Source organism: Ricinus communis, chromosome 1 (genome assembly GCF_019578655.1).
Source record: "Ricinus communis isolate WT05 ecotype wild-type chromosome 1, ASM1957865v1, whole genome shotgun sequence".
Taxonomy (NCBI): Eukaryota; Viridiplantae; Streptophyta; class Magnoliopsida; order Malpighiales; family Euphorbiaceae; genus Ricinus; species Ricinus communis.
Window position 1 is genome coordinate 12,573,266 of NC_063256.1, and position 107,159 is coordinate 12,680,424.

Here is a 107,159-nt window from a genome sequence, read left to right on the forward strand (position 1 = left end):
TTCTTCATACATAAACTTAAATTCTATGTATTAAAAATAAATACATATGTCAAAATATAGTAACACATGCCAAAAAAAATTATATCTCAAAATTTAAAATATACATATAATTATATTATAGGTAGATAAAATTTAAAAATTAACATAATTGGTAAAAAAAATTTTAATTAGTCATACTCTAAAAAATTAAAATCGATATACTTTCGGCAAATGATAAAATAAATAAAGCTAATATAATATAATTTTTTGTAAAATTTTATTTTATTAGTGAATAAAACTATTTTTTTGCATATTTGACAATTGAAGTATTTCATCAATATGTAATTGATAATTTCATTATCAAAAGTGTTATATTTTTATAATTGACATCAATATTCATCATTCATGTGATAATATTTATTGTTTACTATAACGCTGTTCATTTTGTATTCATCAACTTTTAAATTCTTATTATTCTAGTGAAGGATGTTCATCATACTTGATCTATATATTGATTAATTTGTTCTTGTCAATTCAGTAGTTATAACTTTATATATATTTTTCAAATTACTATGAACTATTTATTTCTCAAATGAAAATTCTTTACGAAAGTTAGATTCATTATTTTTGTGATGCATACCGAAACATTTTTGTGATTGATATAAACAAGATTCATTATTTTGTGATGCATAGTGAAACATTTTTCTGATTGATATAAGCATTTATCATTTATAGGCATAAATTTATTAATAATGAACACCATATTCATTAAATTATTTAAATGGACATATAAAATATAGATACAATATAAATTATTTTTACAGTTAGCAAATAAAAAGAGAAGTCAAGATAAGATTATCTTAAAAATATTTATATTATGGTACAAATATTATAAAATAAAATAATAAATATTTAATGTTTAAACAATAAATATTCAGTATATTTTTAATCAACATAAATTAATAAATATTTAGTATATATTTAATGAATATAAATTAAAAAGAAAAAAGCATGCATCAGAATCCTAACTCACGTATAGTGCGTGGCCAAACCATATTACAATGTGGTTTAGGATGCAAAATATAAGGCCTCGTTATAAAAGATAATTTTTAAAAATTTAATTTTTATATATCTTTTTAACTAAATTTTACTCTCTAAAATATTTAGATTTTCACTTGTATGGATGTGATTACTAGATTTTCTTTGCTGCTCTGTGCTTTCCATGAACTTTGATTTCTCTTTAAAACCTCTCTTTATTGTGTTGTTTTTCACTTTTCTTAATTTTGAATATGTTTTTCAATCCTTTTATTAATTGTTGCATAAGTGACAGATTAATTTCAAAGCATATTATTATCTCTTTATTAATGCATTATAATAAAATATTAGTGAAATTAGATAACTGCTCGTCTTTTGGATAAGTTAAAATATTATTAAATGATTTTAATAATATATTATATATAAATACTAAGAATATAATAAAATACTAAAATATTAGTTAATTATATAAAATAAATCATGTATTATAAGCAATATTTTATTATTATCTCTTTATTAATCTATTACCATCTTTGGATATAGTGAAAAAATATATGTAATATAATGTGATTAGAATATTAATATTTAATTTATTTATAGTAGTTGGTTTATAAATAAAATGTTGCATAAACTATTTAAAAATAATATTAAAAGTTATTATTTTTTAAAATATAACCAGTTGCTGGAATTTAATAGTCAGTCACCGGAATCTAGTGGCCGGTCGCCGGAATCCAATCACTAGTCACAAGATAATGAGGGTGGATGATAGATGAAGGTATTTTAATTATATTAATAAAAAATAAAATAAATATAAATATAAATATATTATAAGTAATCATAATTACATAGATCTTATGTATATTGAGAATTACATCAAATTAAAGATAATTGATTACATGATGTATTTGTTATTATATTATATCAGAAAGAATTAAATACCAAACAAAGTAATAAAATAAATATTACATATTTCATTACATCATATTAAACATAGTCTAAATTGCTGGAGAAATTTTATGGTTTTGATCCATTTCGATGTGGAAAAAATAAACATGTAGAAATTAAGTCTTTTTTTCTTATTGAAATTTTAAATAGTTTTTGTCAATTTCTCATAATTTTATCTTTTAGTCAACTTTTTAAAAATCATTTTAATTTATATGATAAAGAAATATTAGCATGTGAAGAATAATAATCCCAATACTTTAATTTTGAATTTATATGTGATTAGTTTTAAAATTAATATCTATATTTTCATATGATAAAGGGGAGATGCAAGATGTACATCATATGCACAATATCTTAATTTGTTATTTTTCTTATTTTAAATATAGCAAATGATATTCAATATTTGCCATTAGTATATGTGGCTAAAATTTAAATAAGTTGAAGATAAAGGAAATTAAAATTTGTTTCATCAAAATCGGTAAATTAACCTATTATTAATTATATATAAAACATTTAGCATTTACTTTTAATAACTATTCAAATTTTATAATATAAATTTATCACATGAAATATGGATATTAAATTAGTTTAATAATATTATAGGATAATAGAAACACCTTTGTTGGCCTAAGGGTCAATTGGTCTCTATTTTGATCTTAACATCCAAATTGAATATAACTAATATCATGTTTGAGGGTCTACTTAACAGTACATTAAGGACTCACTCATAAGGCAAGTTTTTCTCAAGCTATTAATAAAGGTTTGTAAAAAGACCATGAAAGTGCGATGACGTTTTTTATATGCTCAAAGTTGACTAACCTCAAAGGAAGATTTTCTGACAGCCTCCAAATAAAAGGAGACATGTTGCAGTCAATAAGTCAACATCCCAGAAGCGCGAGGGCAATTCAAATGGAGAGTAAAACTCAAAGTTGGTAGGCACTTATACGACAAAAAGCGCGAGGGGCTCCTGAGCGCTCTCTTGGCAAGCGCAAGCACGACATTATGGGCGCGAGGGCAATTCAAATGGAGAGTAAAACTCAAAGTTGGTAGGCACTTATACGACAAAAAGCGCGAGGGGCTCCTGAGCGCTCTCTTGGCAAGCGCAAGCACGACATTATGGGCGCGAGGGCGGTTTCATTTAATGCGATATAAGTGACTACTGCAACTTTAATCGCCAAGTCATAGCCACGTGTCTAGAGCAGTTGGAGTCTTAACGATTCTTTTCAGAAAACGCGAGGGCGCTTTTCATGACTATAGCCAACTTTTTATCAAGTCATCCAATTTGTATTAATGAGCTTTGCGAGCATTATAACGTCTTTAAGAGGTTGGTAAGTGTATAAATGTCCTTCATAAAGACTTAAGATATATGTGTTGAATTTATTATACCAAAAACTCTTACAAATTTATTTTCTCAACTTTTTACACTTGATTTTTATTATTTGTACAATGTATTAAGTTAAATCTCTTCATTCAACTAAATTCTAAAGGATTGTTGTGTGAGTTGAGACATTAAAAATATAAAGAATTGGTTGTTGAGTAACCATTAATACTAAAGGGTTAAGGGATTTAGTGAGGGATTAGTTCACTAAGGGAAGAGGTTAAGTGTTAGCCTTAGAAAATATTAAGTTGTTGGGTGAACTTGCAAAATCCAAAGGTTGTAATCTTGAAGATTATAGTGGAATACTCAAGTGTGATATTGATGAGTGGATGTAGGGAGGATTATCCCCAAATCAATATAAACCTTTGTGTGAATCTCTCTAACCCTAACTCTCTTCCAAATCTCTTTATTCTTCTTTAAGTCCTTGTGTGTTTCCTATCTCAATTTATTAATGCAATTTAAGGTCACTATTTCAACCTTCCCCTTCTTGGATCCAAGGGACAATAAGTGGTATGAGAGTGCGAACACTTTTTTCAAGCTTCATTGCGAGTGTACAGATCTATGGCAACCAATGAAGGATCTCAACATCTCAAGCCATTCTTCGATAGATCTGACTATGCCTTTTAAAAATTTTGCATGGAAATCTATTTAGATTCATATGGTATTAGAGTGTGGGACTATATGATGAAGGAATTGAAGGCTTCTACCGAAATTAAAAATGGTGAAGAAAGAATGGGTAGATGCTCACAAGAAGCATAATCATAGTAATAAGCAAGCAATAGTCATTCTTGTGAGTTGTCTATCTAGAGAAGAATATGGGAGAATGCAACATTGCACTATGACCTATCAAATTTGAACTACCTTGGAGAATTATCATGAAGGCGTTAAACAAGTCAAGTCAAGGAAAATCTAAATGTACGTCATCAAGTATGAAATGTTCAAGATGAAGCCAAACGAATCTATCACCGACATGACAAATAGGCTTCTCACTATCATCAACAATATGAGGAAGCTTGGAAAATATTATGAGCTTGTGGAAATCAACAATAAAACTCCTAAGAGTCTACCTTTGGACAAGTATATGGTGCTAGAGTGGCTAGCATTAGAGAAGCCAATGAGGATCTTGGAAAGATTCCCATAGATGTCCTTATAGGTAAACTTCTAACTCATGAAATGTCTCTTATTAAGAATGAATATGATATAGATGGGGGAAAGAAGAAGACTTTAGTACTCAAAGCAAGCACTAGAGCTTAAGAAGAAAAAGATGACTCAAGTGATGATGAAGATCAAATGGAAGCAAATAGCGAGGGTGATGATGTAGGCCTCATCACCAAATATGTTAAAAGGATTCTTAAAGCAAAGAAGAGAAAAAGCAACAAGCCCTTTACAAGCAAGAAGTCCTTCTCCAAATCAAGGTCTCGCAAAGACAAAAAGGATGATGTTACTTGGTGTGAGTGTGGAAAGCAAGGATACATCAAACTGGATTGTCCCAAGTACTTGAAGAGGAAGAAAAGAATAGAGAGAAGAAAAATGGTTTGAAAGCCACTTAGAGTGATGCATCTTCATCTTCGAACAATGAAAGTGATAAAGATGAAGAAACAAACCTTTGCTTCATGGCCAACTTGAAAGAGTCTCATGAGGTATGCTCCACTTCTCATTTATGCAATTTTTCTTCTGCATGTTCAATTTCTCATTCTTTTGGTGATGGTGATGATATGCTAGATGATGGGGATGAGCTTTTACAAAATATGCTTACAAAGTTAAATTTCTATAAAAATAAATGCTCTATTTTTAAAAAAGATCTTGAAGCTTTAAAGAAAGAAATTATTTCTTTAAAACCTCCGATGATGACTTAAAGAACTCATTGGATAACATTTCAAATGAAAAACTCCTCAAAGAAAATAATGCTTTAAAAAATAAAGTTGAGGAGCTTAGGAACTCCATCTCAAAGTTACACAAAGGAAAGGAATCTCTGGATACACTAGTGGTATCTCAAAGACCTCCTCTTGTGAGACATGGACTTCAGTTCAATGTATCTTCATCATCCACATCCCTAACACCTCATACAATAATTTTGTTTAAGGCCACTAAACCTTCAAATGTTGAAAGTAATTTTAAAACAATTTCAAAGTGCAAAGCACATACTAAGCCTTCCTCTCTAAAGAAAGGAAAGACATCACAAGTTCCAAAGGCTAAGCCTAAAGGAACAAAACATACATTTACATATAAGTATTCAAATATTAAAGAGTCTTGCTCATGCACTTGCAATAATGTGATGAATGCATTAAGGCCTAAACCTCAAGAAAAGGTGGCTAAGAATATCAATTCTAACTCCTCTTACATCTCAAAGATGACTTGCCACTATTGCATAAGAGTTCAAGTCCATAAACACAATATTTGGCATGTTGATAATGGATGCTCAAGGCACATGATCAGAGACAAGAGCCTCTTTATAGATGTCAAAAACTATAATAGAGGTAAAGTCACATTTGGAAATGATGCCAGGGGTAAGGTAATTAGCATTGGTTCCATTGGCGAGGATGATCAATCTTTTATTGATGATGTTTTCTTGGTTTATGGATTAAAATATAATCTGTTAAGTGTTAGTCAACTGTGTGACAAAGGTAACAAAGTCATTTTTTATTCCAATGGATGCTATGTCAATACCTTAGTGGATGACAAAATAGTATTCAAAGGAAAAAGAAGTGAGAATACCTACTCAATTTACTTACACAAAGTTGCTAATCAATCCTTCAAGTGTTTTGCATCTATTAATGATAAATCTTGGCTATGGCATAGAAGACTCGGTCATGCTAATGATCATCGAATTATTAGTGTGTAAATGGGTGTTTAAAACAAGCTAAATGATCAATGGTCTATCACTAGAAATAAAGCTAGATTAGTTGCAAAAGGTTACAACCAAAAAGAAGGCATTGATTATGATGAGACTTTTACTTTGATTGCTAGATTAGAGGCTATTAGAATACTTTTGGCCTATGCATGCAACATGAATTTTAAATTATTTCAAATGAAAGTGAAAAATACATTTTTGAATAGGTTCATTGAAGAAGAAGTTTATGTTGAGCAACCTCCTGGTTTCGAAAGTCACAAATTCCTTAATCACGTTTTCAAATTAACTAAAGCTTTATATGAATTGAAATAAACTCTTAGAGCTTAGTATGGAAGGCTTAGTTCCTTTTTAATTGACAATGGATTTTCAAAAGGAAAGGTCGACACCACTTTATTTATAAAGAAACAAATGTATGATACTGTGAGTGTTCAAATTTATGTTGATGACATTATGTTTGGAGCTACTAATGAACTTCTTTATGTTGATGACTAGGGAATTTGCAATTAGCATGATGGGAGAGCTCAAATTCTTTATTGGTCTTTAAATTAAATAAAAGCAAGGTTGGAATATTCATCAACCAATCTAAGTACGCAAAAGAACTCTTGAAAAAATTTGAGATGGATAGTTGCAAAGTAGCGAAAACTCCTATTAGTGTCACAACAAAATTGGACAAAGATGAGAAGGGTAAGAGTGTAAATGAAAAGCTCTATAGAAGTAATGATCAAATCTCTCTTATATTTAACCGCCTCTAAACTTGATATTATGTATAGTGTTTTTCTATGTGCTAGATCTCAATCTTGTCCTAAAGAGTCTCACTTGAATGCCGCCAAATTTTTTTTTGAAATATTTGCATGGGACCTTGCATTTTGGACTTTGGTATCCTAAAAGATCATTTTTCGATATAACAGGCTATTCGGATGCTGATTACATGGGAAGTCTTCTAGATAGAAAAAGTACATTCGGAACTTGCCATCTCTTAGGTGAGTGTTTAGTGTCTTGGTTTAGCATGACGGTTGCCCTCTCCACTGTGGAAGCCCAATATGTAGCGATAGGATGTTGTTGCACTCAAATTCTTTGGATGAAGCAACAATTACGAGATTATGGAAAAGAGGTTGATCACATTCCTATAAAGTGTAACAATAGTAGTGCTATAAATCTTTCTAGAAATCTCATTCAACACTCTAGGAGTAAACATAGAGACATTAGACGTTATTTTTGAGAGATCATGCGCAAAGTGATGATGTTGTTTTAGAATTTATTGATACAACTAACCAACTTGCTAATATCTTTATCAAACCTTTTAATGATGAGATATTAGGTTACTTCAAAAGAGAATTAGAAATGATTGATGGAAGTACTCTAGGTTAGTCCTCTTGTAAAAAATTTCTAACTCTCAATTTTTGAAGTACTTAGTAAACTCTTGTATGAAGATATTTTATTTGCATCTCTATTTTGATGATTGAGTATTAAAATTTCACTTTGCATATGAGATGTATTCTAACTCACTATGCATTTTAATACTCTCAAAAAAATGTGATCAACCCTAATCTTGCATGAATTTGAAAAATTTGCATTCCTTTTTCTACAAAGCGGGCTCGCGCTTTACAGTCACTATGAAACTGGAAACTGACCTCTAAAGCGTGCTCGTGATTCTGAAGCCCGCTCGTGATTCTAAAGGCGATCGCAGTTTAGCAAAATTACAGCCATTGTGACTACTTTTTTAATTCCATGATCGCGCTTGCAAAGCACGCTCGTGCTTCTCCTTGATGTCTATAAAAACTAGCCGTTATAACATTTTTGAAAATGATTTAATGCAAATCTAGCCCTTTTTTTACCGTTTCTCACATCTTCTAAGGCTATATAAAGCACATTTTATGAAAATTCATCATTTTTCAAAAGAATTTTCAACTTCAAACTTCAAAATCCTTCTCTCTCTACTCTCATTTTCTACAATCTTGTTCAACTTCTTCCTTTAACAACCATAAGGTCAAGAAAATTCGTTAGAAAAGGTCCTTCTCAAACCATTCAAGAAGGAATGGAGGACATTAATGATGAGACCAGAATCAAATTTATGACAGTAGAGAGAAAGGAGGTTTAAGCTAATAGATTTTTTGATAAATAATCCTTTATCAAGCTTGGAGTGTCTCAAGAGGTCCATAATTTATTGGATAATATGGGATTAATGGAATTGTTTCTACCCTAATCTTTAGACATAAGGTATGAAAATCTCACTAGAAAATTTCTCTCCTATTTGGTAATCAATAAAAATGAGGATGGGGATGAATACTATAGAATAGGTTTAGAGTTTTTGGAAAGAAACAGAACCTTTTTAGAACCCAATTCTCCTTCATCTTTGGTTTTCAAGAGAGAGGCCTTATGAGGATCATAGAAAACTTTATAAAAATGTCTTACTCTCCTTCATAATTTTGGAGACAAATTTCTAATAAAGACACCCATTCCAAAGACTCCCTCTCTAAAGACCTCAAGCCTCTCTCACATTGGGCAATGCATAGGATGATTGTCTCCAATATCTATGCAAGGGGTAACGGGATGGAGAAAGTATCTCAAAAGGATCTCCTCTTTCTTTATGCCATGATTCATGGTAAGAGGATCCTAACCTCCAATTTCTTTCTTAATTCATCCTGGGAACACTCAAAAAGAGGCTATTCTTGTGTTCTCCCATATTAAAAAAATAGCCAAACACCTTCAACTCCTTATCTCTCTTAACAAAACCTATCTGACTCTTCCAATAGTTCCCATCTCTTTAGGTCTGCTATTTCTTGAGCATGCAAAGGTAATTAGACTTGGCCCTACGTAGGAATTAGATGTTGAGTTCTTTTTACTTATTAGGGAGTTGTAAATGATAGGAAAAAGAGGAAAAAGGATCATAGAATCCCAAGTGATCCTACACCCTCTAGCTTTGAAGGCCAACCTTTTTTCTCTTTCGAAGACAAAGTTCTAAAAAAAATGGAGAGAATTTGGAACTACCTCCATCACTTACATGCGAACTTAGTAAAAATTCAAAAATTCCACAAGATCCTTCATTGCTATGTTGAAGATCACGAGAAGGAGGAAGAAGATGCACCATTTTCCCTACTCATACTAGTTCAAGTAGTAAAGGCAAAGGGAATGAATCTATGATTCAAGAAGAGGAAGAGGAAGAAGAGGATAAAGAAGAAGATTGACCATCTTTACTCTTTTCTATTTTTTTTTTCAAAACATATCTTTTTCATGTATTAGCTTCTTCTTGATCAGACATCTTTAGTTATATTTTCTTATTATTTATTAATGTAATTATCTCTTCCTTATTTGCTCTTTTATGTTATGCTTTTCATTTTATCTTGTTCTCTATCTTTTGCTTTTGCCAAAGATGGAGAGAATAACAAAATTAATTATTTAACAAATAAAAAAAGGAGAAATAAAGATAAAAGGGATGTCAAATCAAGGGGGAGCAATTTAGTCTAAGTAAATATGAGTTTACTTGTATTTTCTTACTATCCTAATTAGAACTCAAAGCAATTTATTTCCAACTTTTAAATCCTACTCATTACTCATCCAATTGCTCTTATAATCATTCAATTTTATCTTCCTTATCAATTTGGTTATTAAAATCAAAAAGGAGATTGCAGCCTAAGGGTCAATTGATCTCTATTTTGATCTTAACACCCAAATTGAATATAGCTAATATGTTTAAGTGTATAGTTGTTAGTATATTATGAATTCACTCATAAGGCAAGTTTTTCTTAAGCTATCAAGAAAGTTTAGTAAAAAGACCTAAAAAACGTGAGGGCGCCTAAAAAGCACTATGACAGTTTTTATATGGTCAAAGTTGACCAACCTTAAGGGAAGACTTTCTAACAAGCCTCCACAGAAAAAGAGACATCAGGCAATCAATAAGTCAACGTCTCCAAAAGCGTGAGGGGTGGTTCAAATAGAGACTAAAACTTAAAGTTGGCAGGCACTTATGCGACAAAAAGCGTGAGGGTGCTTATGAACATCCCCTTGGCAAGCGCGAGCGTGACATATGGGCACGATGGAGCATTATAACGTTTCTAAGAGGTTGGTAAGTATATAAATACCCCTCATAAAGACTTAAGACACGTGTGTTTGAATTTATTATACCCAAAACTCTTATAAATTTATTTTCTCAACTTTTTACACTTGATTTTTATTATTTGTACAATGTATTAAGTTAAATCTCTTCATTCAACTAAATTCTAAAGGATTGTTGTGTGAGTTGAGACATTAAAAATATAAAGAATTGGTTGTTGAGTAACCATTAATACTAAAGGGTTAAGGGACTTAGTGAGGGATTAGTTCACTAAGGGAAGAGGTTAAGTGTTAGCCTTAGAAAATATTAAGTTGTTGGGTGAACTTGCAAAATCCAAATGTTGTAATTTTAAAGATTATAGTGGAATACTCAAGTGTGATCTTGATGAGTGGATGTAGGGAGGATTATCCCCAAATCAATATAAACCTTTGTGTGAATCTCTCTAACCCTAACTCTCTTCCAAATCTCTTAATACTTTCTTAAGTCCTTATGTGTTTCCTATCTCAATTTATTTTTACAATTTGAGGTTACCAATTCAACCTCCCCCTTGGTTCCAAGGGCAACAACCTTGACATGTCATTATTCACTCCACCCGATGATTCTCTCTCTCTCTCTTCAATATATTATATTTGATATTATCCAAAATTAAATTTCCCAAAATATTCGGACAATAAACGTAGCATATTATGAAAAATTATTTTTGGATGAAATGATGATTAGAAATTTAAATTGCACAAGTTTAAAATAAGATTTTTATGAATCAACTTTTAAAAATAAGAAAATACTATTAAGATTAATTAAATCAACTCCATTTAAATTCATGTTAGTGAAGTTTAGATTTGATATGCATTGTTTTACACATGTTTATATGCCTAATTACTTCCATTTTTATGCATAGTTATCTTGATTTATGCCAGAATCACCTGTGTTTTGGTTCCTTTCATGTTTCAGGTGATTATCGATGGACATTATCCACAGTCAAGGGAAATACGCGCAAATACGGACCAAAACCCATCAAAATTAAGCAAGGGCTAGCTTTCCAAGGTTGAGCACGGCCTGGACTCTAGCCTTACTGAACCATCAACACTTGACCCTCAAGAGTGCCATTTTGGCATAGTTTCCGAGGCCACCACGACCTCCATCATGACCCGTGATGGCTCAGCACCGGCAAGGGCACGGTCAAGAAGAAGCCCTAAATTGCAGGACTCTGAGGTCCAGCATGGTCTGGACTTTGTACGGGCTTGACCACGGCCGTGCTGAGACATTTATATAGGCAAATGCGATTTATTGAGCTCGGAGTGCGATTTTATAACTTGATTTCTCATATACATGCACGAGCCACCCTTTTCCAGACTTCGATATTTGACTTTGGGAGACTATTTCGCCTATTGAAGGAAGGATTACATTGGTTAAAATATCACATTGAAGATCAAGAGTGGATTTAGAGGCATTTAAGAGGCAATTTAGGGTTCAACATTCAGATTTGGGGATTTTGAGCTATTCATCCAATTCGAAGGAAAATGGTGTATCTATTTCATTATCTTTATTCTTTCAATGTTATTGAATTCCTAGTTATTTTAGACATGAATATGTGTAGCTAAATTGATTAAATCTATTGGGATTTCCTTACTATGTTAGCTTAGTACTAAATTGTTGGATTGTTTGAGTTCCTTTTTGTATTCTTCTTGCTTTCAGTATTAATAAGATATCGCATTATTCATGAGACATTGTGAATTGTGTTCCTTAGATTACTTTCTGTAATTGAGCAATTCATTAAGTTATTGGAATTTTGAATAGCAAGAACTGGTTAATGATCACTTAGAGATAAGAGTAATTGACTTGCCGGATTAAGAATTAACAAAGCTTAATAGAGGTGGATTAAAGGTTAACGCGAACTTAATAATCGATCATTAGGAAGAGATTCCAACTTTAGGTTCTTAGATTTAGGAATTCAGTTATCTCGAGAGGAAGATCGAATTCAGTTAAGAATTCATCCACAACAATAATTGAATTTATCAATCTGTTATCTTTTGTTTGATTGCCAACTAGTTTAGGTTCCCTTTAGATTTGCTTTGGGCTTGCTTTCTTCTCTTGATTGTTTCATTTATTCATTCATTCTTGTATCTCATTTAGAACTTAGTTTCCAGTTATTAGTAAATTTAGAACTCATCCTTCATATATTTTAGGTTAGATAATAAAGAACGAAGTAGTAACTCTGGGTTTTCACTTTCCCGAGAATATGATCTTGATACTCGCTATTAGTGCTAGACTGCATTGATAGGTTCACTGCCTTAGATTGTAGCTGCATAAATAGCCTATCAAGTTTTTGGCGCTGTTGCTGGGGAATGTTTGAAAACTAGAGTGAGATTTGTTATTTGTTGCTTTAACCATATATATTTTTTATTTCTTTTCTATTTTTGTTATTATTTTATTTATTTATTTATTTTTTTGGGTTATTACTACCTTGTTCATTACAGGCAATGTGTGACCAGGAGGTCTAATTATGATCGAGTAGACATTTTAGAAGTTGCTTTGCCAATGGAAGATGGGCATGAGCTGTCAAATGAAGAGGTATTGGAGCAGCTTGAATTTTGGTTAGCACACGAGTCAAGCGACAATACTGGGGAGTTTCGTGAGATTGACAGGGTAGGTGTGCATCAGTTGAGACCATAACTTGAGGAACCACCAGTCCTCGAGCTGAAAGATCTTCCACAGCATCTCAACTATGCATATCTGAATGAGGATATTAGGTTGCCTGTCGGTCTAGCAGCGGACTTGACACCTAAGGAGAGGGAGATGCCTTTACCCTTTCTGAGGGAGTACCTACAAGGGTTCGCTTGGAAAAATGCTGACAATTCAAGGATTAGCCTCACTTATTGCTCAATCCACATTCTTATAATGATAGTAATAACCTGGTGATTGGACCGTAGAGCAAGTTAAACCTGCACGCGAAAGGAGGGGTTATCGAGTCCAGCTAAACGACTCGAGACAAAAAGAAGCGCTTTTGGGAGGCACCCCAAATTTTATTTTATGTTTTTAACATTTTATTTTATTTTTTTTTAGTTTTGAAACATTTTATTAGTTTTAGTTTTCATATTATATTTAATTTTTATTTTCAATTTCTATTATCTCTTTATTTTTCATTTTCGGCTCTTGCCGAGGACCTACCGAATTTCCACTTCATCAACCTCGGTGGATAATCAAGGCAGCCCCCCTAGATCTTCTTTTTATTTTCTGCTTTGATTTAATTTATTTTCATACATGTCATCTACCTAGATACTATTGATTTTGCTTTCCTTATTTGTACATCCTATGCGAGGTACCCACTTTGTTTTACACTGAGGAGAGTGTGTTCTTCAAGTGTGGGGTGGGTGTGGGTAAACCGTGTTCTCTTTTCTCTTTCCTATGACTTTTGGATGTGTCTGAAATTGCTATCACTGGTGTTATCTATTTTTAGGATGTTAGGACCTATGTTATGCATATCGTTTAAACTTAGTTTGTTCTTTTGTAATTAATAATTTAATTCATATACTTGAAATTGATTATCCCTCTCGATTTTTGTTCCTGGAAAGCAATTTCACTGTATTCAATATGTCACTTTGGCTGGGTTAAACCGATGTTGCTTGAGTTCTTTGCAAATTTTAAGCCTTTATCTTTGAACTTTGATTATTCCAATCTCTTATACCATTTATGTGATAATTCAATTGATAAGTCTGGAAACCAATTGTAAATTTTAGCCACTTCAAACGTGAGTTTTTGAACCAAAATTTGAGAATCCATTGCAAATTATGCTCATGATTTTTCTTGTTTGAGTGTGCGCTGTACGTAATTTTATTTCTAGAACTTGCTCTGTAATGCTTGTTGAGGTTACATGAATTTTTAAATACCATTACATGATTTGGGCAACTTAGGATTCACCATATCTGGCCAAAAGCCTACCCTTTGTTTCCATTAGTCAGCCAGTTTTGAGCCTTAACCTTTTCTTCATGATTTACACCTATACACTACATCTATACCATTCTCTACATTTGTCTTTTCTTTCACCCTGTATACTGAATAATTATGTGTTATGCTTCTTCTTTTATGGTATCATAGTGCCTAATTTTGTTATAAATTTACTTAGTTCTTTTAATCATTCTTTAATGCTCCATTTAATCCAAATTGTATAACTATTCTCGTTGTTTGTGTCATTAACCATGCAGCCTCTATGTAAGCTGCAGTGGCATATAAAAAAAAGAAAAAAATAATAAAATAAATGTTTATTGTGCTTCTTTCTTAGCTCTTTTCTCTTTTGGATTCAATTCTTTAAGCATCCTCTACTTCAAATAAGGCTTAGTGAGTACTTTTGTTGATTTGGCATTCAGCTCCTGAAACATTCATTCTAAATAATTACATGATTTTTCAGTATACTTTACACTTCTTTCTAAATATTCTTACCTTTACCTTAGCCACATTTCAACCCTTGTAAAGACCTTTTGATTTTGGCATTCATTGATTCGCAGTAGCGAAGATGGGATTTATAAGCAAGCTTATGGTAAACAGGTTTGGTGCAGCTTCATTGATGGAATCTTTTTGTTTACCTGTAAACACTGTGAGTGATTTGAGAGATCCCTGTGAAGCAATGGTTCCTAGTCCTTAATGCTAAATTGTTATATAACTTGTACTTCGAGATGATATTATTATAGTTCTTCTTTGAAGGTGTATAATTTGTTTAGCTACTTGAGTTTCATTCTTTATATGTTAAATAAGGTTAAGTTGTGAACTTTAGCATGGATTTTGAGGGGTGATTGTTGCTTGTATATGTATTGAGTTATTGATTGCTTGAGCACAAGCAAAAGCTTAAGTGTGGGGTGATTTGATATGCATTGTTTTACACATGTTTATATGCCCAATTACTTGTACTTTTGTGCATAGTTATCTTATTTTATGCTAGAATAACATGTGTCTTAGTTCCTTTCATGTTTCAGGTGATTATCGATGGACATTATCAGTAGTCAAGGGAAATAAGCGCAAATGCGGACTAGAATCCATCAAAATTAAGCAAGGGCTAGCATTCCAAGGTTGAGCATGGCCTGGACTCTGGCCGTGCTGAACCATCAACAATTGACCCTCAAGAGTGCCATTTTGGCATGATTTTCGAAGCCACCACGGCCTCCATCATAGCCCGTGGTGGCTCAGCACCGGCGAGGGCACGACCAAGAAGAAGCCCTAAATTGGGGGACTCGGAGGTCTAGCACGGCCTGGACTCTACCCGTGTTGAGACATTTATATAGGCAAATGCGATTTATTGAGCTGGGGGTGCGATCTTCTAACTTAATTTCTCACATACATGCACGAGCCACCCTTTTTCCAGACTTCGATATTCGACTTTGGGAGACTATTGCGCCTATTGAAAGAAGGATTACATTGGTTTAAACATCACATTGAAGATCAAGAGTGGATTTGGAGGCATTCAAGAGGCAATTTAGGGTTCAACATTCAGATTTGGGGATTTTGAGCTATTCATCCAATTCGAAGGAAAATGGTGTATCTGTTTCATTTTCTTTATTCTTTCATTGTTATTGAATTCCTAGTTGTTTTAGACATGAACATGTGTAGCTAGATCGATTAAACCTATTGGGATTTCCTTACTATGTTGGCTTAGTACTAAATTGTTGGATTGTTTGAGTTCCTTTTTGTATTCTTCTTGCTTTCAGTATTAATAAGATATCGCATTATTCATGAAACATTGTGAATTGTGTTCTTTAGATTGCTTTCTGTAATTGAGAAATTCATTAAGTAATTGGAATTTTGAATAGCAAGAACTGGTTAATGACCACTTAGAGATAAGGGTAATTAACTAGCCGGATTAAGAATTAACAAAGCTTAATAGAGGCGGATTAAAGCTTAATGCTAACTTAATAATCGATCGTTAGGAAGAGATTCCAACTTTAGGTTCTTAGGTTTAGGAATTCGGTTATCTCGAGAAGGAGATGGAATTCAGTTAAAAATTCGTCCACGAGTAGCAATAATTGGATTCATCAATCTGTTATCTTTTGTTTAATTGCCAATTAGTTTAGGTTCCCTTTGGGTTTGCTTTCTTGTCTTGATTGTTTCATTTATTCATTCATTCTTGTATCTCATTTAGAACTCAGTTTTCAGTTATTAGTAAATTTAGAATTCATCCATCATATATTTTATGTTAGATAACAAAGAACGAAGTAGTAACTCTGAATTTTCACTTTCCCGAGACTACTACCTTGATACTCGCCATTAGTGCTAGACTGCATCGATAAGTTCACTGCCTTATATTGTAGCTGCATAAATAGCCTATCAAGATTTTAAATCTTAATCATTTTCATTTTCCTTTTAATATATAACTTTTTCTTATAATCTTCAATAGATTTAGGTTTACCACTAGTTCAAAAGTGGTTTTATGATATTAATTTATTGTTTAGGCCTTTCTTTATAGTTTATGAGATGCCTAGGGTTTGTTAAGTTGTGTTTGAATTATATAGGATGAATTTAGTTTCTTTCAGTCTATTTCTTCATAACATAGAGTATATTAGTATAGGAAAGACCAATACATGGGAGAAAAGATAAACAAATGTTTGAAAAAATATAAACACGCAGTGATAGCTCAAAAGGGTGGTCCATATGACAAATGAGCAGTAAGTTATGGTGTATAGTGGTAGTGATAGTAGTGGGGGAGAAGCAGTGTAATGGAAGGGGATGTAGTGAACTTAGAAAGAAAAAGTTAAAGAAAGAGTTATCAATTCTCTAAGATTGTCAAAATAAATAAAAGGATGAAATTTGTCAAACATCCATAAGTCCTTTAGTGAAATATATAGTATTCTCCTATATTTCTTTGTATATTCTTTTGCTTTATTTTTTATCTTTGTATTCCCTTTTTCTCTTCCTTTATTATTTTGCCCTTTTTCACCATATTAGCTATATTTTTGGCTGAGTAGGAATTTAGTTAGGATAAGATTTAGCAAGGGTTTTGTATAGGTCTTGTATATATAGACAGCTTTTACCTTTTTCCTTTGAGGTAGAAGTAATAAGAAAATTGCTTATTCTTTCTTCTCTATTTTGCTATCTGGTTCACCATTATTCATGGTATGAGAACATAAGATTTAGAGGACTCGATATCTAAAGATTTTTTGAATACCACCTGCAATGGCGAATGAAATAGGCAATACTGCTCAAGAAGCAATCAGGACTGATACTAGTTCTGGAAATGGGTCAAACATGACCACAAGAGAAGCTGGTTATGGTGCAAGTGGAGTCCTTTATATCTCTAAAACTCCGATCATCTTAGGATGTGCTTGTTTCTTTACCACTCACGGGAAATAACTATCTTCCATGGAAAAAATTTGCTCTATGAGCAAAAATGAAACTGGGTTTCATTACTAGAAGTTGCAAAATGTTAGAAATAATGCTGATGATTATGACCAATGGATTAGTATGGACTGTATGGTCACATCCTAGATTCTGAATTCGTTATCAAAGGATATTATGGAAGCTTTTCTTTATATCAAATTTGCAAAAGAGTTGTGGGATGAATTGGAGCAAATGGACCTCTTATCTATCAACTATAGAGAGAGATCAGTTCGATTTCGTAAGGAAATATGGCAGTTAATGCAATACTATACAAAACTGAATAGGTTGTGGGATGAGCTTGCTTGTTTGGTCCTAGTACCAAAATGCACCTATGGAGCATCGAAGGTAGTAACTGAGACAACTGAATTCAACAGGGTTATACAATTCCTCATGGGGTTAAATGACTCGTGTGACAATATCGAAAACTAGATCCTAGTAATAGACCTTGTACCTGCTATTACAAAGACTTTTTCCTTAGTGCTTAGAGTGGAAAAATAAAGAGAAGTGCAGATTAATTTTAATTCAAGACTGGAAAGCTCAACAGTGCTAGTGAGGACTCGAAATTATAATAGAAATGATGGCAACAAGAGAGACAAACACTGTGATGTTTGCAACAACACCGAGCATACCAAGGAGAGCTGCCAGAAGAACAAACATTGTGATTTCTACAACAAAAAGGGACACTCCAAGAATACTTGTTTTAAGATTACTAGAGTACCAAATTGGTATAAATATCTAAAGAACAAAAGAGGACAAGAAATTGCAAAACAGATGGCAAATGTTGTGGATTCACCTCTTGATTTGAACAATGATCTGCCAAAGGAAGCTTATGCAAATGCTGCTTTGACTGATTTGATCCAGCATGAAGTCATGAAGTTGATCAAAGGAAAGATGAAGATGGACGCAACACAAGTCAATTTTTCCCACCTTGGTGATTTTGTAGGTATGGCCACTGCCTCGTTTATTTTTTTTTTTATGAACATATAGAAATAGGATCTTGGATTATAGATATAGGAGCATCTAGCCATATTTGCACTGACATTCATAAATTCATTAAGCCTGAAAAACCAAACGTCTTATACTAGTATACCTTTTATATGGAAATGCAAGATTAGTTGAGAACATCGGAGACATTCATTTTAGCCCAAGAATTCATTCGACCAATGTTCTTCATAACAAAGCATTGATTGGCTGAATCCGCAAAACTTAAGTTCCTTTTTTCATCCAAATTATTATTATGTGCAGGATCAACAGACTGAAGCTATTCTAGGAATTGGTAGATTAGTAAAAAACCTATATATGTTGGATGAAAGCAGCTTGATGAATATTGACCCTCGTTGTAACACCTTTTGTGCTGTGACTGAAAACTTGAATAAAAGAAAATCATCTTGCTTACCATATGGCATTACAAACTAGGGCATGCATCTGTTACTACTATGGATCATATGAAATTTTTACTTGATTTGGAATGATGTGATGACACTATTGAACGATGTGATGTATGCTATAAAGCCAAACAACACAGATTACCCTTTCCTATTAGTCAGACTATTTGAGTTTATCCATTGGATTTGTGGGGGCTATATCAACAATCATCCTTACTTAATACCCCCTACATGATTACTGTTGTTAATGACTATAGCAATACTACTTGGACTTTTATGATTAAATACAAAGACCAAACAACCATTATCATTGAGACCTTCTTCACCCTAATTCAGAACTAATTTGATACCAAAATCAAAGCATTAGGACAGATAATGGCACTGAATTTCTGAGCACAGAATTTCAAACTATGTTAGCAAAACCTGGTATTCATCATCAAAGAAGTTGCCCCTACACCCCTCAATAGAATGGCATCGTTGAGAGGAAACATAAACACTTACTCCAAATAGCTAGAGCCTTAATGTTCTAATCCAACATACCACATAAATTTTGGGCACATTCCCTTCTCATGGCCACACACATCATAAATAGACTCCTTACAGTCTTACTGAACTAGAAATCTTCATATGAGGTACTCTACAACAAACCACCAAACTATAACACCATGAGAATTTTTGGTTGCCTATGCCACATCATAAATACTAACCCCAACAAAGCCAAGTTCACTTAGAGAGCTTTTAAATGCATATTCTTTGGGTACCCCAGTGGTCAGAAAGCCTACACAGTGTATGACTTAGAGAACTACTAAATTTACAACAATAGAGGCGTCATCTTCCATGAAGATGTATTTCCATACAAAAATGAACCCACTGATGTCAAAAATACCCTGTTACCTTCTATCTCCTGTAATTTAGAAATTGAGCCCCAATTCTCCAAATCAAATACAGATCAAAATGATCAAATACTATAAGACAATCCACCAATGCCTAGTGTAGAAGAACTTGATCCTCTATTACCAGAATCTGGTACAGATATTGAACCCACTCTTGAACCTTGTCAAACTGCTTCCTCTTCATTCTTAAGAGAAGCTCAACCTTCTCCTGCTCAAACACAGACACCACAGCCTCTAAGACACAACCTTCGATCTAGAACCTAACTTGTGTGGTTGGATGATTTTATGACTAATGTTGTTGTTTCGGATAATTTATCTATTATATAGGAAGCCTCAGGCATTGTTAACTGCACCATAACATCTATGCATATACCACTCACATTCCCATATCTGAAAGCTCCTCATTTCTGGCACTTATATGGATTTTTAACTAATGTGTCTTGCATCCAAGAACCTAAATCTTATACTTAGAGTAGCAGACATAGTGAATGGGTCATTGCAATGAAACAAGAAGTAATTCTTTAGAGCAAAATGATACCTGGGAAGTAACTTCCTTACCTGTTGGAAAAATTCCCATTAAACCCAAATGGGTATGCAAAACTAAGCTGAATCCAGATAGCTCCATAGAAAGATTCAAGGCGGTTTAGTGGCAAAAGGATACAATAAGTTGTTGTTGTATATTACACATAAAGCTTCCCATCAGTACCGAAAATGGTGACTGTTAGATTTTTTTTTTTTGCTATTGTTACAGCTAGAACTCAGCCAGTACACCAGCTAGACATTAATAACACCTTTTTGCACGGTCACTTGGATGAAGAAGTTTATATGATGCCACCTGAGGGCTATACCAGAGCTAAGCCAAGAGATGTTTGCGAACTTAAAAAATCTTTGTACAGTTTGAAGAAAGCCTCCAGACAGTGGAATCAGGAGTTTTGCACCAAACTTGAAGCCTTTAGATTTATTTAATAAAAACATGATTGTTGCCTCTTCACCAAAACAAAACCCAGTTACTTTCTAGCTCTGTTGGTCTACATCGATGACGTCCTCATTACAGGAATAAAGGAATCAGATATTGTTGCCACTAAACAATTCCTCAACTTTATGTTTACTATGAGGGACTTGGACCATGTTAGTTATTTCTTAGGCCATGAGGTTGCTAGGAAATATATTCTTGACATAATTAAAGATGTTGGTCTCATAGGAGCAAAACCAGCAGCAACGCCTCTTAAAGGGCCAAAAATTTTCACAAACTTCTGGAGACCCACTAAAAGATCCTGCCTAATACAAACGTCTCATTGAAAAATTATTGTACCTCAATTTTACAAGACCAGACATCTCCTACTCAGTATAATAATTAAGCCAATTTGTAACTTTTCCTTTTCAGACACACTCTGATGCAGCAATACACATACTAAAATATCTGAAGGGGACACTATCGAAGGGGCTCTATTTTCCAGTTGATAACACCTATTCTATTGCAGGCTTCTATGTTGCAAATTGGGCAGGTTGTGTAGATAGTTGAAATCTATAGTAGAATATTGTATATACTTGGGAGCCTCTTTAATTTCCTAAAAAATTAAGAAACACAGTACAAAATCTCGGTCCTTAGTTGAAGTAGAGTACCGTAGCTTAGCAATGATCGTATGTGAACTCCAATGGCTCTCATATCTTCTTTTAGATTTTCATATCTCTTTTTTCATTTTTATTTCCCTCTAGTGTGATAATCAAGTTGCATTACACATCACATCCAACTCGGTTTTCCATGAAAGAATAAAGCACCTTGAGATTGATTGTCATCTAGTAGGAAACAAGCATAAAAAAGGTTATGTTCTTCCTCAACATATTTTCACTAGACATCAGTTGGCTGATATCTTTACTAAGTCACTCACAGGACCACAATTCAAAAATTTATTATCCAAGTTGGGCTTGAGTGATGCACACCAAGCTCCAACTCAAGGGGGGATGTGAAATATATAGTCTTGTCTTATATTCCTTTGTATATTCTTTTGCTTTATTTTTATCTTTATATTCGCTTTTTTATTCCTTTATTTCTTAACCTTTTCAACCATATTAGCTGCATTTTTTGCTCAGCTGGAAGCTATTAGGGTTTAGCAAGGGTTTTGTATAGCTCTCGTATATATGCACAGCTTTGTACCCTTTTCCTTTGAGGCATAAGTAATAAGAAAATTGCTTCTTCTTTCTTCTCTATTTTGCTCTCTCGTTCACCATTGTTCACTTTTCCATAACGAAACAATAAAGTATTTATAGTGATGGTGAGAGGATGAGAACTATTAAACTATGTGGTACATGGTTTCATCTTGTGAGAGGAGTATTTAAGTGAATTTTGTACCACTTTGATGGTTTTAAGTCTCTTTTATGGTTTAGGCTTTGAGCTTATATTATATGCTTATTAAGAGGGCAGATTATGTTCTTAATGTTACCTCAATTTTGTCTAACTAAATTTCTCTTAAATATCATAATTGACTAGATTCTATTGACACTCTAAAATATAAAATAATTTAAATAATATCTATTTAATAATAATTTAAATATTAAAATAATGACATTATTAAAATATCAATGCATCTATAGATTTTAATTGTTATATTAATTATGATTTTTTTGGTATCTATTTTAACCAAAAAAATGTAATCATTCGATTTATAGATCTCTTAGCTCTGCTTGCTCATTTGGTAAGAGCTCTGAATAACAAATTTTATTAAGGATAATAGATTTACATTGTTGGAGAGTATTCAAAACTAAAATTTGAATAATGTGGAATAGAATTAAAATGATTGGTCAAAGTAGTGATGTGAATCCTATAAAAAGCAATTTAAGAAGTTTTATAGAAGTTTTAATACCATATTTAAAAAGATTAGTCCAATTGATAAAAAATACTACTCTTATTTTTAGTAACCGAAGTCCTATTCTTTAAAAGAATGCTTTGAAAATTTACTTATGAAGTGACTAGATAATTTACCATTAAGGATAATAACTTAGTGATTGAATGTGCTTTCACCAAGCTATAAGGGTATGGGTTTAATCAATTTCTAAGAGGGATGGTTTTTGAGACATTTATGTCTTCTATAAGAACACTTAGATCACGCTTTAGTCAGTTCTTTTTCATTTGGTTTGAGATTAGTGTTTTGGTCAAGAATTTGAGTCATCTTAAGTTAGCTATGATTTTATAGACATTCTAAAGTTGAGAAGAACTCGTATGGTCACGTCTAGCAAGTTGATGATGGTCGTTTCTTCTTCCCTTTCTTGTTAAAGAAAAAAAGTGAGCAGATCGATGTGAAAAAGACATCCCATTTTTTAATATGAAAAAAATAAATAGATCAATGTAAGGAAGTGTTCGCCGAAAAGTTATCGAATAAAAAATTAGTCACTTTTTTTTTTAAAAAGAGGTTATAATTTTAAATATTTTAATGAATAAAAATAAAAACTGATAGCAAAACATTTTGCAGATAGTTACAACAAAAACATATGAAAACTTTTATGTGGAAGGCGATTTCAATGATTACTTGAAAAAAGAAGAAGAAATTTTTTTTCAACAGGGAAAAAGGAAGAAAATTTGCTATGCTTTTGAATTTAGTAATCAATTGGTATACTTTCCCTTTTCTAGCTTTTACCAATAATCTTTATTTCATTCATATATGATATATCCCTTCTCATCCAACCATTATCAACTCTCTTTCTGATCTAATCCATTAATGAAGGACTTGACTAATCAAAACATATAGTACAATCTGGTTGTTGACCATGTTTCTCTACTCTATATATATATATATAGAACATATTTAGAGATTTTAATAATTTTTAAAATATATAACACTTTTCAATTAGATAAAAAATTAAATTGAATCAATACAATTATATAAAGATTAATTTTTATATATAATAATATTTTGAATTATAAATAAAAAAAGAAGAAATTAAATTTAAAATCTTAGTCAAATTGCAATAAATGAAGTACTTGTGAAATGTGTTGTATTGTACATGAACCCATTTAATATACCTTCTATTCATACAAGTTTTAGGTCCAATGACACCACATATTATATTATTTGGATCAATAAGAATTTAATAAGTTTTTCTCAAAATGATATTTAATTTAACTTATCAAAATAATTTTTATTTTGATAAATAAAAGCCTAGTAATTATATAAATTTACTTAATACAGTTTTTAAATAAAATTCAAAATTAATTGAATCTCTTAAAAAATAATATCTAAGTAATTCCATTAAGGTATATGCCTAAAAAACAGTTTATCTTTTTTGAAGAATAACTTTTCTTTTTAAAGATTATTGAAACCAATAAAGATAAAGTGAAATATAACTATCACTTTACTGGTAAAGTATAAGTATTTATTTATCAAGTAATTTAAAAATTTAAACATAATTATTTAAGAGCTGAATCTAGGGGTGATTGCTCTATAAATGTGAAGGTTTGCTTTCAAATCTCCCAGATAAAATTTTACCTTTCTTATACATAAAAACAAAATAAACTGATTATAGATACATTTTACCTCATTTGAGTCGTTTAAATTTTGGCTCAAATTGATGTAGCAACTAGCAAGCACCACCATTTTAATATTTATATAGACAAATAAAATTTATAGATATTGTTGTATATTATAGTTCTTACCTAATTTCTGTCTACTCATTTGTCTCCTTATGGTATCTTCCCCTCTCTGTCTGTCACACGCTCTCTCTCTCTCTCTCTATCCGAAGTTTATAAGGTTTCTTACATTTTACATGGTAAAAGCTAAAAGGGTACTATTGTTTTTTTTTTCTTCTTTTTTATGTTACTGATGTTTATCCCCAGTTGTTATTGTAGTTTCATAATGAGGAATCATCACTGATGAATCAGCTAATCATCTTGATCTTCTTGTTTTGATTGGACCCGGATGGATTTCTAGTCTTTGTCACCTTCATTTCTTATTATTTGGTTCGTTAATATCTTTTGACCAAAATACGGAGTGGCGATGGAGGTTGTAGTATTTCTTTACTTGGGTAGTGAATTTTTTGGGTGTTTAATTTGATTTGATTTTGGGGTTTGACATATTTGGTAGTTGAGTTGTTGGGGAACAAGGGAAAGTTGTTGCCTTTTTTGGAAAAAAATGGGATCTTGCTACTCCAGGAGGATAGATGAGAGTGGTGAAGGGGAGCAAACTACTGCCACATCAGCAGCTTCTCCTAAGAGGCATAAGTGGAAGAAGAAAACAGCAGGAGGAGGACGCGGTGATGAAAGTTTGTTAAACCACATTCCTGGCAGGATGTCCATGAACGGTTCATCCAAGATTGCTTGCTTATACACCCAGCAGGGAAAGAAAGGCACTAATCAAGATGCCATGCTTGTTTGGGAGGTCGGTAACTGCATTCTTTTTTCAATCTGTGTCATCTATTTGTCATTAGTTCATTTTGAGTTCTATTTATCATCTAAGTTGGCATAAATAGTTGATCATGCTGTACCTGACTTGTGCCCCATTTGAGAATTTGCATTGCCTTAGAAGTTGATTTGTAAATTTTGAAATAAGGGACATAGTGAAACTTTTAGGTATAGCCTAGTCCAACTTTTAAAGGTTAAACATTGTTCGGATATATTGTCATTTCATGACTTTGAAAATAGGAAAAAAAAGAAAAGATTCTTGGTTAAAGTTATCTCCTCGTACTACTTCTGTGGTGCTTGCTTATGTGATTAAAATAAGCTGCTGTTTGACATTGAGGACTGTTCTCCCCATTCTAGCTTAGTTTTAGATGCATGCAAGCTGAAGATGATATATTAGAGGTTGATTTAGGTGAAACCTGATCTGAGGTTCCCTGTGCATTTACCAGTTAAAAACAGTGTTGGTGTACCTATCATGATATTTATGATCTGTCTTTATGCTTATTGAAGTCAATTGCATCTTAAACAATCAGGGTTGACCAATGTTGGGAGGACAATAAACAATATTCCTCGAGAAGAGGATTTACTTCTTATTCTTCCTTCTTACAAGTCATATTTCTTCCATACTTTTTAGTTTCAAGATATATACAATTTCCACCATGGGGCTTGGCTTATGCAGAAAAGGTAAGTAAATTGAATGAATAAACATGCAGAGTTGGTAGTTTGAGGTTATGGCTGTATAGTGGATAAAACAAAAGATAGCTAGAGAAAAAAAAGAGAAAAGAGAAGACCACTAAATATAGGAAAAACCTGTAAAAAAAGTAGTTAAAGCTGAGGCTACCATTCCTTTTGCTCAAGCAATAAGGATTAAGGGGTGCTTTAGATGTTCAATCCATTCTTAGGGAACTTATTATATTGATGGTGTTAGCGTCAAATTGGGTCCACTTGACATGTGACCAGCATATGCATAACCTATGTATGAGATCTCTCATTCTGCATTTTTAAATAGATCCTCAGAGTTTTATCTGGACAGAACTTCGTAATATAAAAGGCATTAAGCATGAATATGCCCTTGCAATGTTGCAACTTTTTCTTTTCTATTGGAGGAAGTCTTGTTATTATTATTAACTTTTCTAATTGGATAATCAATCTCAATCTAGCTTTTGAGCTCCCAACATTTTCTGAAAAAGTGCATTTGCATTGCTGCACTTTCTAAATCATTCCTCCGATCAATTCTCAGCTTGTGAATTTTATAATCACCAATTATTGTTTATCTCCCCTTTCTGTAGCATTAATGTTTGATGACTGAGTTTGACTGTTTCTCCAATAGAGTTTCAGCTCAAGAAGCGATACAGTTTTTTGTGGGGTATTTGATGGTCATGGTCCTTATGGTCATATGGTTGCCAAGAAAGTCCGGGATTCTCTTCCACTCGTACTATGTACACAGTGGAAAGATGGTTCCAATGATGAAAACAGCAGTCTTCCTAAGACTGAAAACACTCCTGAAAGCACAAATTCTGAGGAAACTGCATCTGCAAGCGTGGATGATGAGTCACATGATTTTTTGGAGGTTGAGCAAAACAAAAAATTTCCAGAGATGTACCAACCACTTAAAAAGTCAATCATGAAGGCTTTCAAGATGATGGATAAGGAACTAAAATTGCATCCAACAATTGATTGCTTCTGCAGTGGATCAACAGCTGTTACTTTGATAAAGCAGGTAATTTGTTATGGTCATATGTTTGCACCTTTTCTTTTATGCCTTTGTATTTTGAAGACCATATTTTGCTGTCAGAATTTCTTCATATCTATTTCAATATTGAGCTGAATTGGTATTGCTTGAATGGCATACTGTATGCATTAGGACCGGTAGTTCGTATTATGTCATCTCATGACACGTGTATAATACAAAAATTGCTAACCCGAACCTGACCCATTTAATCGATCGTGTCAAAACATCAAAGTCAAACACGGACATGTTTATTAACTAGGTTATACAGGTTAACCCGTATAACTCGTTTAATAAATTAAACTTTAAAAGATTTGTAGTTTTGAATAAAAATCTTAGTTTCTTTTCATGCCATAAATAGATTGACCCGTCTATGACCTAAACCTATTTATCCCAAACCAACCCCATTTAACTACGAATTATATCGTGTTGTTTCATCAGATCATGTCAAAGATTGCCAGCTCTAGGATGCATGCCACGTTGAGGCTGCATGCTTGTTTGTAGCCTACCATAGTTAGGAGTGCATTTATAGCTCACAATAGCTTACCATAGGTGATGCATTCTAATTATCATATGGTCTAACTTATTTCACCTGCAATAGCTTGCTTGCGACTTTCTAGATTAAAAATGGTGACAAAATTGAGATTCTTTTTGGGTGTAGAATAGAACTAGATTCTGCAATGATGTTAATTAGTCAATTGGTTAGAGAGACAACTATATGAGGAAAGGATGGAGTCATTTGCTACTTGCTTATGAAAATTTTGTTTGCCTATCAAGTCTAGGAAGGGATCCTGATGGCAGTCCATCTTGCCAAATGGTCTCTGTTTACTTAGAAGTTGATCAAATTAGTTTGAGCAGTATAGATAGAGATAATAGATGAGCTGATTACTTCAATTACATCTGGAAGTGTTGGAAGATATTAAGTCATTAGATTTGTAGATAAGAGCCAAGTACATAATATTTTGTGGTTGATTGGGCTATACTGGATTTAAAGTCAAGCCCCTTTAAATGCTGGATAGGGGTGATTATATGTCGAGAGCACTACTTATATTGCCAATATTAGAATATAGATTTAACAAGTTACTATATGATGGATACATTAGCACATAATTCTAAGGCTTCTGTTTGGAACAGGTTCTTTACCTCTTTGAATGTAAAATGAAAAATATTGGATTAATCAAATAGAAGATACATTGAACTGGAATGAAAAATAAAAGGCTGAGGGTTCTCTTCCACCTGTTCCCCAAAGATCAATTACGCTAAGCAAAAACTGGAGGCATGCAGTTTGCAATGCCTCGTTATAATCCTGGAAATTTGGTTTATCTGAACTAGCAAATATTTATAGCGCAAATGACCGGAATCCCTCTTTATCACGCTAATCAGAGAAAAGGTAGAAACTTCCATGAGCTAAGTCAGGGTTCCCAATCCAGACTTAGCTACTTCGAATCATGTGAGGCATCCAGGGCAGTGACCATTGTGCCTTACCCCCCAATTTTCACATGCGATAACAGTCTTGCATTCAAATCTTTTTTTCTAGATTGTGTGGCTAATCTTTTGTGTCAGAACATTATAACTTGTTTGGATGGATGGGATAAGCAGGAGAAATGGGAAAGGGAAGGAAGGATATTCTTAGTTACCCTGCTGTAGGAGGAGGGGAAGGGGATTGGAGGTTTCTTAATTATGCCCCTTCTTTCCTCTAGATTAAAAGTTCATTTACTTCAAACCAGAGGGTTCTGGAGGGTAAAGGAATTCCATTTTTCATGTTCTTCAAACATGTTATTCTCTTAGCAATTTTGTTCCTTATCTGCCCTCCGTTTTATTCCCCTTCTAACCAAAGAGAAGGTTCTTTACCTCCTTCTCCTGTCATTATGTGTTTTTTTTCTTTTTCTAACATTAGAAAATGAGGATGATGCCTTCTCCTTCCTTTCTAATCTCCTAAATATATTCTAAGAAAATAATCCTGGAACAAACAAGCAGCCTTTAGAGCAAAATAAACTTGATATTTCTTGTAAGAGTTCGTCATTCCAGTTTGCACTTCATTCCTGGACCATGAATGGTTTCCAAAATAAAGATCAGTGCCACCATTATATCACTGCACATGCTGCTGTCATCTTCATTTTCTCTTACTAACTTCACAGTCAGAAGCTGCATATATCAGTAAAATGGCCGTTTGAAAAGAGATTTTGCTTGCTTGATTGAGCAACTTGAGAACTTTTCAACTCTACCAGCTGTAGAGTCTTTTCCAGCATTAGATCTAGTTAAAAAGGATGCCACACCATCATTTCAAATAAGTTGAAACCTATCTACGTTGATGCCTTGCCAAGGCTGTTAGAAGTGCACCTAAAATGTGATTCAGGCTGTCAGGCACGAGGTGTGCACCAAGAATGGGGTGGGCTTTACTCTCAGGGCTAGGGCAAGGCATACTGAGGCACTCTCGAGGTGCTGCCCTTGACATATGCCTAGCCTTGGAGCTATAGATGCCAAAAGCTGTCCTATTGTGTCAGCAATAGATTTTTGTGATGTTCATTACATGTATTTAGTTCTATGATGGTGCATTTCACTTGATGGTTTCATCATGTTCTAATAAAATGTGAAATATAGAACAAAGAGAAGCTAAAGACCACCAACAGGGGAGAACAATAACATAGAACAAACTTGCTTGTCATATGATGAAACTTCATTCTTGTAATTGTGAAGTCATTGGTTATATTCTGCAAGTATGAAAAGATAAAAGTACAATTTTTAGTTTACCTGATTTGATAATGATTTTACATAATTGCTTTGCGTGCTCTTGGACAGATATTTTAAACAATTTAAGTTTTTGTGCAATAGCTTGTAGGCTATACTTTAACATTAGAATTTGTTTAGCACTTTGCTTATCATGTGTTATAAATCATGCCATATGGATTATCATACCTCTGATTTCAAAGATATGCACCTTACATGTGCTTGCGTGCTTCCTACTATGCGACTAGCCACTAGGCTTTGAGGTTTTTGACACTTAAGTGTGCCGAATGCTTTTGATGATGCTGCCTTGCAGCTCCTTACTTTTGAATCTTGCTTTACCAGGCTGTAACTGCTTTCAAGTGCCTTGCTGTACCCCTCGAGTAAAGCCTATGGCATGTTGCATTTCTTGCTAATGCCATGTCATTACTGCAATCCCGATATTTCTGAAGCTCGGGTTTACTAAATGTTCATTGAACTCTTATAACTACTAAAACTTATCACTAAATCATTTAATGGATTATGCTTTTTGTTGCACAGGTTATTTTCTTACTATTATTTCCTGAAATGAATTTTTACAGGTTGACCCTTGACCTCCCAATTAAAAATTAAAAAATGTGGTTTTTCAGGGCCAGGATCTTATAATTGGAAACCTTGGCGATTCCAGAGCAGTTCTAGCTACCAGAAATGAGGACAATTCTTTGCATGCTGTACAATTGACTATAGACTTGAAGCCTGATCTACCAAGTTTCTTTCTTTCCTCTCTCTCAGACATGCATACAAAAGCGCACACATGCACAGAATATGTGAGCACACACTTCTGTACCAACACAAGATGCGTGTACACATGCATTCATATGTTGCATCTTTTTCAATTTTAATTACAGAGCCTTTATCTAATCTAATATTATCAATAATCTACTTCAGATTAATATTGATAGTACTTGAAATTCTTGTCCTTTTAGGGGAATCTGCCAGGATTCATCAATGTAAAGGAAGGGTCTTTGCATTGAAGGATGAGCCAGAGGTTGCACGTGTATGGTTGCCTAATAACGACTCTCCAGGCCTGGCAATGGCAAGAGCTTTTGGGGATTTCTGCCTTAAGGATTTTGGTTTAATCTCTGTCCCAGATGTTTATTACCATCATCTTATCAAGGGGGATGAATTCATTATTCTTGCCACTGATGGGGTATTATTCCTCTGTTTCACTTTAGATGAACTGGAGAGTATCTTCTCGTATTTAAAGTTGGATAATTGTTATATTATATGCTTTGCTTTGTTGTCATGCCCTCCATACTTATGATCTTCCTTTCCGCTTTCTGCTAGTCTGGAGCTCTTTTTATTGAATACAATGATAGAACTTTGTGCTTGTTCAGGTTTCAGATAGGGGAGACTAGACCTGCATGAATTGCTTTACTACACTTTAATGTTTGTTGAATTTGAATTTGGATTACCACAGGTTTGGGATGTCCTATCAAATAAGGAAGCTGTTGATATTGTGGCCTCAGCCCCTGGTCGTGCAACAGCAGCCAGAGCTCTAGTAGACTGTGCAGTTCGAGCGTGGAGGCTTAAGTATCCTACTTCCAAGAATGATGATTGTGCTGTTGTGTGCCTCTTTCTTGATCATGCATGTGAAGCAAATGGGGAGGTGGAAGACTCAGAGGTGAAAATGATTCCTGAGGAGTCAGTGGAGAGTGCGGTGATAAGAAATGGAAATTCTGAAGAATTAAAAAACCATGATAATTCTCATCCTCTTGTTCTTAGTCATTCAGATACCGTGCGAGGCTCTGATGAGATTGTACCGATCTCTGAGTTGACGGAGGAAAACCTTTCTTTGAAGAGCCACAGCCAGTCAAAGAGGAGCCTAGCTGAGTGCATTTCAACTGCAGAGGACGAGGAGTGGTCAGCCTTAGAAGGCATTACACGGGTTAACAGTCTACTAAGCATTCCTAGGTTGTTATCAGGGGATAGAAGATCAGCCAGTTGGAGGAAGTGGTTATGAAATGTCTGAACGGTTATCGGGCAGCACTTCATGGTTTGCGTGGATCTCCTTTTGCATTCAAAAGTCGCACCGTCTTGAGGAACTGAAGTGATGAAATTCTTGACGTTGAACATGCTGGCTGCAAAATGAACTGTATAGACAAGCATATCAGCAGCCCAGGCATATCCTAAGGCTGGAGTTTTGATGAGGTTGGGGTTTATATCCTACTGAAAACAGGTAGCCTCACAGGTTTTGTTGGTGGAATATGGATTGTAAAATCAAAACGATTGTTGCCCAAAAATATCAAATTTGTGGTTAGTACTTTATTTCTTTCATTTAATTCTTAAATAAAAGTTTTGCCTTGAAAACACTTCGTCTGCACATTATTTGGTATAGTGCTAATATGACATTAGTCGTATTTATAAAATAATTTTTATTAAGAATGTCTTTTAATAAAATTATATTATATTGCACTAGAGAGATGACATCAATTCATCTTGGTGGATTGAAACTATTAAATACATATTTATTTAATATGTAATTTTTTATTAGTTTAGTGGATTGAAAATAAATTTATTTATTATGTAGTTATTCAATAAAAATATAATATAATTGCAGGGATTTTATTTTTTGTTCTATAGTTTTAAATTAACTTTAGTCCAATTGATTTAAGCTAAAAAGATATTTTAACTATTTAAAAATAAAAAATTTCTAAATCTCTATTATCCTGTATTGTATCAATATCGAATCAAACCGTTCTATTAGACTCGAATTTTCGTATTGTATTGTCTCAAAAAACTGGTACGATTCATAATGGAAATTTTACGCCATGGTATGTTTCTGGAGGTTCAATTTTGAAATCTCAACATTTAGTACGATTTTGAAAACTTTCAAAATTTTGGATTTTCCGTATCATGCTCACTCTTGTGAAAGAACATAACACATTGGAAGTCTACGATGAAAGATTTTAGGGTTAAATACTATTTATTTCCTATAAATATTTTTGAGTTTTTATAAGATTAACTACTATTGTTTTTTTTAAGGTCAATCCAATAAAAAGGATTAAAGCAACAATTTAAAAGTATAATTTGATTTTTTAACAAACTCTGGACAAAATTAGTTTTTTTAAATTAGAATAAATTCTTATTTTCAACATAAATTAATTTTAATATTTAACAAAAATAATTAATTAATATTTTTTACTTTAACTTTTTCTTTTAATATACTTGAATTCGAACAAAATTTAAACATTTCAAAACCACTTATATTTACAACCATGTTATTAAATTATTATATAAATTAATTTTATAATTTAATATAAAATAAATATTTTAGTAAAAGAATATAATTTCTATTATTATTGTCACTATACTATAGGATTAAACTATATTTAAAGTAAGAAAATTTATCTAATTAAATAATCATATTATAATCTAGTCAAATTATCTGGCCACAATTATCCTCATGAAACCATGAAAGAAAAAGATGAAGATGGCGACAATCATATAGCTCACTAATGGAACTTTGTACAACAATTTGATTGAGATTTATATAAGTAAAAATTTCACTTTTAGTGTAGTTTAGTTTTAGTGTCTAATAAAAATAATAATTATCAACTATTTATTTTGTTTAACAATTTTTTATATCGCAATTTAATAATATTATTCTAAAAGGCAAATGTTTTAACACATTAAATCTTTTTATTAAATTGTGCTAAAAATAACATATTAGAATAAGGAAAAAAATTAATTTAATCAATTTTTTTAGACACTAAAATTAATTTGTGCTAAAAAAGATATTCCACTTTATTTTGATAAAAAAATTACTTTAAATAAATCTAATATTTAATAATAAATTTAAAAAATTAAATTATAATTTTAATTACCGATTTAGTAATTCGACTATATTAACTTTACACCAGCAGAGTAATAGTTAATTTTACAAAAACTTAAAAAGGATTACAATGTAATAAAAGAAAAAGCAGACAATCCACTTGTATATTAAACTAAACCTCAAACTATTTAACCCAAAGAATTGATTGAATTCCTGTTGACATTGATGTTGTTGCCTGGTTCTAAATTGAAGCCATTTTTTATACTTGTTAGGTCCATACAAATAAGGTTTTGTGGGACATTCAATCATTAGCACCCTACCTAATTTATTTAAGAAGGAAGTTAAGAAGATCTAGAATTTAAGATGGCCAATTTAAATTGTAACACCCTTAGTTATAATAATAATTATATATATATATATATATATATATATATATATATATATATAAAAAAAAAAAAAACTTTTTTTCTTTCTCCCTCCCCCTCCTCCTTTTCCTTCCTCCCTTCCTTCTCCCTCCCCGTCCGACTGTCCTCTTCCCCGCCTGCCGCCCATGCCGCCGCCTTCCTCCCTTCCCGCTCTGCAGCTCTCCTTCCCTTTCCTCCTTTCCCACGTTAGCTGAAGGTAGGGAGTTGTCTTCGCCGTTCGGCCTCTTGGCTTGTTTCGGCGATCGGCGCGAATCGGACTCCCACCCCGAAAACCCTTGAAGCAACCCTCCTCCGTCGGAAATCCTTGCCGGCCTTGAAAGGTGTCGCGTGAGCGGCCGACTTTCCGGCCCCGATCCGCCGCCTTCCGGCCACTTTCCGGCCAAAACTCTTGTCCTTCCCGGACTCTCCGCGAACTTGAGCTTCGCAGGCGCCCGGATTTGAATTCGACATCATGGACCGGCTTCCGGACCCGGTGTTTTCGGGCCGCGAAATATTTTAATTTTCAACTCGGTATAATTTTATTAGACTCTGAAAAATTTTGTTATAATATTAGAAAGTTATTGAGGCTATTAATTGCTTGTGTTGGGTAGTTTAAAAATAAATCAAATTGAATTGTTTGGATTGTGGTGTTTTGGAGTCGGGAAAATATTAATGCAGTTCTTGTGGCCCGGCTCCTGTTATTAAATTCCAGCATGTCTGATATGTTTTTGGCAGGTCCTGGACCCATTTTACGGGGGGGTAAATATCCGTAATTTAGGGGAGGTTCTGTCAAATTTTCGGCAGAATCCTCGAGTCCAATTTAATTCTAGGCAGTCGACCTTAGGGTCTAAGTTTAGGAAAAATTTTCGAATGTCTATTAATTGTATGTCTTTTGTTATTAGATAATTCAGCCTTCCCGCCAGCTCCACCCGAGGCGTAGGAGCGGACTGTGGAACGCATCAAATCTGTGAGTTAAAGTCATTTAATCTTTGCGCTATTGCTAGTCTGATTTTAATATGCTATTTAGAATTTGTGCTTAATATGATTATTAGTATCGCAAGGTAAATGATTTCACTTGATTATTAATATTTGAAATAATATAAATATTATTATTAGTATGTTATAATAAGATAAGCGTTATTATTTTTCCCCTCGCAAATTGCACGTTGTTTTACCTTAAATCTTTAATCTTTATTTCGATATGTGTTGGTTGAGTTCATCAGATAATGATATTTATTATATGTGATGATTGCGAATTGGGAAATGTGGCTTGTAGAACATGCCACTTTGATGGGTTACATCGGGACCAATAATCATGGATATGTAATAAGATATTTATGGGTTTGCCACGGTCGAGCATGGCTCTCTGGGCTGATTTGTGTAAATTGCCGGGTAAGGTCCCTGGTCGAGCATTGCTCTCGGTGGCCGGCTTATTTGGATATTTAAGTGACCGGTCGGAGGTAAGGTCCCCGGTCGAGCATTGCTCTCGGGGCGCCAGTCTTATTGGATTAAGAGAGCCGAATGGCTACTAGATTTCTTATTTGGATATTTAAGTGACGGTGGAGGTAAGGTCCTGGTCGAGCATTGCTCTCGGGGCGCCAGTCTTATTGGATTAAGAGAGCCAAAGTGGTCATTTAGAATTTGGGGTTAGGTTTCTACTTAGCCACACGTCCCGTGAAAGTAAAAATGTCTTTATTTATTTACACTCTCCTTTTATCATTTTATTATTATGGTGTATGATTTTATATTATGACTGCAATTATATTCAGAAATTGGTATATTGTTTTGAATAATTAATATATCATGTGAAGGTTGCAAAAGCCCTTAGATTATTTGATTTTGACTCACTCTCGAGACTGACAGTCTCAGTTGTAATTTTTTTCAGGTGACAGTTAAAGACTTTCGCCTTCGCACATTCGACAGTCCGACTTCTTCTTTTTCGGACTTTTGTAATTATCTTGTACTTGTATACTTGTCATTTTTACTCTAGAGTATCCGCAGTAGGAAATTTTAAAATTTGTATAACTATTCTGACTCTTGTTGGTAGTTTGATGATGTATTATGCAAGACAATTATGACTATTTTATATTTGGTTAATTGTATATTTGGATTTGCGGGTTGGTAAGGCTTACTACGGGTTTCGGTGGCCTTAAGCCTACCCATTCCCTAGTGCCGGTCACGGGCCCCCAGAGTGGGTCGTGACATAAATACACTTGCTGACGATGCTATTGCTGGCAACTAAAATTTTAAAGCACACATTAGTTGAGTAAGTGTAAAAAATTGCTGGGACATGATCTAAAACTAGAAAACACCATCAAAAGCTCATGTACCAAATATCCCTTAGAGCAAATTTTATTTCTAGTACTTTCTTTATTGGAAAACATTAAAATTAAGGAAATAATGAAATAAATGATGACTAAATTTTGTATTTGGTTTTATTTAGTCACAAAATTTTAATTTATTTAATTTTGATTGTACCTTGTAGAAGAAAACTCTGATTATATTTTAATTTAGTTATTTTATAAAAAAATTGAATACGTTAATTTTTTATTAGTAAAAAGTGACTGAATTATAGTTAAAATTAAAATAAACTCAAACAGAGTAAAATTTTATAATAAAATAAAATTAAGTATTCCATCAATCTATATAGACTAATGTGATAAACAAAAAGATTAAAATCCTTTGAAAGTGAATATAATAGGTCAGGTTTGTATAATCATTGATTCAAAATCAATGGCTCAAATTTGTTATTTAATAAAAAATCACTTATTTTTTAAATTTTGAATTTAAATTTTTAATAAAATCTCAACTGTTTGATTTTAAATCAAAAATATATATAACCTATATTGTTCAATGATGTCAATTTTAAACAAAAACCATTAACAATGTAGACCGTGTGTCTATTATACACATACAAGAAGCTATGTACTCAGTCGGATTTTATATTTAGTATGTTATTTAATTTTTATATAATTTCTGTTTAATAATTTTTTTAAAAATCACTCAATCATTTATTATGATAATAATTTCATGATTGTATATAATATTGATAATTTGTAATAACAATAATTATATCTCATACTTCAAAAAAGAAAAAGAAGAGAATAACAGTAAAACATATTATATTTCATACATAATGAAAAGTTTAATTTTATTGCATGAATGGTTAAAATTCTTAAAAGGAATATTTTGAATATTTCATTTTATTAAATGTAACAATTAAACTTTTAAATAGTTTATATATTCATTCATAAACATTATAAATTATTTCTTTTAAAATTGTTATAAAACGAATATATTGATCTCAATATTTGAAATCTTTTCCTAGTTGGTATAATAAAAGTCTTATCTAGCTTTATTATTTAATGCATGTGGTCATATATTTATTTATTTATTTATAGTACACCTTGTTTTTATTTTTTAAATCAAAATAAGTACAATAAATTGATAATTATGTCAAAATAAATATAAAGTCTTAAAAAAATAGCAAACTTGATTTGTTTGTATATGTTTTTTCTTTCTTTCTATAATATGTTAATTAATGAAGTATGACTTTTTTTTGTCTTTTGACCAAAAACAGAAAAGAAGTATGATTTTTTATTCAACAAGTATAGTTCTTAAATAAAAATATTTTTTTTAACCCAAAAATAATTATTTATGTTCAATTTTTTTTTTATTGAATGTATATAGTCATTGGATAAAATAAAAATTGATTTTGGACTTATTGTTGAGTGTGTTCAGTAGAAATTTTAAGTGTCTATTTACTTGTAGAAATCTATATAAGTCTTCTAGAAAATTTTTCAATTGAAAATAGAAAATATAACTTTGTGTTTTCTTGTGCTATTTTTTTTAAATAAAAACTGAAACAATTTTTAATATTTTTAAAATTATAACTAAATTTTAGAAAATAAGTTTAATATATCTTATATGTTTTTCTTTTATTTTCAAATGAAAACAAGAAGTTTTCATTCATTTATCTAAATTAAACATCTTTTTTTTATAAATTTTACAAAAAAAAATTTGAAAATAATTTTTTTAGAAATTAGAAAATAAGAATAGAAAATTTTTCTATAAGTAAATAGGCTCTAAATTAAACATTTTTTGGAAACTTTTCAAAAACACTTTAAAATCAACAAAAGAATATCATTTTTACTGTGTAACTTCTTTTTTCAAAAATACTGTTTTCTAACTTTTTTCTCAAATTTATAGTATGGTTATTTTGCAGTTTTTTTTTTAATTTTTTTAGTTGTTTTGCAGTTGTTCTTCAGTTGTTTTATCCAAAAACAACATACGAAAAAGAAAAAAAAAAAACCAAAACTATAATTTTGAAAGAAAAAAGTTCAAAAATCGTTCTTTGATATTTTAACAAAGGCAAAATGAAAAACAAATACCGTAAATTTAAAAAAATAATAGGTATTTTTTATATTTTTCCAATATTTTTAATTATTATTTTAAATGGCTTTAGACTTAATTGAAACTTTTAAGTTAGAGCTATAATATGTTGTTAAACCAACTTAAGTGCTGAAAAATTTAATTTTAAATGATAAGTTGGGCTATCAAAACATCCCTTTAATTCTTTGAAGAGATTTTATAATACATGCTGTTTTTTTTAATGATATTCCTACAACTTTCTTTTTTTTTTTCAAATTTTTTTACAATTGTTTTTGAAAATATTCTATTTATATAATTTTTTATTAAAAGATACGGAAAAAAATATCATTTTAATTTGTAGCATTGTAAAACCAGTCAAATGAAATAAATTTGTCATTTTTACGTTGTCTCTTTATATTGGGTATTCATAAATTAAATAATATTACATATTTTTGTATTGCAACTAGTATATTTTGATAATATAAAAATATGTGCTTCAAAAAATATACTATAATTTACCAAAATACAGTTAGAAATATATAAAGATATAATTAAATAAAATTAAAAAAGTAATTTAAGGGTACCAATAAAGATAATAGTTTTATATTTATAGCAACTATTTAAATTTCAGGTGAATAGAGATAAATGATGAAAATAATATTAGTCATTATTTTATTTAAAAAAAATGATACTTAAAGAATACCAATAATATCAAAAGGATAATATAATACAGTTTCAGAAAAAATCAAACAAATAAAATTATTTGGGATTTTAAGTCTTAAAAAGGTTTAGCTCATAAAAATAAAATTTTACAGTTTTCTGTATATATGTAAAATAACCTAATTCATTTTTTGAGAATTTATGTGTAAAAAAGGTAAAAGATTCTTGATAGCAGGAAGAGGGTTCTGTGGTAGGACATATTATGCGTCCAAATTTGGGATGTCAAATCTCAAATAAATTAACGAGTAGGTGAAAATGGAACAAAATTTCTTACCTAATACGAAAGCATGTCTACGCATTCATCGTCTTCGTATATTTAATAATTTTAAATAATTAAATATACATAAATTATTTAATATTAAAATATAAAATATTTATTCATATTTGTATAAAATTAGCCAAAATAGAAAAACTAAATTTAAAAAGAAAAAGAGAAGAAGAAGAAGAAATGAAAGAGCAGCTTTTTAATGCTTACACTCCAACATTGTAAGAGGAAGAGGAAATGTCATCCATACATAAATAGATTGCAGTGAGTGAGGCATCAAAAGGTGGACCCCAAATAATGCACTCTCTCCCCTTTCTGGTATAGTGATAGTAAACATTGAAAGTAATAGTCTTACAGACTACTACTGTACTATACACATAATTTTGTTTTCTTTTCTTTCCCTTCTTGGCTGCCTTTTCTTGCTGTCTTCTTCTTCCCCTTTCCATCCTTTCCTTTATCACTGTTTAGTTTGCTGCTGCCCTGCACCCAGAAAAGAAAAAAAAAATGAAATACAGTAGCAAAAGGGTTTAAGAATTTATATATAAGACTGCAGATTCCTCTGCAATTTTTCTTTTCTATATATATGTTTACAGATTGAAATAGCTTAAGGTTAGGGGAATGAAGCAAATAAGGAATATACCCCAATAAATTTATGTATCAAGGTTTAATTGAGCTGAGATGTATAATTTACTTATTAGTTAATGTATTTGCCACTTTATTTTATAATGATTTTTAAATACTAAATGAGCTAGTGTCATGCAAGTGAGATTACTAAATATGGATTTGCAAGAATCAACCATTCTTTTTATTATGATTATATGAGTAACACATATAAACTGTTATTTTATATTGAAATATAAAATGCTAAAACGTGTCACTTTTCATTCGATTAACTGTAAATAGCAAAGAGGGTAATCAAAAATAATTACCATTTAAATATAGCATCTCTCGTTTTTTCTCTCTATCTGTCTGTCTCTGTCTCTGGAGCATTTAGTGTGATATTTATGTGGTGACTGGAGAGGACTACAAAGAAAGATTTGAGCACTTGAGTGGTTTCTAAATCTAGAAAAGGAAGTTGGAGAAGGAAAATGGCCAAAATGAAAGAAAACCCCATTTTATTGTGCAAGCAGACAATAAAGGATCTTCATAACCTGATAGATCTCTCTCTCTCTCTCTCTCTCTCTTTAATGGAGGGGAAAGGAAAGAAAGAGACCCAAAAGAAAATATTCCCCATGATGATGATGATAAGCCATGCACACAACCCTGCAGCTCTTTGGCCTAAGGGTACTGTAACATTCTACTTGTTTGTTAGTGATTTGCATGTAAAGAAAGAAAGATGCTTCTTTTTTCATGTATGTAATATATTGAAGGGTATGGAAAGAAAAAAAGAAAGAAATATAATGTATTTGAAATTATGCTTTTTTGAAGGAAAATTTTTAAAGCTTAGATTGTTGCTTGTTCTATTTAGATACTGTTGGTTGCCCAGATGCTGTAAAAATCCAATGCTGGTTGCTGAAATTGTCTGCTTAGCAAAGAAAAGAAAGCAGCCATATACAAATGTGGGTGCACGTGCATGTGATGGGGACAAAAAGAGTTAAGAGAGAGAGAGAGAGAGAGAGAGAGAGATTGCTTGCTTCTTGTGTTAATCATCACTACTTGTGTTGTGTCTGTGTCTGTGTGTCTGTGTTTGGGTGTGTGGTCCAGTACTCTTTTACAGCTGCAAGGGAAAATGGTTTTCCTGCAAGTAACATGATCAGTGATTGCATCACCCAATTATCAATCTGCAATGGTCTTTTCTCTTTTTCTTCTTTTTCTCTTTTAGGGTTTTCTCTGTAAAAACTACTTCCATCTTTCACTCACTCACCTGTGAGGTTTTCCCTACAGATTTACTCGACTTAAAAGGGTCCTCGTTTTGCTTTGGAATTAGCAAGTTTTCGAGGGGTTAAAGCGTTCTAAAATATGTAATTTACAGACAAAATTCTAGTAAGTTTTACAACTCTAGAGAGTCAAAAGAAATATCAGAAATTTATACAAATTTTAAATTTGGGTTTAAAATTATTAACAAACTCTTAAAACTAAAAATATATATTTTTTTTATTACAAATGAGAGAGTAGAATCATTCGAATTATAGAACTTGTTTAAGTTGAGATATATATTTATTATTACATTACAAGAAATATTATTCTTTAAAAAAACTGCTAAATACCCAATACCATTTAGAGGGTAAAGGTTGAGATAGTTATTTATAATTTTTTTAATTTTATTTTTTTGAATTATAAATAAAGAAGAAAATTTAAATTTGAAATCTTACTCAAAATCAAAATATATATCTGGCATCGAAATAAGTATATAAATATTAATTAATTTACACTAAAAGTTATTTTAATCACAATGTATTTTTACAAAATATTTTTGATAACATATGAATCCAATTTGGAGCCGCGTGAAAAAGAGAGATTGTCTGACTATCAGATCAAAGCTTAGTGATTCATATTTTTATTTTAAGGCCTTAAGAGTTGAATGTATGTAATATATACTTATAGAAGTGGAATGGAGAGTGACAGTTTGGTGCTTTCTCCAGGTGTAAGAAGGCCACATTGTAATATCTTATCTGTTTGAAATTTAATAAAAAATATAATTTTTTTTAGAATTAATAATTTAAAAATAATATATAAATAAAATGATAAGAACTTATTTTAATTTAATTATAATTTTACCTTTAAATTTTAAATATATAATTATTATTTAAATCCAAATTAAATCTAAAAATACGTCCACACCCGCACATCAGCCATGGAGGCACCCAAAACCAATCCATCCAACTACCACATCAAACACTCTCGCTCTCTCTCACACACACACACACACACACACACGCACACCTGTCACCCAATTCTCTCATTTCACCATTCCACTTTCATTTATGGCTTTGCGTGTACTTTCCAACCTCTCTTTCGTGGACGGTCATGGTTCGATTAAGAGAATTTTTAATAAAAAGTATATATAATTTTTAATAAGAAAGTATATTGTTAAAAAATATATAAATAATATAAAATAAAATATATTATTTAAATTCAGTTTTTATATTTTATATATTTTTCATTTCAAATATTAATATTTTTTAATTTTTTTATTTTTACTAATAAAAAATAATAATTATAAATTTCAAATAATTAAATATATAAAATCTTATAACACATTTATAAAATATAAAATATAAATTTAGTTCTCTATATATATATCAACCATCTATTTTATATTAAAAAGATAAATAATATATTAAAATATTATTTTATTATATAATCTTTTAAATAAAAAACTTAACATATATAAAAAATAAATTAAAAATATTTTGATCAAGCTATCAATTAATTTTAAAAATTTAAATAAATATACCATTTAATAAATGTATCGCTCTAAATTTAAAACTAAAATAAATACTGAATTTATTAAATATGTATAAACTTCAACAATATTTATCACATACATCCATGTGACTTCTTTCCTTGGAGCAGACGTTATTCTATATTTATGGGGCATCTCAAGTCAAGTTCAGATAAGAGGGTGCAGTCTTGCGGCTGAGCAGTGAGAGTTTGAAGACTAACCATCAATTTGGAGGGATTCTTTCTTCTTCTTCTTTTTTTTTTTTTTATAATTATTTATTTAGGAAAGGATTAAAAGGTGTTACACTAACTAATGAGAATAATTATTTATTTATATTTATTATAAAAATAAAAAAAAATTATTAAATATAAAAAACTGTACTCGAATTTAAGACCTCTCACTTTCAAAAGTAAATGCATTTGTCTATTCAACTAAAAAGAGAATCGTGTGTATCTAAGGATCTATTCTTTTGATAGAACAATAAAATTTAAAATCAAAATTCATGAAAATTTGATAAAAGTTTTATTTTGTTAAATAATTTATGAAATAAAAATCTAAATTCTTCAAAATTAAACATTAAATATAATAAAAATAAATTTAAAATAATTTCTTATTAAGATTTTAAATTACATTTGTAATAAGGTAGTTTATAAATCAAATTGACAAATCACAAACAAATATTATTAGATGTTTGTCTGCTTAATTATTTTTACTCTTGAAAAGACAACTTGAGTTCGAACTGCGTTGAAGTAAACCTAAGTCAGGTTATTTGAAACTAAATCTTGAGGCTGCCATTTTTTCTTCATATGATAGGATTGGTTTTGGAATGGTGGCAAGGGCCTGGTCTTTCTGCTCGTGCTTTATCTGTTGTTGGTGCAGTTGATGCTAAACTAGCCGAGGCTATGGCGGTTCTCATAGCTCTCAGTTGGATTAAATTGAATGACTGGAAAGGCTATTATTGTTGAGACTGATGCACTGCTGATTTACCAAGCTCTTCAAACGAAATTCTATTGATGATTTTGAGTTTGGGCTTGTTATTGATGATTGTTTTGCTCTTATATCAGACATCGAAAGTCTTGAATTGTCCTTTGTGTGGAGATCTGCGAATCAAGTAGCTTACTGTCTTGCTCGAGCTAGTGATTCTGTGAAATATCCCATAAATTGGATGTGGTTGATCCCCAAGCTTTGTTGCTTATGTAATTCTTTCTTATTTGCTCTACTAATGAAACTTTTACTTTGTTTTAAGAAAATAACTGAGTTGAAACATTTGATTTATTTAGTTCATTTTCATATTCTAATCGGTTCTCTTGGTTTAGAATCAATTTAATTAATATCTAATTTTATTTCGTCACAAATAAAAAAAGAAAAAATAAAGTATTAAAAAAATATTTTTTTAAATCATAAGTTTTATAGATATGTCTTTTCTCCTTTGAGGATTTACACTGCTCTATTTTTTAAGCGAAATGTATCATCATTTTAATTCTGTCTAGATTGAGGTTGTATATAGACTAAACGTCTTATAAACAATTTGAAGTTCGACTCGATAAAAAACTTATTCGAGATTATTCGTTAAATTAGTTAAGTCGAGTTTGAGCTCAGTTTTGAGTTCAGTAACTTTATTAAGTCAAACTCTAGTTGGATATAATTTGGTTAATTCACAAGTTTACTCATTTATTGGATTGCAATTAGGCTCCTAAGGTCAAACTTGGTCTATTTAGGAAGCTCATGAATAGACTCGCGACTCGCAATCTAGCTCATGACTCGCAATCTAGCTCATGACCAGACTCATTTATAGGTTTGTTTATCAACTCGAACTCAAATTTAAATTAATTTTATCTTAAATTTAATTCTTATACATATACCTAAAATATTACAGTATATAATATAATATTGATATATACATACATATATATATATATATATATTATATATAAGTTTATATAATAATAATAATAATAAAATTAATATTAAAAAATACTTAACAATTTCAAATCTTTTTTATATAATTATTTAACAGGTTGAACTCAAATTTAACTTGTTTAGCATAATAAATAAGCTATATGCAAATCGAACTCGAATTACTCACAAACTTAATTATTTTAAAAGGAATTGGGCTCGATCTTGATTATAAGAGCTCAACTCGAGCTCGAGTGAGATTAAACCAAGCCGAGTTCAAACTCATGAAAGTTTGATTTAGCTCAATTCAATTACCAGCCTAATCTACATGCATGTATATACATCTTATATTTCATTAAATTATGTAAGCAAGAGAAAAATAAGTACATTCTTAAAAGTTTATTATCTTATAATTAATGGTGTTTTTAGAATACAATCAAATTCTATTCTAATTTATAATTTGGATGGAAAATATTCAGTTAGTTCGGTTTAAAATCAAATTAAATCAGTCTAAATGAAATTTTTATAAATATAAACCAAATTGACTAAGAGGCCAAACTAAGAGAAAATCCGATTTAAATGAATTGAATTATATAAAGTTTATTTTAGTAATTAGATTATATGATTTATCAAAACATTTTTCACTAATTAATAGAAAACACTTAGTTAGTTCAATTAATTAGACGAATTTGATTAAACCAAAATATTTACCTTAAAAACAGACCAAGCTAAACTATTTTTTGTTTATAAGAAATTAAACTGAATTTATAAAAAGTATAAATCGAATTATAGCTGAACCAAACTATTGATCTGGTTTTTTCTTCAGTTTGTCCAAATTTTGTAACAATAAATTAGGTACTATTTAATAGAGTTTTGAAAAAGCTTGGACAAAATTGTAAACTATGAAAAATGTTTGGAGTTTCTAGTGATATTACAAAAGAAATGGGACCAGCGTACCTAAGCAAAGAAAATACCGATTTTATAATTTAGTCCTAAATGTTACAATTATTTACTTCAGCTTCCCCCATTTAATCTAGTATTTAATCAATTAATCGGTTAAAATGTAATTTAATTGGATTTTTTTTTTTTAAAAAAAGAAATTTGATTAGAATAAGAAATTTAATTACTTAGTTATCTAAAAAATACAATTCACTTGTAATAAGACTCTATTACCTAATAAGAATAAAAATATCCTATTTATTCGTTAACTAAAAACTAAATTACCAGTCTAACAAGACAGAATTAAAAATTAAAAAAATGTCAATGACGAAACACTAAATATCAATGATAATTTTTATAGACACTTTCACATTAGATTTTACATTAAAAAAAAGAGTACAAAATTGTAAAATAAATATATAAATTTACCAAAAATGTGACTATTTTAATGTAACTATGCGAAAGTTAAAGCACTATTAGGATGGGACTTAAATGTCACATTAAAAGTATAGGATATTAAAAAAAAAAATTTAAATAGAATTAGGATTCTTCCATCTTAATAGTTAGCTTTTAAAATGTGATTCTCTCAAAATTCTTAACATCTTCTTAAATTATAAGACTAATAAATTTACGTTTAGACCGTCGAAAAAAGAAAAAATAAACTTTAACTCAAACCCCTTTTGAAAAAAATAGAATTCTTACCATCTAAATTAAGTCAAAATATTTTTAATTTGATAATTTAATTACTAAAACTCACTGTAAGACTAATAAATTTATGTTTAGACTGTTGAAAATATAAAATTTTAACTCAAATCCTTTTAAAAAAATAGAATTCTTACTACCTAAATTAGGTCAAAAAATATTTTCTAAATTATCTTTAATTTGATAATTTAACCACTAACCTTATCACTTGAGTTTAATTTAATATTTTTCTAAATTTATAGAATTTTAACTAAAATCTACAAAGTTAGCTCAAATTAACTCTACTTTTTATAAAAATAAATAAATAAATTACATACTCTCTAAAAAGATGATGGTAGATACAATAAAAATAAAAAGTAAATTTTATATTAAATAAAATTTATTAATAAAAATATATTTTAATATTAAATAAGACACAATAGAAAAAATAAATATACCATTTATCATTGTTCTTAACACTTTTTTTTTAAATGAGGCTGAAAGAAACAATTATAATGGTGTTTCGAGACCGATCGATACGAGAGTGATTTCGATAGAAATAATAATAATAATAGTTATTTAAGTATAAAATATTTTTTAAATATTATTATAAATTCTATTAATTGTTTGTTATTTTCAAGGGAGAGTTTTTCTAAAATAAGATTAAATTAAGTCAACTTTGTAAGAATTTATACTAAAAAAACCCATAAATTTAAATAAATAAATAAAAACTAAAACCCGAGTGAAAATTATTCCTGAGAGATTCAACCAACATAGATTTTGGGTAAAATGTTGGACATGCTCGTACAAAATCATGATATTGAGGAGGCCACCAAGCTATCCATAAATCAAATAGGATACAAGATTGATTTTGACTCATATAGCTGAAAAAGGAAAAGAAATGGTTAACCCTTTTCTTCTTGCAAGATCCTGTACATGTTGATGCTCTTTTTCTATTTCCTGTGATCTCTTGTTCTCTCCTTTCTTTATTTTTCATCATCACCATCATTGTTATTATTATTGTTTTATTTTTTTTAAGAGAATATGCTTCTAGTAATAATTGTAAGTATTCAGTAACCTAAGAACACCTAAGTGAAGGGGCCTAAGCCAAATAGTGGATTTAAGAAGAAAAGAAATAATAGATGATAGAGAAGTGTCACTGTTTTGTTTTTCATTGCCTTAAGAGTTTGGACAATCGATTGTATGCCTCATCAGTCACTAATAATAAATAAAATTGTTCTTGTACATGTTAGAAAGATTCTCTGCACGGGACTTAATCATTCTTCAATAGTTTCTGGAATTCTTCTTCTTTTCTTTTTTTTTCCCATTTAAGTAATCCAATTTGTTAAAAAGGGCCTTTTGCCAACTTGCTTCTTTCTGCCCCAAATCCCAAAGTATTAGTATTTCCTTAAACTAAGCTGAAATGGCTTTTGATATTAGTCACTTTAAATAAAAAAGAAAAAAAAGATTTTGAATGGTTTTCTTTTTATAAGTAATATATTTCATTTCTCACCTAAATGACAGTTGATATATCCATCAGTTAAAATGTGAAATGATAAAGAAAAGGAAAGTTTAAATATTAACATAGAATATATTATATCTTACAGTTTATTTTCTGATTTTAAAATATAAGAAACAAAGTGTATCATATAATAAGCTTAAGAGGTTATATATATATAAATGACAAGAAAAAAATGTTAAGAAAGGAATACAGGTAGATTGAGAAAGAGAGCATCCTGGTAAATACCAATGGATGTTGCGTATTCATGTATCTAAAGATACAAGTCACTGTTATATATATATATATATATATATATATATATATATATATATATATATATATATATATATATATATATATATATATATATATATATATATATATACATTTGCTCAATATTATTTGCTAAAAGATTGTTTTATTTTTCCTATAAAATGATTTTTCATATTTAAGAAAAGATTGAAATGCATGATGCTTTTTAACTCAAGTGAGCAAACAAGGATTGTATAATTGGGTTGTGTTGTACCATGTTAACTAGCTCCTTGGGTTTGACTTTCCTTTAGTTTTTTTATTTGCATCCACATCACTCCCTTTTCATGAAACCCCTCAATATATATATATGTATATATCATCTATATTTTATTTTATTTTTTGCAAAAAAAAAAAGAATTATATATTTTTTGTGGGTGGGGAGAGAGGATTATTACTAACTACAACTAGTTAGTATTCATCAGTTCATCCCTGTATTTTGGCAGATAAGTGTTTTCTGCCATAGAAACTTCATCTCACCATCATCATCATCATCATTATTACACATATACTTAACACTTAATCACTTATCAGTATCATATATTAGGGTCTAAGGTAATGGAATGAAAGGCTTTGGCTACCCATTACTACTAGCACTGCTATTACTACTCTTCCTCTTCTTTCTACTTGTTGCTATCCATGTTTCTAGGTTTTCACTCTCCTTTTCATTTAAGACCTCGCATCTATCAAACTCATCCCTTATTCCTTCTTCAACCCTACTTATTCTATTTATAGATTATTTTTCCAATTCTTGGTGCTAGCTTAATAGCTAGTGCTGCAGATTAAATATACATATATATATATACTATGTTGGGTTCTCTTAATTCTTCTTCTTCTTCTCCTCATGAACAAGATCAACAAGAGGAAGCAACAGCAGTCTTAAATCTGCAGTTCCAGCAGATCATTAATCCACAAGCAACAGCAGCAGCAGCAGCAACAAGGGCTGCTGCTACTACTACTAGTACTACCAGTGTTGGTGGGTTCACTTCCTCAGCTATTTATATGCGCCAATTGCTTATCAGCTGTGCAGAACTAATCTCTCAGTCTGATTTCTCCGCCGCCCACCGCCTCATCTCCGTCTTGTCTTCTAGCTCTTCTCCTTACGGTGACTCTAGAGAAAGGTTGGTTCATCAGTTTGTTAAAGCTCTTTCTCTCCGCCTTACTCAACTTGGAAGAACGGTTCCTCCTCCTCCTCCTCCTCCTCCTGGTGGTGGTGGTGGTGGTGGTTTTGAAGCCATTAATGTTGGTTCTTTGATAAATAGGGATCATCATCAATCAGAGGAGGCTCTTCAATCTTGCTATTTATCGCTAAACCAAATAACCCCATTTATAAGGTTTAGTCATTTAACGGCAAATCAAGCAATCCTGGAAGCAATAGAAGTAGGTCAGCAAGCTATTCATATTATAGACTTTGATATTATGCATGGAGTGCAATGGCCTCCATTGATGCAGGCTTTAGCTGAGCGATCAAACAACTCTCTTTACCCTCCTCCTATGCTTCGAATAACTGGTACTGGCCATGACCTGAACATTCTTCATAGAACTGGTGACCGTCTTTTCAAATTTGCTCAGTCATTGGGCCTTAGATTTCAGTTCCACCCTCTTCTCCTCCTCAACAATGATCCTTCTTCGCTTGCTCTTCACCTTCCGTCTGCCATTACTCTTCTTCCAGATGAAGCCTTGGCCGTTAACTGTGTCCTCTATCTCCACCAGCTTTTGAAGGATGACTCACGCGACCTGCGCATCTTTCTCCACAGAATCAAGGCCTTAAACCCAAAAGTTGTGACAATTGCTGAAAGAGAAGCTAATCATAACCACCCTTTTTTCTTACAGAGATTCTTGGAAGCTTTGGATCACTATACCGCTCTTTTTGACTCATTGGAGGCTACTTTGCCGCCAAATAGCAGAGAAAGGCTGGCTGTAGAGCAGATATGGTTTGGGCAAGAGATCATGGATATAGTTGCAGCAGAAGGAGAATCAAGAAGAGAGAGGCATGAAAGGTTTGAATCATGGGAAATTATGCTAAGGAGTGCAGGGTTTAATAATGTTCCTTTAAGCCCTTATGCACTTTCTCAAGCTAAGCTTCTGCTGAGACTCCATTATCCTTCAGAAGGTTACCATCTTCAAATGATCAACGATTCTTTCTTTTTAGGTTGGCAGAATCGTGCCCTTTTTTCAGTCTCTTCTTGGCACTAATTACCTAATTATTAGTTTAAGACCCCATTTCTAATTAATTAACCCTCTACCCCAACCACTCAATCCCCCCACAAAGAAAAAGCAAAAGAGAAGAGGGAGAATATTTTACAATTTTGCCTAAAGGGTTTTCTCTGTGACCCACCAGGGGGGAAAAGAAAGGTCCCATTATTATTAACCTCAAAAAGCCCTTTCAACGTCTCCAATATATAGTCAAAATTCTCTTAATTCTATACCTCAAGTCTCAGTCTCTGATGATTACTGATGAGCATGCATGGGAATCTCAGCAGCTTAATCTGAAACGTAGTTGCATGAGCATGATTTTTGGAAGGAGAATGTATCATCATAAGCAGCTTTCAGCCATAGCTAGCTAGCTAATTCGATCAACATCTTGCTGCTTGATAATCACCATGCATGTCTTTCTTTCTTGGTTTGGATGGATTCTCTCTATCTTGGGGAGCTGAAAAACTGATCAAGATTTATATGATTTATATTTATTTGATATAATATACAATGGGGGTACGTTGACATATTTTGATGTTTTGTTTTGCACTTGTCTTTCTTGAATTCCTCTCTTTTATTCCTTAATTTGTAACACTTTTCTTTATAACAAGTATTATTTTTATTTTCTCCTTTGTGATCCCTTAATTAATTAATTCTGGTCTATGAAACAAGTTCCTCTTCGGCATCTCAAGAGGTCAACAATTGGGCTGTGGAGCCTATTCCATCATCCCCTCTTGATGGTTTAATTAATATATTATTTCTTATTCCAAATCCAAAAAGTTTAGAGCACAATCTTCTCTCTTGGAGAGACTTGTTTTGTCCCTTTCATATTCTCTACTTTTCTCCCAATACAAAATTAATTAACACTACGCTTCACTATTGCTTGATTTAATACTGTTGTTTCACTTATCATTATCAAGCTGTCTTATCTTAATATTCTTTTCTCTCACTTAATCATGTTTAGAAGTAGTAAGAAAAGATTGGTGATGAGAAGTGACCACTCTTTTAGCCAGGCATGGCCTATGTCTCTGTGTTAGCAAAGGAGCCAAAATCTTGTTCCCCAAAATTCCTTTGTCTCCTTCAATGCTTTGTGTTGTGTTGTGTTGTGGTTTCAAGAGAAGAGAAGAAGAGAAAGATGGCATGAGGGTTTTTCTTGTTTTCTGCACTTCTAAGTACCCCCCCGTATATACCTATTTGCTGTCTTTCATATACAGCACTCCATTAATTACCTTAATTTCTGCCGTCTGTCTCCTCAACAAAACTATCGAACTTCTCAAAATTAGACCTTTTCTTGCCTCCACTTTGCCTCCTCTACAGCCATGCATTGTAATCAAATCCCTCCTCACTCTTATAGGGATCTCTAGTGTAGCAGTACAGTGTCCTCTAGTTTCTCGATTATGTCTCTTGTTAATGATACTCTCTTCCTCTTAACACAAAAACAAGCTTAAGATAAAAGAAAAAGATCATATTAATTAATCAGTGACATGTTTTGCAAATTTTTTCTTCTGGTTGTCACACATCAGTAGTTTTTTTTTTTTTTTTTCTTGGCAATCAATGGACTTCCAAGAGTGCAGAAAGAGAGAGAGATAGAGATGATAGCTCTCTGAAGAAGCTTTTAGGTTCCCACTTTGGCAGCTGACAATGATAAGATGGTCACAAGGGGAGAAGGTGTGGGTGAAGAGAAGGGATAGTGTGATGCCCTGCACGCATAGCAAAAGAAAGTTTTTTAGTATAGAGGGGGTAGCTTGCGTGTTGGAGTTAAGTGATTGATAAGGCTATCTATCTAGCTTAGGGTTCATGCACGGCAGCATGGCTTGCCATTTTCCTGAATCAAATATTATTCTCTTCCATCTCTTCGAACCAACCCCATCCATCCATTCATCTTTCTTTCTTTCTCTCTTTTCTATCTGATTCAGACGTAACCTCTTGCCCTGTGTATTGTTTGAATGAATCATGATCAGTCGAGGGTACCCTACTTTCCATAATTTTATAATACAGACTTAACTTACTATAGCTATTTTGTCATTTGACATGTATATAATAGAGAAAACTTGATATATTCTTTATACCCCACTTGCAATTTATTACAAATGATGGATCATTCAAAACGGGATATTTGGATGGATGGATCTATTAATCTTGAATGTTAGAATCCATTTGCAGCCACAAACACAAATTCCTTTTGCACCTTTATTCATTCATTGATGCTTAGAAAGTTAAAAACATGCTGATGCTGCTCATTTCCTCTGATAACGATATTCCTAGTAATTTATACTTGTTTATGGATAGTGGGTATCTTCCACCTATTTAGTGTATAAATATATATACACACACACGTCCCTTTTTGCCTTAGTCCATTCTTTCTTTCCAAATAATTCAGATTCTCTTTGAATGCTTTTGTTTCCTTTTTGTGGCCTTGTCTATGTTGTTTTAGAGGTAGGGAGAATTGGAAGATAGTTTGTACAGATCAAAGTCCATGCAACATAGGATGAAACCGTTTACACTGAAATAATATTTAATCCCACGATCCAACCTTTGTCATAATTATGTAAAAACATTAAACCATAATGTAATTGGTAGTATTCAATCTTGAAAACTCTCTTCTTTCTTTCTCGAAATGGTTTAACATAAAAAAGGAAAAAAAAAAAAAAAAGAAACAAACGAATGTAGAGTGTCCTACAGTTGGCACAAATTGTTAAGGGGAAAGGACAAATAAAATAACTTCTAGTTAGGATCTCTAGTGTTTCTCTTCACATCTTAGTGTATATAAATATATATATATGGTTTCATTTCTTTATTTTTTAAATTTTATACTCTAGTACTGAATTATATCATTAAACTTTTATGTAGATATTTTAATAATAAAATAATTTGTTTAATAATATAAGTCTTCACCATATCTCCCTACTCATATATAAGTCTTCTCCATATCTGATTTTAACTGCCATTTCAAACCCTCCTTTTCAGGATGATGGTTTAAAGAAAGAAAAATTTTATAAACGGTAATGATATTATTTAACTCACTCTATATTTGATAAATGCTGTTCCTTAATATTTTTTTTATACTGTGAAATAAATCATATGGATTTTCAATAATAAAATTATATCCTAAATAATTTATTTTTTTTAGAAATATAAAATCATTTTAAAGTTTTCATCTTAATATCTCAGGCAATATAAAATTAGCTTTTATTGGTTCACACTTCGAGCACAAATAGACGTTCGTATGTAGAATATATTATGGATATCAATTATTCTTAGAGTCTCACCTCTAACAGTTTAAGATTTTGGGTTGAATGGTTCTTTTGATACCTTTAAATTAGCCATAGAAATGCTCCCAAGAAATATTACAAATTAAATTTCTAAAAATACTTCTAACTTGTACATGCTAATTTAATTTGTCATGGATTATTATAGTTAAATGTAACCTAAATGGAGAATAAGGAGGAAAAGTGATTTATTTATTTTTTTTATGAATATTGTGGTTGGTTTCAGGATTTCACTTCATTAAAAAAAAAGATGTAATAGAAAAAGTAAAATAAAAATAATAAAATTGAAAGAAATATTTTAGTATAGTGGAATATATTGAGTTAAAAATATGAAATTTATTTAAAAACTCTTATCTATTTTATTAAAATTTAGTTTAGTTATAACTAATTTCACACAAATTTGATTATGTATAATTTTAAATTAACTTTCACTCATTCAAATCATCTAAACTTTAGATTTATGAATGAATTCTATAAATTTTATAGATATCAAATAAACACAACGTAAGAAAAATTTTGAAAAAATACAAAGAAAAGACATAAATTTAGTTTACCCTAGGCATCTATCTATATTAATTTTTAAGACCTAAAATTCTCTTGACATGTGTGTTTAATTTTTGACACGTAAAATTATTATTTTGATATGTGTACTTTTTTTTTTTTGACATATGGAATTCAAGTTTATGTGTAATTATATATTTTTTTTATTACTTTATTGATTAAAAAGCTATATTCCTAATTAAACACTGACTCTAATCTTAAAAAATAACATATTAATTATATTTTAATATTATATTAATTAATAAATAGTTTGCTAATCATATAATGACACCCATTCTATCATAAGAAATATCATATTAATTATACTTTAATATTATAATGTATACTTTTTCTTGATACGTGTACTTTTTTGACACATAGAATTCAAATTTATGTGTAATTATATTCATTCTTTTTCTTTTTTTCTTATTATTGCTTACAATTTGTTGAAATCATAATTAAATTAGTTCGAGTATTTTTTTTATAAATAACATTATGTTACTCATCTGAAAATTATTAAAATCCATGTGTTTCTATTATAATTTTTTTTAAATTTCGAAATTAGCTGATAATCTATGTATAATAATATTACTGAACATAGAACCCATGTAATACTCTTTTACTCAAATGTTTTATTTTTCTCCGTCTGGTTGCATTGTGTTAATTTTTTGTGGTGAAAAACATAAAATATATATATTTCAATTGGTGTTTAAATTTATTAAAACTGTAAAAATGTTAACGTTATAATAAAATAAGTCTTATATCCATAATAAGAAAGACGGAAGGTTAATTTTGTGATTTAAGATATTTAATAATTCAAAGTTTAAGAGAGAAAAAGGAAACAAAGAAGCAAGTAATCAATGCCAAAATCTTTGGAAGATCTTCACAGTAATGGCTTCCCATTTTTTCCTTTTCTCTATATAATGCCTTCTTCATCGTCTCATTAACATTCCTAACGTAAATTGGATTCGTTTCTGTAGCTTGTTTTCACATTCCATGGGTTTATCAGACCCAATGAAAGGGTCCCGAAGGACCAGTTTTATGAACAAGATTCTGAATGGGGACAGGCCAACTCAAGCAGCAAGTTTCCTGAAGAGAAACCCAACTCTTAAAAAGAAAGCTTTCGAGCTTCAGACATTGTGTGATGTCTCTGTTTCCATCGTCAGTTTTGGTCCTGACGGTGGTTTAGAGACATGGCCTGACAATGAAGCACAGATTAGAGCTGCAATCATGTCTTATAAAGAACTTAAACCGAAAGATAAACGGGAAAGCAACCTGTTCAAGTTCTTGGAGACCAAGAAAGCAAAACTTGTCAAAAAGAAAAAACAATTGATGAAAAGGAAGCTTGACGTAGCCATTCAGGGATTGTCAAAACATGTGGATGGGTTATCTGGGCAGAGTTTAATGGACTTTGTGAATCTATTTGAGGGCAAGTTAAAGGGTTTTCAGGAGAAACTAAAATCTCTTGAATCTGCAGCAGCAACTCAAGATGATACCCTTCAAGCTACCATATGTCCTGATGCAATAAACCCATTACTCTCCTCTGCTGATTGCCCTGTCAATTCACTTGTCAAGTTTGATATTCACCAAAATAACAATCAAGGGCCAAAAGATGGTACCTCTGCATCTCTGCCAAGGAAATGTCACAACTATCCCACAACCTTAGGTAGCTTCGAGACTGGTAGTTTCAACCAACCCCGAAACGACTGCTATAAGAACTTGGAAAATTGCAGCGGTGGCAACAATTTCTTGTACAACAGTAGTACGTTTGGGAGAGCAGAGGTCAATTATGGTAACAATGCAGCGTTGTTTGATCAGTTCAACAGCAATAATTTCTTTGTTGGCAGCAGCAGCAGCAACTCTTCTTTTGGGATTATAGAGGCAAATGATGGAGAAGCTAATGCACAGGAAAATCTTGGCATGGTGGGAGAGAATGACATATTCTGGTGGGATGGTAATATGGTTCAATATTGATAGGTCAATGTATTAGAAATTATTGGTATTTACCGACTTTTGTCAGTCTACTATCTATTTTTGTTACTGTAAAGTTCCACTTTCGAGCTAGGTTCGATCCTTTGAATGCATAAAAATTTCTTTTTTTACCCCATTTTATTCGATGTTGGTTCCTGAATTTTGATAGCACCGACTATTCAGAATATTTAGCAAACTCCAATTAATTGGCTCCAGGGACATGTGAGGTTAGCCCTCTCAACTGCCTGTCTTCTTCAGGTTTTTGCAGCAGTCTCCCAATATTAAGAACTAATCGATGCCATTGAATCAAAGAGCCAAACCAAACCCATTTTGCAAGAGTACAATATTTAGAAACTTTATTTCTCTTCTCAACATCAATGACATAACTAATTCTCATCTATAGTGTTTATTATATAATGAATTGCCTCTTCCTATTTTTGCCATGTTCATGAATCACAACACATTCTAGTATAGCATTTGCAACTACATACAATTGTTTGTTTGTTTGAGTTGGCTACAACATTTATGTTTGGTTTTCCAACTTTTGGATTTCGTTTAGCTTCTTCCCAAAATCACCTTTCAGTATCAGATCCAACTGCAGCAAAATATGGACCCATAAGGATAATCGACCGGCATGCCATTAGCTTTTAATGGACAAATAGGAGACTTCAGAATGTGTAGCCCTTACCCTAAGCAATGGAACCTATATTTTGTTCATCTTCAAAACAACTCAAGTATTACAGTGGAAACTCTTTCTGCAGAAGATCAATATTGCGTGAATCACAAGCCTCTAGCATGTCATTCCTAGAAGCACAGCTGCAAAAAGAAGAATGGATTTAGGATATGTACAACTTACATATAAATACAAACAATACGAAAGAGTACTTGTAGATCAGAAAAATACCTTAGTGAAATCCTCAAATATTGCCAGGCATTATCTGCCTTAGGGTTCATAGCAAGTGCCCGGACATAATAGCGGATGGAGTCCTCGTACATACCCTGGAGGCAAAAAGAAACACTTATTTGTCTGGTAATTCATGCTAATATACAAAAACCAAGTGGCAACGAGTTTAGATACTCAGAATGCTGCTATTTTATTGTGACAGATCACTAATATTTTTAGCTAGACCTGTAATATTAATCTAGGAATTAAATTTCAGTTGTAAGAGGTCCATATCTCATTTATCAATATTATAGCTATCATAGCAATGGTACTGGGCATCAATGCAAGGATATTAACTTGCCTGCTACATCTAGAGAAACACAAAAATATCTCCTGATAAATAAGCTCATCGACTTCGAATAGCTTTCAGCTACGAGTCTATTAGTTATTTAGTTTTGACAAGTTCATCATCAGACTTCTTTAGATCCCCTCCTTTCTAATATATTTCCTTTATTGACCACTATGAAAGCAGCTTTTCAATAACCATCCACACACGCTCACTCACTCTCTCTCTCTCTAAAAGCTGGGTTATGTAATGGGGGTCAATACTTGCCCCCTCAACACCAAGTGCTTGCAGGATGTGCTATCGGGCCTCAATGACTGATTCTAAGTTACTTAAACAACTAAGATAACTAGCAACCACCATGACACAAAAATACTCATCTGTAAGACTATTCCTCTCCATTTCATTATACATCAAGGTTTGATACCATACTGCAATGTTCAGTGTTTTCAGATACCTCTTCATTATGTTCAAGTGCCACAAAGTTGTATTCAATACTCTTATGCTTTTAACCTTTCAAGGAAAAAAAATATTTTTTTATCATAGATCATACATATCCTGCCACAAATGAATAGTCCAAACTTAACCGTTTGTTCTCGCACAAAGATCCATGAGAGACTTCTACATGGTGGGTTAGACAAAGTTCCTCTCTTATGAATGCCAAGAAAACAGAAGAGCGAACAATAAAATAGGGGCAATAACCTGATTGGCATAACTGATTCCCATGTTTGCCCATGCACGAACATAATTAGGCTTCAAATCAAGTGCCTGGAAAACCACAAAGAGATGATCAGATGAATGGACACAAAATAAGAGTTAACAGCAGAACAAGAATAGACTATAAAAGAAGTAAAAGGAAAAAAGATGAAAAGATGAAAAGCAATAGCAGAACTAGAAAATAAATAAATAAATATATACACATTTATGTATATACAGCAACAGCAAAACTATCTAAAGGCAAGAAAGCAACCAAGCATTAGGGTGTCTTTCTCCCGCTTCAAATACTTGAAATCAGACCATTACTTTTAAAGTATGACGACAGATCGGAATTGCACAAACCTATATTTGATAAAGCAACTACATTTTCTTATTGTAATTACTAATCAAAGCATATATACCATGTGAGATATTGAACCATGATAACCTGAAAGAACAGTAAATTGAAATTGAGCACAGGTATACCTGCTGGTAGGCATATATTGCATCAGCACTCTGAACACTGTTTGCCTGGGTTGCACCAAGCTTGTTCCAGAGGGAGTAATCCTGTGGCTTAAGTTTCAAAGCTGTTTGAAAGGAAGCAATGGCTTTGTCATATTCCCTGGATAAATTATATAGCACGCCAAGTACGATGTGCACGTCAGCATCCTCAGGTGACATCTGAGAAGCATCATTGAATAATCTAGCAACCTGTGCATCATAAATGCAGGACTTCGATAAGCACCATAAAAGTGAACGACCCTTGAAAAAATCAGAAGAACTCAAACAAAAAAAGATAACCTATATGAGTCTCCAGCTAAAGAAAACATCCTCCATGAACAACGTTAACTTGCATCAAACAATAATCAGCTCTACTGGGTCGTGTAAACCAAAACAAGTTAAGATGAACTACATTAGAATCTGTGCACCTAATATGATATCCGTTGCCTGTATGCATTTCAACAGAAATAACCTATCATGTGTGCTATTCATCTGTTTGTCAAAATGGTCCAAAGTAAGTGGTGTAATTCATATATGCGAGCCATGTGAAAACCAGCTAGGACAAAAATATTATCCACAACGTGTGATGATAAGAAGAAACCAATTACAGCAGATTGAGATAAATATAGCAGCTGCTGCTGCAACAGGTGTGAACTGGAATGAAGTCACAAGAACATCTGTGTGATATCTCTTTTCTTTTAATGGACTAAGTACTGCCAAAGGCACATAATGATATCAAGACTATTGATAAAACTAGATGAATAGCAGCACGTCCAATATTGACAACATTTGCTAAAAGAATTTCAAGACAAGGAGATAATTAATATGAGGGGGGGAAAGGGTATATATTCAGCAAAAAATGCATGTCTCTACATCATTTACAAACAAGCAAATGACCTTGATTTAGACTTAACATTTTATTCATAAAGCACGCCTGATAATGTTCAGAACACTAGCACCTACGTATGCTCTCCATTAGTACCAGATGTCTTTAGCATGTAGTTTTGCATGAACCTCCCACCACACATTATCTCTGTAATAGTTCATATGTAATGTTGTTTCTCGCTGGGGTTTTGAGCTCAGGATATCTCCACGGTACAATTGATAACTCCATCCAAATATTAAGGATGCAACCATTATCTTATAATTGCACCTTATTGAAAGGGCAAAGAGTTTCACCATGAAGGTTTTAGATTTTCTAATTTAAATACTATACAGAACATCAACAAATGGAATAATGTCAGTAACCTAGAAGCTTCCAGAAATACATAAGATACTCATTCAGTGATACTTATTTACCAAGAAGTCCAGAATTTACACGAAGATATTTTCTAGAGCATACAAGGAATAGAAAAAAAGAAAGAAACTTCCAAACAACACTTACATCAGCATAATACAACGAATCAGCAAGCTCTGGAGAGGCAAGTGATCCATATTTCGGGTGATTACGAAGCCATCCATATAAGTATTTCAAGGCAGCTGCCTGCTCCAATTCTACAATTTTTAAGACAGACAACTATTTGTCAATGCACTTAAACTGGCTACCTCAACAACTTTTAAATTTATGTAATATCTTTTTGAAGACTTCTGATATTGGATAGTTGAATTATAACACCAAATCATATTGAGGAAAAAAAATATTATCCAGATTAAGCACAAACTCCCTCCATAAAAGCATCAGGACACAAAATAGTTCAGAACTTTAAGGTCAAATGTCTCAGCTTTAAACATACAGAGGAAGAATTACTAACCATTTGTATGACTCACACCAAGAGCAAGAAGCACTTCAAGATTTGCAGGATCAGCCTCCTGCGCACGCATCATTGCTGCAATAGCCTGTCCAGATATCAATATAATTTATCATAACTATATGACGCATCAAAGTATCACCTAATTAGATTCTTCATAAACAAAACAGGAAAAAAATGTTTTAATGCAAATTACAGGACCCATGAAAAATCAGGTTTGGTGCAACTTGTTATCGTTTACAGATCTTAATTCAAGACTTAACCACATGCTACAAGAATTAACAATACGCTACACATACGGGCCATATCAAATTAATTCTTGTTGCACTCAGATAGAAATAATCATGACATAAACCAATTATCTTCTAATTCTTACAACAATTGAAAACCGCAGCATTTTGAAAAAGCCAATGGCACAACAGAATCCATATTGAATAGTCAACCAATCGACTAGACAGAAGGTTTCCAAATTCAATGCTCAGATATTACTTGCAGAAGTTCAGCAAGGAGATAATGATGAATATAGCAGTATCTTAGTATAAAACGCACAGTTTCACAGTATATATTCTCAACATGAAGCTGCGAGGCCACAAGGTCATAAACACAGTCCAAGTCTTTTTTGTCATTCGATAGATAAAGCAGATAAATAAAACAAATTTAGTAGGTTTTCTATCACTTTGCTTCTTCTAAGAACTTCCCAGGAATGGGACATGACTTAAGAGTTAATGATATTGGAACACCATTATAGCAAAATATTCTCTACAAAAAGAAAAGGGTCAGAGGAGACGGGCAATGCATAAAGATGGGAATAACTCTACTATTGTTGTGGCCTGTGGAAAAGGTTAGATTCTGTTTTTCTAGTTTAAAAACAATTGATCTATCCCAAGAAAGATTATATGAAACCCCAGTTACCCCACTATCAGCATCTTCATAGGGATTGAAAGGCCTGTGATGTGATATTATAACTTTGCAGAAGAAGAGAAATTACGAATTAAAAGACACGTTAGGCAATATGCTACGAATCTTTTTAATACTTATCCTTGCATATACTAGGAATAAATGTGTCGAACAGTTCTACTAGTACTCACATGGCAATAAATAGGTTGTATTATACATTTTTTAATGAGAATTAGTTATTCATAAAAACATCACTAGGCACAGAACATGTAGTATCTATTCCTCCAAAAGCACTTCAAAAGTAAAAGAAACCAACTATGTTGAAGAATTGTATAGAAATCTAACAATCTAGACCATGAGTTGAATAACCTGTTGATCATCGTCATTCTCTGCATTTGCTATTCCAAGTAACCTCCAACCTTCAGCATTATCGGGATTTTTCAAGACTTCAGCCTCTAAAGCAAGCACTGCTTCACTTAGAAGCCCTTTATGGAATAGATCCTGGCCTTGTTTTAAAGGATTGGGGTGACCAACATAAGGATTCATATCAGAAAACACATAGACTCCCCTTGAAGCATCTGACTGCTGCTTAGCAGCTACTTGTTCATTCATGTACCTGAACATTATGATGTTAGGACGGTTTCCATGAAAAGAGAATTTCTTTAATAGTTGATACTACATCAGAAGATAGACCAGATAATCACTAGCTACTTAACAAATGAGGTTCTATCATATTTTGTCATGACCAAACATCTTCTAACTATAACAATAACTGATAAAATATAAACAAATTCAAGCTTCAGGAGAGTGGACCCAACGCATTGCTACATTCATTAGACATATACATTGACCTTAGAATGGTAAAAAAGATTGCAATGATATATAGCTAATCAAATGAAACAATGGTTGAGTTTTAATCCAAGTAAGAAACCAAATTCTTTTATGTGTATTTTACTCACTCGTCATATGCATTTGCCCAGTTATCCACTGAACTGTCCCCTAATGCTCCTTCCTCAACCTGTTGCCCAAATTCTTCTACCCAGTCATTAACATGCAACTTTGAGAATTCATTTACCCACTGATCATCAACAGAGCCATTTTGCCCTCTTTCAGCAGCAAACTCATTTCCCCATTGCTCAGGGCCATGCGGAACCTAAAATAATAATGTAGACGAAAAAATAACAAAATTAGACGCTAGAAAATAACTTGCAAAACCAACTGATAAATAAAATTTCAAGAAAAAAGAAAGTACAGGCTCTCTAAGGATATGGCATAGAAACCATTTGGAAAATTACCATAAATTAGTTGACCCTTTAGTCATGCCACAAATAGTAGAATAAATGAAATATTGACTAAGAAGTTATCTCAGATTGATAACAAGTTACCAGAACTAAGCTGACCCTTCACCAATAAATTTATTTTTTTTTGCAAGGGATAATCATACAATACAATAGGGAAACAGTTTCAGAGCCCAAGTTGCAAACTTAGTGCCGCAAAATATCTTGGTATTTTCTGATATTAGAAGTATTTACTAATTGAATAGTTCAGAAGGAAAAAAAAACTTTCAGCATGACATTTGGAACTTTTAGGTGCATAGACAAACACTACTTTGATTTTGTTACATAGTTTCATGCAGGTATGAGTTAATGTGATGTAGAATCCTAGGGTCTCACACCCATAATAACTTTGTTCAACAAAAACCCAAATATACCTTAGAAGCTACAACCCGAATTAAAATCAAATATAAGAGTTAAAAAAATTGCCTAAACATTCTTAACAAAATATATCATTTCCATAACAGTCCTACTTATTAAGTTCTCAGACATTCCTAGTACCACCACATTTTACATTAAATAACACAGTTCTAAAATTAAACAATTACATGCAAAATCTAAGTTTCATAATTAAGAATTATATTAACAAAATCCTTCAGCACAATGATACTGTCACATGCTTTAACTTGCATGAAATGTAAAAACAAAGAAACCTAGACCTTGATAAGGAAGAGGGAAATTATGCTTATTTTAGCACTTTGTGAAAATAGTGGATTTAACTATATTTATTCTCAAGGCAAGCAGCTGTCTTATCCTCTATGTATCTCTTTTTAGATGACACTCCCTGATGCACTTGTATGACTATCCATGCATCTAACCTTTTTATCTGATTTCTTGATGAATAAATTTAAGGATATGCCCTCCTCTTACTCTGTTTAAATTGTGTTCCTGTCATTGCCCCTTCTAGAGATACCAGGGTCACAACCCCAGCATTGTAATAACACAAAAGCCAGCCAACAGGCTAAGAGTTTCCATATTAAAAAAATCCCATGCTTATAGCTTTACTTATTAGTTAAGCACCTTGATTTAAGCCTCATATAGTGCTATGTAAAGCAATACAAAGAGATGAAAAAGGAATGGGGGAGAGGGAGCACGTAAGTTTGCAAAAAGATCTTCCTTAGTATAAACTTCAATATCATGGTTCAGTAAGGAAAAGTGTAGCATATTAAACGAGTCAGAAACAACAAGCCCTATTGAATAAACATATAGTTGATGCACATGCATGATTCTATTAAATTTAGGTTCAAAATAGTTGCATTGAAGTGTGTGCATTAGGATGTGCAACTGTCTGGAATCCCTTTTCATGCTTCAAGTAAATATTTACTTGCCTGATCTTGCACATATTCATCAGCCCATGAAGTACCCCCAGTGTACTGTTGTTGATATTCAGTTGCCCAGTCACCAGGTGCAGACAATGTAGCTGGCTTGACTTGATTATCATCAATAATAAGTTCACCACGACTCATCTTTGAAACAAATTGAAGAAACTTTGAATTCTGCAATCCCATGGCAATTTATGAATTTCAAGACTAATTAGCTATAAATAGAATGGAAAAATAAACATTCAACGGAAAGATAAATATTGAAATGAATAAATAAATCCATCCTTTGCAATGTTTAATTCTGTAATGCACACCAATAGTAACAACAACTGCCGCTTGTGCTTTCACATGTAATTTGTCTCCATCACTCTCTATACTTGGTTTAGTCTCTGGATCATTACCAATCAGTCAATATCCTTCTCCAAGAATATCTACTGCCAGGTTGTGCTGTATAATAGAATTAATGCAATTGCTAAAAGGAAAATTAAGCAAAGCGTCTGTCAGTTTTTTTTAAGCCTTAATGGACTGGAGAACTAAATGGTCTATTGTTAAAAAGCCGGTTCTATCTCTAGTGCATGGATATCTAAGACATATAATTGGTGGAATATGAATGCAGTGACTGATTCATAAATGTTTGAACAAACCTATAGTGCTACTTTAAATGACAGCGAACATTTTTCAGAACCTTCAACAGAAAAATTCCCTGAAAGTAAGCCACTTTTATAGTGATAAATGGTAGTTTCCATGTTCCCACCCTCAAAAGTTGTTACCACTAGGAAATGGCCACTCACTATTTTTATTCCCCTATAACAGTATCAAAATCTGCTCTAATTTTTTAATCAAAAAAGCCTTCATGTCCAAATGTATACATGTATTATCCATTAGACAAAAAGCCAGATTGCGCAACCAGGAAATGACATGAACTGCGTACGGAAAATTTAAGTAATAATAAAGTAACATAACCTGAAATTTTGGGTCATTATTTTGAGCTAGAGTGTGCGCGAGCATACGAGTCTGCTCCATTGCAGCCAAGTTTGAGATATTCGCACCTCTCATTTGATCCACTGATAACAACTGTTGTTCCTATAATCAAAAGTAAATAAGATAAATAAAAATACATCATGAAAGACATGTACAGTGAATGATAGAGCCAATTTTAAGAAAAATATGTTCATGAACCAGCATACTGTAATCTGCCTTTGCAAGTGTAAAGAGTGGGATGAACAGATGATCAAGTCACAAAGCTTGATTCATCAGCGAATTAAAAGGTTCATGCTAAAGCCAAATGCAAATACCTGGTCAAATTCGAAGGCCCAACCATTAGCACCATGCTGTCGTTCAAATGCATGAGCCCAAGCATCAGGATTACCATGGTCTAATCTCTGCTGGCTAAATTCTGTAATCCATCCATCCGCAGCATGGGGACCAGGTCTCAAACTACCTTGAGACTCATTCCAATAATCCTCCAGCTCCCTAAATCTCCCAGGCATAGGCCCCTTGGCCCGAACATCACCATCAATTTCTAATGAAGATAATAGTGCATTCACCTGGAGATGCATCCTAGTTAAGACATATTTATAGTTTTGCTCAAAGAGGTAACCATAAAATTAACTATTGGCATTTAAGAGAAAGCCAGCTTCCTAGAAACAAAGAAATGATAGAGGACCTGTGCGTTAATAAAATCTTCACTCTTATCAGCAAAAAAATGCCGGGCCATTATGCTGCTACGATCACGTATACATTGTTTATCACCTTCAGATAATCCTAACATTGGCAGTTGAGTAGGACGAAAAGGAATTCCACCACGGCTACTTTCAACAAATGAGTGCAAGAAGCTTGACAATATTCTTTGGGGTGGTCCTGCAGTATATGTAGTTTATACACCAAGGAAAGAGGACACATATGAAACAATTTCTGCAGTTCAGTGCTAGAGTACTTCCTTCGAAACTAAAAGTGATAAAACTCCCCAACTGAAACTGATGAACTGTGACTGATATTTATACATATAAGATATAACTACTGTTAAATGTACTCTTGATAAGTGTTATTGTAGTACAAACTGTATCTCAAACCATTTAGGTTGTTATCAATGGCAGAAAGGTGACTTGTTCTGGCATCCTCTTAATATATAAGGTTTTTTCTATGTTATACGAATATGTCACATATCTAGCATCAGAATAGCTGTGTAACTCTGAGAACCTCATTTGATTTATATACAAGTAAAGGTAGTATATTGATCATTTTTCAAACTTGCAATTTATATAAACCTCAGTAACCATACTCCTAATGTCTTACCGGTTAAAGAAACTTCCAACACTCCATCTTGCTTATTCACATAGAGATATAACAAACTTTTAACTCTTTAAAAAGCAAAGTAAACTAAATTTGTTTTTTCTAAAACCATCATTTATCAGCATACTTCTCAGGCATCCACATCTCAGTTAAATTCCCACCATGACGGCCCTTTTAACTCCTTTTCCTTTTCTAATCATTCACTTATATGTTTAGCTATGTGCAGAGATTCATAAAGTTTCAACACTTTTAGATAACAACTAGTGTCTAAGATGAGCCTAGAACTTTTGTGGTTATTACCATCCAAAGTTGGTTGAAGCTGAGGTCCACGATTATATATATTATCCAATTGAGGAATATTAGCCTGAGGTGGAGGAGGACCATGAGACCGCTGTATCTCGTCCCAAGCATCAGCAAGTCCATGCTGATCAGCAGAGCGAAACCCACGAAAAAATTCCGAACCCTGGCAATACAGACAAAGCAGATGAGAGAAAAATGCCAATTGGTACTGACATGAAAACTACAACAGAACCCTCCATTAAGATGCTTCTTTTTAGCAAAAAAGCAACATATCAAACCTGAGCGCCAGGGTGAGGAAATGATTTTTGTTCGAACTCAGCACCTGGAAGTGCTCTCAAGGGATCCTGAACATCCTGGTAAAAATGATTCTCGGAACTAGTAGCTGTTGATGTTGGAATTTCCTTTAGCCTTTCCTGTTTACAGTACAACCCAAGATATCAAGAAATAAAGCAAACCCACGAAGTATAAAGTTAAAAAGGAGGAAAATTTAGAAATATATAAAAACACAAAGAAAGCAACTGAATTGCGAGAAGAAACAAAGAGAATTGAACAGAAAAATTGAAAATCGAACAGAAATATGACCTGGGTTTTAGAAGATGAGCCAAGGAGATTATTGGCAAGAGCACCAAGAGGATTGGAAGAAGAAGAAGAACCAGGAACCGCACATGCTGCTCCTCCTGAAACTAGCTCTCGCATCGACATAGCTTCTTGGTTTCTGTAAGTAACAGAAATTGAGGAATTGGGTTTTGATTGAAGAAGATGACGCTTGCGCAAAGTAGAAAAGGATTAGTGGGTATGATGGGAAAGAGCAGCAGCAAGGGATAGATGATGGTCCTTCAATTCTTCTTCTCTTGTTCGTTTGCACATACTGAGGATGTTGTTATTGATGATGATGATAGACGACTTCATCCATATATATTATTTTATTTTATATTTTGTTTTGTAAAGAAAATAAATTCTTTTGTTGTGCGGTTTTATTTTGTGATCTGTACCGTAAATTGGCAGTTGAGTTGGATGATGTGTGTAATTGCTGCTGCTGCACACAATTTTAGGCAATAGTATTTATTTATTTTTAAATGTAATTATATTTAAGGGAGAAATATATAAATGTGATTTTTTTTTACCAATAATATTTATTTATTTTTAAATATAATTATATTTAAGGGAGAAATATATAAATGTGATTCTTTTTTACTAAAGGTCAATTTATCCCTTAAACTAGAAAATAATGAATAATTTATTTATATTTTAATTTTTTTACCAATTTGCCTATTAATTTGGCAAAAATAGCCAATATACCCATTAATCACTCCTAAACTAGTGCTTGTGATATAAATTGTTATTTATTTATTACCAAATATACAAAATATAAAGAATATATTTTTTAAAAAGTGATGATTGTATGATACAATTCTTATTTACGTATTAATAAATATAAAAAATATAAAGAATATATTTGAAAAATAATAATGCTTGACACCTCTTTTTTTTGTTTTTATTTTTATAATAATATATAAATAAATACAGGGATAAATAATTTCTTTTAAATCTAAAGATAAACAACTTAATATTGATCTAAAAAAAAGAAAAAAGAAAATAACAACAGTAATAAAGAGAGAAGAAAGATTCATACTTTTATAATTAAATAATAATAGATTTTCAAATATATATACACTGATTTTATAAATAAAAAATAATAATAGCATAAACAAAAAGAATAGGAGAGTGTCAAATTCATGATTTCAGACGTAAAATATCTAACGGTTCAGCTCTACCTTAAATACAGTATTTTCTTCAACTTCAATGTAGAAGTTGCAGATTGGGAAAAAAATTATAGCATCTAACCACAAATTAGCAAACTGAAATAAATTTAGAGATAAAATTGACACTAATTAAATACCTAATCCCTTCAAACCCAACCAAATATGAGAAGCTCAATCATATGCTCCAATTGATATACGAGCATCATACAAGATTTGGTTCATATAACCAAATGAAATAAACAAAAATAAAATACACAATTGATGGTGATACTTTGTGGATAAGGCTGAGTACGGATCGGTCCAATTCGGTTATTTATAAATCACCAGTACCGTACTAAATCTCAATTTTTTTAAAATTTAAAGTACTAGTACCGTACTAAACATAAATGCACCACATTGTATTGAACTAGTTTTTTCAGTTCAAGAAAATTTTGTTTGGTGTTATTGTCGGTTCTAACATTTAGATAAAACACAACTTTAAATCTTACATTTAATCAAATATATTAAAAAAAATATGATTGACATCCAAATAAAACTAGTATAAGAATTGCAATCACATTCTTAAACAACTTGCTTTGCAATTTAGTCCACTTACAAATATAATAATTTAATATTAAAAAATAAACTATAAAAATATATGTTATTGCTACCATAATAATATTTTGCAGATGGATAGCATTAAAATAAAAAATTATAAATTTTATATAGCACTAAAATATAAGTCCAATTTTAAGTGTGAGAGATGCGGCTGGCTTAGAGTCTGTGAGTCGAGAGCTTAAATGTGAGAGAATAAGCCTATGAATTGAGATTTGAGACATGGAGCTGGTTATTGTAGTAGATGATATTAGTGAAAAAGAAATTAAAGCTTAAGTATATAGTGAATTAGTAATATAGTACAAAACTGCTCGGTTCTGGTACGATTATTGTTAAAGAACCAGTATCATACCATAATAGTAAAATATTTTCGGATCAGTTCAGTTCAGTTATAAAATTTTTTGGTTATTTCGGTTCTGGTATTTTTCAATACAATTATTCACTTCAGACGGGAAATACCGAAATCCATGCTTAGCCCAATAACGGTAAGTGGGGTGGATGAGGAGTTTGCAAAACTGAAGAGATAGTTAAACTTGTGGATAGAAGAGACTAAAGAAAGAGGAGAAGAGATCTATAATCCCTTCTGTTGTTTTATTGTTGAAGGAATAAAAGAAAAAAAAAGGTTTTGGAGAAAAATAAAGAGAGAAAAGGAAAGGAAAAGAAATGAGAATAAAAATAAATAGAAATTTTAATTTTGTTTTATTATTTTCATACATTTTCACTCTCCATATACAATATGTGTATTCCACTCCCCATTTTATGGGGTATATTGGCCATTTTTGACAAGTTGGTGGGTAAATTGGCCAAGAAATTAAAATCTGGATAATTTACCTATTTACTCTAAGTTTAAGGAGCAAATTGGTCTTTTAACATTTTTTCAGATAAAAAGAGACATGCGGTCATAAATCATGACAAAAAAAGATATTTTACTGTTAAAAAGTCTCGATTTGTAAGGATTTAGCCATTTTCACTCCAATCAGTTATCATTATCATATTAAGTATTTCTCTATCCTTTATATTTTATTTATTGGATTAAAATTTCTCTTATATTTAAAAGTGAATGCAATTAAAAAAAAGACTAAATTAATAAAAAAAATTATAATTTTATCTTAAATTTTATCATAATTACAATTTGTGTAATAAAATTAATAATAAGAGTTATATTTATATCATTTTGATTATTTAGAATTAAAATATTACATAATTCTTTAACGTGTTACTAAATAGAAATACTTTTAAAATGTTATATCTTACTATGATTAAATTATACTAAAATTTAGAGCAAGTAAGATAATATTAGTTTATTATTTTTGTATAAATACTAAAATTAATTTTTGCAAAAATTAAAATCTTACTTTAATTTAATAAAAAATATAATCTTAGACAAAATCAGATAGTCGAGAGTCTATCATTCAACATATATCGGTGAGGGAGGATAATTCATAACTTTGACGATTTTGAATCGCCGTATTGATTGTCCTTATTATGTTATGTTATGTTTATTTTTTACTATCGAAGGAGGTTTGGGAGGTTACCAGCTACGTTTTTTCAATACTTAGATGTTGGACTCACCACTTCTGTCGCTTGACTTGGCAATTGATGGGTTTCTATTTTTTCTTGTTTTGGCTAAAGACCCTTCAGTACAAGCTTTTTTTGGCAAGACTAACTAACCATCCATTGTTGTGCTTGTTATTTCTGCTAGCAGTGTTGCTTTGGATGGTGGAAGCAGAATGTTCGAAAATAAAGCTATTTGTAGCAAAAGTATTTATCATTTAGTGTAGACTACTTCTGACAACGCTTTTAAGTTTGATTTTTATTGGGTTTCATGGCCATTGTTTTTTCTCCTCGTTAAGTATGTTCAAATGGTACATTAATTTTTTGTGTTTTGGAGTTTTTTGTCCTTATTAATATAAACTTATTTTTCTATGAGGAAATTACACTGTTTACTGCTTTTTTGGACAAAATTATACATTTATTTTTTTTATTCTCTATTATTTGGTGACAATTCACAAAATCAATTGCTCATACTACCTACATCTTTACTACAAAGTATGTTGTATAAGTCACTGAATAGTTGGAATGGCACTAATGAAATAAAGAGCACTAGAATTGCAAGTGGAAGAGGATGATAAGGGGACAGTGGATCCAACCTCAAATATTTTTTTAGGAATTATGATAATAACGATGATGTGCAAGGACTATAGAAGAGTCCATCAACAATTATAATAAAAAAGAAAATTGTAATTAACTTTTATTTATAATTTCATAATTTTTTTAGCTTTTATTTTGTTCATTTTTGTTTTTTTCCACTATAATTAATGCACACTATTGTAATTTTTATATTTTTTTTATGGATCAGAATTATCTTTGAAGATGGTTTTATTTTTGGAGCTTTTTATAAGTTAATAAGATTATCTTCTATTAATTTTATGTCTCCTTTTAAGATATGTTTGATGTTGTTTTTTTGGTTGAGATTGTCAAACTTCAATTGTTTATGGAAATTTGAAGATATTACAATCGTAGAATTGTTAGTTATTTAAAAATATGGAGTCCATATATGTTTGGGAATATGTTTAGTAGAATTCACAAGCTTATTAGTTCTATGAATTGGAAGTCTTCGGTCTTAGTTTGGTGTTTAACATCATTGTTCTTTCACATTATTTATGGGTTATAGTATTCTTAGATTGTTGATCTTTATTTATTGAGTTTGGAAGAAAAATAATAAAACTAAGAGAAAATGGAGAGGATAGAATAAAATTAAGAATGATAAACAAATGGAGTAGAAATTAAGGTTATTATATTCATATCATATTTGATTTGCAAGATTTACATGTCCTATTAATAAGAACATTGATCAAAACCAATGCTTATGTCTAGCCAATTGTAATTTTTCATTTTGCCAACATTATAGCTATAGTAAAGTAAAGTAGTTTTTATTAAAAGAAAAGTTTAAAGATAGACAAGGAAGAACTTGACAAGTTGAAAAATTTAATATCATTATATAATGGTATTATTTAAGATAAATGGAATGTTTTGGTATCAATTGATTGAAGGAGATCACATGTTTTTATGTTTTTAGTTTGTTATTTGATAACTATACATAAAACTCACCTCATCCAACTAGGATAAGGAGATCCAAATAATATATATGGAAGAACGACAGTTCAGCATCCAAGTTACGAGAGGATATGAATTTCTAACTAAAAGAGGAGTTCCAAACAACATGCTCATCATTTGAAATATCATGAGGAGCAAATCCAAACAGATAATGAGATATAATCCAATTAGAAAGCTAATTCCCTAATTTCTAAGAGTTGAGTCCCACTCATATATGAATAAGGGACTAACTTAGCTTCTATATAAAGAGGTTATGACCCATGATTTTAGGTTCGTTACATTCACTTTGACAATTACGCAATCTATAACTTCTTCTCTTAAATCTCTAACTTAGGCCTTAGAGTGGATATGAGGAATCCATCTCTAGTGATTCCGTTGTTTATTCATCTACAAGTACTCTTTTGAGGATCATCGTGCTAGGCATTCATCAACCCTGCTAAGTGATTCATCAAGTGGAGCTGTCTGTGGGAAAATATTTCAAAAAAAGTCATATTTTCTACTGCGACTGATGTGGTGACTGTTGACCCTTCGGAGGGAGTTAATGCTACTTTAACTCCTCTGCAATCAATCATTCCACTACTAGCGAGTGCTAGTAGTACTGAACAACTATAGGCATCACAACCCATTGTCTAATCTCAAACCAAAGATTCATCTCAACCAATAAATCCATCTGCACCAATAATCTCATCACCACCTATAGTTGTCGCTACTCCGCAAAATATATTACCAACACCGCCTAACTTGTTCCAGATGCCACTTATAGGGATTTTCCAATTTTTCTAACCCTATTTGGATAATCCTCTAGTAGTCTCCTTACCTCCTGCCAGGGCAGTCTCTAACTTAGGAATCCTACCATTCCCTCAATTCTCTCATGGTCCCCTTGGTCTGGTACACATATATATGCAAACTCCATATACCCCGCAAACATTCATCCCAACAGCTACAAATTTGCCAATAATCTCCGGTACTCTAATCAGCTTTTCTCAACAGATCCAAGTTCATTCCCCTTAGGTTATTATAGCTTAATATAATGCCCAGATATAGGATATATAGTAATATTACTAAAAGATTTTAAGTCAAGCTATGATGAACTGTCCAACGCCAATTGCACCAAATAATCAAAATCAATTATCATCTTACCAAGGGACTATAAGTCTGAACAACATGATCCAATAACAAGAAGGAGCAACTCCACATGTGATTAATTCTATAAGAGAGCAACATAATAAAACAAACTAAATAATAACTGATCGGGAGGCCATCTTAAGTTCAGGGAGCCATAACACTCAATGGAGACAAGCTTTCAAGGATAATATGAATGAGAGAATTTTGAGGCTTTTCAACAGATAAAAGTGATAAAGCATTTAAGGGAGGACATCTCGATAGTTGAAAATCCTCTAGCAAAGAACATCATCATGGCTAAGCTTCCTGTTGGATTCAAAATGCATGTTTTAGACTCATACAATAGTCTAGGAGATCCTAGGAGTCATGGCTCAAATTTTCAAACTAAGGGGACTGAGATGTATTCCATTCTATGTGGAGTATTCCCTATAACACTTAAAGATGCTATTCAAAAGAGGTATCAGAGCTTGGTCGAGGAGTCTATGCAGGATTTTAAGCAATTACCTTCAGCCTTCCGAGCACACTTCATTACTAGTGTACCTTCAAAGAAAAGGTCTATCAATCTTTAAAAGTGTGTTTAGGGAGCAAGGAGAGCTTGAAAGACTATGTTGAGAGATTTAATAAGGAAGTTGTTGAAGTGGAGAGGTTAAATCATGACACAACAATAGATGTTATGACCGACAACACTAACATGACTAAATTTAAAGACTTTTACATTATTGATCCACCAGATACATATCAAGAACTCATGGAAAGATCTTGGAGTTTTATAAGACTATGAAAATTACTGAATAAGTAAGAGAAAGGATGTGGATAATAGTGAATATAAGAGCAAAGATGAGCAGCGTGAGATGACAATAGGGCAAGTAGGTCTAATTGAGGATCAGATAATCGAGCAAGGTATAAGTTTGAGGAGCTTAATTATGTTCCTCTGAATAGCTGCTTATCAAATATTCTGATGCACATTCAAAGGAATAGGGGGAGATACAATGGCTAAAACCTATGAGAGAGGAAAGTTTTGATGGCAGAAACAAAAGCAAATATTGCAAATTTCATAGTCAACATGGGCATGACATAAAAGATTATCGAGACCTGAAGAGAGAGATCGAAAGAGGTCACCTAAAAAAATTTGTTGACAAAAGGAAAGACCGCCCAGTGAGGGAAAAAAGAGACAGTAATGGAGATAAGGGTGAAGCCAAAGTTAAGAAAAGATGGAGAAATTAAAATAGTCTGGGGAGGAACAATATACATTGCAAGGACTAAGAAGAAAGGAAAAGAAAAGAATAGAGTAAATATGATAGAGACAGAAAAGCTTAATCTTGTAGTGATCTTTACTTATAAAGATGTCAAAGGAACAGACACACCTCATTCAGATCCATTAGTGATATCATCATACATTGAAAACTTTTGGGTAAGGAGAATTTTAATAGATCATAGTAGCTGGGTGAACCTAATCACCCTTGAGGCTTACAAAGCATTTAAGGGGAGTAATTCTATATCTAAAATCTATCCCTAATGCCATGCAAGGGTTAAGAGGACAACCAATTCGACCAGAATGATCAGTTTGGCTCAATTTGGAGGTGAGAGAGGAAATAGGAGAAAAGAGAAAAAGCTAAAAGGCCTGACAAAAATGGTCAAAACTTAGTTTGTGGTGGTCAATATCCCTTTTTCCTACAATGCCCTCTTGGGAAGACCTTTCTTAATTGAGGCAAAAGCAATGACATATGTTTCTTACTTAAAAATGAAGATATCTACATGAAAAGGAGTTGTCACTGTAAGAGGAAACTAGAAGATGGTCAGAGAATACAATATGACATCTCTGAAAGATGTGTGTGAATCACTACCAATGGAGATTATAACCGAGAAGTTCGGTCCGTTGCTCATCATGGAATGAATTCACTCTCGCTTACTTTCATCTTACCAAATCCCTTTTTAACATGATGTAGGTAGGGGTGTAAAGGTAAAGCCACATGGAAAATTAAGGTCACTCTCGCTTGGAGGAGAACTAAAGAAAAAGATAATGATCATGAAAAAATTACCCTACAAAGTCACTAAAGAAATAGAAGAAGTTCTCCTCAAGAGAAGAACTTTGTTCGCCTCAACTTCAAATGAGATAGATGGAGTTAATCCTTCTCTTATGTCTCACCAACTGAATATAGATTTGAAGTACAAGCCAATCAAGCAAAAGAAGAGGAACAGTGCACCTAAGAGACAAGTGGCGATTGCTAAACAGGTGAACGATCCTAAAGGCAGGTTTCATTAGGAGAGTTATGTACCCAGAATGGATGGCTAATGTAGTTTTTTAGTGAAAAAGCTAATGGTTAATGGATAATGTGCGTTGACTTCACATACCTCAATAAAGCTTGCTCAAAGGATAGTTATCCTCTGCTAAACATTGATTAATTTATAGACTCGACGAGGGGGTATGAAGTGTATAACTTCATAGATGCTGCACAAGGCGACCACCAAATACCTATATTCAAGCAAGATGAGGAGAAAACTTCCTTTATCATTGATACTGGGACTTACTGCTACAAAATTATGCCATTTGGTTTGAAAAATGCAAAGGCTATATATCAAAGGATGATAAATGTAATGTTTGAAGATTAAATAGGAAAAAATATTGAAGTCTATATTGATGACATGATCATCAAATCAGAGAAGGCAGTGAACCATGCAAGAGATCTAGAGAAAGCATTTGCAATTTTGAACAGACATCATCCAAAGCTCAACCTAGATGTTCGAATAGGAAAATTCTTCGAATATATGATTTCTCAAAGAGGTATAGAAGCAAATCTCAAGAAGATGCAAGCAATAATAGATATGAGAGCACCGAGAAATGTAAACAAAGTATAAAAACTCAATTGGAGAATCACAGTTGTAGGAGATTTATCTCTTTCTCAGCCAAAAAATGCTTGCCATTCTTCTAGACATTAAGTAAAGTTAAAAATTTCAGTGGACAGAAGAATGTCAAAAGGCTTTTCAAGATTTGAATGCATTCTTGAGCTCCCCACCTCTACTGTGCAAACCATTGCTTGGAGAAACTTTATACTTATACCTGTTAGCAACTAATGAGACAATAATTTTCGTTCTATTCAGGGATGAAGAAAATGAGCAGAAATTGATCTACTATGTGAGAGAAGTTCTGAAAGGAGTAGAAATAAAATACACCAACATAGAGAAGTTGGTGCTTGCAATCATCATAATAGTAACAAAGTTGTGACAATATTTTCAAACTCACGCAATGATTATTAGAACTAATCAGCCTCTAAGGAAAGCTCTCTAGCAATTAGATACCTCGGGAAGGCTAATACAATGGTCAGTCCAGATCAAAGCATTTGATGTTCGATATATGCCACAAACTGCCATAAAAGCTCAAGCCTTAGTAGACTTTATGGTAGAGATAAGCATGCCTAAGACCGAAGAACACCTAGTAGAAGAGCTAATCACTTGGAAGTTGTATGTGGATGGAGCTTCAAATGTTGATGGAACATGCATAGGGTTAGTTCCAAGAGGATCGAAAAATATACTTTTTAAATACTTAGTAAGGTAATTCTTCAAAGCATCCAACAATGTAGTGGAGTATGAGGCCTTATTCGCAGGATTGAGGATGGCGAAGGTAGTCCGAGCAGAATATATCAAATACAAAGTGATTTGCAACTTATATTCAACCAAGTTATGGGTTCCTGTGAAACAAAAGATGAAGATTTAAAACAATATGTCCATCAAGCAACTAGCCTCTTGAAAGAGATAATAGATATGCGAAGAAGATGGGAAATTAATAAAGTCCTATAGGAGAATAGAGAAGCTGACACACTTGCTAAGCAAGCCTTTAAAGGACTGAAGACTGAGAATGCCCCCATAGAAGAATTAAAAAAGCCTAGCATAGCCAAACCTAAGCAAGTGTTGGTCATCCAAGATTATGACTCGTAGATGCTCCCTATTATAAAATACTTAGATGAAGGGCAATTGTCTGAGGATCATAATGAAACAACAAGAGTAGTTAAGAAGTCCTCCCTTTATGCTTTTCAAGAAGGGATTTTATATAGAAAGCCTTTTTCACGCCACGGTGTAGATGTGTGAACAAAGACAAATGAGAGTATGTCTTAAAAGAGATCCATGATAGGATATGCGTAGCATATGAGGCAACAACCATAATCACAAGAAAGGCCATGCTTCAAGGATATTACTAGCCAAGTATGCATAAAGATGCTCCTCGTTCAGACTTGCACTAATTATTAGGAAAATCAGAGTGTAAGTCACTTGCCAGCAACACTCCAATCTCCCTTTCTAAGTCTATAATCCTTCACAGTTTGGGGAATGGATATTCTAGGTCCTTTTCCCCTAGCTACAAGACAAAGGAAGTTCTCAATTATAGCAAATGACCACTTCATAAAGTGGATAAAAGCTAAAATAGTAAGCATAACTGAGTCAATGACCATTGACTTCTTCTAGAGAGAAATGATTTGCATATATGGAATTCCTCATAACTTAGTAACAAATAATGACAAACAATATGATAATAAGAACTTTAAGAAATTTTGCCAAAATTTGAATATTTGATCTTCGGTTCACCTTTGTTGCTTATCCTCAGTTAAATGGGCAAACAGAAGTAACCAACTGAACGATGTTGCAAGGGCTGAAGAGAAGACTGGACAGAAAAAAAGGTGGGTAGATGAGTTCCACAATGTGCTTTGGGCATACCGAACAACTCCTAGGATCACAACAAAAATACCCCTTTCGCCTAGCATATGAATCAAAGGCAGTCATCCTAGTTGAGATTGGAATGCCAACTCTCAAAGTCCAATACTTCAATGAATAAAGTAATGAGAATAAAATAAGGTAATGATTTTCGAAATTTAACTCAAAATTCTTTAAACTACTACCAACATCCTGTAATGATATTGATTTATCAGTTCTAACTCAATCTCGACCAAAATAATCAGAGATCTATCTAAGAAAAAACTAAAATTATCTACAATCAATATCTTTTTGAAAGAATAGAAAAGAACCTATAGATCTAATTGTTTCCACTTAATGTTTGACTTTAATTTTGAAATCTATGCAAAACTAATGCGGGATTGATCGAGTTCGTGTTTTGCAATGTCTAGAGGAGATTTTCTTTATTATTTTTAGATAAAAAATGAATATGAATGTGTAAATAGTATAAATAAAATAATCTTAAGCCACTATAGTATTTTTTGCAAAGATATCATATCTACTATAAAAAAATATATTATGTTTATCTTTTAGATTGAATGAGAAATTATATTAAGACATAACTATGGCTTACGTCTCTTAGGAGAGTAATGTCTTTTAAATCATATATGTTAGAAGAGTCATGTCTTTTCGATAATGTCTCTTAAAAGAGTTATATCTCTTCATAAATCTTGTATAAAAGATTTTCTCTAACTATTTTTTCATTACTTGTTTTTCTTTTCTTCTTTTTTAAAAAAAAAAATTCTTCATCTTGTCTTTGAGAGAGTTAATATTATTAGTTCACATGTCTTGTAAATTGAAGTGGTACTTTTACGAGAGGAAATCATTGTATCCTGGGAGACAATTGTTATCAAACTCTTAGCACCAGTGGGGAACAAATTTGTCTTAAGGAAATAGAGTAAAACTCTAGCCTCGATTTGAATACAGGTTATTTATACACTTTATTTCCTTTACTTTATTGTTTATGTTTTATATAATAAAGCACATATTAGTTTTATCATATTATAAGTATTTTATTTAAAATTTAATAACGTTAAATTAATAATCCTAAGATTTTTTTTCGATTGATTTAAAAGATGGCAACAAAAAATGCTTTTCTAATTAACAACTTTGAATTTAGTCAATGTGTTAAAAGAAGATGAACCAAAAGCTAAAGAAGGTGATAATGTGCAAATAATTATTGCTAAGCAATTAAATTTTTTGTGTAAGAATTATATTCTTAATGGCTTGGATAACACATTGTATAATGTGTTTAGTCATATTCCTAGAGCCAAAGAACTTTGGAGGTCCTTGAAAAAGAGATATAAAACAGAGGATGCTCATTTAAATAAAGTTTTAGTTGGCAGATTTTTGTAGTATAAAATGGTTGACTCCAAGACAGTTATGAATCAAGTCCAAGAGTTGCAAATTATTCTCCATGAGATTCATGCTCAGAAAATAATTAGAATAAAGTTTAATTTGACCACTAACCTTATTGCTTGAATTCAATTTAACCATTTCTATATTTTTGGACATTTTAATCCAAACCTTTACATATTTAGCTCAAATTAACTATATTTTTTTTTAAAAAAAATGAGAGAGTGAGTTACGCACTCCTTAGAAAGAGAGTGGACAGAATGAAAAATATAAAAAGAATACTAATTTCTTATATTAAATTATTTAAATTTTAAAACTATATATTGATAATTAAACAAAACACAATAAAGGAATAAATATTAATACAATGTTCTTACTATTTTTTTCTTAATTATGACAATGGAAGAGACAGTTATAATAGTAGTGGTGCCGAGAGCGGTTTTAGCGAGAACAATGGTGGTAATAGCTACTTATTGCTTAATTACATTAATTACACTAAAACTATAAAAAAGTTATTTAATAATATTTTAATACTATAATTTTTTTTATTTTTTTTATTTTTAAGAGAGAGTGGCTCTCATACTTTTTTTTTTAAATATGATTAGTTTGAGCCAAATATATAAAGGTTTAGACTAAAAAGTCCATAAATTTGGAAAAGGACTAAATTGTGATCGTGTAAAAAGGTTAGTGGCCAAATTGCACTTTTTTCCAAAATGATTCTAAGTGAATCTTTTCAAGTTGCTGCAATTTTTTTAAAAAAATCGCCACCGTCTTGAAAGGATTTTAAAAATTATCTCAAGCATAATTGAAAAGAGATGGGACTTGAGGATCTCATTGTAAGATTGAAGAAGATAATAGAAATATTGATAAAAGATTAGGAAAGACACCTATGGAGACAAACTAATCTTGTGGAGCAACAACCTAACAAGAAAAGAAAATTTTCTGGGAACAACCAAAAGGAAGGTAATTCTAAAAAATTTAATGGCAAGTGTTATGTTTGTGATAAGCAGGGACATAGAGCCAAGGATTTTCGGTCCAGGGGACAAGCCAAAAAAGGATAATCAAGTAAAGGTCAAGTGCATATGATTAAAGAAGATAATATTTCTTTTGGATTTTCTGATCTTATGCTTTCAACTATGGTTTTTGAAGCAAATTTGGTAGATAACCCAAAGGAGTGGTACATTGATACTAGAGCCACTCACCATATTTATTCTGAAAGAAATAGCTTTTCTACCTATGTTATAATGGTGGAATAGATCTATGCATGGATAATTCATCCAAGTTAAAAGTAGTAGGTCTTGGAAAAATGGTCTTGAAAATGACTTATGGCAAATAACTTGTGCTTAAGGATGCACTTCATGTGCCTGACATTCGCAAGAATCTAGTATCTGGTTCATTATTAAGCAAGCATGGATTTAAAGTGGTATTTGAGTCCAGCCAGTTTGTACTCACAAAAAATGGCATGTATGTAATGGAGGGGTATATGAATAGTGGCCTCTTTAAGATGAATGTAATGAATGTAATTTATGATTTTAGTAATAATAAAATCACATCTTCTGTTTATTTGACTCAGTCTTCTATATTATGGCATGACCATGTAAATTATAATTCATTAAGAAAATTAATGAATTTAGATTTACTACCTAATGTCATATTTATCATAATATTAAATGTCAAATAGGTGTGGAGGCAAAATTGACAAAAGCTCCATTTTATATAGTTGAGAGGAGTTCAGAACCTCTAGATTTAATTCATAATGATGTATGTGATCTTAAATTTGTGCAAGCTAGAGGTGGAAAAAAGTATTTTATTACTTTTATTGATGATTGCACAAGATTTTGTTATGTTTATTTACTAAGAGGCAAATGTGAAGCTATTATTGAGGTGTTTAAGCATTATAAGAATGAAGTTGAAAATCAACTTGGTAAAAGAATAAAAGCAATAAGGAGTGATAGAGGTGGGGAATATAAATCACCTTTTAATGGAATTTTGTTTTGAACATGGCATTACTCATCAAACAACTGATCTTCATTCACCTCAATCTAATGGTATTGTAAAATGCAAGAGTCAAATTTAAAAAAGATGATGAATACCATGTTGATTATTTTCAAAATTTGTGGAGGAGGCTATTCTCTCAGCTAACCACATTTTAAATAAAGTACCACATAAAAGAAAAGAGAAAACTCCATATAAATTATGGAAAAGAAGAAAACGTTCATATAAATACCTTAAAGTGTGGAGATGTTTAGCTAAGGTGGCAATCTCAGATCCCAAAAAGGTTAAGATTAGACCTAAGACTGTAGATTGTATATTTATTGGTTATGCTACTAATAATAGTGTATATCGGTACTTAGTATACAAGTTAGATATTTCATATATATATGATAATACTATCATTGAATCTAGAAATACATCATTCTTTGAGGACATCTTTTCATATAAAGATGTACCTGAGATGAGTTGTAACAAATAAACTTATGATATGGCTTTGGATAATCTTCAAAAGGTTAGTGAAGATGAACCAAGACGTAGTAAAAGGGCAAAAGTAGCTAAATTCTTTGGTCCAGATTTTCTAATATTTTTGTTAGAAAATGAACTTAAGACATTCAAAGAAGCAATGTCTACTCCAGAAGCTCCATTTTGGAAAGAGGCTATCAATAGCGAGATTGAATCCATTATGCAAAATCATACTTGGGAGATAATGGATTTACCTTTAAATATCAAGCCATTAAGGTGCAAATGGATTTTTAAGAAAAAATTAAAACCTGATAGTCCGATTGATAAATATAAGGCAATATTGGTAGCTAAAGGATTCAAGCAAAAGAAAGGTCTTAATTTCTTTGATACATATTCACCTGCAACAAGAATAACATCTATAAAATTATTAATTACTACAGCAACATTATATGATCTTAAAATACATCAAATGGATGTTAAAACTGCTTTTTTAAATGGTGAATTAGAAAAAGAAATTTATATGGAACAACCAGAAGGACTTGATGTTCCTAAAAAAGAAAAGATAGTTTATAGACTTGTTAAGTCATTATATGACTTAAAACAAGTGCTCAAGTTGTGGCGCATTAAATTTGACAAAGTAATGGTGTTAAATGGTTTAAAAATAAGTGAATGTGATAATTGTGTATATGTTAAAATGACACTTGAAGGCTATGTATTAGTATGCTATACATGGATGATATATTAATCATTGGAAGTAGCATTGAGCTAATAATGATTACTAAAAGGATGTTAACTAATCATTTTGATATGAAAGATATAGGGAAGGCATATGTCATCTTAGGTATTAAAATGTCTAAGACATCTACATGACTAGCTTTATCTCAGTCAAAATATATTGAGAAAATACTCAATAAATTTTTTGTTAAAGATGAAACCCATGTAAGAACACCAGTAGATATAAATGTACATCAAAATAAAAATAATGGTGAACCCATATCTCACTTAGAATATTTACGTACAATATGCAATTTGATATACCTTATGAGTTGTCCATGCCCAGACTTAGCTTATATTATACATAAATTGAGTAGATTCACTAGCAACCCAAGCAAAGACCATTTGAAGGGTCTTGTAAGAATTCTTAGATATATAAAATATACTCGAGATTATGATTTGCATTATACAAGTACCTTGTTGTACTAGAAGGTTATAATGATGCGAACTTGATGTCTGACTCTAAGGACTCGAAGTATACAAGTGATTTATGTCTTTATAATTGGTGGTGCAACAATTTTATGGAAATCCTCAAAACAGACTTGTATAGCCAGATCCATAATGGAATCTAAGTTTATAGCTTTAGATAAAGCTAGAGAGGAAGCATAATGGCTTAGAAATTTCTTAGAGGATATTCCATGATGGCCAAAATCTATATATGTAATAAGTATAGATTGTGATAGTCAATCAACTATTTGCAGAGTACATATTCAAATTTATAATGGTAGTCTAGACACATACGTCGTAAATATAATATGATTAAACAATTACTTGAGAGTGTAATTATATCCATTGACTATGTAAAGTCGAAAGACAACCTAGCGGATCCACTTACTAAAAGTTTGTCTAGAGATCAAGTAAATTGTTCGTCGAGAAAAATGGGATTAAAGCCTATGACTAAAGAGATTTCATAGTGGTAACCCAATCTAGTTGACTGGAGATCCCAAGATGTAGGTTCAAAAAGGACAACTAGACTAGGTAAACTCAGTAAAAGTAATTTAGAGCTAACCACTTCTACCCATTTTTATAATGAAATTTGCTTTATGAAATGTGCTCTAGGATAAACTATGCTTTTAATGATTCATAAAAGGGTATATATCACCTATATGAATGTAAAATTGAGGTTGTTTTTATAGGAATTTTAGGGCTGAATTCTCTAAAGCATTCATGAAACTAGGAGTTGTCAGGGCCAAAATGAGCATAATCATGAGAACTAAACAATATTCTAAGATATGGTGTGTAAATATTGTTGTCTTGATTTACACCAACGGTTGAACAATTCAAGACAGTATATTCACTGGTGAACTAAGTAAATCAATAATATTTGTTAAGTAAGGTTCAAAGCCAAAAGCTACCTTACCCAATACAACATATCTTATAATAACTCTCCCAAGTGTCTGCATATTGTTGTGTACTTGTTCTTTCAATTTCCATTCATGTGAGAGATTATTATTAAAATAATATTATTTTAATAGAATAATATTATTTTATTTAGATTGAATTATATCTTTTAAGAGAGTCATGTCTTTTAAATAATGTCCCTTAGAAGAGTCATTGTCTTTTGGATAATGTCTCTTAAGAGAGTTATGTCTCTCCATAAATCTTGTATAAAAAACTTTCTGTAGCTATTTTTTCATTATTTATTTTTCTTTTTTCTTTTTTCTAAAAGAAAAAAAAACTGTATTTTGTCTTTGAGAGAGTTAATATTATTAGTTTACAATTTTTTGTAAATTGGAGTGCTACTTTTATAAGAAAAAATTATTGTATCCCGAGAGACAATTGTTATTAAACCCTTAACACTGGTAGAGAATAAATTTATCTTAAGGAAATAGAAAAATTCGAGTCTCTATTTGATTACAGATTTTTTATAAATTATATTTTTTTAATTTTGTTGTTTATATTTTATATAATAAAATATATATTAAATTTATGTTGTTATGAGTATTTTATTTAAAATTTAATAACACCAAATTAACACTTCTAACCCAATTTAAAACACTCATATGTGTCGTTAAGAAATTGAATGCAAAATATAATAGGACTAATAATAGGGATTTAGAAAGTGCACACATGGTATCATAAATGTTACGTTTTCTTATGATAAATTAACATACGCGTTTGTATCTATTAGCAAAAGACAATATTTACTTAATGAATTTCTACTAATGTATTTCACATGTTGATGTGGTACTTATATTATATTTTGAAAAATATTTAAGAATTATTTTTTATATTTTTAATTTCAAATAAGTGTTTTCTTAATCACAATAGATTAATAAATTTATTTTATATTTTTAAAAATAACATCAAATAATTTTATTTTATAAAATATCACTTCTAATTTATTAAAAAAAGCATTACTTCTAATAAATTAAGCCAAATTAGTAGAAATTCATAATATCTTTATTATTTTTTATCAACAAACATGATCATTAACATTGATTTATAAAAGAAAAAATGCACCTAAAATTGAAATTGGGTTAAACTAGATTTTTTTTCTAAAATTTTCTAATAATAATTTAATAATATAAATATAATAATAAAAATAATAGTAATAATTTCCTAAAATAATTAATAATACTGATAGTAGCAGTAGTAACGGTACTGGTAATAATATTTTCAGAAAAAAGAAAAAAGAAAAACAGTATTAGTAATAATAAACCCTCGATATCTCCTACCAAATAGACCGTTTAAATCATAAAACTCCCCTCTCTCTCTCTCTCTCACACCGACGCTGTGTCCGATTACGACAGTAGGTAAATTTTGAAAACGACGATGGCGTCGTCGTCTAGCAGCGGCTTAACGTTCAAGCTACATCCTTTAGTCATAGTCAACATATCAGATCACTACACGCGTGTCAAATCTCAGATGAACCCTCCCGTTACCACCACCACCAACGGAGGCAGCGATGGCGGAGGAGAAAATACTGTCTCATTGGCGCCACCGAGAGTGTACGGATGCGTAATAGGAGTACAAAGAGGACGCACCGTTGAGATTTTTAACAGTTTTGAACTTCTTTATGATCCTATTACTCATTCTCTTGATCGTGCTTTTCTTGAGAAGAAGCAAGAGCTTTGTAATTTCTCTTTACTGTTATTAATTTGTAAAAGAAAAAAAGAAAAAGAGTTTTTGCTTTTTGGATTTTTTAGGGTTAATTAATGTGAAAGTGAAGTTCTTAGGGTTTAATTATTGTGATAGGGTTTGTGTTTTGCAGATAAGAAGGTCTTTCCTCACTTTTATATATTGGGTTGGTATTCAACGGGCAGTGACGCTGAGGAATCTGATATGCATATCCATAAAGCTGTATGTTTTTTATTTTATTTTTTAAACTCTATATAGTGAGTTTTAGTTATTTATATTAATAATTATTACTAGTTTTCTGAAGGTCTCTTATTGGAAATGGAATAACTAAATTGCCTGGTGCTACTTATGGATCTACAATTGCATTGAACTTTTATGTCTCCGTATTTTTATGCCAGCCTATAGACTTGACATAGAGAAGAAATAGTCTAAATCTTGTTTTCATGAACAGTTTTGTTGTCCTTCTCCCTTTCATTGGAATTATTAGCAGTTTTTGTTAGGATTGAAACATGTCTATTTTTGTATGCAATTGATATTATGCTACATTAAGCTTACAACATTGCTTCCTCGTGCATTTTTGTCTTTCTCTATCCCTAGAGAAAAACTTGTGATGTTTAATAGGTTCTATGATGTTTTCAAATTGAGGACTATTAGCATTTTTTGACGTTGTATATTTCTGATAGGAGAGAGTTGAACACCATCTGATACTACATGGGTTTGCACGAAGAGCGAAAAAGAAAATTAGAGCTGGATGTAGAGAAGAAATAGACTAAATCTTAGTTTGCATGAAGGAAGGTGATAATGTTATAGATTGAGAAAAGCATCAGGACACCCCTAGGTTGATTTAAACCCTTAAAAAATATTCTTCTGAATGTTTGAACCATCTGCATAGGCATTGTATTGAAAATACTTGTCATTCCGTTGGGTTTAGCTCAAAGTATCTTATGTGAGCACGAGTCTCATGACAATATTTGATAAATATATGTTTTGCATTAAGAACTCCATAACTTATTGTAGGGTGTGTATTGGTCTTTGACTTCTGACTGCTTTTCCACTAGCATGAATGTGATGACAACTTATTTTGTATCAAAAGCTTGATAACTGTTGCCATGATAATTGCAAGTGGGTCTTTGACTTCTGAATGCATCTTGCTGAAATTTAAAATCTCTCAACGCTGATGGATGGTGCAAAATGAGTTAACTTAGCTTCACTAACTTCTATCTTATTATAAGCATTTATTTTTCTACTTGGGGGATAAATTCGTCCACCTGTGCGATTGTTTTCTGCTCTTTTATGTTCTTCCTGCTGGCTGTTCTGGCATGTTATTGTTGCATTTTTCTGCTTTTGTCAATAAACTGTAAGTTTTCTTTTGGTAACAGTTGATGGATATTAATGAAAGTCCTGTTTATGTTCTACTCAATCCTTCAATCAATCCTGCTCAGAAGGATCTGCCTGTGATTATCTATGAAAGTGGTATGTGATCTTTGCTCCTGTCTCTTCTTTTCTATAAAGTTCTTGTCAGCAATGCTGATTGTATGAATTTGCTAGTTAGGGGGACAGAAGTTTAACTCAGAATCAGTCTTTCACCATTCATTTAGTCGTAGCACAAATCATGTTCTGCCGCTGCCATTGCCATTGCCATTGCCATTGCCATTGCCATAGAGACTCCTATTAAGCTAAATTATGAGATCTTATTGAAACTATCCATGTCATTCCACTTTTGCTCTTGCACTGCCTCCATGGGATTTTGTTTCAGCTCTTCTAGGACCATCTGCTTTTTATTTTTACTAAAGGACTGCTCATTTCTAAATACATTTTTGGTGGGGATACAAGAATAGGTTATGACATTATCATTCTATTGCTCACATGGAAGTTCATTGGGTTTTAGAGCCGCCCGAATGAAAGACAAAATCGCCACTTGTGCTAGAATAGAATTACAATAATATAATTACTTATGTTTTGTATATGGAGCATTAGGTCAAAGTGCCAGGTTAAGAAACCATTCAATCTGAAACGTCTAAACAATAAATAGTTAGGCAAGGGCCTAATTTTTAACCTATACCAACGTCTTTGGAAGATAACATCATAACCATTTTTAAGTTAGCTGGTCTTAGATAGGCAGTATGGTTTATGCTTCATTATGCGCAAAACTAGGCTGTTTTTAAAGCTATAAGCTGGAAAATAACATTTTGTAGGCATTGCATGTACATAGTAGAGTTTTATTATATTATAATTTGTATAATACAGTATATAATTTTGTAACTATAAAATGGTGTTAAATTTAGTCCTGTTTCAGTTGGGTTAGATCTGTCATTCATAATGTTTTATGGGAAGCATTACTATGTCTTCAGTAGTTTTTATGCATTTGATTGTCTAATATGATCTTTTGACCTTTGAATCTATTGAGAGAGTAATGTTCTTACTCTTTTGGATGTTGATTGTTACTTCTGTAGAGCTGCATGTCATAGACGGAATTCCACAACTTATTTTTGTTCGTTCAAGTTATACAATTGAGGTTAGTCATCTTCATTGCTATACAAGTTTTTGTAGTTTCTGTTACTACTACATTTTTCAACCCTTTTCTTTGTGATCAAAAGACAGTGGAAGCTGAACGAATCTCAGTTGATCATGTGGCGCACCTTAAGCCCTCTGATGGAGGCTCTGCAGCAACTCAATGTAAATCTATCTACCCTTGTCTAACTATTTATATAAAATCATTTGGTTTTCAAAAACTGGAAAAATAGGAATCAGTACGTCAGAAAATTTTTGTTCTGTGATATATTGGTGTAACTTGCTTTTGTCTGCAGTGGCTGCTCATCTTACTGGCATACATAGTGCGATCAAGATGTTAAATAGCAGAATTAGGGTGCTTCATCACTATCTTGCAGCAATGCAAAAAGGTAAATACAGTTATTATATGACAAATGCAACTGATTACCTTCATATTATGACTAATGGGATTTCCTTGTGAATTTAAATGATATTAATTTATTTGATATCCAAATATGGGGAAATGCTTTAAGTTGCAACTCTCCTCATTAAAAGGTTGCACAAGTATTTTGCTGGATAGTAGTTGTATAGTCAAAAGAATAATTCAACAATACCAAGGTGTCTACCTTAAATAACTTGAAATTTCTTAAAGACCTGTAGTACTACTTTACACCCTCTTGATGACAAGACCTGTCATTGTGCTGGGTTGAAAGGGGGCATCTCAGATTTAGTTGGAAACATGGAGAAGGGTTGGACTGATGGATCACAATTTTTAATTAAAAAAAGGGAACAAAAGGAAAAGTAAGGATTATTATCCTGGATGCAGATGTTTATGCTTGTGAAAAGTAGGAGTTAGCAGTCTTTTAGAGTTTATATTAATTACATTTGAGATAATCTTAATGCAGGTGAAATTCCTTGTGAGAACTCATTGTTAAGACAAGTTTCAAGCCTTTTGAGAAGACTGCCAGCCATTGAATCAGAAAAATTTCAAGATGATTTCTTGATGGTGAGTGACATTTGTTACCTTTTTGGGAGATCTGATTTTGCGGTATTTGTCTCAAATTATAACCATATGCTAAAGTGGCAATCTGCATATGTTTTCATCCAAATCTAACTTCTAACCTGTAGATTGAGAACCACTTTCTTAAATGAGTGCTTCTTTTCTACTTTACAAAAATATAGCTTATTATGTTTATAGTAAAAGCTTATTTGGAAGACATTTTTTGAGATTTCTAATTTAGAATTAATTGAAATTCTAGAATTCCTCAAAAAATTATTTGTTCTTTTAGGTTTTAACCAAGCCCATTTGCATTCTCCTTCCCTTCCTCTCTCCGACCTTCCCTCTCCTCCCACTCATGGTATTAACTGTTAGTCTGTCAACCAATCTGAACTCAGCTCCATAGCCAAACCCAGCTACAACTCTTGGTCTATCCATTATAAATTGACAGTTAAACCAACTGATATCAGCAGCATATGATAATGATATGTAACATCTGATGATACTTGATTTTCTAGGGTAACCTTCACATATCCTTATTATGGCTGGATTTATTAGGCTGCTACCTTTCTACTGTGCTTTCATGTGATATTTGTGTTTTTCACTTTGCATACAGGAATACAATGATACGTTGTTAATCACTTACCTGGCCATGTTTACTAACTGCTCAAGGTATGATATAGGCACATTAGTGCAGCATTTATTTCTTTCTTCTGCTGTTATATTTTGTTGACAAAATAATATTTTCTTCTGTAGTTACATGAACTCGTCTTATTGCTTATTGAAAATGAATACAAATTGATGTGATTAAGGGAAATAAAAAAATTATAATGCTAAGGGTGACAATAAATTGAGCAACTGTTAATATTTAGTGAAGACTTCAGATCTTGATAACTTCTAATGTGATAGGACATTGAAGAAAAAAACCATTTTAATATTACTTTCCGTTTGTGAAATTTCTGGTTTCTTAAATATGAACCAGCAAGAATGTCTGCTTAACTACCGTCATAAGCACAAGCTTTACACTTTGGAAAGGGTGAAAAGGAATGTTTGGATTATATTAAGGCCTTTTGTAGGGCAGCTATATACATCCTTACAACGTGTCAACATACATGTGAATTATTGCATATACATCCTTACAACGTGTCAACATACATCTTTTTCACTTGTTATTGTCATCTTTTACCCATGGTATAACTAAGGTTGGCCCCCTTTTCTTTACTTTTCTCCAGCACAATGAATGAGCTAGTTGACAAATTCAACACTGCCTATGACAGGCATAGTCGAAGGGGTGGACGAACTGCTTTTATCTGAAAGTTGCTAGCTCTTATATGGCAATTAATGCTTGATTTGATAATCATATGAGATCAAGTGCCTTTTTCTTTTCTTATCTGTTATTATTTTTATTAATTTTTTTTTTTTTTTGGTTCCCTCTTTTTAATGTGCATAGCACATAGAAGCGCAGGAATATATTTCCTAACAATTAAGAAAGAAATAGAAATGGATCAGATTTCCTGGTGCCTGTCTTCTTGGTGAGGAAATATATGGTAAAAAACCAGCACTGTGATTATGGTGTTTGTTTAGATTCAGGGAACTATTTAATTAGTATTATAGCTATTTTGGTTCGCCCGACCAGTTCAGATCAGATCAAGTTCTTGCACAAGGGGTCAATTAAATTTAAGAAAGATGTGTACTGAGCTGTCAGATCTTCGTTTTCAAATATGCCTACTTCTGCTTCTTCCCTTTTTCTTTTATTATTTTGCTCTATCATCTTTCTTGAAGATTTAGGTAGATTGGAATACTGTTTGTACCATCAATTCCTAAATCATATACATTTTATTGAAAATGGTTAATCATCAAAGAAGCATGTGATTAGCCAATTTATACAGCTGAGGCCAATTTCCTTGAGAATATGTTATTACAGTAGTGCGCTGTGAATTTTGACGGGTAGGATGCCATGCAACCTTCAGAGGACAAAAATTTACAAACAAAAAGCAGCAGCCGCGATTTTGGGTGAGCAAGAATGAAGAACAGAATTTGCTGCTCCTCAAATTTGGGAGCTCAAACAAATAGTAGTTCAATCTTTGAACTAGTAGTTCACTTGCTAATAAGTTGTAGCTCACAATAAAGTACAAAAAATGTAGCCTGATGGATTTGTGATTCGGAATGGGTCTCGAAACTTTCTTTAAAAAAAATTGTAATTATTCAAAAAAAAAATAAAATAGCAGTAGCTTAAAAAGGAAAAGAAAATCTGACAATTATTCATGATAAAGATAACGTTGTACAATGGCAATCGAGTCTAAATACTTGCCTGACATGTGTATGCGTGGGGAAAAGAAGATCATTAAGACGTGCATGGTTCATGTTTTCATTGGATCTGATGAAAGTTTACATTAATACTTTCCCCATCTAGATTGTCACTTCACCAGCAACCAGCAGTACTGCTCTCTCTCTCTCTCTCTCTCTCTCTCTCTCTCTCTCTCTCTTTCTGTATGAAGGGCGCTAATCCCTTCTCTTCTGAGATGGATAGAGGACATACTGCGTGTGTGTGTGTATGAGATATTAAGGATGAGAACTATAGCATCCATCTCTGTTCTGCCTATTGCATTTGAACCTGAAAGTCACATGCATTTAGGTTTTTCAATTGAGCTTGTGGCAGGATTCATTTAGACACTGATTAGAATGAAAGAAGTCTAAATCTCAAATGATGGCCAACATACTCTACTTCTTAAAATGGCGTTGGGAGGAAAATGTCACCTGGGATACTTTTTTCTTTTCCTTCTTCTTTTCTCTGAAACAAGAATGGCGATCAAACAGATATCTCATAATCTTTCTTGTCCTTCCATCCATGTGCCCAGGAAATAGGGTCAGCCTTCTATTGGTCTTACCTTTTGCAGAAAATGCATCAACAGTAAAATGAAGTTGAAACAAAATCAATAGCTTTCTGGTCTATGGAACCGCCATCCATGATGACATCCCATTTCACAGCCATCAAAACACATGGTCAGCTATGGTCGTTGATTACAAATTTCAATTATAGCATCAATCCCCTTACTTGCCAAACGAGTTTGTCCAATACCAATCCAATGCAATTGAAGAGATCTAGGCGCAGAAGTTGCTTATTCCCGTCCTGGCAGTTCCTCTTGGTAGCCAGTGCTTGCATCGAAGAATCGGTCACTAAAAGCAATGCCTAATACACAATTCAGTGATTTCTCCACCAGCAGTTACAATAGTAAGAATGCCCTTTGTCTGATATTCCTGGCATGCCCCACCACAGAGCAAACGAAAAATCTGAGATTGGTGGACTCCCTTGACCAAGAATGGATAAACCACCATCTGTAATATCAGCTCCTGTAAGATTCAAAGAAGTTAGTCTTTGAAGACATAAAATGGAGCTTAAACAAGAATCCGCTATACTCTTGCAGCCACAAAGGTCCAGCACCCCCAAGCTCCTAGAAAAGCTTAATTTCTTCACAGTTTCACTAGTTATGAGGCTGCATGACAGTAATCTCACCTTAACCAGGGTAGAAGCAGTCCCAATTAGATTATGAAAGGCTAAATCTGATAAAAACAAGGCATTACAAACTTCAAATTTCTTTAACTTCTGGCAGGAGTGTAATAACGATGCAAAGCCAGCATCACTAACTTTAGAAAAACCAGAGTGTCACTGTCTGCAGATCTCTGCAACTCTCAGACAGGAGAAACATGCCCACATCATTGATTCTTTTAAATGATCCTTGATAGTTCTTTCTACTTCGTATAAGCGACAGACAAGTCAAATGACTACAAGTGACTAAACATTGCAAAAGCCAGTATTGGTCAAGTCGAGGTGGGGAGAAGGTTCCTTATTTGGCCTATCCTCAAGATCCAGCTCTACTAGAAGAGGAAGAGAGCTGGCGATCAGATATAACGTCCAAGACAAGCGACAAACATAGCAGAGCAGGACCATATGATGCTGGAGAGACAGGAATGCTAAATTCTTCTGTTGCAGAAAAGTTTCCACTAGCTCCTAGTTTGTTTACAAGAGCTATTGCATTTTCTTCAAGCGTCGGCTTTAACTTGAGAATTTTAATAGTGTTGGGCAGAAATAACTCAATGTACTGGAAAACTTTCGCATCAACATATATGCCCCGAATTTTAATGCAAAGATACTACCATTAGGAAATAAACATGCTTCAGGTAATAAGAAAAAACCCCATTTCTTATGTAAGAATTCACAGTCAACTTGGAGCTTGGAAAATCAAAGCAAATTAAAAGGGTACATAATGGCATTAGCTTACCTCTAGGAAATTACACCTACTAAGCATGTAACCAAGATTCCCTTTAAACAGATGTGGTGAGCCTTGATCTGCCAATTCCAACTTCAGCACCCTGTCATTTTTTCAATAAGGAAAGAAGAATAAAGAAAGAAATTACACCCAGTTATATTGCATCTCACCAAGAGAAACAAACATGCCATTATTGTGAAATTCTCACTTGAAAGCAAAAATACTCGCACTTCAAAACAGTAGAGAACAAAAAGAATTGATTTTTGGCAGTAACAAAAAACGGGTAATAAAGAAAGCAGAAAAAATAACCTGAGATTAGGACAGTTCTGTCCAACGGAAGCAAGAAAGTGATACGAGAGCAAAGAGCAGCAAGACAAATTGAGGTGGTGAAGGCGTTGGGTCAAGAAAGGGGTGACGCAAGGATCATGGAGGCGTTGACAATTGAGAGTGAGAGTGTAAAGGTTAGTGCACTTAGTCCGGATATAAGAGAGAGTGTTGGGGTCTGGAACCAGAGATGAGGGGAGGTTAAGGGAGGAAAGAAATGGAAGGACGTGAGAGCTGATGGAGGATTGCAGGGTTTTGCTAACGCAAGACACTGTAAAGAGTGTTTCTAAATCCACTTTCGACAGTATCTCTTCGTTTTCGAGCTTATCGGCAGTCTCTCCATATCGTTATCTACCGGCGGCCGGTTCGTCGGCGGCGGCGGCGACTGTATTATATAATGGGATAATTATATTCTTGGTATCTTAATTTTATCAAAAAAATGACACATTATTTAAATTTTTAAAATTAATAATTAAATAATTAATAATTAAGTACCGCAATCTGTAAAAAAAATAAAATGATATTTTTAGTACGTAATTTTCAGATTTTTTATAAATTATTAACAATTAAGTATAAGATGGACTGAAAAACCCATAGTTTTATTGCCTTCACTTTAGTTATGTTTACTGAAAAACCAACGGAACGAAGTAAACTTATGTTTACTGATATTTGATAGGATGACATATGGGTCCCATATGTCGTAGCCCGCGAGTGAAATCGCCATCGTTGCCAAACTATAGGCTACATTGCGGCAAAACAGCCTTCATTAGACGGGCCAGCTAGTCAAGCAGAGTAGGCCAACAAATTTGCGTCAGACATCATTCCTTGCAGTACCAGTGGGCCAAGTGATATCTATCTTAGGATTAGCAGGCCAATTGATGTACCCTGTACGCCAGCACACTAGCCTAGCACGGCAACACGCAAGAGAGCCCAACACAGGCGAGCCAAGCAAGCTCACAACAAGTCAAATGCAAGAAAATTCCAGAGGCATTTGGATAGCATGCCAGGCAGAAGCTCCAGGCGAGGAAAGCTTCTGGAACGGACCAAAAGCATCATCCAGTTAGGGGCCAACCAATAGGCCAACACAAGCCATCAGGCAGACCATGCAAGCTAACAGCAAGCCCAGTGCCCAGCCGCTGGCTAGGCAACAAGCTAAGCTGCTAGATTTGCGTGGAAAGCTCTAGAAAGCTCCCTACAAGCCAAGAATGGCCATTGGATCAAGCAAATCTCAATCATTGAGCTAGGGGATTTTAAGGCTATAAATAGACCTTCCTAGGCATTCTTTCATACAAGTAAAAGGCAACTAAAGAGCATACATTGCAAGTAGAGAGCACAAGTAGAGCTAAACACTTTTAAGAGTTCTTTGTAAATCCTCTTGTACTTTGTACGAATACTCTTGTGCATTATAATTTCTGATGCATTTCCCACATTTCCTCTGAAATTTTACCTTTAAGTCCCTTTATACTGCACTTAAGGCTTATTTAGTATTTCGTTTTCCAGACTTGTTAAGTGCCGTATGGGTAATTTTTCGCTGCGTATTCTAACCCCATAACAGTTGGTATCAGAGCATCCGTCAAGCTCAACCAATATTCAAACTAATGTAGCCAAGATTGGTTAAATGGTATCCGAGCAACAATCTTAATCCTTAGGTACCTCCAAGACTCCAAGTTGGTAAGATAGCATGGCTAGCGAGGAAGCTGCCATCAGCGTGGGAATGCAAGAGCAAGGTCGTGGGCGACAAGAGTAGCCTGCTCAAGCCCCTAAGCGTGGGAAATCCAAAGCTACCCTAAATGATTCACTGGAGCCTCGCATCACAAGTTTGGAACAGCAGTACATCGAGGTACGTAATATCGTTGGCGATCTTAGCGACCATCTCGATAACTTAGTAGAGGATAACGCTGAGATAGCAAGGGCTTCCAAGGCAATGATCGAAGAGCTAGGTACCACCTGCAGGGGAGAAATACGCTCCCTTGCCAATGAGCTCTCACACATACGAGAGTTCTTTAAGGAGCTGCGAGCCCTCCGTGCCGAAGCAGATGATGTCCGCACTGAGTGCAAGTCCCTTCGATGAAGTAGCAGCCTTGCCTCTACTAGCAATGCTACGGCACATGCAATCGAAGTGCCTAAGCCAGCATCATATGATGGCATCCCCAACGCAACAATTGTCAAGAATTTTATTTTTGGTCTTGATCAATACTTCAAGGCCATGGGAGTGGATGGAGACTTTGCTAGAATTAGCAATGCTTTTATCTTTCTATGTGATGTTGCCCAACTATGGTGGAGATGCAAACACATCGAAAAGTGAAGGGCCTTTGCGTGATCAATATATGGGAGCAATTCAAGCCAAAAATGCACAAGCACTTTGTGTCGCACAATGCCGATAGAGAAGCGCGAGCGAAGTTACGTTGCCTAAGCAAGTAAATAGCATCTCCGACTATATGAATGAGTATATTACTCTCATGCTTGAAATAGAAGATCTCTCTGACAAAGACTCGCTCTATTACTCATAGATGGGCTAGCGAGAGTGGAGTTGGAAAGGCAAAATGTGCAGACCCTTGATGCTGTCATTTTTACTGTCAAATCACTTATCGATCTATCCACTTGCTTTCGGGATAAAACGCCCTACTCCAGCAAAAGTGGGGGAGACGAGTGCGACGCGGAGAAGGACGTAAGCCACAAGGATGGCAAGTCCTATAAATCTGCTGGTGGTGATCCTAAGCATGGCAGGCCCTATAGTAATAAGCGCGACTCTACGCTACTGTTCAAGCCACCGAGATTGTGCTTTATTTGCAATGGATCACATTATATGTGATATTGCCCAAGCAAGCAAGCTATCATGCGATGGTTGCAGAACTTCGGAAGTATCTAGAGGGCACTACGAGCAAGCAGTTGCTCAGTACCATGGTATCCGAGAACTAGAAGCATTCAAAAGAGCCCCAAGCTAAAGTTGGATTTATCTAATATCTAGGCGCTCTCCAGCACTATCCAGCCCCAACCAAGTTAGACGAGGTTGACTTGATGTACGTCGACACTACCATCAATGGGAAACACGTCAATGAAATGCTTGACACAAGTGCATCTCATAACTTTATTGACGCACAAGAGGCAAAACGTCTAAATCTCAAGATTTTCAAGGAGAACAGCAAAATTAAGGTCGTGAACTCCGAAGAAAAGCCTTCAATTGGCGTAGCACGTGGAGTTCCACTCTAAATAGGAGACTGGCTGGCGAGCTAGACTTCTCCGTGATGCCTATTGACGACTTTAGCATCATCTTCGGTCTAGCTTTCTTCAAACAGGTCTGTGCCTTTCCCATTCCTCATCAAAACTCCTTGTTGATTCATGATTGCTCCAAGACCTACAAGATCCCAACCAAGTGCGTTGAGAGATCAAAGGCCAAAGCACTTTCTGCCATAAGACTTGCTAAGGGTGCTAGTGAGTCCGGCCACAAGCACAGACATGACAAGAGCTTGGCAAGCCACAAGGACAACCAACGTCCAATGCAAACAGTTGGTAGGCACTAGCTTCGACAAGAGATTGGGCCCCAACCCAACGCTGTGAAAATAAGTGGGGGAGAATGTCACGCTTCGCGAGTGAAGCCACACATCGTTGCCACACTATGGGCGCAATATTGCGGCAAAATAGCCTTCATTAGCGGAACAACCTTCATTGACGAGCCAGCTAGTTGAGCAGAACGGGCCAAGTGATATTTATCGTCGGGCCAACTAGTTTAGCAAAACGGGCCAAGTGATATCTATCATCGGGCCAATACGCCAAAATATGCCCTACAGACCAGCACACCAGCATAGTGCGGCAGCGCGTAAAAGAGCCCATCACAATGGGGCCAAGTAAGCTTATAATGGGCCAAATGCGAGAAAGTTCTGGAGGCAGCTGGATAGCACGCTAAGCAAAAGCACCAAGCGAGGGAAGCTTCTAGAATAGGCCAAAAGCATCAGCGAGCTATGGGCCAACCAACAGGCAGACTATGCGGGCCAACAGCAGGCCCAGCGCCCAGCAGCAAGCCAAGCTGCCAGATTTTCGTGAAAGCTCTAGAAAGCTCCACAAGCCAAGAATGAGCAAGGTCGATTAGAAACTTCTAATTGCTGAATTTCCACCATTGAATCCAGCAAATCTTAGTCATTGAGCTAGGGGTTTTAAAAGCTATAAATAGACCTTCTTAGGCATTCTTTTATACAAGTAGAAGGCAACTAGAGAGCATACATTGCAAGTAGAAAGCACGAGTGAGAGCTAAACACTTTTGAAAGTTCTTTGTAAATTCTCTTGTACTTTGTATGAATGCTCTTGTGCAATATACTCATTTTCCACATTTCATCCAAGTTTTTACCATCAAATCCCTTTATACCGAACTTAAGGCTTACTTAGCATTTCGTTGCCGAGACTTGCTAAGTGCCGCACGGGTAATTTTCCATTACGTATTCTAACCCCGTGAGACATAGCCCTATACTCGACATTTTTATTATCTTTTCTTTTTCAATTTCTTTCTTTCTTTTTCAATCAAATAAATTAAAAGAAACAATTTTAAAATTTCTTTTATTTAATATATTATTTCTTTAAAACTGTATACAATCAATTTACTTACTATCTTTTGAAAATATTTTTCAGAACTTAAGAAATAAAATTAAAATTAAAACTAAAAGAAAAAATATTTTTCCAATCTCATACATATTGAAAACTACTAAAATTGATGAAAAGCTAATAAAGAATTGTTTACTTGTAAAAAGAATCACAAAGCATATAGTAGTGTTGTTCATAATAACAAAAGAAAATATTAATTGAAAGATCAAGTCTTGAGATTCTGAATCCTTTATTCTTATATCTAAATAATTAATAATTATCCTTTTAGAAGAAGATATTTTATTTTTCTAATAATTATTAAATAATTAAAATAAAGAAATTCAAAAACCATAAAGTAAAGGTAAAATGTATTTTTAAGTCCTTAAATTTTTTAGTTTTATTTATTTAGTCCTTAATTTTATTTTTATTTCATTGAGTTCTTATACTTTTATTTATACTTTTACTTTTATTTTTATTGAGAGCTTAATGTTTTTAATCAAAATAAAAATATAAGGATTCAATAGAACAAACAAAAGTCTCATAAATCATATATAAACGTTCTTAACAAAACAAAAAATAAAAATATAAAAACTTAATAAAACAAATTAAGATTTGAAGGGTTCAATAAAATAAAACAAAAAAGTTCAGGGACTGAATATGAGTTTGCCTAAAATAAACTATCATAACAGAAATGGTTAATGAAGTTAATATTAGCAGTACATGCAGTCTTTCATGATTTCAAAGGAATCCCATTTTCAAACCCTACTTGCAGAGTTGAATTGTGATACTTTTAACCATGTAAAACAACAATAGTATACACACATCCTTGTATCATTAGCACCTCAACCAACAAATCTTCAGAACCAGCATGAAAACTGAAATACAAACTGATCGTGGATTCTCGAATTGTTCTACAATTATTAGTGTACAACCGCAGATGATTCTCTGCAAAATATGTTAGCCTGTGGTCCAAGAGAAGCTGAGTCCAATTCCCAAGTTTATTTGATGTAAATAATGCAGACATAGAGAACAAAATGTTTTCCACAGACCATCCAGCTACCTTGGAACTAATTTGGGTGATCTGGGATTCCATTGTCTTGCAAGTTCTAAGTGCTTGCTTACTCAAATAGAGAGCTCAGATTTTGAGATAAGAATGCCATCACTATCTGCATACAGCCATTCCCCATCACGAATTAGTGTCCCAGCAATGTGCACTGTCACATGCTTCTCCCCCATGCCTTTCTTGTTGGATTTCATGGGATGTGATGCCAAGGCTCTTACTCCAATATCGCAACCGTTGATCTCATCAACATCTCTGATGCAGCCATTCACAATGATACCAGCCCACCCCATGTTTTGAGCCAATTGCCCCAAATTCCCTCCCACCAAAGCACACCTCATGCTTCCCCCACCATCTATGACCAGAACTCTTCCTTCGCCTCTGGTCTCGAGAAGCTCCCTAACCAACACATTGTCCTCAAACACCTTCAGAGTGACAATGGGGCCTGAGAATGCTCGGCTCTGGCCATATATCTTGAATACCGGTTGCAAAGCCCGCAAATCACCACTCGCCGATAATGCTGCATTGGAATCGCATGCTTCAGCCGTTGCTACAGCGGCCATGTATATTACCCTGCAGATAAGGCTGTCAAAAATTGTTGATAGAGTGTGTGACATCAAACATAAGTATAGAACAATATGTTCATCTTTATCTTTGCCAATCTCTCCAGAAAAAGAACTCCCCTGACTTTCAAAAACTCCTATCCTAGTTTGCTTGCCAACCAAAACAAGCATTGGGAAACACTGGGGCTCAATTCTGAAACAATAGAGCATATGTAGAAGCTGCATAGAGCAGCTCATGCTTCTCACTATTAGTAGGCGTACAACACGCATCAAGAGCCAAGTATTTATGAGGATTTAACGCCTGTAGCAAATGATTAAGCTTGAATCCAATCATGCCCAATGAATCAAGCAAACACCTTTCTATTAAACATTCCATATGAAATTAGCAGACAAAAATTCAAAGCATAATTACTAGAAAAAATATCCCTCACTCATTAAACTAGAACAACAATAGGATTACAGGAAAAAACATTAAACTTTGCCAGGCATCACATAAGGGTTGAATTAGATCATACAATTTTTCCTTGAGAGCGCACACACCCACACAAAAAGGATTACATGCTAAACAACTCTTAAAAACTATAAAAAAGAAACCCTTTTTATGAACCCATCTAAAAGTTTTCTTGAAATTGTGATAGCAAGAAACTGAAAGATCATGTAAAACAATGGCAGTTGCTATGATTAACATGAATAAAAGAATGGACGAGTAAGTAAGAACCCAATTACCAGTTAACTCAGAGGTGGGTCTGATGGGGAAGGTCTTTCCGTGTTGGTAAGGAAAGAAGAGTAGTGGTGTACAGAAGAAGAAACAAGGAACAGATGATATCATAGAGTTTGAATTGGCGGCACAGAATCACATTGGCTGTCGTGCCATTCTCTAACCACTTCACATCTCTCCTTACGTAATCCACCCGTCATACTCTTCTGTCTCGTTCGAGTGTGAATTCGTTGCTGGTGTTGTTGTTAACCCGTTTTTATTCATCTAAACCAAAGTAATTTTAAAGGTCTTTTCGAAGATCATTAATTTGCAAGAAAATATTTTGTCTGGTTCATAATAAAAACATTGATACTTAGTTTAAAGGTTTTTTCGAAGATCATTAATTTACAAGAAAATATTTTATCTGGTTCGTAATAAAGAGAAGATATATACTTATTAATTTTAAATAATAAAATTTGTGTTAAAATATTTAATATTAAAATTATATTTATATTTATTATAAGGTATATATAAATAGAAATCTTTTAATTTATATATACATTAGATTTTATCAATTAAATTTATATTTAAAAGTTACTAGTAATGGATTAAATCCTTCTATAATTTTATTTTTTATACACCATTATAAGTGAAATAATTATAAAAGAATTTATGAAAATAATAAAATTTTTATAACTGCAAGATGAATTACTATTTTATAAAAGATGAAAATACTTTTATATTTTTTATGAACTAAATAAGTTTTTGATTTATAAAAAAATATGATATTATAAGAATATGATTATTTGTGTGAAAGTCAACGGTTTATGAAAAATAATTAGTAATTTTATAAAATAATATCTTATAATCATGGAATTAATTGAATCTTACAATAAATAACAATCTTTTTATATTTTTTTCATAAATTAATATATGATTTTATTACTTAAGAAATTACATGATATTAAGAAAATATGACTTCTACAAAATCAAAAAATAATTACAAAGAAATTAGTGAATCTACAAAAGATATTAATTATTTTTTATAATTGTTAAATGAATTGTTATCTTACAGAAGACAATTATTTTTTTCATAATTCTTCCTCATTTAAAAAAATATTTTAAAATTTTCTAAAATTTTAAAGATGTATAAATCTTTAATATTATCTTGGCTATTTTAGTATTTTTTTTTTTAATTTTAATTGATAATTTGTAATTACTAGTTATCAAAATTAAATTTTTCATATTTATACAAAATTAATTATTTAATATATTTCTATTTGTTATTTGTAATAAAGTAACCATAAACATTTATCTTGAGTTTAAGTGATCGGTGAGTTTTCATATTTACAAAGAGTGAGGAGATGAGTCCGCAGGGTACAACTCGTTAAACCTCCATAAATTAACAAAAAGAAAGAAACAAAAGGTAACTATAAGAATTTCTTAGAATTATATATTTAGGTGTTTGCTTAACTGATGCCTCTAATGGTAACTTCCAGTTAGCACATGAATTTATATAAACCAAACTCTCCTCTTAATCAAGAGTATATAAATTTTAACCTACCAAGTTTACATTTCAAAATCTTATTGAGATTTGATATTGACAAAATTAGAAAGAAGGGCCTCATTAGCAAAAGACCTTTTGCAATTTTAACAAAATTATCCAATGCTTCTTTAAATCTTAATTCTTTCAATTTCTTTTTCAAAGAATTAGGATTTTAAAGACAACTGAAAGCATTGGATAATTTTGTTAAAATTGCGAAAGGTCAAGGATTTTTGGTAATTAGGCCAAAAAATAAAAAAATAAAAAAAAAAAGACATTCCTAATGCTTTAACTGCATTAATTTTATGCGATACCAAAAAAAAAAAAAAAATGTAATGCAAAAGTAAAATCAGGGTTTCCATGTCCAGGGGCCAAAACCAACTATGTCTACACCAAAATTTGCAATTTTTGAATTGAGCTACGAATAATACTGTGAATTCAACATTAAGCCTTGGAGTCCAGCAGTCCACAAACAAATAAACAAAATTTTATTCTGGAGAACCACAAAATCACTCCAGAAAACACTCATATCACTAATAGTACTACAATTTATATAAAATTAGTGTGGATTCATGTGTTACTTGCAAACATCAATCCACCTAATGCCTTACAAATTGTCGTGTATTATCTTCGTCCCTCTGCCTTCCATAAGGGTTGCTCTCACTGAAACCATTGCGACTTCCTTTATGAGCCTTCTTTCTAAATTTGGAAGCATTGCTGTCTATGTTCAGATTCACCTTCGGTGGACAAGAAAAGCAAAATGAAGCAGCAACCGCCTGCAAAATCAACAATATTAGCCATTTTATTAGATGTCATAGTATGGTGATGATCGCCTAGCCTGATTCATGTTATAGAGGCATCGTAGCAACATTTTATTTTAAAAGACTTCAAACTTTAATCTTGAACTTAGTTGCCCAAAGCAAAAATGCAGATTGACATCCCACTTCTGTTTCAATTCATTCTCAAACATGATTGCCTACCAGGATACAAGGATTTAAAATTGGTACCTGCAGATCGAGGCGGTGGACATTAAATATGTCTTTCATAGAATGTGAATTATAGGCCAATATATAAGATCTATAAGCATCTTTAGCAGACTTGTTCAGATAATAGTTGTTAGCCACCAACTTCTCCTGCATTAACCCACAAGTTCAATATAAGCCCATATATCTTAATTATTTGGAAAATATAACGTGGCAAGGAAACATAGTCTGCCAAAGAAAGCAATAAAATACCAGATGAGACTGAACATTTGCCAACTTCTTAACATCAAATTCATACTCTTTAACAGGGACTTTTGCAGCCTGAAAGTACATGTGTGCGTCAGAATACAGATAAGACAATTATACGATTTTGCTATTATCCTTTCAAGCCCAATTGATTTTCATTCATACGGAAAACACTCTTAAGAAAGCACTATGGTCAGTCAATTATTACTTTAAATGTTCTCTACCTAATAGAGGAATAGAAGCTGTACAATTCAGCACTCCTGGTAAAAATTACTATACCTTTAGATATCGCAGAAATTGCAGTTCTTCTGGAATCAAGAAAAGCAGGGCATTGCCTTTTCCACCTTCTCCACGGGCTGTACGGCCAACCCGATGAATGTATTCCTGAAAATGGAAACCAGAATCTACATGTTAATGAACATGCATGAATGAGAATGACAAGAGAGCAAACACTTCAACAAGTTATCAATAGAAAACGCTTAGGGCACCTTCGGTTCATCAGGAGGATCGTACTGCACTATCCAGTCCTGCATGAAGAGAAGAAAAAAGAGAACTCATCAACATCAACCAACTGACAGGGAAAAACTTCTCAGAATGTTCTAGCTGAGATTAAATAAACCAAATGGCTGGCAGCCTCTAACTGAGCTCAAAGTACAAAATTAGAAATCAGATAATGTACCCACTTTCTCATAATATGCTGTATATTAGTAATTAGTCCCATCTACCAATTTCTCATTAGCGACAACCTTGGCAAGTGACAATCATGTTTTCATTTTTTGGATTTCCCAATTTATATGTCCATTACAGCAATGAAACATAATTATGCAACTAAAATACTTAAAATATAAAAAGAATGCATTATTCTAATTTCCTTAAGCAAATATATCTAGAGGGTTCTTCAGTGGCAGAGGAAGCAGATTGGCATCTATAAAATGCAACTACAAGCACATCGCATACATAAAAATACTCAGGATCCACTTTTTCCAGAAGATATTCCACAGAGATTCATTTTTGTGCATTTTCTAGTGTTTTGCTTGGTACATCTAGGAAAGAAAATAACTAGCTCAAGCTTATAACGCAAAAAAAAAATGTACCAAAACAACATTAATATAAAATTCATTAGCAAATTAACTACCGGCAGCAATCACCTTCACCAACTTCCAGCCACAAATGGCCGACACCAGCATTGGAAAATATTTATATTTGTCTTTGTAATTTTCGTTTATATATAATTGTAGATTTCGATATAAAGTTTCAACAAGTTTTATATAAATTTTCAAATTAGATTTTTTTTTTAAACATCCAAACATCTAAAATAATTTTCAAGTGATTTTCAGTGTATAACCAAACAATAGAAAATAAATTATTTTCTTGGAAAATACTCGAATTTCTCTCACAAAATATTCTCCAGACACAAACGGAGCCATAGAAACTAAAAATTGAAAATAATGAGAAAAATACAACATAAAATTGCTGGTAGCATAATAAATGTCAAAATTACCAAATGCAGTATTCTTAGGTTAATTCAGTAACAGTTGCAAGAGAAAAGATTAAACAGATTAGCAAGTCACTTGAAGAAAGATACCTACCACAGCAGGAATATCAAGACCACGAGCAGCAACATCAGTGCATAGCAATATTCCCTTCTCTGCTTTGCAAAAATCAAAAAAGGTAGTAGTCCGTTTCTGCTGCTTCTGTTTTCCATGGATATCAAAACATTCCACCTGAATGTATCTAAGAAGTTCAGAATGGAACTTGACCGAATTACATGAGGAGAAGAAGACCATCACTTTCTTTGATAAATTCCTCTTCAAAAAGGAGTAGAGAAGAATAAATCTCTTGGCACTATGAACTACACAATAGCCTTGCTGCAGACCCTCATTTGTGACCTACAAAGGCCAATGTTTGTTAGGTTTAATTTGAAGGCAGAGACTCTGTGCTTATGTCCACATATGTGGTGCACATTCATTAAAGACCATGAAGAAAATACCCAATGGCAAGTTAAGGTATACCTTAGTTCTTCCATCATCCACATCAATATAGACAGGAGTAGTTTGAAAAGACAGACGGGCAAGATCCTCCACCTAAAATTAAAGTAAAAACAACCACTATCAGCAAAACCAGGAAACTAAGAGTAAATTATACAATAGAAAGAGAGAAAAAAGGATGAATTTTAATTGAATAATTTCTACAGAAAACAAATTAGTTGAAACACCAAACAAATAAACACGATAAGGGAACCAATATAGAAAATAATTTGAACCTAAGAGATTCCGAACACAAACCTTCTTAGTTTGAGTTGCTGAAAATAAAGCAGTTTGCCTACTCTGCACATTTAGCAATCTCATCAGGTCAGCTGAGATCATTACATATGACTCAATAGAAAGTAAACAGAATTACAATATACAGATAGGAAGAGAATCTTGTATTCCAAGTGTCTTTCAAAATTTAATCAAACCATCATTAACCAACCCAAGTTTAGAAAGTGAAAATAAATTAGGAAAGTTTTCTGAAATGATCTCTGAACCCCATTTGTCATTTAAAAAAAAAAAAATGAAAGCCACAGGCTGAAACAACAATAATAATTAAAGCACTTAATCAATTTAGTTCACCACTGCTGTTAACATTAGTACCCTCGCAAAAGCCTACATTCACTCCAATAGTTCTATTAATTCTTGCTAATTTTATTTACCTTTGGCAGAATCTTGATAATTTGTTTCATTTCTTCTTCAAAGTTTGCCTCCAGTATCCTATCCGCTTCATCAATCATGAGGCACTGCAGGTTGAAGAAATTGTTTGGGAAAAATCAGAACATCATTATATAAATCAAACAGCGACTAGCTCATGAGACATGACACTTAACTACTACTAGTAATAGTAAATCATACCACCACATTGAGGTTAAACGATGTAGATGAATTACCTTCAAGTTCTTATATATAAATCCCTTGGTATTTTGAAGATGATCAAGAAGTCGACCAGGAGTTGCAACCAATAAATTGACTCCTTTAACAATGCGTTCTGCTTCTCCTTTTCTAGCAGAACCCCCAATGACCAAGCCAAGAGTCTGTGAGTGATATTTGAGAAGGTCCTTTGCCACAGCATGAGTCTGAAATGTTAAATAAGCATATGAAATTATGAATACAAGAGTTGAAACATCCAGGATGGAATAGGAATCCATAATTTGATTACTTTTCACTAATAAAAGAGCTGGGGTGAGCTTATCTAATTATATCTCCTTCCAATAGGTACATCTTAAAGGACAAAACGAAGTAAAGGAAACTAAAGGGTGATAATAAATATCATTCTGGAACAACAGTTGCAAATTAACTAGTTAAAGATGCCAAAAAGAAAAAAAGAAAGAATAATAAAAAGTAGGATCACCTTCTCATTCTATGTCTAACATTGATAATCAGCAGTTCACAACATATAAAAGCATGGCTAAATCAGCCAAACAAGTTAAAACCCCTTTTCTTGTTTGGCAAACTAATTGACATTTCAGACCATATGATGAAAAGCCTTCGAGCTTCTGCACCAAAAGAAGGAAGCCCATATTCTAATCCATATAGAGTAGGATACTTGATCATTCACATTGACATTGAGACGACAAAAGATCTGGTATTCAACTTCCTAAGTATGTAAAAGAAATTAAACATTCTTAATAAAATGGGGTTCCTTACCATGCCCATAAATAGGTTGCAAGAGGGAAACCATCTTCAATACTAATGAAGGAAAGTCATTCCATTTGACTTTTGCAAAGCAAAATGAGGAAAAAGACAGAAAAAGCTCATATATCAGAGTAATGTTACTATTTGTATTAAAGATAATTTCTCCATGTATTCTAGTAATCTAGTTGATAAATTATTGTCGGGAACAGAACTCTTGTGAGCACAAAGGGTTAGAAGAATAATAAACTCACCTGAATGGCAAGTTCCCTAGTGGGGCAAATGACAACAACACCGGTGCCATTGCGAGGAGCGAAATGGACATTATATAACAATTCAACAGCTGGTATTAAGAAAGCAAGAGTCTTCCCAGAACCTGTCCTTGCAGCACCAAGAACATCTTTGCCTACTAGAAGAGGTGGAATAGCCCTCGCTTGAATCTGCATAATTTATCACATACAAGCACCATA

The 107,159-nt window shown here is 32.6% G+C and overlaps 8 protein-coding genes and 1 long non-coding RNA gene across 12 annotated transcripts in view; 5 read left to right on the plus strand and 4 right to left on the minus strand.

Moving 5' to 3' along the window:
• Positions 1 to 24,479: 24,479 nt before the first annotated feature.
• LOC8260465 (probable protein phosphatase 2C 66) lies at positions 24,480 to 32,072 on the plus strand. 2 transcript variants are annotated; one of them, XM_048374693.1, is made up of 5 exons: positions 24,480 to 25,248; positions 26,607 to 26,988; positions 30,351 to 30,468; positions 30,687 to 30,910; positions 31,181 to 32,072. In XM_048374693.1, the coding sequence occupies exons 1-5, from the start codon at positions 25,229 to 25,231 to the stop codon at positions 31,721 to 31,723; spliced, it is 1,287 nt and encodes a 428-aa protein (XP_048230650.1). In that variant the 5' UTR covers positions 24,480 to 25,228; the 3' UTR covers positions 31,724 to 32,072. The 2 variants fall into 2 exon arrangements, with proteins under 2 accessions (XP_048230650.1, XP_015580901.2); XM_015725415.3 differs by having other exon boundaries at positions 24,486 to 25,248; positions 26,599 to 26,988.
• A 2,560-nt stretch (positions 32,073 to 34,632) lies between these two features.
• LOC125370854 lies at positions 34,633 to 36,041 on the plus strand. Its single transcript, XR_007216962.1, has 2 exons — positions 34,633 to 34,906; positions 35,825 to 36,041. It is a non-coding gene; the product is annotated as an uncharacterized LOC125370854 (long non-coding RNA).
• A 12,368-nt stretch (positions 36,042 to 48,409) lies between these two features.
• LOC125369349 (scarecrow-like protein 18) lies at positions 48,410 to 50,760 on the plus strand. The gene has a single exon (XM_048371375.1). It carries the CDS (start codon positions 48,814 to 48,816, stop codon positions 50,200 to 50,202), a length of 1,389 nt encoding a protein of 462 aa, XP_048227332.1. The 5' UTR covers positions 48,410 to 48,813; the 3' UTR covers positions 50,203 to 50,760.
• A 4,247-nt stretch (positions 50,761 to 55,007) lies between these two features.
• Positions 55,008 to 55,985, plus strand: LOC125369758 (agamous-like MADS-box protein AGL75). Its single transcript, XM_048372764.1, has one exon. The coding sequence runs from the start codon at positions 55,008 to 55,010 to the stop codon at positions 55,983 to 55,985; it is 978 nt and encodes a 325-aa protein (XP_048228721.1).
• A 325-nt stretch (positions 55,986 to 56,310) lies between these two features.
• LOC8260461 (peroxisome biogenesis protein 5) lies at positions 56,311 to 67,201 on the minus strand. Of its 2 annotated transcripts, XM_048372036.1 has the most exons (16): positions 66,881 to 67,201; positions 66,577 to 66,711; positions 66,299 to 66,461; positions 65,373 to 65,566; positions 65,002 to 65,253; positions 64,670 to 64,789; positions 63,713 to 63,880; positions 62,010 to 62,203; positions 61,420 to 61,666; positions 60,157 to 60,241; positions 59,790 to 59,899; positions 58,391 to 58,615; positions 57,911 to 57,976; positions 56,887 to 56,981; positions 56,671 to 56,798; positions 56,311 to 56,577 (listed from the first exon to the last, which is right to left on the minus strand). In XM_048372036.1, the coding sequence occupies exons 1-15, from the start codon at positions 66,998 to 67,000 to the stop codon at positions 56,720 to 56,722; spliced, it is 2,253 nt and encodes a 750-aa protein (XP_048227993.1). In that variant the 5' UTR covers positions 67,001 to 67,201; the 3' UTR covers positions 56,311 to 56,577; positions 56,671 to 56,719. The 2 variants fall into 2 exon arrangements, with proteins under 2 accessions (XP_048227993.1, XP_048227991.1); XM_048372034.1 differs by having other exon boundaries at positions 56,311 to 56,798.
• A 17,643-nt stretch (positions 67,202 to 84,844) lies between these two features.
• LOC8260460 (COP9 signalosome complex subunit 6a) lies at positions 84,845 to 90,522 on the plus strand. Its single transcript, XM_002529164.4, has 9 exons — positions 84,845 to 85,276; positions 85,415 to 85,503; positions 86,661 to 86,754; positions 87,735 to 87,796; positions 87,879 to 87,957; positions 88,089 to 88,181; positions 88,677 to 88,777; positions 89,385 to 89,440; positions 90,001 to 90,522. Exons 1-9 carry the CDS (start codon positions 84,976 to 84,978, stop codon positions 90,080 to 90,082), a joined length of 957 nt encoding a protein of 318 aa, XP_002529210.1. The 5' UTR covers positions 84,845 to 84,975; the 3' UTR covers positions 90,083 to 90,522.
• Positions 90,523 to 91,000: 478 nt separating this feature from the next.
• LOC8260459 (F-box protein At-B) lies at positions 91,001 to 93,707 on the minus strand (the record flags this gene model as incomplete). The annotated part of the gene is given in 9 exon segments (XM_025159134.2): positions 91,001 to 91,856; positions 91,859 to 91,948; positions 91,951 to 92,014; positions 92,016 to 92,430; positions 92,432 to 92,574; positions 92,577 to 92,664; positions 92,666 to 92,919; positions 93,049 to 93,139; positions 93,346 to 93,707. Coding segments are annotated over 9 exon segments (1,662 nt in total), but the record flags the coding sequence as incomplete, so codon positions are not given.
• A 5,096-nt stretch (positions 93,708 to 98,803) lies between these two features.
• On the minus strand, positions 98,804 to 100,509 carry LOC8260456 (putative 4-hydroxy-4-methyl-2-oxoglutarate aldolase 3). Of its 2 annotated transcripts, none has more exons than XM_015725410.3 (2): positions 100,282 to 100,509; positions 98,804 to 99,565 (listed from the first exon to the last, which is right to left on the minus strand). In XM_015725410.3, the coding sequence occupies exon 2, from the start codon at positions 99,553 to 99,555 to the stop codon at positions 99,055 to 99,057; it is 501 nt and encodes a 166-aa protein (XP_015580896.2). In that variant the 5' UTR covers positions 99,556 to 99,565; positions 100,282 to 100,509; the 3' UTR covers positions 98,804 to 99,054. The 2 variants fall into 2 exon arrangements, with proteins under 2 accessions (XP_015580896.2, XP_048226356.1); XM_048370399.1 differs by having other exon boundaries at positions 98,804 to 99,577; positions 100,282 to 100,451.
• Positions 100,510 to 102,183: 1,674 nt separating this feature from the next.
• LOC8260455 (DEAD-box ATP-dependent RNA helicase 51) overlaps positions 102,184 to 107,159 on the minus strand; it is a 5,638-nt gene continuing 662 nt past the window's right edge. Inside the window, exons 2-12 of the mRNA XM_002529159.3 lie at positions 106,944 to 107,129; positions 105,948 to 106,133; positions 105,717 to 105,800; positions 105,310 to 105,351; positions 105,037 to 105,108; positions 104,614 to 104,913; positions 103,513 to 103,551; positions 103,304 to 103,408; positions 103,031 to 103,099; positions 102,803 to 102,928; positions 102,184 to 102,571 (exon numbers count right to left, since the gene is read on the minus strand). Coding sequence (XP_002529205.2) covers positions 102,395 to 102,571; positions 102,803 to 102,928; positions 103,031 to 103,099; positions 103,304 to 103,408; positions 103,513 to 103,551; positions 104,614 to 104,913; positions 105,037 to 105,108; positions 105,310 to 105,351; positions 105,717 to 105,800; positions 105,948 to 106,133; positions 106,944 to 107,129 — 1,386 coding nt within the window. The 3' untranslated portion in view covers positions 102,184 to 102,394. The remainder of the gene's footprint in view (positions 102,572 to 102,802; positions 102,929 to 103,030; positions 103,100 to 103,303; positions 103,409 to 103,512; positions 103,552 to 104,613; positions 104,914 to 105,036; positions 105,109 to 105,309; positions 105,352 to 105,716; positions 105,801 to 105,947; positions 106,134 to 106,943; positions 107,130 to 107,159) is intronic.

Coding starts and splice junctions, on each gene's coding strand:
- LOC8260456 (XM_015725410.3), bottom strand. CDS start 99,555: ATGGCCGCTGTAGCAACGGCTGAAGCATGCGATTCCAATGCAGCATTA.
- LOC8260465 (XM_015725415.3), top strand. CDS start 25,003: ATGGGATCTTGCTACTCCAGGAGGATAGATGAGAGTGGTGAAGGGGAG. Junction 25,249..26,598: donor ATGCCATGCTTGTTTGGGAG/GTCGGTAACTGC, acceptor TTTCTCCAATAG/AGTTTCAGCTCAAGAAGCGA. Junction 30,911..31,180: donor TTATTCTTGCCACTGATGGG/GTATTATTCCTC, acceptor GGATTACCACAG/GTTTGGGATGTCCTATCAAA.
- LOC8260461 (XM_048372036.1), bottom strand. CDS start 67,000: ATGTCGATGCGAGAGCTAGTTTCAGGAGGAGCAGCATGTGCGGTTCCT. Junction 62,204..63,712: donor ATGAATATGTGCAAGATCAG/GCAAGTAAATAT, acceptor TTATTATTTTAG/GTTCCGCATGGCCCTGAGCA. Junction 60,242..61,419: donor AGAATGACGATGATCAACAG/GTTATTCAACTC, acceptor ATATCTGGACAG/GCTATTGCAGCAATGATGCG.
- LOC125369349 (XM_048371375.1), top strand. CDS start 48,814: ATGTTGGGTTCTCTTAATTCTTCTTCTTCTTCTCCTCATGAACAAGAT.
- LOC8260460 (XM_002529164.4), top strand. CDS start 84,976: ATGGCGTCGTCGTCTAGCAGCGGCTTAACGTTCAAGCTACATCCTTTA. Junction 86,755..87,734: donor TGTGATTATCTATGAAAGTG/GTATGTGATCTT, acceptor TTACTTCTGTAG/AGCTGCATGTCATAGACGGA. Junction 89,441..90,000: donor ATGTTTACTAACTGCTCAAG/GTATGATATAGG, acceptor ACTTTTCTCCAG/CACAATGAATGAGCTAGTTG.
- LOC125369758 (XM_048372764.1), top strand. CDS start 55,008: ATGGGTTTATCAGACCCAATGAAAGGGTCCCGAAGGACCAGTTTTATG.